General features: G+C 39.9%; 1 protein-coding gene across 2 annotated transcripts; it reads left to right on the top strand.

Moving 5' to 3' along the window:
* The first annotated feature begins 58,323 nt into the window (after positions 1-58,323).
* LOC105283719 (protein artichoke) lies at positions 58,324-140,870 on the top strand. Of its 2 annotated transcripts, XM_026967968.1 has the most exons (6): positions 58,555-58,686; positions 90,145-90,193; positions 133,413-133,722; positions 134,204-137,296; positions 138,149-138,492; positions 138,850-140,870. In XM_026967968.1, the coding sequence occupies exons 3-6, from the start codon at positions 133,467-133,469 to the stop codon at positions 139,390-139,392; spliced, it is 4,236 nt and encodes a 1,411-aa protein (XP_026823769.1). In that variant the 5' UTR covers positions 58,555-58,686; positions 90,145-90,193; positions 133,413-133,466; the 3' UTR covers positions 139,393-140,870. The 2 variants fall into 2 exon arrangements, with proteins under 2 accessions (XP_026823770.1, XP_026823769.1); XM_026967969.1 differs by lacking the exon at positions 90,145-90,193 and having other exon boundaries at positions 58,324-58,686.
* Positions 140,871-144,179: the final 3,309 nt, after the last annotated feature.

The raw sequence follows: 144,179 nt of genomic DNA, 5'->3' as shown, positions 1-144,179 counted from the left end.
GCTTCTGTGTTCAAACGTGGCCGTACCCGCAAGCAGAACGTTCGTTTTAAGCTTGTCCCGATTCCCGTGGCTGCCATCGGTACACACGGCGGTCCTTTCAGCAGAAATTTGATTTTGTCCGAGGCTGTGGCGCCGCAATCTCATATAATCTCATTTAATGCTACGGCAAGGTGTTAGGTTCATTACTGACGTCCCGTGAAATTTACGGTGACTGCGATGAACCGAAAGGGAAAACGTCGGAAATTCGAAATAACTATAAAATTGCGGACCGCAAGCACGATCGCGGATCTGTCAGCTTAAGCATCTCATTGATCGAATTTGATCCTATCGTTAAATACTTAATTCGAGTAAATGTAATTACATCGCGCGCGCCGATATTACGCTATTAAGATCTTCCAATCCGATCCGAATTCGAAATTTCATGCGCGCTCTACGAGGGAAACTATGCGGGTAACTATGTGACGGAATATCATTTACGTTTTCACATTCGCCATTCCGGAATACCGCGCACTGCTCAACGGTCACAGCGAATATTAAAACGCATAAATTAACATCTATGCTGGCACGTGGTGCGCTTATGCAACCGGCGGCGGCAGCGGCGGCGATGGTTCGTTAATGAACCTCCCCTTTTAACGATCATTCAAACTCTCACAAATCTTTGCCGCTCGCGTTTACTTCCTTTCCTCGAACGGATTCACGTCCAAGGAATACGGCGCCGCGGTCGAGGTATTAATTCTGAATTAACAAAGTCCTGGGCACCCACCCCACCCCACCCCACCTCACCCGCCGGAGCATCTAATATGCTCCGGCGGAGGGTTGCAGACGGTGGTGCAGCGAGGACTGCGTTGCGGCCGACAGCACCACTACGCGCGTATACCGAAAACTCACGCACTCGCGGTTTCCGTACAACGACGAAGTTTCTGCAGAGTGTCTTCCACGGCTGCAACGGGAACCGGGAAATTCAGCCAGCCGGAGCTTGCGAGTAGCGATAATTGGATATTAACACGGGAGGAAGGAGCCAATGCAGTTACCACATATTATAGCCAAAGCTTTCTTTACTTTGACATGTTTTGAGGTGCAAGACACTCTATCTTATATTATTACTTTGTGACGATGTATGATGAGGAAAACCATTTTTATATTCTATAAATATTTTCCTTTACTTCTTTAAATATTAATTATTATAATCTTATCAAACTTGATTTCTTGATTGGCGTGTAAAATTGACATAAAGAAATGTTTATGTATGCCATAATTGATTTTTCAATTGCAAATATACATTGACTATAAGACATTGAAAGCCGTCAATATAAAATGCCAATGCAGTGTTTATTTGGGGAAACACCAATTTATTTGTTATTTATTCAAACTTAGAGTTACACAACTTAGGACGCTAGCATGAAAATTGAATAATGCTTAAAACTGCTGTATTTTTAATTGTCACATAAAGAAATACGGTCGTTTAGATTCGTCTTACAATTAGATTAGATAATAATAATATTTTTGAGTAATTGTTAACATTATAATAATATTATACGAGAAGTGTGATGCAAACTGCATTCAACTCTGTATCAATTAGAATAATAGCATTTAATAATTGATAATTATTATTCCTGTAACGTAATAATTGTTTGTACTGCTGTTATTTATAAGCCCGATGGAATTATTCCAAACGTGCAATTGTATATCATGCTGTATCTACGAGATTGCTAATACTTCTCCTCGGAATAAGCTGGGTGCATGCCTCTTTCAGTTTTCAACGTCTCTTCCTGATCGTTTTGCTAAATTGGAGCGAATGTATGAACAAAAGTTCCTTGCAAGAGGGGAGAGGAATGCGAGGCGGTAGACAGTTGTTCCAGAATAAATGAGAGAACAGGGTGTGATAGAGAAAGCACCGTAGTATATACAGAATGTTTGCAAGTTGTTGAACTAATTCGAGGGGATATTAATTGGCGTAAAGTAATTATAAGTGCTGGGAGCAGTTGCTCGGCAGTTTAAATATACCTTCGACAACGACGATGGTCCACGAGAAGTAGCGGGGAAGAAGCAATTTCCGAAGCGAAAGTACGTAAACTCCGTAATAGTACATAATAGTGTAACATTGTTTCGCGAGGAAATAAATCATCTAATCGAACGAATGAAAGTACGATTTCTTTAAGCTTAATATGCTGCAAGGGTTTTTTAATTTAATAAATTACTAAATTGGACGTATAAAATGTTATTCATAGAAAACAAATTTTAGATATATGGGATATAAAAATTAAATGGAATATAAAAAGCATTTTTGTGAAAATCATTTGTGTCACAAAGACATTTTTAATTAAATCAAGCACAAAGGTGTAACATTTATCACCAAGTATAATATATTCAAGTTTTGAAATTTCAATAAAGCTTCCTTTTACACGCTCTTTGATGTAACGTGCTACAAAGTATTTTCCTAAAAGGAACTAAGTGACAAGGTAATATGACGGGAGATCGGTGATTTAATTAAATTAACGCGATACTATATTTCATTAAGGATACACGCGAAAGAGCAGTTGACCACGTAATGCTAATAACACGCGCAATTACAGTCGGGAAATCGATCTTTGTACGTTCTGTATATTGAATCAGCTGGACTCGAAATATACACATGTACACCGTAAAATATCGCATTAATAAACATTAGATATTTGATGATGGAACTCCTAAATACGCATAATGCAATTTGCCTAGAATGCGTGGTCCAACCTTCCCCGCTATAATTGAAACATGGTATACCACGGTATCCGTCAAAGGCCAGGAAGTTATCAGAAGTTAATAACAAACCATCAATGATTCACAAGCGGTAAACGGGTGGACGCGACGGGTAGATCTCGAAAAAAATTCCAGCGAAATGTAACACGTTAATATCCCTTTCCGCGGGAGTGAAGATGCACCCTCGCGCGTGCAGATCTCTGTGTGTGACGAGCATTAATGCAATAAATTCTCCAAAAGCTGGGACTCGCAACGTACAAAGTTTTAAACGGGAAATCAAATATCATCCGTGAAAGAAACGAAGAGGTAACGTGATTTTGTTCTTCGCAATATGCAACTCGGTAAAATTCCTCTCTCTCTTTCTCTGTGTGTATTCCACTAACTTTTTTTCCTTCGTTCTCTTTTAATATCATTCTCTAACATGTCACGCAATACACTTGTATGTTGTTCTGTAATAAAACCGAATTTTATTCTTTTGATCATATCTGTAAATGATCGTGACCGTAAAAGACCGTGGCGTGAGCCACGCTGAAGCTGAACTAAGCCGGCAATATATTCGAAATCGATCGCGTTTCTTTTATCTCGCGCAAGCGAACTATCAGAACAGATCTTTCATTCTAGAAATAATCGAAAAAATGATCTGCGTATAATTGTACAGGACCGACGCGCTCCCAAATCCGCTGAAAGATCCACTGAGAAGGACAACTGTCCTGGGACGTCCTGTGCATCATATTTCTTCGTGCGGCGCTTTAGTGCGCGACAAGGCTCATCGCGCGTACGTCGGAATTTATTATCCGGCACTTTGAATTATTTGCGTGCTGTGTAATCCTGCGTCGTGTAATCCCTTAAGTCGTTGAGCCCGTTGGTTCCGAGGTGTGCGAGACTAGCGCGATCGGACAACGGAGACCGGATAGACTTTTCGCGCTTAGCGCGCGCGCACATATACACGACGCGCGGGCGAGCGATCGCGCGGAATTTATATTCCAGCAGCTGCCGTGGCTTGCTCGGGAGAGGAGCAGCGGACTTTTCGTCGCTTGAAATTTCATCACGGACGCACCTGTCGCACTCCCTGCGCCGATTTGACTCCGGGCGAATTAAATGAAACGGTTTAGTTGGTCTTTTTCGACATTCGACGCGGACGCGCATTAACGTCTACCGAAAATACACCAGACGCTGCATCCGCGTCTTGAATTTGCTTTTCTAATGCGCGGTAACACGATTATATCACGCTGGATATAAATGGCTTTTCCAAAACAATATGCACTGTTTCATCAAATGCAGTCTCTCTTCGTTCTAAAGTATCTCATTTGAGATTTAGATTCTAATTTAATCTAAATAGGATGTAACAATAGCACGCGATATCATTTTTCGCTCGTAAATTGCCCCAATGCATGTCCACAAACTTGCTTAACACTTTATATGCGGGCAACGTAAAATTTTTACTTCATCTGTGAGTTTTCTGGGAGTCAGGGCAATTTCATATGCATAAAGCTCATGTGCGACGCACTTGTTTAAACTGTTATTTACTTCGTTACTGAAATTGAAGATTTTATTTAATTGATTCTTTTTTTTAAATGAATACTTTTTATGGTATCTAATATACTTCACGAAATCGCCAAAAATAGGTGTTAATGCACTTTCGCTTTTGATATTTTGTTCTGCATCTAACGTACATATTCCTCTGATCCGAGGCCGGCAAATTGAATTAAACGTACGAATTCATTTTCCAATATTCAGTGCGAAAGCAATCCGCTACAGGTAGGAAACACGGAAAGCGCATATTCCTCATCAATCTGTTTTCCTATTTTGATCTTGTTTTCTATTTGGTCCCGAATTCAAGTTTCATCCTTTACTCTCTCCTGTTACGGCGTGTTGTAACAGGAAATTCCAAACATGTGGGTAGCATGAACCGGTGCATGCTCGTGTATCTTATACATATAATATAATTTTATTGTTTCACATTTCACGCAGCATATTGCATAATTCAACACAAAATAAAATTCAATATTTCTTTTTTCCATGTCCGGATTCGCGTGCGAATTCGAATACGAGTGCCAGAAGGTGCGAGATCGCAAGATACGAGCGCAAGTTCGACGACGCGGCTACGCGGCCGCGAGACATTGCGGGGTCTGGGGTCATCAGGATCAAGTACCAGGACGATAACGTTCGCGGTACACACCACCATACATACGATTGCTCCCAATGGAAGTGGAAGTTGGCTGGCTCGCAGGGCAAACTTTATACTGGACGCGGCGGGCAGCTCGTAGCGGCGCGCCGGATTCACCGCATCCTTTTGTGGCCGCCCGGCAGCGTTCTTTTATTATGTAAATCTATGCCGTCGGTGAAGCGCGCAGCGCGTTCACCAAGAGGACATATAAGGGGTTTTAATATTAAGCGCCATGGCGCGGACCCGGCGCTTTCTCGCAGAGCGAGCGAGCGAGCGGATTCCCGTCGCCATTCTTTCTGAGGAGGACACGGAGGAGACGGACGACGATGGGATGGGAGCACCGGTGTGGTCCAAGATACGAGTTTGCCGCTTGGAAGCTTGTTGGTATGCCACCCTTCCCCCTGTGTCTTCCACCCTCCGTGCCGAACATGACGAGACTTCGTAGTAGGCCCGCTAGGCGATACAGGATTCATACCGTGCGATCGCTCTCTCGCTCTCGTATCCTTCGTGAGGACACGACACGAGCCTCTCCCTTCAGCACTATCTTCGCGGCTACCTTCTCGCGACTCGTTTTTCCCTCCGGTTCCTTCGTCTTCTCTCTGTCTGCGGCCATGCACGCGCATGTTCGCCGAGGAGGGTGCCATGCGAGCTGCAGCTTTCCTGAGAAAGAGTTATGTACACGTAAGTCATGTTCGTCACGCGAAGGAATATCTGCTACCGATTTCACCGCGTTTCGACACGTGTCGATAAGACGTTACCCGGAGAATCACATTTGAGGCGTCATCGTCGCGGTCATTGAACTGCGATCGAAATCCGGAGGTTTGTGTGAAGCTCGGGGATATGCATATGCAATTACATTCTGCACTCACGCGAGATTACTCATTTTTGTTGTTGCATCATAAAAATCTCTTTTTCTTCATTTGGAGGAAGTGTATTTATTTCCACTCTGAGTTTATGATATTTAAAAGCGGGCTGTGGAAATCTCTTTCATATCTTGCAATTTTTGCGACACGTTTCCTGCCATAAATTTCGGAAATGTCAAAAATTCCCGGCGATATGTAACGTCGTTACAATTTTCGCGGAACCGGATGTGTAACTCGTACCACATATTACTCGTATCGCGTGCAATTTTGCTTTTATTCGGCGATTTTTGTTCGCGATAAAGTTATTACAACTCTCATGGTATTTAAATGCTACATTACATAAATGCCTTGTGATAACGGTCAGCGGATGTCTGAAAAAGCGTTTTGCAGAAAACGTTCTGCTCTTCCATTATGATAACGATCCCTTTTATGGACTCACGAGGAGATACAAAGCTCGCGTATCAGAAGCGGTCTCACCCGGGACAATGTACACACCCTGCCGGCTTCCGTTCTCCCAGGAGAACGCGTTTGAAGGTGGTAGTGATTTTTTCGGCCGCGGAGATAGCTCGAAGCGGTAAATATTCCGATAAGGTCAGGCCTCGCGAATGTTATATAATATATGTCAATATAATATATGTCAATGACCTTAACATATATTATAGAGGTCACTTCCCTGAGTTTCAAAAGATTTTAGCCGTTGTTTATTAAAAAGTTAATAACAAATAAAATTTAATAGTTTTGAGTGCGTTTTCGACGTTGTCCACGCAAAAGGAAGAGTTACAGGTTAAGTTTGATTAGGTTAGGTTAGGTTTTTGCGGGAGAAAATGCAAAGGAAAGGACGGAGCCTCTCCTCCATCCACACTTCCACTGTTCAAATCTTTAGATCTTTTATAGATTACAGATTCCAGTATTTTATGCTGTGTATATTATCTAAGTCATCTTTCCAAGTAATCTGCAGGTTTTAGCTTTTGCTCGTTATTTTACTAAAAAGTTATTAAAAAAAGGTTATAATGATTTTGCACGAGTTTTCAGCTGTCCACGCGAAGCAAGGAGTTGAGTTTGATATATATTACAAAAGTCACCTTCCCGAATAACCCGCATTAGGTTTCACCCGTCGCTCGTTGTTTGTTAAAAAGTTATTAAAAAAAAGTTTAATGAATGGAGCATAATTTTACGATATCATATACGTTTACGAAAGAGTATATTTGATGAAATTTTACCTTTAAATCAGAAATAGGTTTGGGTTAAGTTATATTTTCCGAAACTGGAGCCTCGGACACATACGCTCGTTTTCAGCCCGCTTCGCGGGAGGGCGGGGGGGGGGGGGACAAAGCCTCTCCCCCCGCCGGAGCCGGTGTTACAGATTTCACCGTACAGATTTTGGTCACCTAGTACACGGCACGGATCCCGGCAGGGGGGGGGGAGGGGCGAAGTCCACCAGGTTAGGTTAGGTTAGGTTAAATCACTTTTCTTCCTTCGTTCATATTCGTCGTTTATGTCTTTCAATAGTCAAAATAACTACTATATTTTCGAAACTTCTTTTGTTAATAACTTTTTAATAAACAATGAGCGACGGCTAAACCCTTTTGAAGGTCACTCAGGAGGGTGACAACATATGTCACAGGTCATTCGAGGTTGCTCCGTTAATCTAAATAATTATCACAAAAAATATGACTACACACAAACGTATTTTTAGTCAGTATTTTCTAATATATTGACATAGAAAGATATATTTGCGACATGATAGTAAAAATGCATCTATGGTTTATGGAACAGGAAACGACCTTTAAATAAAAATCTATAAATCTATAAAAGATTTATAGATTTGAACAGTCGAAGTGTGGAAGGGGGAGAGGACCCCCCGAGAGGCCTCTCTCTCTGCATCTCTCGCCGCAAAAACCTAACCTAACTTAATCTAACTCAACCTGTAACCTGTAACTCCTCCTTTCGCATGGATGCCCGAAAATTCGTGCAAAATCTTATTAAATGTTTTTGTTACTAACTTTTTTTAATAAACAACGAGCACAGGGTAAACTCTTCTGCAGATTACTTGGGAGGATGACCTAAATAATATATGTCAATGTCAAGTCCTCAATTCGTGTGGACAGTCAAAAACACATGCAAAACTCTCTCTCTCTCTCTCTCTCTCTATTAAACTTTATTTATTATTAACTTTTTAATAAGTAACGAGCGACGGCTAAAACCTTCTGAAAGTTACTCAGAGGGTGAGCTCTATGATATATGTCAAGGTCATTGACATTCGCGAGGCCTGACCTTATCGGTGTATTTGCTCTCGGAGCCCTCTCTCCCTCCCCCCCCTCTCTCTCTCTCTCGACATTTCGGCAAGTCGATATATGTTTCACGCGAAAGAGAGCTCATAAATTCCCGTGGGTTAATCCCCATGGTATACGCTCTTGATGTGTTTGTCGGGTCTGCAGCCGACATCGGCATCATCAGCGCTGCTCCATCCCGCACTCCCGTCCCACCCCCTGCGTGCCAGTATAACTTCGTTATTGTTGTTCGTAGGAAACGCGAGCGGTGGTAGCGCGGCGTCGCGCGTTTTTCTTGCACACGACGAGAGATATGTGTCCGCGATCGGGAACACCGCGATCACAAATCACGCTCCATTTCCATACTAATGCGCGATGGAATTGGCAACTGGCCATTTCGGACACACACCGATCGCCCTTCCTCTCCTTCGCAGTCTTCTTATCCATGTATACACGCTGACGCTTCATTCTTTCGATCTTCTCCTCTCGAACACGAGTGTCGCCGTCTTATCCGCCAATCGCCGATAACAGGAGCGCGAAAGTCGAAGCTGTAAATGCTTCCCTCGATTGCTAGGAGAACAAACTTCTCAAGGTTTGCTCTTTGGACAAGCTTCTCGTGCTGTATTGTGCCTATCTCGTGCGGCTTTCAACGCCAGTTTATTTCTTCCCTGCTTCGCGAGCCTGGAAAAACAGAAATACGGCGCTTCGGCAGTGAATCTTGGGGGTGTCCAAACGACGTTCTCCTCGCGCGACTACCCGCGTGTAAAATTTCGCGGGGTGTGTTTTAAACAATGAAGAGATGAAGAATACGCGATCCATGACGCGTATCTCACGAAGACGATCTACCGGCCGCGGAGATGCTGTCGAGTTGAATTTATTGCGTCTGTTTCGACTATCCGCGATAGGTCTCGCGAAAAAAGATGCTGAGTCGATAAGCAATCTAGCGAAAGCTATAGGAAAGTTCGGTTCCGCTTAGCCGCGCGCGCGGAGATCCGCTTCAGCCTCCTACAGACCAAATTGATTAGGAGCTTCGACATTTACGGCCGTCCGACCGCGAGACGTATAAGAAGTTTGAACGACTCGATTTTCGACGAAGGTGGAGCATCGAGGAACGCGAACGAGGCGAACGTTGGGAACAGGGGGTGGGGCCGGGGAGACAAGCCCTCTATTTCGCTTCAGCGTCCTCGCCCGATCACTGTTTCCCCACTATAAGCATATTTCCCTCGAGTTTCGAGATATCGCTGAACTTCTTACCTCCGTGGATTCAAGGGGATTGAGCGGTAATGCAAACGGCCCACGATGCTCCCCCTGGACGCTCTCCCTGAATTGTTTGCCGGCTATGTAGGTTGCGGCTTGTGTTCGCCTCCGGCCCCAAACTTTTTCGCGAGCATTTTCCTCTTTCCTTTTGTTGTGCCGTGGAAGGGGCTGGCAAACAGCGAGCCGAACGTGCACCTTCTCCGGGTTAATCTCTCCTCTCACTGATGGAAAATCCGAAGGGGTTGTGTTGTGTAAAAGCTATTTAATATTTTCAGTAAGTAGGTTCCAGGTTGAGCGCAATGAAACAAGCGTCAGTCGCCTCTTTCATCATGAAGATATTATTGTTTGACCTGTATCGTCTGCAAAGTGCTGCGGCATGTACGTTATAAATGCGCGCGCTATCGGTGTTTCGCGCCGTGCAAATATTTGGTCACCAAACGATATGCTTTTCCATCAAAAATATGAACTGTCGTCGGGCTGCACGTTATTGCATGATTCTTAATCGGTGACGTCGCCGTCGCTCGCAATACGTATTCGATCATCCCGCTGCACGCACGCTCTGTGTGCACACGCTGAAACTTGATAAGCGATTGCTTTCGATTTGCATTTTTGTTTTTCTGTACAAACGTGTATTTTACAACGGGACGTTCTGCAAAGTTGCGCGCGAATCGTGATTTTCGTATTTTACTCGCAGCATTTCGCGCTGTAACAGTTTCGTTCGCGAATAATAGTGGCATACTGCCAGTCACGGCCTTTTTATAATCGATCATCTCGCAAATCCCACATCACGTCGCTTCCGCGATGCTTATCTTCGATACTTCCGATACAATTTTCGGGACGCAATTTTGCATCGTTGAACTTCCCGAGACATATCGCCGGTTTATTGCTGCTCTACTTCTTATAAATGCATCGTTACTACTTTGATACAGTTCGTGCAGAAAAAAGTGCAATTTTCAGGATATTTATGTTTTAATCGTCAGTTGATAGACCGGTATATCATTTATTCAGGTAGGAATGCACACGTGGGATGTGTACATCACGATATGCCGTTTATGGTCATGTCCCCGTAGTCGTGGACTATTCGAAGGTACCGTAACGACTGTCCGGGATTAATTTATGGTGGCGTTACACGAGACCGTCGGACTATTAGCGCGCAACCGGACGAAATGAGTTCTGCTGGGATTAATTTCGTACTGTCAAGTACGCCTTGTGACAAATTTTGAGTCTATCAGCCGAGTTAATTAACTACGGCTGAAGAAGGCGAGAAGGAAGAAATAACAAATGACGATCGATAGATACCACCCGGGTAATTGAATGAGCCACGTCGGCTTAACTAAATATTTATAGTAATCAGAATGAGAGAAAGAGAGAAAGAAAGGGAAGATTTCGAGGAAACCAAGAAAATTCCGATCACGTTGATCGCGAGCGCTGTAGGAATATCTAATTGCAACATCGTCGAATTTTAGTATTATTCTATTTAACATCAAAATAATATTGGAGAATTGCATCAATTACAATGGTTCAGCATGGTTCAGCATTCATTTCATTTCATTATTCTGCGTATGACAAAGCAACATGCTATGCTATAAAATTCGCCCTGTTTAGTTTATAGTATCACATGTAGTTGCATATAAATTACATCTGTTAATCATAACATGACAGGCATTTATATATAAATAAATGCATATACAATATACAATATTTCCAATAGAATTTCCAATAGATTCCAATAGAACAGTCTGTATTGCGACAATATATGAGCGTTTACGATCAAATATAACCTTACATTTGATTTAATTAATGATATACTTTATGCGTAATTTCAAATACAACAAGATATAGGGTAAGAGATACAGTTATTGATAGGGATACAGTTATTGACACATTAACTCTTTTAACTTAAATTTCTCGTTACATGCACGACGCTCGTCCACAAAGTTTATATGCTCGTACAAAGTACCTTTTCGCCAACAGATTTACTGAGTCATCTTAGATTTCTGTCATTGCGTTTCGAAGCGGACAGCAAAAACATGCACTGATCTATTCGGAGCATCGCCAAGAGTGGGTCAGTGATTGTTTTTGCTACCGCTTCGAAACGCAATGACAGAAATCTAAGACAACTCAGTAAATTTATTGGTGAAGGAGTACTTTGTACGAGCATATGAACGTTTCACACAAGAGCCATGCATGTGTCGAGAAATTTCAATTAAAAAAATTAATGTGTCAATAACTATATCCGTGTCAATGATTGTATCTCTTACCCTACATTACCAATTAAATCCGACTAAATGTATATGGATGTTGCTCTGGATTCGACAAGATATTTTATCAAGATAGGGAATCTGTTCTTAAAATGCTTCACTATCCCTCGGAGAATACGTAAGCTGGGGATCGATTTGCATATTTTTCCTGTGACCCGGATTTCAAAACAATTTTCTATGTTCTTTTGTGAATCTGCAACAACGGGATCCGTAAAACGTTCCCGTCGTTTAAACTTTTACTACCGTGATATTCTTTTTTTTGAGATAACGCGCAGTATATCGATAACATTTTTCTCAGAGAAAAACGTGTGCTTTATAATTCTTTCTTAAAATCTTATTATTATTATTATTTATTAGCGGAGTTTACTTGGCAGTATTTTTCATTCTTTTACATTTATCTGGTTCCTTTCTTTACGTAATGCAGTAATTTTTATTGTAGAAATACCTTTTTATAATTCGAAGGATCAGAGCACTTTCAAATATCTGTTTTATAGGAGTCCATCTTAACGTTCTTGGCATAAACATTATGAAATGTGAAAAATAAAAGAAAAAAACGCGAATGTCTTATTTCTTATGCTGCTACTGGATGCGCAAGGCTGACTCGTTACTTGCACCCGGTAGCATTATTGCCTTGATAAAGTTACTGGTTACTTAGAAAAGGCCACTCTTAATCAAGCTGGTAAAGAAGAATAACTCGCCTAGAGAAAGAAAGGTATATAAATTAAAAAGGACATGTAAATTAAAAAGGATATCTTTGTGAAACAAAAAGATATTTTATATATTCATAGAAAATTTGTCCTAAATATATCCAAGAAATTGATGAGCATGTGTAGCTTAATGTTATAAAATAAAGATATGTAAAAGAAAGAGACGCCAATACCGACAATCCATTTTGTTTTTGGAGGTTATCTCTTAACTTAAAGCTCGAAATAAAACTTTGCGTATACATATAATATATGGAATATACAGGGTGCTCCCGGATTAAATGGCCAAACTGAAAATATAGATTCAGAATCTCAAAACAGAACAAAATTTTCCTCTGGAAGTATGCTCGCAAACGCTTCGCGCCGCACACTATCTATGTGTAATGTCGGTTCGTGGAGAAACCATCCCCACTCCATCCCCTACTCAAAGCTACCGCATCCCATTTCCGGCATCACTGCTAACGATTATTTGGTATAAATGGACGGAGCTTTGTTGTCTCCTTTTTTTATTTCGAAGATCAAAGATCATTTATAGGTTTTTGTTCGCACCATAAACAAATGCTAACACTGCTCGTCGTGAATACGCCATCATATTGTAGCATTTCGATCAAAACTCATCAACAAGTATCCGAACTTCAGAAGTCAATATCTCTTGAATGAAGCGTTTGCGAGCATACTTCCAGAGGAAAATTTTGTTTTGTTTTGAGATTCTGAATCTATATTTTCAGTTTGGCTATTTAATCCGGGAGCACCCTGTATACAGGGTGTCTCATTTTAAATGCCGCAGGCAAAAATATCGAAAAATATGGGACATACGGAAAAATGTTTCGAACAAAAGTTGCATGGTTTGAAGGGGGCCACATGATGAAAATATGTACTTGACCTTGAGTGACCTTTTCAAGGCCAGGTCAATGTGATGGATGTTTTCTTAAATGGGATTCCCCCTTTTTTATTGTATATTCTTGTAGCTTAGTTCGAGAGCTTTCCAAAACACTACCTACTTTTGTTTTTTACCCAAGCAGTTCCCAAGATATGAAGCGTCAAAGTTGACATACCGCCGGCATTCGCATTACCCGATGTACACCGCGGGGAGGTTGCTCGGTCGGATTTGTACATCATAGTGGCCCTAAAAAGGGCCGATTTTGTGTATGGGGGTGTGGTAAGCAGTACTAGTACTAGTAACTCCAAATGGAATGCACAGTATTTACTAATAAGCAGAGCTCGGACTTCAGTGCCACTATCCCCACTCCAGGTGCTCGAGCGCCGCGAGAGACAGTGCCGACTATGCCGGTGGAGCGACCTAAGCAGATGAGAGGTACCGTTGCGTAAATTGAAACATTTTTTGATTGTTTGAGGCACCGTCTCTCGCGGCGCTCGAGAGCCTGAAGTGGGGATAACGGTACTGAAGTCCGAGCTCTGCTTATTAGTAAATACTGTGCATTCCATTTGGAGTTACTAGTACTAGTACTGCTTACCACACCCCCATACACAAAATCGGCCCTTTTTAGGGCCACTATGATGTACAAATCCGACCGAGCAACCTCCCCGCGGTGTACATCGGGTAATGCGAATGCCGGCGGTATGTTAACTTTGACGCTTCATATCTTGGGAACTGCTTGGGCAAGAAACAAAAGTAGGTAGTGTTTTGGAAAGCTCTCGAACTAAGCTACAAGAATATACAATAAAAAAGGGGGGGTCCCATTTAAGAAAACATCACATTGACCTGGCCTTGAAAAGGTCACTCAAGGTCAAGTACATATTTTCATCATGTGGCCCCCTTCAAACCATGCAACTTTTGTTCGAAACATTTTTCCGTATGTCCCATATTTTTCGAGATTTTTGCCTGCGGCATTTAAAATGGGACACCCTGTATATACTAGTATACAGGGTGTACTTTAATTCGCGCTCACTATTTATACAGTGATGTTTCTCATGAAAAACTGAGTCGAAAAGTCCTGCACCATTTTGGTTTTTTAATATTTAATAAAGTAGTAATTATTGAGTAACGTCAATCCAATCAGCGTCTTTAGCCGGGTATACGTCAGTGAGCCGAGCACCTGGTAGTGTGAGTGAGTACTCCGCCGCTGTTCATGCTGTTAAGACAGTCTGTGTGACTCACAAACGTGTATACTTCTAAAGGACGGCGTTGTTAGGATTGGCTTTACTCAATAATTACTACTTTATTAAACATTATAGAAAAAAATCATTCAGGACCTTTCGAAAATATATATTAGAGACTGCCTCCTATTAGATGGTATTATATTTTTTATAATATCGTTTCTAGTTTTTATGAAAATAACGTTTTTCTAAGACACACGAAAACTGAACTCTGAGAAATTGGGCACCAAAACCGACATACTTATTAAAAATTATGAAATATGTTAAAAATATGATAATATAATTAAATAAATGGTCTAAGTAACACATTATAAATTCTATAATATAAATTCAAAAAATGTAATATTAAAAATTAAATATTTCAATGTATTTATAACAGTATTTATGTAATAATATAATAGTATATCTAAAAGTATTATGTAATATACAAAACACATATGTAATAACAAAAATAAAAATTCATATCAAACATCATGTATTCTGTCAGGGCTCGAAATTAAGTTATGTTGATCGCAGAGTGGAACACGCATCGCATAGAGTACACATATGTCGGATTACGGCAAACTCTACAATTTAAATTCTAAATCTTTGAAATCGTATCGTAAAAAAATTAATAATGATAAAAATAAAAATAAAATATTTTTAGAAAGCTACAAGCATATAGAAGAACTTGATATTATAAAAAAAGAGAACTACTATTGTTTAAACTACGTAATTTGCCAAAAAACTTATAGGAAAAAACCTTTCGAACTTCAAGAACTCGATATAAGCTCATTTAGCATATAAACAAAAAAGAAATATAGTATAAACTATGAGTTCTTAATACGTTAACTAACTAAATAGATCGCGTTGATATTAGTTTTGATAAAATGTAACATTTACTTTCTGAGAAATAGGGGTATGTCTCTTTAGGAGGTTTATGTCAGTTTCGGCTTCTTTTCTCTATTGATGTATCATAATCTAAACATTGAAAAAGACATAGTATTTTATTTCAACCTGGAAAGTTATAAAATAATAACCATAAAATATAAAGCTATAACTATAAATATATGACTATAAAATATAAAAAAATAAACGCGCACGCGCGTCTACATCAAAAGTTCTTCTGGATATGAAAATTCTTGCTGGAATTTTCTTGTTCGTTATTGTTTGCAGCAACAAATTGTGAATTGTCTTACAATGCATTATCTTATATTTCTTGGAATGTAGGTGGTTATGTGAGAATTCTCGGAGAAATTTATGATGTTCTGCTTTATTATCCCGTATCATGAAATGGATAATATGTTCCAGTGAATTTTAATACCAGATAAGTCGTGAAATGTGATAAGCCTGCGAGTTGACGTCTCGCAAATTTATAGATCATTACGCAGAAATATAGCGGTGCACCGGAGTCCGCCTCTCTCTCTCTCTCTCTCTCTCTCTCTTTCTCTCTCTTTCTCTCTCTTTCTCTCTCTCGTTCTACTTTACTATCTTCCTAGTTCTCTTTAATCAACATTCCCGATCTGCTTGTCCGAGAAGCTTCATCTTGCATGATCGTGCATAATAAAATACAGATTACGTACAATAAATATTTCGTTGTTGATTGTAATCAACATAATCAATCAAATTTCAAGACACCGCATATCTTTTTATTGCCAATAATATAATATCTACAAGAGAGAGAGAGAGAGAGAGAGAGAGAGAGAGAGAGAGAGAGAGAGACGAATACATAAATGCATAAGATATAATATATAAGCAGCTTCATAAATTCCTCAGACCATCACATGAGCAATCGTTTTCCGCAGTGGTTTATCGGATTAATTTCTCGTTATTCCACAAATCGATTATCCAATTATTCACTATTTTGCGTATTCTCTTTTCGGAAATGAAATTACCGAGGCGGAACATTGCCATTGGCACACGTCTGGACGTAATCAAGTTCAAACAATCAGATGCAATGAATAAAACAGTTGAACTCAAAGGGAGCGTCTTGCATAGCTTCAAAAACTGTATGTGCCTTATACCGGCGTGTTATCAATTGATCACACGAAACGATCGCTTAATTGCTCGTCGATTGTTTCGTAATTGACGGTCCGACAAATTGACTTCACCGGGGGGGAAGGGATAAACGATTGCTCGATAAATTGGTCAACGCGACCTTATACGAAGTTTCAAAACAGTTCTCAGATGTTTCAGACGTTCGGCAGATGTTTGTTTAATTCACATGTACTCACTTTTCAGAGAGTTGAGAATACGTTTTCTTACACTTGACGTGTTTTTTTCATTTGTTCCATTTTTTTCTCGCCATTGTTCTACAAAGGTATCTTCAAAGGAAATGGAATTTTTTCTGGAAAATTGAACGTGCTTTCGATATATGTACTCAAAGAGTGGCAATACAGTAGAGTTTATTGACTGGCAATGTCGCTAACGTACCTTTCTCCATCACGCTTGTTATTTCATTAAAAAAGTATGTTTGAACATATTAATATACTACACCGGTGATGTTCTACCGGTACTGCATTCACGATCTTTTATTTTCCGTTACTTTCATTATTTTTCCTCTCAGATTACGCCATTACAAACAAAATGCAGGAGCGGCTGCGCAAACATTATATAGGGCGCTTGTTACAATGTTTTATAGCTACAATTATAGTTACAATGTGTTATAGTCACAAGAACTGATATAGCTATAGTCAAGAACTGATTTTTGCTTTATTATAAAGCAAAATTAAATTCATTACCTTAAGACTTTAATTTTTCTGATTATTCTCCCTGCGTAATATTTTTGTAAATACTTATTAAAAGCAAAGAGAAATGATGAAGCATATATATTACAATAATAACGAATTATATACAAAAATGTATAATAATAATGACATACATAAGACATAATTATTAAGGAATTTATTATCGAATCTTGTGTGAATTATGAATCGGCTAATTATCCTTACTCATCAATTCTCTTCTTGCGCATTTTGTCTTTCTTCGTCGAGCGCCTTCGTTACAGTTCCATAGCTTCATGCTTCGTTTAACCACATTAAATCAATTATATTCGTCAAAACGGCGAAGCGTATCACGACAGCGAATTCCGATAACTCGCGATAATTTGTGAGATGACGGATGACACGCCGAGGAGGGATCTCGCGGATTAAAAAGGAAAAAGAGATTATCCAAATGCCGTTTCACTAGCGGACATGAACAAATGCTAGAGAACTGCAGATCCGAAGTTCTGCCCGCGCGCCGCGGTAAGAATTTTTTCGAGAGTGACGCGGGTCGGAAGAAGGGTGGAGAGCCGAAAAAGCGAGCCTCGTGAGAGGAAGAGCGGCCGTGAGATCGAACCCCCGGGAGACGAGAAGACGAATGGAAGCAGGACGGTAAGAAATTGCGTAAGAAACGCGACCTTCCTTACCCGCCTTTCCTTCATTCTCTCGCTCGGAAGAACCCCCGACAACCCCCGTTTGATCGTTGTCTGTGCGGGGTACGTTGTCGCAACGTTTACATCGCGAAGACAACCGGGATGTAGTAAATGAGAACATCCTTTCCTTACACGTGCGTTAGATATTGGCCGTTTCGAGTATATTGGGTATATTATAATATAATATAATAATTATATAATATAATGTAATATAATATAATAATATAATAATATAATAATATAATATATAATATAATATAATATTATCCTTTGCGTCACAATATCCACCCCAATTTTCTTCGGCACCCTTATCAGAAGAATTTTGATGAAGAACTCATGTCCTTCGTGTTTGTATTTCTTAACGTATCACTTGTCGCGAGAGAACGTCTTTATATCGATCGCGACCTACATCCCTCGACTCGTGTCGGTTGAGGTTGCTACCCGAAGTGGAAAATTAAAAGTCACGCGCAACACTGCTCCGTTTGGCCCCCGCGCGGCTAGTTATATTTCACTTCGATCTGCTCGCCAAGCGACTCACCCAGCTTCTTTTTTTGCGGTTCCTCCAACTGAACGCTCGACTCTGTTTCGCCGACCGATTCACAGAGCCGAGTATGGAATGAATTGTTCCTCGGAACACGATGTGTTCTCCCTTTCCCGCGCGCCGCGCGCTCGACCGGCAAATTAAAACCTGTATACCGTCCGCATTTTTAGTTCTGTACATTTCAATGCGAATCATTTATCATTTATCACCGTGCCGCCTTGCGTCAAGACTGTCCGGAATCGCTGCAGGAACCAACCAACCAGAACATTCGGTCGCATTCGTCGGGGTGTATCGCGCCGCGATAATCCAACTGTTTTTACGGTGGTGTAAAGAATTAAAAGCGCTTTGCGACATGTCGCGGACCATTAAGCTCATCCCGTTTAATTTAGTATTCGCGCTCGAAGCGAATAAAAACGGCACCCACGAAGAATCCCGCGACGAGTTTTATCGCGAGAATATTTTAGTGGCGGTGCGCTAACGGCGGGAACAAACGGCGCGACCACAGCAACAAGTGCACAATAAGGTAATCGACTGTAGTAAGGAGAAATTACGGTCCATTACGCGCCCGCGTCTCAAACGTTGCGGGAATTTTTAAGTTTACTTCATACCGCCTCCGTGTTGTTCGCCACGAAGCAATGCAAAGCATTCGATCTGCAGGTTGCAGGCAATTTTCCCCGGAGCTATTGGAGCGTGCAAGAGATATTTATTTATCTCCGCTTTCTCAAGACTCGGTTGTAAGAAAAAATAACGCGCCGTTGCTTTGCGTTTCTCGTGCCCGCGAGATACCGCCCCGGCATTTGCGGATTTACTGCAAAAACTTCACTTGAATTATTACGTTAAGGAATGAACCGTCGTTCCCATAAAATTCTGCAAACTATCCCCCCGAGATCGGTACGAGGCAGAGAGTTCGAACTGCGACATTAAGTCTTTGAATTTTCGCTCTTTCTATCTGAAAAACCATCTGATCTATCACTATCTTCTCGATCCGTGGAACCAAGAATACTGGCGTATTCAAACTTTTATCTTTCATGAAACTTTTAATGCATGAATCGCGGACTTTTTGGGGACTGAAATTTTTTTGTATTTCATAATCATCCACCTGAATGCTACCCTCTAGAAGCCGATGGCATTTTTATTTTAACGTCTTAATATATTCGCGGGAACACATTCACTGCCGCGTCTACGTAATCACCATAAAAAGCAATCGCCACCTTTTGATTTCGAAGGACCGTATCAGGTCCTTCGACAGCATCGTTAACGGTCCCGTTCTTGAAAGGGCCGGTTACAATGGTCCGCGTAATGAAGTACTTTCTTTTCTAAACAACTCTCCTACGACGAATCAGGTGCCGCGAGTCCTACGCAGGCTGCTTTATCGTCGTAGTAACCCCGCGAGATAAAGGTGCCATCCTCGAAGAGGCGTAAAAAGAAACGGACGTTCCGTCAGCTTAATGAGATGGCTCGAGGCTCGCCTTTCATCGCGGTTGAAAATAAAATCGTAGGAATGGCGTTGACTCTGGCGAGTGCCCTTTCTCTGCTTCGGTCCACAGAGGCTAGACAGATGGTCTCTGTCAGGATCTCTCTATATCCAGTTAAAGCGGATCCTTATCGGATAATTAGATTTTGTGTATATTCGCAAGCACCTTTATCAAACTAAAGAAAGAGAAGGATAAAGCAAATTAAAAATTAAATTGAGAATAAATGTCGGTAGAACGAGAGAAATAATTTTAATAAATTCTGTACGAGTCAGTAATATGTATCTAAATACAATATAATATTTATATGTACGCGTGGCTTTATCTCTTTATAGAGGCACGGAGAACGAGGTGCTACACTAATGTGGCTATCCGCAACACGCTCCAATTGTTGTGGAAACCAGACATGTCCGGAATTTGATTGATTCTTGCGGTCAAACTTTGCACCCGTAGATCAATTTTGCTTTTTCCGCTACGTGTGCTACCTAGACATGTTTGTTGCATCAATCAAACAATCACCATTCACTGAACATCGCAATGAATAACACATTTATTGAAAAAAGTGAACGCCACTAGTGTTTGCGCATCAACTTAGAATCGGCCACGCAATATAGAAGAATGCACATTGTTGTTTACGGATTCTGGGATAAAGCTACTTATCACATACTCTCCACTACAGATGCTACAAGTTAAAACGATCAGCTTGAAACGTCGAGATAAAATCAATTTTAAGATTACACGGTGATTCATGTATGCTTGAAAGATCTCTTCATTATTATCAAAAGTTCAGGAGTTTGCAATCTTCCAAAATGTGATACAGTAGAACCTCGCTAACTCGAATCTCAACGGAATAGCAAAATTCTTCGAATTAAAGAGTTAAATAAAATATATTGTGAGTTATAGAGGCTTTGTACAAAATGAGTAAATTAATTAAGGTTTTTCGAGTTGTAAAAACTCAAAAAATAAAAATTTGACTTATAAATAAGCATGCAGACTTTTCTTGAGACTTAACTTACATAATTTTTATGTACATATTTTAACAGTTAGTCACATTATTATATGTATAGGCTATTTACTCAGTTATTTAAAAAATCTGTTAGTTTGCTTTGCTTGAACGTGTTACATTTCTGAAAGTCAATTGCATTTTCAATGGTGACCAATGCAGAGAATACATTGTCTTCAATATTTTTGGATCTTTCTATAAAACTCCATATAACGAGTTGATAGTATCTTTGGCCTGCTTAGTTGACATTGCGATTCTGCTGCAGAAGGCTCCTTATTTTCGTCATTCTCGTCTTCCTCTACGTGATCACCATTTTAACTTTACTGCTTCAATAACTTTCAGCTTTTCACCGACATTGAGAGATTTCACCTTTTGTTTGGAACATTATATTATCGTATCCTTAATGATTATACTAGAAACATTAGTGATATATGCAAGTGGTGCGGACTATGTAATCCACTCGACTGGCAACCAAAACAATAATGCGAAGGGAAGGCGAGAGCGATATTCATGTATCGCTTCGAGTTACAGAAATTAACGTATTAAAATTTCGAATTACAATCTTCGACTTGTAGAGGTCGGACTTTTTAAAATTCGAGAACATTTATACATTGAGAAAAATATCCGATTAAGGGGTTAGGCCACCCCTGAGGCCTGAAAATTATGCCTAACTTTAACTATTTATAACGAGGAAAGAATTTGCTGTTTGAAAAATCTGTTTAGAGGACTTTATTATACATACAGGGTGTCTCAAAACCTCCGTCCAATATTTTAATAGCGTATTTTAGAGGTAAATAGAGTGAAAAATTCTAATACGAAAATTTCGAGGCTACAATAGTTTTTGAGTTAGAAGCGATCAAAGTTTCCCAATAATATTGCGTAAAACTCGCGCGCTCAGCCCCGTGACTACACGCGTACCGATCTGTCATCTGTTATTGATTTTCAAGTCAGGTGATATGGATTTTTACTGCACAGCTGATTTTGTCATTTATTATGTATAGCGAAAACATTTAATTTTTTAAAATAAAAATTTAAATAATTAATTATATTTGATAAAACATATAATGTTCTCACACATGTGAAAAACGAAATACATTTTCGTTTTAATCAGAAAGGTAAAAATTAATTTTTTATTATTATTTTTTCTCTTGTGACAGGTTCTGAGAGGAAAATAAGATTAAATTATCCATTTCATCGAAATCTTGTTTTTTATTAATATCACATACCTTTAATTTTTTGTAAACGTAAACATTTAGAAACAATTTTTTCTAAATGTTTACGTTTACAAAAAATTAAAGGTATGTGATATTAATAAAAAAACAAGATTTCGATAAAATGGATAACTTAATCTTATTTTCAATGACGACGTTAGAAGTCTTCTTTTCTTCACCAGTGGATATCAATATGTATAAGTAAATAACACTTCTTAATGTTTAACCGTACTGGCCATGTATTTAATATCAAAACAATCACAACGCTACACTTGTTTTTATCCACGATTTCAAAAGCGATGCACTGTAGTAACCAAATCGTTGCTGAATAGAGTTGAAAAAACCATTCGTGTTGAAATCATCCATGTTAGAAGTGTTATTTACTTATACATATTGATATCCACTGGTGAAGAAAAGAAGACTTCTAACGTCGTCATTGATTATTACATCTCAGACCGTATGATGGATGCTTTCAACACGAATGGTTTTTTCAACTCTATTCAGCAACGATTTGGTTACTACAGTGCATCGCTTTTGAAATCGTGGATAAAAACAAGTGTAGCGTTGTGATTGTTTTGATATTAAATACATGGCCAGTACGGTTGAACATTAAGAAGTGTTATTTACTTATACATATTAATCTTATTTTCCTCTCAGAACCTGTCACAAGAGAAAAATAATAATAAAAAATTAATTTTTACCTTTCTGATTAAAACGAAAATGTATTTCGTTTTTCACATGTGTGAAAACATATGTTTTATCAAATATGATAATTAATTATTTAAATTTTTATTTAAAAAAAGTAAATGTTTTCGCTATACATAATAAATGACAAAATCAGCTGTGCAGTAAAAATCCATATCACCTGACTTGAAAATCAATAACAAATGACAGATCGGTACGCGTGTAGTCACGGGGCTGAGCGCGCGAGTTTTACGCAATATTATTGGGAAACTTTGATCGCTTCTAACTCAAAAACTATTGTAGCCTCGAAATTTTCGTATTAGAATTTTTCACTCTATTTACCTCTAGAATACGCTATTAAAATATTGGACGGAGGTTTTGAGACACCCTGTATATTGAAGAGTATAAAAATATTTTTTATTTTTTTTATGCACAAAATAACGGTGTCCCATCCAAATTGTCGAACCATCTTTTTTTGACAGATGGAAAACGGTGTACAGCTTTTTAGCCAGACGGTTTCTTAAAGTGATTTAAGTCTCTTCAAAAAATATTTTTATACTCTTCAATATATGTATAATAAAGTCCTCTAAACAGATTTTTCAAACAGCAAATTCTTTCCTCGTTATAAATAGTCAAAGTTAGGCATAATTTTCGGTTCCTCAAGGGTGGCCTAACCCCTTAAATATAATTGGATAATCCAATTTCATAGTAATAAACGGATATATTGATATGATTAAATTGTATAAAAGACAAAGAAAATGATCGGACATATCCGATGAAGATAATCGGACATGTCCATCATTTAATCGGAAAACAAAATTAACAATCGGAAAACTATTTAATCGGTTTATCCGATGAAAATTTTTCTCAATGTAGAAGTCAAATGAGGCGACTGAACCTTGCGAATTTTCGAGTTAAGTTCTGTTTTTTTTTTTCGAATTATGTAAGTTTTTGCCTCGCAACAAAAGGGAACAGACTAATCGTAAATCTCTAACTTATAGAGGTTTTCGAGTTAGAGGCGCTACTATATAAACAATTCAAACAACAACTGAGACGGCGTCATTCAGGGATATTGAAATTCACGGAAAAGGGACGTAACAATTCTCGCTCCGACTGTTCCAGTGTATCCTCTGTATATCGTCTGTTGGCACGAAAACCCTACTGAATCTCGTGATAAGATCACGAGCGGCGATCCGAGGGGCACTTTAGCTAGAATAATTACGCTGGGCCCAAGGGCGCTCCTATTTGGTGCTGCTAGAAATCTCAATTATTATCCGCCTCGCGATTATTAATTTCGCGTACAATGCCGAAACGATCTCACGAGCGCTCGTGACCCAAAGTACGAGCTCTCGAACCATAGAAACCGGAACTTGGGGTTGTTGTCTTGGTCTTAATAGTGCCGCGGGGTAGTTTGCAACGGCAATAGAACGTCGGTAACATCGGCCTTCCCTACTATAGGATGCGCGTGTCGCCTGAACACGGCGAAACCCCACGACGACATGCTGTTCGCCTTCGTATCATGAAGCTTCAGATTAGATAAGCCTTGGCGGTCCTTGGCGGTCGACGGAACTTATGCAAAAGTGCTGGCTTTCCGTCCGCCAAAATAACGCTCAGTTTGCGTATCATTCACTTTCAATCACTATCCGTTCGTCTTGTCAACATTGGAGAAGCTACTCGGCAGATCAATTAGACTTGTGATGAAGTTGACCGAAAGAAAGAAAGTATAAAGTTTGATCTCATTGGTCTCGTTAGAGAGTGTTTGTATTTCCGAAGGTTCAAGGGACCTTATTGCGTCTACGAACCTACCTCGCCTGCGTGCGTGTAATTTAATCGAGATGCACAGGATGAAATCTGTGCGATCGGTTGGTGTCGGCTTTAATCCTATGGGGACGAAACTTTCTACACGTTTTCTCATTTCCGACGACGACGACGTACTTCTGGCCGATCTTCTCAGTAAGATATTTATTCGTAACTCACGCTGAGGGCCATATCTCTCGGAGAAAATTACTTGTCTCCCGCAGACTAAACGCCGCCGTTCAAGCAAACTTTAACCGCATTATGAAATTCACTTAAAACTTTCAATAAGTTCCCCAATTGATACCTGAATGTCCGCGGAATCGATATTACGTTCATCTTTTTTTCCCGCGTATCCCCGGAGGATAAATACTGTCGATGGCCCGTTATTGATCGGCAACATAAAGTCCACTGTAGATTATTATCTATCCGGCGCATCCATTTCTCCATCGTGGATTATAGATTCCCGGGTCCGTGTTCAATTTTCTCGAACGGCCGTCATAAATCCCATCTTGAAGATTGAAGGCAGCCTCCTTTTCCAGACCAAAAGGGGTACTTGCGAACTCTCAGTCGGTTTTCCACCGCTCGTCAGCGGTTCTTGGTCGGTTTTTTGTTCGGTCCACCGCTGCGCAGAGTTCTCGCCGAATAATTACTCCGTATGCCGAATCTCCATCTCGCGGCTGTCCTCTCTCTTTCGCGTGACGGATAGAGCGCCGCGTAAATTAGAGCATCAACCTCATGCCGCGCATTTTCGTGCAACGTGATGCCCGAAGCGAGCCGCCAATCGCGAATACCTTTATGCGGTTCACGGAGGTGTGCATTTTTCGGTTTTCTTCGGTTTCCGTGGAAAAAGCCCGCGCAGAAGTTGTTTCGCGAAATCTACACACTGCCACCGACAGAATTCAAGCACCCTTCTTTTCCGTGGCTCGTGAAGAACCCCGAGTCGCTCGAATAGCTTCGAAACTGTCGATTCAGGACGGCTTATCGAGGCAATTAAACTTTCTCTGCTGCAATACGACGAGAAAAGCTTCCCGTGAACACACGTACACATGTGGCTGCATGTACGCATACGGAACGGTCCGGGGAAAGATATGTACGAGCCATTTACTCATGCCGGAGTCACGTGCTTTGTGACTTTCCGCTGACAAGTATACCCAATCTACGTTTACAATACGAGAGTCCGAATGAAGTTAAGTAAAACTGAGAAAGAATGTTCACGCCAGGGAACTCTCTCATAAATATTCATTCTCCATTCCATTGATCACACGCAATCTGCTCTTTGCGTAAACTCAAGTGACGCTCTTTGTAATTAATCGGCGTTGAATTCACCAGGTTGCGAGAATAGAAAATGCAATGGAATCACCATCGTTCACCACGTTTAATCTCTCGCATTTAGAGTTCTGGTCGATGCATCCGGATGTTTCAAGATCTTTATACGGGTGCAGTGTTTCCAGCGAAGCGCTGGAACCGCAAGCTTCTTATCGCGCGTGATAGTATTAATAATAACGAGTAATTCGAGCAGTAGCTACCTCTAGAGCAATAGATACCTCCAGAGAGAGAGAGAGAGAGAGAAAGAGGTCAGATGAAACCAGTGCGAAGCAGCTGAAACTTGGACATTGATTGCGACGATCGGACGCGCGTGTTGAATCAATTATAAGACAGCGAACGTGTCGATTATCGGCCCAGCGCGCGTTTATACGCGGGCGACGTGAAACGCAAACCGGAAGCTGCGTGTGTCACACGCGCATCCACACACACACACACACACACACACACACACACACACACACACACACACACACACACACACACAAAACAAACACACACACAAACACACACACACACACCGTGGCTCCGAGTTCGGCCGGTTACATCCTCTCGACAGTCACCCGCCACTCGACGTAGGTCAAGTCGTGTTTGACAGCGACACGTTTCGAGGGTCATTACACGGCGGACGTGCGCGTTAAACGTGCACGCGATTCGCTATCAAAATTCTGACGTTACGACCCGGATATCTGAATTTGTTAACCGTACATATACACACCCGCGCACGCGCACACACACACACACACGGTACAACGCGCAGCTACGATCAAGGTTCGCCTCAAGTCGTTACGTGCAGGTCTGAGATTTTGCATCGCATACCAAGCGAAAATAACGTTAATACCGTCGGGTATAACAAAAATATCTTTTATGCGTTTTTGTACGTATAAAATGTAAATGTGCTGGCCTCCGGAGGGTGAACCATTAATATTTTAATGCGAGAGATAATTTGCGATAGATGTTTTTGTTATTAAGCCCGTTTTAGATTATGCAATATAGTGCGCTAGATTTAACGGAATTTCTTAAGCAATGTTTTGCTACAAGAATTGCTTGTCGTTCAATTGTATTGTGTTTTATACTGTACATTTTATTTGACGCAAGATTTGCGCAATATGCATTTGTACACGCAATATGTACAAACTGAAAACATGCAAGAACATATCAGTTATATAGGAATAGCGTGCTTATTAATAGGAATATATATATATATATAACAAAACGAATAATACAGAGGAAAGTAGCGAGGCGAATATCATAACGTTGCACTAATCATAAACAAACAAGTAACAATAGTTTGTTCTTTTTCAAGGTTCACACATGCAATTTGTTTGCAATTTGTGTATGATATTCTGCAATATTTCTTGCTTTAAAAAGTGCGTCAAATCTTGCGCACTTTATATTGCATAGTCTAAAACGGGCTTTATATATTAATATTATAGTCTTCTATATGTGATAAAGTTTGGATACATTTTTCATGCGTGGCTGCGTGGAAATAGAATATTTTTCGAAAGAGCAGTCAGTATTATGAACGCTTCTCCTAGATTATGCGTGAGGTGGATAAGTCAAATATTTCACGCTTCTCTTGATCTTTTATCGCGCGCAACCAATTTGCCCCACGTAATTGTATCCCGATCGTGAGATGCAAGTGATGCGTGCGAAACTCAATTTAATCCACAGCAGACACAAAGGCGCGACAGTGTGAGAATTTATAGCCACGACAACGTTCTGTCTGTGGATTCGCGGCCTGTACGAATTAACATTATAATAAGCTAACATAAATTTGTTTCGACAAATGCGGGAGGATAATCGGCATCTCGTAGTGTAGTGATAGTAGGTCATAGCACACCAACGTACGTTTGTTTATTCAACGAACGAGCTGTCGCAGCTTTGTGATACGGTTCTCTATACGCTTCTCGTTTGGAAAATTGCCTATGCAGTCAATAAATTTGATATGCAGCAATTAGGACAATACTACGGAGGATTTATGGAAAAATTATGTTCAATTAAACGCGCGAGTAATTAAAATGCAATAAAACGTGCCTTGTACAGTGCGCGTACCAGTTTTTCCAAGATCAGGATTTTATATACAAATATTTTCACGTGAGAGCGCACGTGCGCCAGTACAGATGTGTGTTTTCATATAATGGAACATTTTTCTCACGTTTATTTGCAACGTTATTTCACTTGATGCACGCAGGGCCAAAATTGGAAGCGGCATGTATCAAGTACAAATATTATACAGATGAAAATGGAACGGCTGCTATAATTGACCATAACAATACACTTAAAAATATGTACGCAATACATAATCCTAATGCTGTATATTTTGCGGCCATAGACTGCATCTGTCACGCGGGAGGAGATTTATCTTAGCAAGTGTACCGATAATAGAATTTCGTTTAAATCACGTTTAAAAATATCCTGTTTAATTTTTATTACATTTGCAATTTCCTTAGCAAAACTAATTTTACATTTCTGATTATAAATTATTAATTTTAGAAAATTACAGCATGTAAATGTAAAATAAATAATAATTAAATAAGTAAATAATAATTAAATAAATAAATATTACAGACTTTACTTATTAATCATATCATAAATATTATATAAATATAAAATACGAATTAATTTAGACCATGTTACGTAGCAATCCTATCGAAAGACCCGAATATTTCCCTCTCTTGCTATCCGAAAAAAATCGACTTCTCTAATTCAGTCATGTTGACAAAATTAGGATGTCGTCGCAAGGAATACGACATATCGATCAAGCAATTACCTAGCTGAACTCCATTTACGAATAGAATTGAAGAATGCGGCGCGGTGTGATGACAATAGATTCGACTCAACGGGATATCTTCCGTGCGATCGCCTTCGAAAAATGTGGTAAGTCAGGAGAGAATTATGCGAATCCGAAGGAGCAAATCACCGGGTGCGCTACCAAGGGAAAAAAGAGACGCGGAGGAAAAGATGAAAACAGGCGGAACGTTACTCAAATGGAACGCCAATCCGTCGTGGAAACTGCACTGTCCGCGAACCAACAAAAGGCATTCCTTCGACCACGTCTGAATATATGACTCTTACTTCTTTTTACCTTATCGCTAGGTACAAGCATTGCCGCTGGCACCATTGCCTCCTATTTGCCTATCTTCTCTTCATCTTTCGCCTTTCTTTTATCCTTTTAGCTTTTCGCCGGTGCCTTTTCCCTCGATCCTATCCCTGAATGATATCGACTTTAAAAGTCAAAGCAAAAATTCCGCACAGTCAGCGCACAAATAAAACCAAATTTTGACAAATTCTCTCTACCAATGATTCAACAATAAAGAGCATGCATATTTTATTTAATGTTTTTAATCTTGAAAATACTATTAACCGAATTTTTCCATTTTTTCCGAGCTAATTTCTTTCGAAAATACATTTAAAATTGCATTCACGATTGCGTGATTAGCATTCCGAAAATATCGTTTAAAATTCATTTTTCCTCCAGCAATTATTCAATTAAAAAGGTAGGTATTTTCTCCTTAATTAGTATAAAAAAAATATCGTTGAACTTTGGAGAAGTTTAATAATTACACGTTGCTTTAAATATTTGCGATATTTACCTGTGTATTGCTGCAGCTATTTTTTTCGCGAGTTTGTGCAGTTTATTCGTATGCAATATTTAAATATTTTTCCTTGATTCTCGTTAATGTAGAGAGATTTCGTAGGTTCCTACCGTATCCTTCCTCTTCACGCGTTTGTTTCTCGACATAAATTCGTTCGATTTGTCCGAGCTAGATTCAAATGCCCAAAGTTCATGAATATTGAAGTTACTCATTACTTCACACATTCAGCGTAAATCCAGGGGGATCTTTAAATATGCATCAGAAGGACTCTTCCTCATCAGCAAGCGCCGCATAATATTTATATTGAATGAAAATCACGAAAACGGTATTTTATCGAGATATCGAGTGAAATCTTGTAAATCACTTCCAATTTTTATTTTCAATTACTTCACGATTCATAATTGAAATTTTATAAATTGTCCGAAATGCTGATATATATGTATATATATATGTGTATATATATATATATATATATATATATAACGATAGTATCTATATAGACTCTCGACATATCGATAAATCATTTTACAATATATAGAACCTTGAGAAACTCTCGAGTCGGGAACATTACATTTCCCTTCGCGTACTGCATTCGTGCCACGGAAGGCGCATAAACCAACCGCCTATTCCTCCTTTTCGCGAATGTTCTCCAACCCCGGCGAATTATCGCTTTATCACCCATCCTGCCTATTTCACACAATCGATCGCGAATCCGGAAACGCTCGGGCACACGTGCGTCGACCAGCCGGCAAGTCGGGCTTTTTCAATCACTCTCCGTGTTTCCGTAAGACAGTAAAAAGAATGTAGTCTGCCTCGACGGGATGCCATAGGAAATTAGAAGCACTTGTGGTGGTTGAGGAATTTTAGGATGTCGTAAAACACGGAAATTTCGTACTGCCCTATAAAGTCGTTTACGTTCGCGACCAACCTAGGAGATGAATAATAATAATTCGTGATTCGTAACGTCCTCGAATCCGAGAAACTGCAAGCGGCACAGCGACGAGTTAAAATCCTACTATGTACTGACACGGATAAGAATTTTTAATATAAGCTGGAATTGAAGAGTAACACAGCTCTTAAATAATGCGACTTGAAATCTCGCCTTTGATATCAAATATATAGGTATACGTATCAAAGAAGTAATATCGGATTACGTGTACAATTTACTAAGAATTCTAACGTCGCGTCGCATAGAATGCTTAAAAGCGTATCCACTAGGAAACTTCACCTAATTTCTTAAAAGGAAAGTTACGCGTTGGTTCAGACAACTAGTCGTTGAACATCGCACTCCCACAATACAAATCACAAATAGTAAATATTTCAAAATGAATCCTTCGAGACAAGATATTATAGTCAACATTAAAATTCAATCTTACGTATCAGGTTTTCGTATTAAGTGGAGGTCTATTAAACACCGATTTGCGGACTAACGCATTAATCGATAAAAACAGCCGCCATTATCGGAGCAAATGACCGTCCCATTTTTCCGAAACTATCTTAAATGCGCGACGGACGACATCCCCTTAATCGCGATACACCCGTCGTCTCCCTCCCGAAACGAAATCCCGGACGCGTTGAAGCATACTTCGTTTATCGCCCGAGGAAACGAGATCTTCGCTTCCTCGTTCCCGGTTTTCTCGCTCGTAACGGTGAACGTAGCGAACGTTAATCTCCCCGCTAATGTCCGCAGGCTCGTAAGGCGGTGCCCACGGAAGGATCTTAATCGCGATTGTTAACTGGAGCAGTGCCGAATTTTCGCGTAGCCGCCCGACCACGAAAATGACAATGACGACGACGACGACGACAACGGCTACGACCACGACCACCACAACGACGACAACAACGAAGATGCCGACGAAGGAGAACGGTGGATTTTCCGAGGGTATGGCCCCCGCTTTTCTTCCCGTCTCACAAAAACCACCAACTGACTACTCCTGGTCAAAAGTTTCCGGGTAGGAGGCGTCGTGTCCGGTCCTTGCTCGCATTATCCCTCTTTCTCCCTGCGCGCCACATCCCTTTCTCTTCATTGCTCCGGTCCCAACTACGGTGCACATCAGTGAGATGGACGACGAGGCCAAGTTCGCGAGATGGTGGACGGCGAGAGCGACGTATGTAAGAGGTACGAGCGTCGGTTTTGCGCTCTGAATATCGCGCGGAGCTAAAACCTCTAGAGTCATGAAAGTAATAGTAACGACTCCGCCAGTCCTTCCAGACTCCGCGAGCCCATCCCCCTCTGCCCCCGTCCTTCCGGTGGAGCCGTCTCGTTTAACCTTTATATCCGTGACTTATACCGGTCCTATTTTCTATCCGGAATCCCGCGTAAATTCCGTCTCGGGGCTATCTTTATCTCTGTTCCTTCCTCCACCGGAGCTTTTATTGTCTCGCGGAGCACGGACGCGCGCATAACTCGGTCACAGGACGGTGTCTTGGACGCGCGCGCCGTTTCTCCGGGGATATTTGTGACCAAACGCAACGGACATTTGCATGAAAGTTGAATAACCGACAGACTCTGCCGGCGCTCGCCTCGCTGGGTTGACATTAATTATTCTAAAAGGATCAACGAGTAACGATGATAATCGTTGCTTAGTTTAACGCATACTGCACACGCAAGAACGCTTTATGTGAATGTACTTTGTGGATAAAGCTCAAATGCCAAGTCTAATAAGTCTAGTCCAAGGCAAAAGAATAAAATTATTTATGATTCATTGAAGATTTTATGAGAAAAATATCTTGACACTTTTATAAATTTATTTGTTAACTTTAGTATCGCATACACTTTCCGCGTAATTTTGTACGTTCTCTCGAATCTTTTCATCCCGCGTAATTTATACCGTTAGCCAGAGATCTCCCGGGCTCAAGATACGTGCATTTAGATGTCTTCGAACATGTCCGCGAACCAATCTACGAAGTGAGACAATCCAGTTGGGATCGGCGACAATTCGTCGTCGTCATATTGTTGGATTGGCATCGAATCCCCGGCGATCCGTCACAGTCAGACACGTCGACCTATCGTTCTCTTGGTTCTCATCGTACACGTATTGATTCATCTCCCATACACGGATGGCTGTAAAAAACGAGGAAGCAAGTGGCACCAGAGCATTGACACGGCAATACGAGACCATTGTGTCACTGGATCGAGAGTTCCTCGGGCGCGCATCGTCGACATTGTTTCTTTATCCCATGCACACGGTACAAAGCCCGGGGATATCGCAGCCCCGAAACAAAGATGGGGAGAAGGGACATTCCTCTGACGCGCTTTTCGCTGTTTGAAGTGAATTCAGCTGATAACTATCGCGGAAAAGGCGCGGCTTTTTACCTGGGTCGCTCTAACGCCGTCCCACCCCCAAGCCCCGAGGCGAGAGACGAGGGTGGTCCTATCACATCCCGGGAAAATAGATTTTTCGCGGAGCGGGGAACACAGGAGAAATGAAAGGGAGTCATTTCGAGAAGTCGGCGACGAGCGTCCGGTAGAGAAAACTCTCGTCGGTAAAGTGCACTTTACAAAATTCAAGCGTGCCATCCAGCGAAGTGACGTCGCCACGGTTGGCTAACGCGCGGCCACGCAGTTGATAAATATTTTTACAACGGCTGACCCTTACGAGGAACGGTGAATCGTGATCGTCAGCGTCGGTGAAGCCCGCCGTTGGCTGACAAGAAGATGACACGGCGAGAGGCGAACAACGCGAAAAGAGATGGAGGTTTTCTCGCGCGCGCAACACACACGTTTTCCAATGGAGATCCCAGCTGTGTGATAAAGTTCATTTCGCTCGCCCGACCGGCTGGTGACGACAGTATCTTCGTTCTTTCTACCTCGCAGGAGATAGCGCAGACATCCAATCTCGTAACAGCGCGGTGCGAAGACGAGAACGATTATCGCGGGTAGCCGTGTGAAAATTGAACCGCCGCTCCAGTGATCCAGTGGACGGTTCTCGCAGCGGGGTTGTTTCGACGCTTTGTGCGATACAAGTGTGCGCGTAACCCGCGATTTACTTTGTGAAATCGGTAAGGAGCACGGAAAAAGAAGTTTTGCTATCGTAGCTAATCATGATTTGCTAAAACTGTGTTTGCTGCCGTAGCTATAAATTTCTTAACTACAGCAAAATGTTTGCTCTTGCAGCTAATGAATAAGGAACTTTACTTGATAAAATAGGTGTCACAGCTAAGATTTAGCTGTCCATATATTACGACTGAAATTTAGTTATCACACGCAGTTTTTAGCTATGGCAGCTGCTTTTTTCCCGTGAGGATTAGCTGTAAGGAAGCTCTATGTTAACTTGGTAATCAAAGATTTTTCAAATTTAATTTTTATTACTTATTGTGTTAAAAGTATAAAATATATTAAATCAAGAAATAGATATGTTATTTATTGTACAAAAAGGCTTTATCTTCTTTCTAATTCGAATCAGGAAAAAGCAGGTTTCCTTTAAACTCTCCGCAAACGCCATTTGTCATTTTCGATTTTACGGTACGAGCAACCGGCGCGTAATTGGCGAAACAAACGCGGCGAATTATGTTCGAGTCAATTTCCACGAAGCACGCCTGGTTAAGCGATATTTCCCGATATTATTCCGGCAGATCGCCGTGTACCGTGCCACCTGCACGCGCGCACCAAAATACGATGGCGCATCCGTAAAAATGGCGGTGTACCTTCAAGTTACCACGGCGCAGCGGTCTCTCGGTTCGCAGGAGGTGAGCGCACCAATATCTTCCGACGCGAGCGATCGCGCGGCATTGCCGTTCCGCCGCTTTTCGTCAGACGCGAGATAAGGACACGGAAATTCGACGAGGCGTGAAAATACTACATAAACACACACACACACGCGCGCGCGCGCGCGCGGCAAATCATAAATTCGCAAAGGTATTCCGGGGGGAGGACGGAGGGATGTATGTACACCTGATCCGTCTATACGCTTTTCGTAACGCTCGACACCTTTCCGGCGCGCGCGCGCCCTCGGCGAAACTTAAACTACCGGCGTTCCCGGCTCGCCTTCCTTCCACGACTTGCTCGTAAAGTAACGTGAGGTTCTCGCCGCAGCTCGCGGCGACCCTCTTCTTCCTTCCTGCAAGCGTGTCGAGACGTCCTGCCAAATCGAATCTCGTAAATACGAGCGCGATCGCGAGGGCGCGTCTGTGCGCGCGCGATAGCTCTGCTCGCGATTTCTCTTCACCCCCGAGAGCGTAATGAGCCACGTATCGATTGATAAATACTCGCGATCCACTGCAGTTTTCTTTCCCCGAGGGCAAGATGGAAGATACAGAACCGCACACACACACAGAGGATCTTTTCGGAACACTGATTCCGTAGCTGCCGTTTCCACGATCGGGGACTTTTTCCGTTTGCATGGAAAATATTCGCGGGTATCTCGGTGAGTATGGGGACAAGTTTGGCGGAAGACGTACTGAAAATTGTAGATTTTCGAAATCACGTCGAGAGATTGCGATACGCGGCGAAACGAGAATTGGCATGCAGTGAGTTAAATCAACTTTTCCAAATTGCGCGTTTCCGAAAAATAGACTTTAAAACCTAGAAATATTCGGAAAGATATTTTATCAGAGCAGTGTAGATTCTTATATACTTTACCTCCTTGCGTAATATACGTACATTTAATTACAACATTTTGTAAAAAATTCTAATTAATAAAAGCTGAGCATCTGTCTTTAGAGAATGCTATAAAATTCGAATAATATTCTCTTTAAGATCGTTTTGGTGCTTCATTAAGATCCACTTCTTACTATAAAGCACTTTACCCTGATTCATTGCTTAATTTTAATTACGTTTTCTTACTTTATTACTTTGACTCGTTATTACTTTTTTTATAACGTAATAGAATATATACTTTATGAAATCATTATTTAAGTGAAACGCGAGAAAGTATCCTTGAAAATATTTCCTCGAAAGATCGTAAAAGAAAATATCGCGCGTAGAAAATATCTCGTTTCATGCAACCTAAATAAAAAGACTGTTTCATACACTCAATTAAAAGAAACGATTTAATACTGAAATATGCAGACTTCCTCTTGTCGGTTAGCATTAAGCATTTATTTGTTAACCGAAGACTTCAAAAAGCTGCGCGTTTTAAAGTTAAACACGGTGATTTTTAAATATTCAGGCGCCTCTAAAATTTTCTTTGAAACTGCGTCAAACGCGGCGCCAAAATCATGCTCGTCAACTGCGACACTAGCAAGATCACGGCAATCCCGAGCAAGCCGTGAGACGTGCCTCGCAACTGTGACTGCTTCGTTTACGAACTGTCGTACATCCTTTAAAAAATTGAAATATAGCATCCGAGAGATTTACGGGTGCAGCCAAGCCATGCCAGTTCACTGCTCTTAGCCACACAATCATCCATACCGGAAGGTGAAACGTGAGATGTTCGGAACCACGATGATTGTTCCTAGGGTTCTATCCGCAGCCTCATTATTTTTCCTTGCCGCGGCGAGCGACAAGCCCCCTTGGATAAAGATCCAGCGAGGAGCCGAGAAAACCGGAAGGAAACTCATATCTCGTAATCGCGGACACGATAAATACGTGAGCGATCAGGTATTTTCGATATAACATTCGAAAAGACAGAAAGACTTGCAATTATATTAATGAAAGAGTCAACGAGAATTCTTAATAATGCACAGTAAGAAATTGTGCGTCCATATGTTAAAATTTTCTTGTGTTACCACGTTTAGATTATTGCTTCAATGTAAAATTAACATACAACTGTATATGATATGGTGTTATTTTTATAACGTTTTTATGTTACATTTCTGTCAACTTCATAGCTTAAAACTTTGTGTATATCTCTTAGAAATGGAATATTATTTTGAGTGCTTTTAACACAATCATTTTAAACAATCAACATGTCTCAAAGTCAGTTTAACATTCTAAAAACAGTTAAAGTAACTCTTCAAATAATCATGAACTTGAAAATGTTCTATCAACATTTCTGACGAGTTATTGTAACTTCCATGTAGTTTTTAATTAATTTGTATATTATTTTGCATCATACTTAAAGTCACAATAACAAAAATAAATGTAAAGTATTAATTACTTAATTAGTGTTAATTACTTAACATTTTTGTTTGTCAATAAGTAACACACGAATGAGTTACTTTAACTTAAAATTTAGAGTGGACTTTTTGTGACATGCAAAAAATGTTAAAACAAACATTTTATTTTTTACTGTATGTTAAGAAATTTTCTTGACTTTTAAGCGTGTCACATCTGTAAAAATAGAATAAAAAATATGAAAATGTAGATATATAGGAAAAACGTGCTTTTTATCACACACAGATATTTTTAAAAATTTGTCAAACGCCAGTCAGTAATATAAACTAAATGACTTTGTATTATTCGGCAGTCGGTTATCGCGGTTTCATGGCATTCCATTTTTTTCCGAGTCAAAAGCCGTTGTATTTATCTCGGCGTTGAAGCAACTACCATTCGTCTTACTTCGTATCGCGGTATCTGCAGCTGAGAGGAGTGGCAATATTTTTGCGACAACTTGTAGTTCGATGATATAATGCGGCATAAGTAGAACGAATCAAGAATGCCTGTCGCTACGTATTACGAACGTTTTAGAAGGATCGCCGCGGACACGCGATTTTTGTAAGTGTATGACATAAATCAGAGTTAAAACGAAAGAAAATGAGATTAAGATAAGAAACGAGAGGATATTACAAAAAAGTAGGGAGGATGGGAAAGGTAACTGCCGGCGGAAAAGCCGGGTGAAGGGTGCAAAACTGACTCCCTCCTACCCCTTCTCTCTTATTTACGGTAGTAAAACCGGTGGCCCTCATAATTTCCACGGTAATTATTATTAAGTGCCTTTACCCCCTTGCTCCTCTAAGTGATTGTAATTCATACGCGACCTCGCATTTAGCGCGAAATAAAGCCAAATTAGAACGAAATGCATATTAATCGCTTCATGTACGGCGCGAAGGAGAGTCGGAATCTCATTTACGAATTTCCAGCAATTTTTCCAGCGGACCTCTTGATCTATCACGTCGCTGTCTCCAAGCCTTTGCGATTCCGCATCACGGAACGCACAACATTTACCTGAGAATGACAAAAAAAGAAAGAAAAAGAGAAAAGAAAAAAAGAAAAGTAGATTTTGTGTGCGCGCAGCGATTGCATTTTTATCGAGTCACTCGCCTTTCGGAATTCCCAATCGGATTCGGCGGCGCGTCGCGAATCGGTCGTCGTAAATCCGCTTGCGTCATGTCGGGACGGGACGTGCCGCGCGCACGGGGGTTGCTACGCGCGCCGAGGGCGGCGGCGCAGCTGCGCGTCTACCTACCACCTTCGCGGGCAATACCATAAAATCTTGACACGTACTCTCATAATTATTTCCTCGTTACTTCACTTGCCGGCGGCACTTCGCCCCGCGGGTAGCGTAAGTCAGTTAACGTCTACGTTGGCGTCGGCTAACCGGCGAACGTACCCTCGTACGTAGCCCGCACGTACCTGCTCTGCAACGGCGCCAACGCCCCTCGGTGGACCAACCACTTGCCCGCCCCGTTTACCCCTTCCTCACCCTTCCGGTCGTCTTACTTTTGCTCGTTTAACCCTCTCGGCCCGGCCTGAGAGAACGGGGAGTGGAGCACGCCTCGGGCTCGAGCGCCGTTCCCTCGCGAGTGCAACGCTTTATGAAGCATTTGCAGACGTGCCCGGCGTGCAAGCAACCGGGACTAACCACTAATTGTAGACGCCAAAAGAGTTATTACGAAGAAACCGGCGAGAGTCAACTCCTCGACTCTTCGACTATTCAGAGCGAGTACCTGCGCACCATCCTTTACTCCCTTCGTTGCGATTTTCCTGTCTGATAGGTTTCCATGAGCTATCTGCGGAAGGTGGTTGATCGTGTCTGTATTTTCTGGGTAGAACATTAAATGAGAAGAGCTCCTTCCCTTTAATCAATTTTATGTATGTTTCTCATATCGCACGTGCACTTTATATATTTAGTATTTATTTTTTGTATTTATTTTGTTGCAATCCGTGCTTATCTCGTTTTCCTTTTACAAACAAATAGTGGACCGCTAATTCGCTCTTCTAGAAATGAAGCGAAACATTCCGTGCGGGATACGCGTGTATACCCACCACGAAACTTTGATCATAAATCTCTTCAGCAGAGAGAGAAAGAAATTACAAATAATCGTCGGCACGCCATCATTTCTTGTTTCCATTTTAGTCGCAAACAGACGTATGATTGTAAATCTATTGGCCATCCAACAAGGAGATAATCCAATTCCTTCTGAGAGAAAGATTTCCAAAAATAATCTGAATTAATTTATACTCGTAAACATATGATATAGAAGAGCCCGGAGTAAGCGCGCCTTTGCCTAATTTACTATTAAAACTTTCACAGAGATGGAAAACCTTGTTACATCCGTGTAACATCGCGGGATGTCGGTACATGAATATGGCATGTATAAAAGACCCGTAGTAAAACGGAAGACGTACATCGTGAACGCTTCAATTAACTTATCAAAGGTAGTGGCAGTAATAGCGCGCTCGTAAAAGCTGACGGTCGCGGCCACGGATTGCTCCTTTCCTCATTTTACAGTCTTCCAGCATCAACTCAGTCTGGACCCGGACGTCTACGCGTGTATCCCCTGCCATATCCTCTGTCAGGATAACGACGCGCCGCGCGTTGATGCTCGCAGCGAGGCTCGTTCGGAACGGAAGCGCGTAATCGTGACAGAAGCCACCGGAACCGCGTCAACCGTCGGCCGTGCGGAGCGAAATTCGCGTTTACAAAGCGGCCCGTTTGTCCTGGCTTCGCATACGAGCACGCATGAGTGACTGAGGTCCGAGCGGATAGGCGAATGTAACGCAGCTTTCGGTTTCCCCGGCTCGCACGGCTATCCGGCTATGCGGCTATCGAACCGAGGCCGATCCGAAACGACGCGCATCCGCAACTTTGTAATACGCAAACGGAATTGCAAAACGCCAGAGAAACCCAATTGACAATGGACCGCGCGGCGCGTAGAATAGGGAATTCAATGAGCCCATACATGCGTAGCTGTACCATTGTGTGTGTTGTTTTTATCAATATTATTAATGATTTTCGATTTTATTGTGCAACATTTGCGGAAGTATGCAGTATTTTTGCAAACGCTATTACACAGTAAAGCATAAAATGTTAATTTTAACATTGTTGCCCAGAAAGTCCGTTCTAAATTTTAAATTACAGTACTAACACATACGTCGTGTGTTACTTATTGACAAACTAGAAATGTTAAGTAATTAACACAATAATACATTACATTTATTTTTGTTATTGTGACTTTAAGTGTAATGCACAATAATATACAAATTAATTAATAACTACGTGGAGCAGTAGTTACAATAACTCGTCAAAAATGTTGATAGATATTAATTTACTTTTTACATTAACACATGATAGTAATTAATTTAATTTAAATTACTTTTAATGGAAATATTTGATCTTATGTTAGTAAATTTGATTAGTTTGTATGTCAAAGCTCATGATTATTTGAAGATTTACTTTAACTTTTTTTAGAATGTTAAACTGACTTTGAGACATCTTGATTGTTCAAAATAATTGTGTTAAAAGCATTCAAAATAATATTCCATTTCTAAAAGACATACAAAGTATTAAGTTATGAAATTGACAAATGTAACATATAAAAACGTTATAAAAATAACAACATATCAGTTGTATGTTAATTTTACATTGAAGTAATAATCGAAACGTGGTAACACAAGAAAATTTTAACATATAGACGCACACTTTTTTACTGTGTATGCATATATTCGTTGTAGCATATATTCGTTTTTTAGTATGTCTTTAATAACATGGTTTGTGTTTAGGCCGATGGCCCATAGAATTTTTTGTTACATTTATGGAATATTTAACACGTCGATTGTATGTTGATGTCGCGTTACATATAGTTTTTAGTTGCCGATAGAGGCGCTGACGCACTCAGTTAGTTTTTGAGTTACCAAGTTATGGCGCGGACGTACAACCACATCGCAGAAAAGAGTTGAATCGTAATAAGCGAAATAAAGCAAGATAAAAGCGTGGAACTGTCTCCTCTGGTGATTCATTGATATAAGCAAGACCCAAAAGAGAAAATACGTGCCAAGCACCCGGCTAAACAAGAGCTGCATTAACAGTTTGTAAGATAAATTCGTTATTAAAAATCACTAAACAAACGGAACGAATATATGTTACAATCCAATAATGAAGCTGAGAAGGAATCCATCGATTTCTCTTTAAAAATTTCAATAACTGTAAAAATTTGTGTTAATTCACTTACGATGGAACATTATGCGAGCCGGCTTAATTTCTAACGATCGTGACCGAGCGCATTATTCATTGAGCGTATTACTCGCGCATGCATCGCGGCGTGGTCATGGACAAGGGAGAGATGGAAAAGGAGATCCGATCGTGCAATCCCTCAATTGAAGTGAAAAGGGAAAGCTTCGTACATCATGCATCGATGCTTCCAGGCATTGTGCTTAATCCATAGTGGATAATCATGCGATTTCATCTTCCGATGAGTTTGCTTATGCGAGTGGATATGCATGTGCTTAACGATAAATCATACGGTATGCATTTGTCCGTCACATGAAATCAGTATGAAACCATCCTTCTCCAGCCCAGCCCCGCGCGTGCATATATATTATTTATAGAATGCGAGCATTAAAAATATTTTGCATACATGTCACAGTATATTTATATCGTTTCGATTTATTGCTTGCAAAAAAATACATATATTCCCAGCAAACACAGTCATATAACAATGATATTGCCATAATATAACAAAATGTAACACGCAATATAACATGTTCGTTACATGTAACTATATGTTAGTTGTAATTTCCCACTCAAACGAAATTGCAGTAATATAACAATAATATAACGTGTTACTAAAATGTTATTTAAATGTTATATAAATGGAATATATATTATTTATTCTTTCTTCCTCTCTCTACAACTACAGGTGTATGTTTAATTTATTTTCCTAAACGTTATGTACAAGTTCGTACTTTCCTCTTATTTATATTCGTTCAAAAATATACCACTTCATCGTAGAAATGGACTTACGATACAAGTTGTGCCCTGCCGTGATCACCGTTCCTATATATATATTTTGTATTATATTTTACATGCGAGAAACGAAGCCATCTACCGGACAACTCGACATCTGAATGTTAAAAATGATATATAATATAGACAGAATATGCAAATATTACAGTTATATAATATCGCATATTTCAGTTATATTACTGTTATATTATTATAACCAATGTATAACAGAGCGATATAACAGTTTTATAACGCAGTTATATTGCAGTTACAAAGTAAATTATGCAACCTCAACATTAATAACATATAACAGTTGTTATATTACGTGTTACTTCTGTGTTATATAATAGTTATATTTTATGTTTGCTGGGTTATTGTACCTGCGGAAACTTCGATAATAACAACTTTGAGCGCGTAATAAAATCAGTGTTTTTTTCTGAGGCAACCTCGGTCGCGCGCCACTAATTTTCATCATTCGGAAACGTTTCCGAGCATAACCGTGACATTTTATTTTTCCGAAGTATCCATATCTTGGGTGCGCAAATGCCTCGCTCAGTCGATTCAGCCCTCGCCCTCGCGGGAAACTCGGATGTGTGCTTGCACGGCCGGAAACTTGGCTTCGCGAACGACGAGAGTACGTAGGCGCTCCGGGAAATTTCGAACAGTGGTTGCAGTCCGCCACGATAAGCCGCCCTTCGAGCGAGACGACCCGTTTAAGCAAAGGAACTTAGCAGACGAGGAGCCGGCGCGCTATCTACCACGCGATCCGACGTAATATTACGCCGGTGCTTTCGGCTGCTTATTATTCGACATTACGCTATATACGTGGAGTGAAGAAGTAAGATATAGCGAGGCGCGGCAGGATAAGCGCAGCGGCATCGCATGGTTTCACCCTTGCTCCATGAGATGAAGCTTGGAACTACATATCTGCGGGAGTGAAGCGGAAGGATTAAAATGGGTTTCCAAAGATATGGGCTATAAAGAAGCGTAGTCTTAAAAGAGAGAGTAATTTAAAAAATGTATATAATATATATATATATATATATATATACTTTTTTATTACTTCTTCATCACGCCTATGGTTATTCGTTCGCGAATAACGAAACTGGTACGCTGTAAGGGCTTATGTGCATGGAAATCGGAGATGCGCGCGAAAGAGCGAGAGAAAAAAAGAAAAATCTCCAGCAGTCCTTGAAATTTTACTCTCGATTCCGTTATCAGACTTCATAGCTACAAAGCGGCTTTCTTCTCAGGAAGGTAAGGCTGAAACTGCCATACAGGGCTCTCAAGATCCACTTGGTAATCTAGTCGAGCGGCGGAAAGTATCTCGCGCGTTGCACAAGCGAGACAAGCGGCAACGTGATAAAGGATACGTGAGACGACAGGAAGAACGCGACATGTCGTTAAACTCGAGGGCGAAGTTGTATCATCGTTCTCTCTGGAGCACGTAAGGACAGCGATAATATCAAGAAGCTTGTTCAATTTTTTTCCACCGCGAAGGAAATTAATGTTTTAATATCTCGTGTCGTCACGTTAACTGCTCTTTCACGCCGCGCCGTGAACATTTTCTATGTGTAAAACGCGCGGTAGCGTGACCTACTTGAAATGACAGTTTTGCACATCATTCTCACATGTTACGACGTGTTTGATAGATGGCCGGTACATTAGCAATGAATTTTTCACGAAGCTCCTGACCCGGTACATATCCATCGTAATATTACAAAACGATCGGATCGGCCAGAAAAGTCCCTATGCTTGCACGCAACTGCTCATTACAAGGACAATAACCCGCCGTTTACTACCTCATCTGGTAAGTTTCCTCCATTTGGCCTCGCAGCGTATCGCGTCTGACCTGGCTGATACCTCTCGCCGAATAAAAAAGCCTTTACACGAACACGCGGCATTAAAACGTAACGATGCCATTACTTCCGGAGTAGCATCTCGTTATCCCTTGCTTCTACTTTATATCTAACTGTGCGTTTCATCGTTGATGAGGGAAAAACAAACCTCCGCGGTAGTAGTGGACTCAATGTAACTGATTCGTGCAAAATTATGTAATTTTTTTAAAAGACCTATAGTACCAATCTCATTAAAAATTCTATTAAAATTACCGAAAAAAGTAGATTATCTTTCTCGACTACGTCATAGGTGCTTTATATGAGCCACTTATACACGAAAACGCTCAAATGATAAAACTACTTTTGATTGGATTATCATAATCATAATTGATGCTGGTAAAAGCAATCCCTCATGATCGACAAGTTGGTTACGCGAATCCACACATTCTTCCGGCGTGACAGGCAGGCTTTCGCCATGACGTTCCATTCGGCACACAATGTTGCATCAATATTCAACGGGGTGGCTTGTCTACCGCGCGACGAGACTCGATCGGGCTGGGAGGGAGAGGAGTGAAATCGGTGAAATTTTATCGGTCTGATTTCGGCGAACATAGAGTCATGAAGTGCCTTGCGAAAATATTGTGCAGGTTGATATTCGCTTCGCGGCGCGGTGCGCACGGCGAGTTTGAATACGACCACAAACGGAGCTAAACAATCGCTGCTCTTTCCTCGCACGTTCGCAACGTTTACAATGGCTTGCAATTATCCAACAACAAGTCCGCGTATACAACAAGTCTGGGAGCGCGATAGTTATGTAGGATGGTCGATGCAATAGAATTTTGCGACCGTGCACCACGCAACTGGGATCATTCCGAGAAAAGTTCGAATAAACGAATGTCCCGTTACGGACCTTTCTCACACTGAATACCGGTAAACGATCTACAAATTACGATTCGAGGAAAAAAAGCTCTTATATTACGAATCAAATCACTTGTACATATCTAGATACAATTTTGATCCTTAAAAGCTATCAAAGAAAATCACGTTATTGCTGTCATGCGTGAGATCTCACCCCATATATATTTATTTTAAGCCCGTTTTAGATTATGCAATATATTGCGCTAGATGTTACGCAATTTCTTGCTGCAAGAATTGCTTACCGTTAAATTATATTGTGTTTTATACTGTACATTTTATTTGACGCAATATGCACTTGTATACGCAATATGTACAAACTGAAAACATGGAGGAACGTATCAGTTATATAGGAATAGCGTGCTTATTAATAGGAACATATATGACAAAATAAATAATACAGAGGCGAGTAACGAGGCGATTATCATAAACAAACTTGCACTAGTCATAAACAAATAAGTAGGTAACAAAAGTTTGTTCTTTTTCGAGATTCGTTCTGCACTAGTGCAAGCAGCTAAAACGAACAGATGTATTGGGTCGTCCGGAAAGTTCGTGCCGATTTTGAAGGAAAATTCAAAGGCAACATTTTTTTATGTCGATAAATATTTATTGTCTTATGTATGCACCGTTTTGTTTCACAACCTTTGTCCATCTTTCACGCAACTGGAAGATTTCATTCTCCCAGAACTTCTTAGGTTTCTCGGCGAAAAACTCCTCAAGGTGGTTTTTTATGTCGATCAAAGAGTTGAAGTTCTTGCCGCTAAGAGAATTTTGCAAAGACCTAAATAAGTGAAAGTCTGAAGGTGCAATGTCTGGTGAATACGGTGGGTGAGGTAGCACATCCCAGCCAAACTCCAACAATTTTTGTCGGGTAGTCAAAGAAACATGAGGTCTGGCATTGTCCTGATGGAACACGACGCCCTTCCTATTAGCTAATTCTGGACTTTTTTCCTGAATCGCTGTCTTTAATTCGTCCAGTTGCGAGCAGTACTTATCTGCATTTATCGTTTGGTTGTGTGGTAGGAGCTCATAATATAGGATTCCTTTCCAATCCCACCAGACACAGAGCATGACTTTTTTTGGATGAAGGCCGGCTTTCGGAGTGGTTAATGCTGGTTCATTTCGCTTACCCCAGGATCTTTTTCGTTCTACATTGTTGTAAATGATCCATTTTTCGTCACCCGTCACTAATTGCTTCAAAAATGGTACGTTTTCGTTACGCTTGTACAGCGAGTCGCAGATGGAAATGCGATCCATTAAATTTTTTTCGGCCAAATTATGCGGAACCCATACATCATAGCGACTTACGTAACCAAGCTTCACTACATGATCGTGGACAGTGGTTTCGATATTTTCAGTATCTCTGCTAATTCACGTGTCGTGTAGCGCGAGTTATTCTCGATCAGTGTCTTGATTTGGTCATCATCAGTAGTAGAGGGTCTGCCCGAGCGTTCTTGGTCTTTAAGGTTAAAATCACCAGCTCTAAACTTAGCGAACCACTTACGTACGGTTCTTTCAGCTAAAGCGCCTTCTCCGTAAACAGAACATATCGAATTTGTTGCTTGTGAGGCAATTTTGCCTTTCCGGTAATAGAAAAGCATCAAGTGTCTAAAATGTTCTTTGTTTTCTTCCATCTTCAAAAGAGTACAAAACTGACACGAATCAATTTATCTCAAAAAACTTTGTTCCTAAAGATGCGTTGAAATGTCACCTTTAAGCATATGTATATAAATCGTATGTTTTCAATAACATTTATATATTCAGACATGTTCCAACGTCATCTATTAAAAATCGGCACGAACTTTCCGGACGACCCAATATATACTTTTTGTATTAATGCAGACAGTTTCAGCTAAAAAGAACAGATCTTGAAACGTACCATGGCGCATGCCAGCAGAAAAAAACTTGCTCAGGAATAGAGCACGTTTTCAATATCTTGCGCAATTTACGAAACACATGCAATTTGCTTGCAATTTGTGTATGATATTCTGCAATATTTCTTGCTTGAAAAATTGCGTCAAATCTTGCGCAATATATTGCATAGTCTAAAACGGGCTTTAGAAATAAAAAAGTTAAACAAATGCAATTAAACGTTTTATTATTATTGAGTATTAGATGAAAAGTAGAGAAATTATTGTTTGCAGCGGTTACAAATAACTAATAATTGTGATGGTTACTACAAACTTTGCATGGGGTGAAATTTTACCCATGATAGTCTTTAGGGTTAAGATATTTCTTCAACTCAATAGCAACATACTTCGACTTTTTTGGCGGAAAAGCGCGCGACCCTTATCTTTTCCGCGTGTCTTCATCACTCTCGTCTCAGGAAACATTATGCAGAAGCGAGGAAAAATTGAAGAAAGAAGCAAAGAAAGGCGTATAGTGGCACCCGCCACGGGCGATGCAACACATTGGCCATCCGTGTGAAAATGCCCGTGAACGCGCTTGGAAAGGATGCGAAGAACGAGCGAGCGAACGAACGAACGGTGGAAAACGATCGGTCGGATAGCCGAAGCGCTATCGCGTCCGTTTCTCCGTCGTTTCGTCGACGGTCGTTTTTAATGCACTCTCTCGTCGTACTGCGCCATCACCGCCACCACCATGGGCTACCGCATCGCCGACACGTTCGTCGTTCCCTATCGTTCCCCATCGTTCCTAGCGCGAGAATTGTCACACGGTTTTCGGATTTACAGATACCTTTAATATATGTTCTCGTTCATTGTTATTCATCGGCTGACGTAAATAACAACTGCGCGAGAGCGGCGTGATATCCGGTTAAACAAAGCGAGAGGGAGGAAAATATGCAAGGGCCACTACGCGCGCATAGAGTCAACAGAGTTGGAACCCTCCTTCTCTTATCCCTATCATTGTCCCCGTCCCTCGTTTCCCTTCACTCGTTTCTCTCTTTCTCGCTCGCCTCTTTTGACCTTACAACCTTAACCACCCCGATATTCCGCGATTCCGCGTCCCCATTCTTCCCATCCGCCGTACGTTCGCCGGTGTGCAATCGTATTTCACCCGATGTCCGGTACTTCCGGCCGAATGAGCCCGGCAGACCGGCGGCGTAAGTTTTTGCGTGTACGTGACACGTGCGCGACTACGGCATGGAGACAGGAAAAAGGTCAGGATTGCTTAATACCGTGAGATAAGCGTGAAATGCTCGCCCGCGCAGCTCGAGGCAACGGCTGTTTGCTTTTGTAACTTTCGAACGTTTCTGTGTGCTCGCCGCCTCTGCAACGCTGGTAATTTCCTTGATTGAGTCAAGCGATGTAATATTTTTATACGGTTCATGCGGCTTCTCGGCATCCCTCTGGAACGTTGGCTGTACTGCAAAAAAGTCTATTTTGCGAAATAAAAAATGACAATCCTTAGCGTAGAAATTTTAAGCGAATAAATAAAGAGATAAATAACAACGGAAAAAATGTTTGCTGCAGGAAAAATTATTAGAAAAGCGCTTACAGCAAGTTTGGATTTTGACAAATGTGAAAGCAGTCTCAAATATGAGAGTCAACAGTAATGACCTTGTAAGACAACTGCATTTTGCGTTACCGTTGCGATAAATAAATCTTTTCTTGTTTTTTCATGTTACCGTTGTTTCTTCTTCCCTTGAATGTCTCGAACGTATATACTCTGTACCAGCTGTTATATTTTAAAATAAACGCCACGTCAAAGTTGCATACTATATTTGATATTATTTTATCAAAAATGCATGAAATGCTTCTTTTGAGTAAACTTCACAGGCGCGTTATCCAGAATCGATAAGTCCCAATATTTAATGGAGGTTTAGTTTTATTTTCTAAATGCACTGAATACATACAGAGAGAAAGAGAGAGAGAGAGCGCAATATATTGATCAGCACTGAGTGCACAGCGCAGTTAAAAATGTCTGTAAAATCTGAGAAGCCTACAGTATGATTTTCTGTGTGGTGCTAAAGATGTTGTGAGCCGGAAGAGAGTGCGGAAATTGGCCACCGACCTAATCTCAGGCAAGCTTTTCAGTCAAGCCGCGTTTCACGGAAAATTCGTGTCGGGAACTCGCCGTCGTTCTTGTCTTTGATAGTTCACAGCGCATTTCCACGTCGACAGGCTGCGATGGAGAGGCCCTATACATGTTCCGTACGCCAGAAAGTGTCTGCCTTGCAGTGCTTCCTAAAAGCTTCCACCTCATTCGTCGCAATGTGAGCAAACGCCTGTGTGTATCGAGAAGAGGGTGAGCTCGTAGCCAAAAATCTCGAGGAGAGCTTCGTCGGATTTTTCTATCGGCTGCGGCTGAGGCGAAGGGAACACAGGCTTCGAAACGCCCGGAACATTTTTGGAATAATAACGCTACGACGTATGCGGAATACAGAGCGTCTCAAACAAGCGCGTCCGCGTAATAAAGAATAAGATATGTGAGAGTCCGACTGGAAAGATATTACGCGGTTCAAGAAAAATCAATACTCGCTACGTAAAAAAAAAGAACGGTACTGCAAGGTAGCAAGAGGGATGCAATTCATCCACTGTTTTGTTTCTGAAATATTAATCGAGACAGTTGATCGCGCTAACAGCAATTAGGTTAATTAGTGACTATCCGGTTTTAACTTTGCTTCTATTCTTTCAAGTAAATAGTTCGTTTGATTATCTGACTAAAGCATTTTTCTTCAGAATATTCTTTTTTTCTAATTAACGCTTTTAACTTCGTTTATCTTTCTATTAGTGGATCGGCCCTTTTCCCTTCGCAAATACTGACAATGAACTAAAGAAATTAAAAGTCTCGAAAAATTGCGAGTCGAGTGAGTGCAACCTGCAACGTTATCGAACAACGTGGAAAGTTTCGATTAGATCCTTTAGGATTAGATCTGACCTAATTGTAAGCCAGGTATCGGCAATCTGGTCCCACTACTATCTTCGCAATCCCGACAAAAGTTTACAAAGCTGTATGCATGTAATAGGAATATTTAAAACTACATTTCTTGTAGAATTTCACCGAAAATGCAGCCGATCAACCGATAAATAATGATTGCATTTACATTAACCTAGCGTAAATGATCGCGCTCTAGGAAAGTTAAAATTAACATTAGTAATGACAATCAATAAAGCTGGATTTAATCAGAACGCTTCGTTCATGCAATTAAACTTAATTAAGCTATACAATGATGATGATTATTACATCTTCTATAATAATATTGCCCTCTGGAAACGTAAATGCGCGAAAGCATTGTATTATAATTAATGAGCTTAAAATTCTAATATGGTATAAATGTAAATGGATCTTTCCTTCAGGAGAAACATTTTTGGACCAATTTTTGTCGAGATAGCTTATTTCGAGCTTTTATTTCTAAATAGAAACTTGAAACGAGTTTGAAAAAGCACGGAGCAAGGAAGAGAGGGACAGAAAGTATGTAGTACATTGTTGCTTTCCTTGAAACTGAACTCGTGAGTCTTCTGAAAGCTTCCTTGTGATATCGCTATCCCTGTTGGCTCATTTTGAACTACCCCCATGAGCTAAGCCAACTTGCCGTGTTGAGTGGGAAACTCAATCTGCGATATCGAATTTTATGAGATATTACACATAAGTCGTTTTATGATTGCTTATTGATCGCTTCTATGAAAACTGTGAACATGAATCGTAATCCATGTAATCCAGGAAAATATACAAGTTTCTCCGTTTTTCCTTAGTCCAAACTCTCGTTTACTATTTATTTACATAAAGATATTTATTAAAATCTTTTATATCTTGTGGTTTTCAAATACATCTTCATGTTTTTAATATCTCTAATGCGCGGTAATTTTACACAACATTTTATGATGGATATTATGATACTTTACAAGAGTTTTAATTGATGTTTTAGGTATTGTCAATCGTCGATGTAATGACAAGATATAATAAATAGCATAATGCAAGTTATGGTATAATAAATAATAAAATATACGATGATAATAATATTGATTCCTTGTTAGTTTCAATCAAAAGTTCTAGGAGCATTCGTAAACCTTAAAATCCTCGAGGCTATTGGGCTCGTTATGTTATGACTATATTGTTTATGATGAGATAAGTTAAATGCAGCTTATCCGATGCGCTACTTACAATTAGCAGCAATATTATAACTAGATTATATAATACTAAATTTTACAAAAATGCTTTTTATAACAAATATATTTACCTACATTAAAAGTCAAAATATTTAAATTCTCTTCAAGAAAATGTAATACTGAAATAAATAAATAATTCTAGTTTTCATATTCACGATTATTTGTATCGGTCATTTATTTGTGCGCTTATTCTACATGCAGGAATAATACCCTTAATACTAGAGTATCCAGAAGTAGACAATTTGTCCACTCACGATTTGAAACGCCCGCAGCAGTTATGCATTACTGTTGCAGGAATGTAGTTCAGGATATTCGCATCGTTTCCACGAAAGTGTTATTACGAAATACAGAAATTTAATAATAAATACAATGTTCAATTGCGAATTACACCAAAATGTTTATTTAGAAGTCGTCAACAACGTACAACTTAAAACGTTAGGCAAGATTTATGAAAAATTAATTAATTTAATTACTAAAGTAAAGTATCAAGTAGAGTTATAAGAAATATTAAATAATATTATTTAATAAACACGCAATTCTTTAAAATTTAAAATTCGTTTGCGATCAATTATTATTAAAAATTGTTACAATAAATCACGTTTATAAATAATCATGTAAATAATCACGTTTGCGCACAAGATTCAAAACAATATTATATGAATATTATAGAAAACGGAGAAAATCTTCTGTGAAACCGTTCTCGAGATTAAATGTTCGCACATTTGAGCAGAGGTATCGCAGTTCCGTATGAAATTTCTCGCAGCGCGCGCTCTTGATGAAATTCGTCACCAGGTTTTATGCGACATGGGCATAATCAAAGGATGCGCCGTCTTCACGGTTGAGGAAGATGTCTTCCGGCGGTAATCGCGACATTCCGCGGTGCGAACAATCCTTTTGCGCTTACGCGGTAGTCTACGCACGTTCGCGCGTGTTGCGTTGTTGAAGACGCGCGTAAAGTAAAAAGAATGAGTCGAGACTTGCGAGAATACCCGAAAGAGAGTGCAAGAAAAAAGGAATGAAAGAGGGAGAGAAGAGATCGCGACAATCGTGTCTAAAGAGCGAGCTGGTGAAAAAAAAATGGCGCGTATAAGGTGCGGAGGAAGCGGAGGGTGCGAACTGTCTGATACAAGCGAGAAAAATGAAACGCGAGAAAGAGCGGATGAGGATCGAGGGACAAAGGGCAGGGAGCGAGAAGGGTCGGATGGAGAAAATGAGGAAGAGGTTGCGAGAATTCCGAGGAGAGAGAGAGAGGGATGTCGTGTTGGCGAGTTCCGTCACTCCTGCGCCACCCTTCCGCCACAACGCGCTGTCCTTGTTCGCCTTTCGTCCCTTCTCGTCCCTCCCTTTACTCCTGTCTTCATCCCCCTTTTTTTCTCCTCGTCGCTTCCAGGTGCTTCAAGTATTCGTGCTTCTTTCTCGCCATCCGCGTCCCTTTGCCGTCAATCGTTCTTTCTTCGTTCGTTGTTTCCCGAACTTTCTCCTTCTCTCTCTTTTTCGCTTTCTCTCCCTCTTTCGCTTTCTTTCTCTCGCATTGCCCCTCGTTGCAATGCTTTCGCTCTTTCTCTGTCTGGTTTTTCTCTCCGACTGTTTTCCATCCCTGTTGCCTCGCATCGTCGCGCTTCGTCTCTTTCTCTCTCTTCCTCTTTCTCTCCCTCACTTTGCAGCTCTCGCTCTCTCCAACCCCTCGTACGCGCGCTCCTCTCTCTCTCTTCCACTCATTGAACGCGGGGTACCATACTCCCCTCGACTCACCATCTCCCACGCTTCCACCACTCCCATATCTCGACACAGTGCGAGCTCGCAGTCCGCCGGCGACTCTTGAATGGGAGTGACGGGTTCACAGCTCCCGACCGTGCAGCTGGTGTCACGTTTCCGTCGACGGAAATAAACGTACGTCGCGCGTGGCGGTGTCACGGCACCGCGATCTGCATGCGTGCGTGCGTGCGTGCGTGCGTGTACGAGCGATATTCGACAGCCCCGGCCGGCTGCATCCGCGACCGCTGCATTTGCTTCGATCTCGCCACGATGATGCAGCGCGCCTCGTCGAAGCGCGCCGTTCCGGCGGGGTAGAAATTCCTGTGTGAGTTCCTGAATGAAATACGTAACGAGCGCAGTGTGCGAGGGAGGTGATCGACAACCGATAGTTTTCTCCACCCGAGGAGGAGGAAGCGCGAAAAACGCGCGAGTCCTCGCGGCTGAACGATGACTGGAACGCGCGAAATCAAAGCCGATGAATGGGAGAGAGAAAAAGAATGAAAAAAAGGAGACTCTCGATTTTCTCCTGCTTAATTATTCGATCAGACGTGTCTCTCTTTTCTGTCGGAGAGATTTTTGCATTCTTCGCTGTAACAATCTTCATGTCTGCTCCGGAAACTTATGAAAGAGTCTAACCGTAGTACAATTGTGAATTTTTAAATATGAGTTTAAACGAAGCGTATCCGCCTTATTTTGTGCGGCATTAAAGTTTACGCGCAGGAGTTAAATTTCCTCTGTCGTGTAAGCTTAATGGAATTAAATGTTGCTCGGAGCATAGTCGCGTTTCGCGTAGGTAAAGTTTACCATGAGCGGAGATAGGATATAAGATGCAACTGGATTCCGACTCGGCATCATTGTGAGCAAAAATTACGTAAACAGGTAGACCCCCTCGGCAAACTTAATATTGCAATCGTGACTTGTAATAACGTGAACTTGTGAAACTACGACTCGATTCGAAAACTCGACATGAAAAAGAAGATAACAATTTGTTAAGTTTTTTCTTTTCACATCGATCGGGTTAATATCGCCGATGCAGCGAGTTGTTTGCTGATTTAATCTGGCGCGTAATCGTATACGCGTGTACGAAATGTGTGTTTGACAGCGCACGTTAATGCCTCTGACATTTCGAAATTTAATAGACGCGGTATAGAATGGCAGATTATTGGCAAATGCAGCTAGGAGGCACGCGAACGCACCGTAAGAGCGTTTTACTGTCAAAGTGGGCCAATAAAATTGCGCGTGTCGTGAAAAATTCAACATTTAATAAATGAACAGTGTCGTTTCGCGACTCGTGCGCACTTTTGTGCGTCACGCACGCCGCATTACAACCCATAATGTCGTCTCGATTGCAGTTAACTTTAACGCCCCGGGATTTTGTGGGTATTACGTGTTTCGATGCAATCGCGAGCTGAGTCTGTAAGCATGCCTACACACATACGCACGCGCACACGTACACATACGGTACGCTCTGTGTGTATGTACGACGCGCGTTAATCGTATCGATAACGTAAAAAATTAAAGTGCGGCCTAGCCGCCTCTCGTGATAATGACGTCTCGTATCAGCGGCTTCAATTGCGGGAACTCGCGCGTGTGAACGCGCGTAAAATCGACGATGAATCGACGACCGATTCTACGCCTGGCGCGTGAACGAGTTCTAGAATTAGAACGGCATAAAACTTTAATCAGTCGTGACGTTTATGTAAGATCCGCGCTCGGGACTCGCTAAAGACCTTAAATACTCTGCGCTGTTTCCGCTCTCGTCACAACGGCGATTTCATCGCTGCGAAATCCACGGTAGCGTATAAATATGTATACGCATTGTTTGCATAGTACAACGCAACGCACGGTTGACGATGTTCGTACATCGTTATTAAAAAAATATGCCGAAAGGGGGAAAAAAGAGGACTTATATGGCGGGGCGCAAAACTCGGCCAAGCTATATTTGAAACAAAGTATGGAAATGCATATCTGATCCGACTGGAAATATCGCTTTTGCAGCATTAAAAACTTTGGCATATTTCAATCGATATTTGTCAATGTTTTGCTTTTTCAATATGCGCCAAGTAAAAGCTTTTTTTGCCGAATATCGACATATCTTTGTGTGCGTAAAATGCAACACTTTGGCTGGCTTATTATTTCAAGTGACATATAGTTCATTTTCATGCTTACTTTTGCGCCTGGATTTGATCAATTGCGGAGCGGAGGGGGAAATTTTTGTGTTTTATAAACATGTTTGTAATAAAACAGTTACGAAAAAAAGTTTTATGTTTATGGAAAAACTCATTTTAAGAACCTGTTTGCTCTGTAATTATTTATCAAAGTTGTAGCACAAGAGATGTTTTTCAAATTGTTGCGTTCATTACGTACCAGTCGAAACAAATTCTGCTTTTACCAACTTTCTATCATATTGTATCTATTTTTTTGATAAAATCGTGTATTGTATGGCGTACATTGTATGGTGGTAATTGGAAAGCTTGTTATATCATTCCGCTTATGAAACATGTTACGTGAATTTCCAAAATTACGATCAAATATCCTGAAAGCGGATGCTGGAAGATGAAGTTGAATGGTTTCTGATCTCATTACTTCAGTTGTCACTGCACGAGCATCAATATTTTGATACGTTTCATCCTCATTACCGCAGAGTCCCTGTCGTTATTAAATTCTCGTATACCATAAACATTGATGCGCATTGTTTGCATTGTAAACGTGCTGACGTTTACCTTTCTCGGGGAAAGCATCACACCGCAACGATGTAGTTGAACTTGAACCTACGTTATGTGGCGATTAAGGACGTTGTTGTTACGGTAACCCTAAATCCTCTTAAACAAGGGATTGACGGGACCAAATTTATGCAAATTAAATCGCACCGTTTCTTTTAGCGAATATCACGAGATAACAGAATCAGTATAATTATCAACTTGGAAATTATGAAAATTCCACTTTAATTCACAATCTGTCTATTATTAATCTAGGTTTTCATATTGCCGAGTAATAGTTTAATGATAAGCACATATCTCTGCATTAATTATAAAAATACTGCATGCGTCGATAATATTAGAATAATAATATTAAATAATGTTGATAAAATATTAAAAAACTTTTTACAAAAAGCTTTCATATAACTTCAACTTGAAAAATAAATTCCAGCGTCGTACAGAACGACGTCGCGTCCTGACGTTATTGATAATCCCGTCTGACAAATTAAAATCTTGGCTGGTGGTATCTAGAAACTATTATTCCTCGCTGCCTCTTAAACCACTTCCCTTCTTGCAACTCGTCGGTTTTACGATTTTAAACGGTGACGGCGTTGGTGCGAAGCGAAAAATTATTAGAAATGGCCGTTAAACCACGCGCGATGTTCATAAATCGACGCGGTTTATCGTAAGGGCGCTGTATAAGCACACACTTTGTTCACTCGGCAGTATCTAGCTCGTAACGGAGCCTTAATGAAGTCGTAAAAGAGCGGCGAAGTATGCAGGCGGCCCCTCTCTCGAGCACAGTTTTATAGTTTCGATCGCATCGTCGATCGCCGGAAGTGCATTATTGTCTCGCGCGCTAATGCCGAGAATAAACGAGTATCTATAGATTTTATTGTACATCAACCGCGTTACGAATCTACGAAGTAATCGTGCTGAATACAATTGTAAGCGTGTACTCATACATATCCATATACGGTGGTTCTCTCGTAATAAGTTTTTAACTTTCATGAAATGAAAATATCAGAGTGCACGTCACAAGAACAAGGTCTGGCAAGATTGAAGCGCAAAATGATAGTACCAAGTATTACAAATATGAACTTTTCACCGAAATATTTCAAAATTTACGATTTATACCATTGAAGGAATTTAAATGCAAATTGCGCTGGCAACGGATCTATATAATCTTCTGTCTCTTTTCACGCTTATTAGTGCACAGTTTTATAAATTATTTGTGTTTCTCTGTTTTTAATGTCACACAAGGATAAAATACGAGCATTTTTATTGTGCCAATCAATGCAACAGTCTCTCGCCCGTTAACACAAATATCTACATTGACAAAGACTTGGAATTAAAGTGGATGGAACTTACAGCGCGGCAACTCGACGTTTCTATAGACTCGTGAATAGACTCAGTATATTCGTGCTGAGCAACCACGTACCATAGTTCAGTTTGTACAGCAGTGCCATTCAAGCATGTGGCATGTAAAGAGATGCGCTCTCTGACGAGTTTCCTTCTCTCTATCAGTGTATACCTGTGAATTTGATATAACTCGTCACAATGTGTGCTATGATCGCGAATATCCAAGTCTCAGGAGAAGCCTCAGTTACCGCTTTGATCCGATAATCACCGGACTGGATTTGGGCAAGTCCTTTTAATCAGCGATCTATTGTACACAGGGACACGCATTTAATGCGTAACCGAAATCAATAGAATGTTCTCTGTTGCTATAATTTGTGCAAAAGAATGATTTCAATTTTCAAATATCACGTTCTCCATCTTTTAATGCTAAACGGATCCGATCTGTCTAAAAACAAAATGAAGAATGATAGACGCGTATTCCTCGATTTTAACAGTGATTTTCAATGTGAAACACTCATACGAGAAACCATTATAATTTCACGCGTATAATACGTCGATATTTAATAACAAGCCAGCACTAGCACAGAAATCGAGATCCGCGAGGAATTAAACGCTTTCTCTCGCTGCATGCCGCTTCAGGTTCATGTTGCCTGGCGCATATGAGCGAATCGAGTCGAGAGCACCCGGACGTCCATAATGGGGGTAACTTTTCGAAGCTCTCTTCAACGAGAACCGCACCACTCGCGCAATCGTGGGTGAGGTGCTCGTCGACGGGGGTTGTCCGCGCTTTGTCGGTCGCGTCCATATGCAACGCATGTTGTAATTCCCGCCGATGTAAATACGCGTAGTTTGCCGCAGACAATCGTGTAACGAAGTAGATAGATACGGCCGTCCGTACGTACGCAACCGAGGTTAGCGCGGCGGGCAAACCGCGCTGACAGTTTCCGGCGTGGTAGCTTCCGTACACGCGAGAATTCGCGACCGAAAAGTCCGACCCGGACGTATACGCGCAGCGCACTGCCGGCCAAGCATCGCACGAACTTCAATTAGCGACCAGTGGGCAATTAACAGAGTACACGAGGCTCTTGCTTACCACCCTGCGAAAGTTCTGTACGTGCGCGTACGCGGGAGATGCGGTTATTAAGGCATCCTATGCAAATTAATGCTTCGGTCTCATCCGCTTTTCTCATCTTTTCTCTGTCATTCTCATGTTTCTCCCCTTTCTCCCTTTCTTTCTCTTTGTCTCTTTCGTTTTCCTAGCCTGTCGTTCTCTTCGCATTTGATCGTCGTGCTCTCTCGCCGTCGTTCCGATGAGCACGTCTGCGAAGCATAAAAAGTAAAAGAGCAGCGAAAGCGATTCCCTTGTACGACTAATATTGTATGTCAAGGCGAAAGCAAACGTGTGTCGTCGCTACAGAGAGCTTAACTTTTTGATAACGCGAGCTCCCGAGGAAGTTTAACCGGTATGAAATGCAAGGATAGATAGACGCTAGGTAGTATGCAAAAGTCTGGTAAGCGCTAACGTCATAGTGTTGCTATACAATACTAGTCGACGAAACTCTTCTTTTTTTTCTCTGGAATAATTATCACAAAATTCTAAAAAAAACTTCGTAAATTCGGTGTAGGTCACTATAAAATTTCTTAAATTTTTTAATGGTAAAAACAAACAGCATCTCACTCGATGAGCTCAACGATTAATTACGCCATCGTGGAAATGTTCGTCCCCGAAATAAATTTCAATTAGCATCACCGATGGTAATTAATGGCACGTACACAGTACTTGCGCACCAATCACTCGCGAAAAGCATTTCAAATTAATACGTCTTCACTCATTCCTCTACTGCCCCCCCCCCCCCCCGGCGTTATATGCGCTCATTCCGGCGTCCCTTTGCTGTTGGTGATAAATAACAATGAATAAACACGCCACAGAGAGGACCATGTCAATATCCAACGTTGGCTTCGTTCAGAGCGCGGTTAAATGCGCGGAAATCGGGATCTCGACTTGATGCACCGGCTTGATGCACCGAGTTTATGAATAAGACCGCCGGACACTCCGAAAGTTACTCGAAAGCGCTCGAACAACGGATGGATCCGCAGTAAGTACCTGTCACAGCGAACAGCGTCACAACGACTGACGCGTACAATGACAATCCCGCACGACGACGTACTGACGTCCCTTAATCCACGCTGACGGAAATGCATACACTCGGGACGGCGCCGTAAACCGGAAGCGTAAACCGAGGCGGCGATCCCCGTCGGAGAATGTTCCTGCCCTCGACGACTATCGAGACGGACTTGTCGTGGACTCGTTGAAAGCTGCTCGCGTTTCGAGGGCGAGAGATCGACGGACGACGACGAGGGTGCGACGCAGCGCACCGCACCGGGTGGCGCGGTAATCCGACGTGATCGCCCGAATGGGGTAATCGTCCACGGGAAAAACAGTGATGGCACGTCGAGATACAATTCATCTCGGCGTGCGTGTGCGCGAGTGACTTGCTTCATCAGTGCAGACGTGGTGCGAAGGAAGGAAGACCGGGCTTCGTGTCAGTACGCGCGGATCATCGTGACCTGTGTCTTCGTGACTCGTACATGCACACATGTGAGTTGATGTCGATAATTCGAACATTTTGTCGACCGAATGAAATGGAGGACTTCCCATTTCGCAGTTTTTTTCATTATCAAATTATTTTATTACTTGAAGTTACTTGTATGTCTTATGGGTGTTTAAATTTAAGTATGTAAGTACACATCACTTGCAAACAATGCGTGGTCAGCGTATAGTCAGGCACTATTCGCATTTCGCGCGGTCGGCAATGTATAAAAATATAAAAATTATAAAATATTATATAGGATATACATGCGTTTACATAAGTGATTCTTTTTTTTTACTGTCTTTTGTTCATTTCTTATTCGCGTAAAACAATGGAACGTCTATCGTGCACGCAAGAGAACGGGCAGACAACCGAGTTTTCGCACCGGATGTAACCTGATAAAAACCGGAAATTTAATATCGCTCGAATTTGTATATTCGAGTGAAGTTTGCATTACAGGACTGTGCGTAACTCATGCTCGCGCGATAGTAATCCACTTACAAAGAAACTGCGCAGGTGCGTAAGTTGGAACTTTTGCCAACCTCGCTACGCGCGCGAAATTGATGACATATCTTTTACGGGGCTTGTAAAAGTTTGTAATGCACCGAGCGCGTAAAATTTAGTTAAAGCTACCAAAAAGTAACAACAGAATAACAATAATAATATAGAGAGAAGATTAATAGAATTTTTCTATATATTAAAAGTACATAAAAAATCTATACAGGGTGTCCCACTTTAACTTTTACGCTTGAAACTAATTAATATCTCGAAACCACGGCAATTTCAGGAAAAATGTTTCAGACAAAAGTTGCAGAGTTGGAAGGGGGCCATTCAGTGGCGGTAACAGATTGGTCATTCGGGGTCATTTTCAAGGTCATTTAAAGGTCAAGTCCAATTGTTTAAACAGAAACCCATACTTTTTATTGCAGAGTCTGATTCTCTGTCGAAAAGTAAGTAACTTTTGTCCAAAACATTTTTTAAAAACGCCCTCCTTATCCCGAAAACTTAGGTTCAACCTTTAGCGGACCAATGATAATAACTCGCTTTATAACAGACACTGAAGTTTTTTTTTAGTATTTTACTGTTTACCGTCAGCATTAACGTTACCCAGTGTGCACCACGTGGAGGTTGCTGATCGGATTTGCACACCTTGTGGCCCTGAAAAGGGCCGATTACTCCGCTTTACATGAGATACGCTAGTGCTGACAGTAAATAATAAAATACTAAAAAAAATTTCAGTGTCTGTTATAAAGCGAGTTATTATCATTGGTCCGCCAAAGGTTGAACCTGAGTTTTCGGGATAAGAAGGGCGTTTTTTAAAAAAATGTTTCGAACAAAAGTTACTTACTTTTCGATGGAGAATCAGAATCTGCAATAAAAAGTATAGGCTTCTGTTTAAAAAATTGGACTTGACCTTTAACTGACCTTGAAAATGACCCCGAATGACCAATCTGTTACCGCCACTGAATGGCCCCCTTCCAACCCTGCAACTTTTGTATGAAACATTTTTCCTGAAATTGCCGTGGTTTCCAGATATTCAAGCGTAAAAGTTAAAGTGGGACACCCTGTATATGGAATTAATAGTTAACTAGCCAAATACCTAGAAGCAATTCAGTTCGAGCATTTGTATTTTGAAATAGTATTTGTCTCTCATAAAATCAATCTTGCATTTATATTTGGCGTGTACTTGGCGTTTCCAGGTCGCACTGTATTCTTGTAAATTTGTACGTGATGATTTTCTTGATGATTTTCAATAATGACTCGTAAATCTTTTTATTTGAAAATATTACAACAAACACGTTTTTAGTTTTGTTTTAGACTAGCAAAGTGATTATAAATATCTCTTTTAATTACTTAGTCGATAAAAATAATTTACACATAAAATACAGATTATAGATAGGACAGTATGTTTTAATGCGGTCACGGCACGCCAAGTGCACGCCAAGTATAAATGCAAGATTAATTTTATGACAAATACTATTTCAAATTACAAATATTCAAACTGAATGGCTTCTAGGCACTTGGTTTAATTATTGATTTCATATACATATAGAATTTTTATGTACTTGGCGTACTTTTGTTACCTTTATAAGATTTTTTTAGTAATAATATAGAAAGAAGATTAAGAAAAGTTTTCTATATATTATACATGCATTAATGCATATATATTAGTAGTTGCGTTATATTGATTACTTTATACTCCATAATTTTATCAATGATCTCGTGTTTTCCATTGCGGATGAATACGAAAGTATACAAGAAATGTTTAATTAAAATGTTTGTATCTTAAGAGAAACTTTTGCGTATACTTTCCATCTAACTTTTTATAAACCTCCATGTGGTCTTATAAGCACGTCCTTCGCACCACGTCTGCACTGATGAAGCAAGTCACTCGCGCACACGCACGCCGAGATGAATTGTATCTCGACGTGCATCACTGTTTTCCCGTGGACGATTACCCCATCGGGCGATCACGTCGGATTACCGCGGCCACCCGGTGCGGTGCGCTGCGTCGCACCCTCGTCGTCGTCCGTCGATCTCTCGCCCTCGAAAACGCGAGCAGCTTTCAACGAGTCCACGACAAGTCCGTCTCGATAGTCGTCGAGGCAGGAACATCTCCGACGGGGATCGCCGCCTCGGTTTACGCTTCCGGTTTACGGCGCCGTCCCGAGTGTATGCATTTCCGTCAGCGTGGATTAAGGGACGTCAGTACGTCGTCGTGCGGGATTGTCATTGTACGCGTCAGTCGTTGTGACGCTGTTCGCTGTGACAGGTACTTACTGCGATCATCCGTTGTTCGAGCGCTTTCGAGTAACTTTCGGAGTGTCCGGCGGTCTTATTCATAAACTCGGTGCATCAAGGCCGGTGCATCAAGTCGAGATCCCGATTTCCGCGCATTTAACCGCGCTCTGAACGAAGCCAACGTTGGATATTGACATGGTCCTCTCTGTGGTGTGTTTATTCATTGTTATTTATCACCAACAGCAAAGGGACGCCGGAATGAGCGCATATAACGCCGGGGGGGGGGGGGGCAGTAGAGGAATGAGTGAAGACGTATTAATTTGAAATGCTTTTCGCGAGTGATTGGTGCGCAAGTACTGTGTACGTGCCATTAATTACCATCGGTGATGCTAATTGAAATTTATTTCGGGACGAACATTTCCACGATGGCGTAATTAATCGTTGAGCTCATCGAGTGAGATGCTGTTTGTTTTTACCATTAAAAAATTAAGAATTTTATAGTGACCTACACCGAATTACGAAGTTTTTTTAGAATTTTGTGATAATTATTCCAGAGAAAAAAAAGAAGAGTTTCGTCGACTAGTATTGTATAGCAAACACTATGACGTTAGCGCTTACCAGACTTTTGGCATACTACCTAGCGTCTATCTATCCTTGCATTTCATACCGGTTAAACTTCCTCGGGAGCTCGCGTTATCAAAAAGTTAAGCCTCTGTAGCGACGACACACGTTTGCTTTCGCCTGACATACAATATTAGTCGTACAAGGGAATCGCTTTCGCTGCTCTTTTACTTTTATGCTTCGCAGACGTGCTCATCGGAACGACGGCGAGAGAGGCACGACGATCAAATGCGAAGAGAACGACAGGCTAGGAAAACGAAGAGACAAAGAGAAAGAAAGGGAGAAAGGGGAGAAACATAGAAATACAGAGAAAGATGAGAAAAAGCGGATGAGACGAAGCATTAATTTGCATAGGATGCCTTAATAACCGCATCTCCCGCGTACGCGCACGTACAGAACTTTCGCAGGGTGGTAAGCAAGAGCCTCGTGTACTCTGTTAATTGCCCACTGGTCGCTAATTGAAGTTCGTGCGATGCTTGGCCGCAGTGCGCTGCGCGTATACGTCCGGGTCGGACTTTTCGGTCGCGAATTCTCGCGTGTACGGAAGCTACCACGCCGGAAACTGTCAGCGCGGTTTGCCCGCCGCGCTAACCTCGGTTGCGTACGTACGGACGGCCGTATCTATCTACTTCGTTACACGATTGTCTGCGGCAAACTACGCGTATTTACATCGGCGGGAATTACAACATGCGTTGCATATGGACGCGACCGACAAAGCGCGGACAACCCCGTCGACGAGCACCTCACCCACGATTGCGCGAGTGGTGCGGTTCTCGTTGAAGAGAGCTTCGAAAAGTTACCCCCATTATGGACGTCCGGGTGCTCTCGACTCGATTCGCTCATATGCGCCAGGCAACATGAACCTGAAGCGGCATGCAGCGAGAGAAAGCGTTTAATTCCTCGCGGATCTCGATTTCTGTGCTAGTGCTGGCTTGTTATTAAATATCGACGTATTATACGCGTGAAATTATAATGGTTTCTCGTATGAGTGTTTCACATTGAAAATCACTGTTAAAATCGAGGAATACGCGTCTATCATTCTTCATTTTGTTTTTAGACAGATCGGATCCGTTTAGCATTAAAAAGATGGAGAACGTGATATTTGAAAATTGAAATCATTTTTTTGCACAAAATTATAGCAACAGAGAACATTCTATTGATTTCGGTTACGCATTAAATGCGTGTCCCTGTGTACAATAGATCGCTGATTAAAAGGACTTGCCCAAATCCAGTCCGGTGATTATCGGATCAAAGCGGTAACTGAGGCTTCTCCTGAGACTTGGATATTCGCGATCATAGCACACATTGTGACGAGTTATATCAAATTCACAGGTATACACTGATAGAGAGAAGGGAAACTCGTCAGAGAGCGCATCTCTTTACATGCCACATGCTTGAATGGCACTGCTGTACAAACTGAACTATGGTACGTGGTTGCTCAGCACGAATATACTGAGTCTATTCACGAGTCTATAGAAACGTCGAGTTGCCGCGCTGTAAGTTCCATCCACTTTAATTCCAAGTCTTTGTCAATGTAGATATTTGTGTTAACGGCGAGAGACTGTTGCATTGATTGGCACAATAAAAATGCTCGTATTTTATCCTTGTGTGACATTAAAAACAGAGAAACTGACGCTACACTAGAATACCCCCTTAAGAACTCATAGTCTATATACTTCTTGTTTGTTTATATGCTAATTGAGCTTATATCGAGTTCTTGAAGTTCGAAAGTTTTTTCTTCTATAAGTTTTCTTTGACAAATTACGTAGTTTAAACAACAGTAGTTCTCTTTTTTTATAATATCAAGTTCTTCTATATGCTTGTCGCTTTCTAAAAATATTTTATTTTTATTTTTATCTTTATTTATATTATCATATTTTGAACATGTTTCATAATGTTTAATAGATATGTCAGTTTTGGCGCCCAATTTCTCAGAGCTCAGTTTTCATGTGTCTTAGAAAAATGTTATTTTCTTAAAAACTAGAAATAAAAAATATAATACCATCTAATAGGAGGCAGTCTTTAGTACATATATATGTATACGCAAATTTTTATTTCGAGCTTTAAGTTAAGAGATAACCTCCAAAAACAAAATGTCGATATTGGTGTCTTTCCTCTACTTATATTCTTCTCAAAAGCAACAAAGAGAGAGTGTGTGTGTGTGTGTGAGAGAGAGAGAGCCGTTTTGCTAATCCTGTAATTTCTTTTGTATTTTGAAGAGCAACTTCACAGAACAAATGCAATATTACAATTTTGGAATGCGCAGAATGTCTGCTTTGCGGTATTCGTGCGGTCCAGCTGACACGAGAGCTGCGATCTGACGAGCAAATCCCGGCCACAAATTCGACTTGCACTTTCACAAGGGCATATTTCTGCCAGTTGGACTGTAATATTTGTGGTTACCATAGAATGGCTCAACAACCCTTTAAAGCACCGCATTCACCGGATGGTCGATGGGCGGCCGTTCGTTCCTTTTCAAGATCGCTCATCCGATCTGTGTTTTCCTTGAGCAATTCTCGCGTGCACTTCTCCACACCAAAGAATGTCATTAAAGCAATACCGGTATCCCGCTGCTGATTACTGCAACGCGGATTGTTACGAAATTGCGTGGAAGTGATTTTCTCGAAGTTGCACGCTGCAAGATAATGAGAAGGACTCTGTTCATTGGTTAAACGAAATAACCGACCAGATTATAAGGACTCTGTGCAATGTACAGTAAAGTACACATCTCTGCAAAAATGCTCCTTTTTATGTCACGGAATAAAACATTTGCGACAAAAGCATGATGACACAAAAAAACTCACGGAAGGAAGCAGATTTGCAAGGAGTCAGAGAGATGATGGTTCAGGCTATTTTGAAGAGGTGGAGTTAAAGTGACAATTGCCGATCTGCTCTTGACACCCGCGAAGCAAATTAATTCGCGACAGCTGACTCGGTTGTCAGTTCGATTAAGTGCTGGGTGGAGCTGTGAATGGACGTGCAACAAATTAGGTCGAACTGTACCGACTGGTTTATAGACTGCGTACGTACTTGAGATTATGCAATTTGCACAGGAAACCCAAGCCATAAACCGTTATCGTTGTATCAATATTCAACTTTGCAAAACTCATTACAAGTTTCTCTCGATTCCTTATTTGAATATCTCCATTGTTTCGAGATAAACTAGCGTATTCTTGATTTCGAACTTTAATCGAATACGTATGTCATGTTAATGTCCGCAATTAACGTTTCTAATTAATGTCATGTACGAGCATGTGTATATAATGAAAATAAAAACAATCTCGTCTTCAATATGCTTCGCGAGAGCGAGAGAGGGAGAGAGGGAGAGAGGGGGAGAGAGAGAAGGAATCTTTTTTCCATATTTCGTAGTCAATTTAAGATTGAAGGACCTAACGCTTTAACGATTTCGCGTCCATCATCGTCAGCCGAGGTATTTACTTCATTCTAGCGAATAGCAAGGAATAAAGGAAGGAAGGAAATGCCGCAGGAAGAAACCTGTGGAAAACGTCACGAGAAAAGGGCGATCCATCAAAATCAAAAGAGCGCCGCCACAAGCGCCAAGGGTCGTTTACTTTCTCTGCTTCTCGCAGGTTACTTGGTTATTTTCCGAGGCGCCTCTTATCTTTTTTCCTTTGTCCTCTTCGCGTTTATGTCATTATCCCCACACCTATATGTGACATTGGCGAAGTGGCTAGATAAATGATATAACAAATAACTATAGACCGAGGATAGCCTTGATCCTGTTCCCGAATAGAGTAAATGAGACATCTTGAGAGAAAATCGATGCTTGAACATATGCTCTTAAAACTGAAGAATTCTACAGATTTTAGAGAAAGAGAAGAAGATGAATTGTTGATCGATACATTAGCAGATATTACGTAAGCGAAAATCAACGTGACAAATGATACATCATTTAATTAACATCCATTAATTCTCACTCATATTCCATATTGTATACAAAGATTATCGATCGCGGTTTGTTCCACGTCACACGGTTCTTCCAGTGCGAGCAATTTCACACAAAAATACCGCGAGTGTAAAGGAGTGTCCCTCAAAAACTGGGCGCTGTTAATTAAGCGATGAAAAATGTTGGCATGGGGAAATTTTAATACAAGCTGTCATACCAGGACGCTCGCATCACTTCCGTTCGACACACGTCTCGACATCTTCGAACATCCCGAATAATTGGAAACACAATAAGCCGGCACTCGATATAACTCGAAGCTGCAAGGAACATGCTAAGTAACACTATCGCCACTCCGTCAACTTGATGATAATTTAGTAGCGCGGAAGGAAATACGTACGAGAGAGCGTCGGCAGCGCGGCTCGATGAGAGCGAGGCGGAGCCGCGCGCGAGCGCGTGAATCTATTTAAGCGCGACACTGAGAGAATCGCGAAGTGAAGGGTGAAGAGAGGAGAGAATAATGGATGATATACCCGTAATGTCACGTGCAGCATGCCGAAACCACGCCGTCCGCACTCTCGGCCGTGTTAATCATACGACGTACGAGGTGACCTGCGGAAAAGGCAACCACCGCGGTGGCCAGGAAACGGCAGGCATAGGTAAGGGATGGGCAAGGGTGAGCCGTCAACACGACTATCCGTATAGAAACACGCGAGAAATCATGGAGCGCACAATGCGATTGTCGCATACCGATTGCCCGGATCGGATTCGGTGCCGTATAATTTAGCGGTCGGCCTGCCGCTAATCCACGACTGATATTCAACGAGCGGAGATCGATTTCCAGCGTAAATTATCGCCGGCACGAGCCACGCCCGAACGGGAAATACCGTGTTGATATGAATCCGCGCGTTAAAGTTTAGCTTCAATTATATTCGCGATAATTATGAGAGCGTGATGGAAAGGCGAGCACGTGGGAAATAATTACACTTTATGTGCGCATGCAGCGCTCTGTAATACTATGATATGATATACCGCATAATAACGGATTGTCTCAGGTTTGTTTCCTTCATTCCTTTATTTCCTTGTCTCGCGATGTAGAACACCAAACGAACTCAATTTTCAGTGAAGACAGAATGTGTGTATGCTTCTTCGCATGTATAGACTCGGACACTTATTATAAGGCTGCAAAATGCATCGAAAAATATATTGTTACAATTCGCATGCATATACATGACGTTACTCTATAATGTACCGTACGCTGTTTTTTAAAAATTTTTCAAAAGTCCTGGATGCATATTTATGAAATCGAGGATCTGATATTGCGCTGCGAAATTCACGCGAATTCATCAAAAAGAATTTAAATCAGTGTAAATACTAAATATACCTTTAAGTACATTTGAATTTAATTGTAGGAACGAATGAAAGAATAGGATCCAAGAGAGTTCTCCGTTACGTCACGTTAGATTGGCAATCTGGTACGATAACTGCACCTCTTGCCTTTGGCTCCGATTAATCGCGCAGGGTGCAATGTTCGCAATGCCCTTTCAAGTGCCCATGGCTCCGGTGAATATATCGAGAGGTTGCCGTATGTTTTGGAGGCTATCAGGCGGGTCGATTGGCCGAAGAAGCTTTGGAAAACTGCCAACGCGTTACCGAAGACGTAAGCTTTGGATGACCTCGGTTCGTCTATCCTGGAAAGATGGATTTTTTTCTCCCTTTGGACCTTTGTGTCCTCGGGAAGTAGCTTCACGTGGTTCTGTCTGTGTGCATTGTCCACCGATGTGACAGATGCTCGTTCCGCGTACGTACACACGCGATCCCGTGCACACACGAGATTGCATTTTACGAGCCAACATCCCTCCGATGCGTGCGGTAGCATCGTCAGCGCTTCTATCGTGACCAATAACACCGCCGCTAAAACGAATACGTGCTCACCGTGATTCTCTGAAAAATTGAATCAGAAACTATCCGCTAGAACTTGATAATAATCTCATATTTTTATGTCTCCAACTCGACAAAACGTACAGTTCACACGATTATTCACACGTTCTGCTTTTTTCTAGCATATATCTTTGTTTTATTTAATATCTTTGTGTATAAATGATATCGAAATTATCATTTCATAAGATTATAATGAGAATATATGATTGTAAAAGTAAAATAATACAATAATAGAAAATTTATAAGACAGTTGCAGAATATAGGTAATGCAATGATACTTACACATGCGTACACGCGCGAAATTAATTTGATTTATTTCCCTAACAAACTTCAGAAGCAAGTTGTTCGTTAAGCTCTCAACGATTGAATCGATCAAAGCAACTTGACAATTACGAAATCGTTAAAGAGGTGGCCGAATGGAAATGTAACAGTCGCGCTTGAAATCGCGAGCCTTCCTCTGCTTTTCAGGAAATTACATTCCATTCATAACAGCTTCCACAACGCTTATCGTGAACGGCATTTAAATAAATTTACACTGTCTGTGTTTCCATGAACTGAGAAACGGCAGTCCGCCTCAGCGGTTCTGAAGGGTATCTACGAGGATGCTTCAGATAACTTTTAATTGGGATGAACATAAATTTCACTGCACCAGAAACGCTCGCGAGCTTTATTGTTAAGTCTGAAATGATTACGATGTGATATTCATCGTCTAAAATAATACCAAGCGTTTCTGAATAGACAAGAATTTATTATCAAAGCATGGACGATCCTTATTGTCCGCGGAATGCATTTTATTTTATAGTTAACAAGAACGCTAATTCTCATGATTGGCGATAAAAATGGTAAATTTATCCCTGATCCCCTGATATTTCTTCATATCACTTCGGTCACATGGTGTGCAAAATGCACATCGTCACGGGTCAACGGGTTCAATCCTGGATTTCTATCCTCGCCTTGTTCTCGTCCGAGTGTAGCTTGAGGGATTATTTGTATAACGCAATGAACATTTCAGTATTGACGTCGCGTAGTTTCTATTAGCGCAGGCAATATTTGAAATTGCGAAACGCCTGAATTTTGTGCAGATCGGATGCGACTGATCCGATTTGGGTATTCCACGTATACGAACAATTTAATTTTTAGAAATGCCAATATTTCCCGACGTCATAGTGGCTTCGAGTTTTTTGGCCACGGGCTTTTGCGACTACGTAAAATGTTGCAAAAATGTGTCGGATAAGAAAAAGATCAACGAGTTAACAAGTCGCGAGTGAGCTGAATGGAACGCCGTTATTTTTATGCAGAATGACAAATTAATTACGAGTTCGTAACGAAGCGGTCGATAGCTACAAATTAATATTCAACATGCAACACAAAACAACAGAAATACAATACAAATAGCAACGGTACGCCAGAGATTATAATCACACACCATGCCGCCATTTCTTTGTCAAGATTGATTGAAATTTTACAAATTGCTGCATTATTATGCATTCACGGTTTTTCTTGTTGCTCAAATTATAAATTTTCTATTTCTAATTTAATTTTGGCATTTTTAATTTAAGTAAAATAATAGTAATAACCTTTTTTAATAATCTGTGGCACCATTATAGACCGATCATCACCGGTCGATATCAGTATCACGTTCTATTTTTGCAATAACTGATTCAGCCTTCCATGCAGGATACGCACCATATCCTTCAATTACAGATACAATTTTTTCCTTCCGGTTGACCCCTTCGTTCTGATTGCTCACATGTGATGGACATTTCAACTGCTCTATATTGATAGGCAAAATTGCGGTAGTTTTTAAAATCAATTTCCGAATGAATGTTGCAACAGTTCTCCCATCCTTTCATTCGTGCAAGAAAGTATTGAGCAATTTAGCAAGTACCGTTAAACATTTATCCCTGATGAAGACTCATTATAAACTATCCTGAATATGCTTTATTGATGGAAATTGGTACAATTACGAACAATCGCTACGCTGCATAATATACTACGTAACATTCTGAAAACTAATAGCTAAACTAATTCCAAAATGTAATAAAGTGCACATCACTTATGCATGTAAATATATCCCATAACCCATTAACGATAATTATTTTATTACTATAATATCGCATTCATGTTAATAATATAAGCGCACAGATCAATAGGAAGTGTGAACAACAACATAAATATTACCACCAATTTTCATTGCGTCGTGATACAATGAAGAACTGTCTTAATTCCATCGTAATGCGTTGCAAAGTTAATGAATTAATAAATGCGAAATTAATGACTATGTAATGTACAATGTCACAACTGAGATTGGAGAATACGCGATGCCAATGCGTTAACTAGAGCAACAGTCTCCCTTTGATGTCATGGTACAATAGTCTAAATTAATTTCCCTTCTCTCTCTCTCTTTCGTATTTAGACACGAGCATTTAGACACAGTACACATGTACACATTTATTTAGTATTACGAGAGAAAGCAATAAACAAGAGCGAAATTATTATTAAAATTAATTGTGATTTAATATTGATCATTATTTTGCAAAATAAAAAAAGACCTCATTCTACGCCTTATAACATATATGTATATGTATAGAATGGGTTTTTCAAATATGAGAAAAATTGAAAAAAGAGAAAAAATTCAATTTTTGTTTGATAAAGTTTAATTTGTAATTGTACGAAATTGCAACGCGAATTAATTCGATACCTGCCTGTTTTGTCGCTTTAAGCAACGCCATAAAAAGGGACAAATATAAAAAGGGATCATTGCAAGCAACAACCCAATGTAATATACAGAGGCTCGAAAATTTAAAATTGCATGAAACCGCAAACACCGCATCACATTGTGCGGGTTTTACACAGGAAAGATGCAAGGCAATCCACGTCGCGGCAAAGGTCTCGCGCGCGTTCTTTGTGCCGACAATATTATACATGCAGATACGGCTCGTATTTGAAGACACGGGGAAAACAGGGAAAAGTAAAGAGGACACGGAGAAATCTAATCGCCGTCGCGCTGCTGCCTGTATTAAAACGAGAATCAAATAGCCCCGAGTCGGGGAATGAAAGACTAATAGAATGGCACGGAAACGCCATGATATCTCTGCCGGGGAATGTCGCTCAAATGTGAGCTCGTTTCGCAGCAATTATGTTATCGCTGTAATTGAGACGCGATTGTGGCGTGCGTATTTATTCAAACGCATGCGGCAAACTGCATTACTTGCCTTCGCAGCGTAGACGATAAATTTGGAACCCGGTGCAACGAGTATCGCTTTTCAAAGGGGACGAAATACAACGTTCACGTAACGCAATCTGCATTGAACGTTCGTTTTTTCAAAATTTTCTCAATGTTTGCAGTGTACGTTCGTACCACGTATGCAAACTTATTGGAATAAATAATGCATGTACCTTCTCGTAATTGTTAACGTCATCAGCATGCCAGATTGAAACAGCCGCAAATGCACACCAGCCTGTACTGCCATCATGTTTACATGGAATTTACATTAATGTACGCGTATACAGCGTTATATTGGACGGTACGAATGTGTAGCTCTCTATTACGTTATACTTTATTATGTTACGTGTTACGTCTATAAACCTCATTCCTGTATGAAAACCTGTATGAAATATTATTAGACTGATCATTGTACAACGAAGTAGTAAGAAGATAAGTTAAGCGAGATTTATTTATTTGAAAAATGAGATAAAGTAAAGTTCAATTAATTATTTGATATTAAATATTAAATTTACTCGCTTGCTGTCATTATTAAACTATTCCTCTCTAAATGAATTCACTATGTGGCACGAAAAAGTATTATACGTGTAATGACAGAGATAATACTCTAGTCATCAGCCAACGTATCTCCACAACTACGCGAGAAAATGCGTCGCGCGCAATTTTAATAGCGCGTTCCGGATTGGATAAAAAAATCATTTAGTCATAATTAATTAAATATAGCGTGCAAGTGGCGCGGGACAAAAATGTGAATTTCCGTACGTGCACACGTACACAGTAATATTTGTACTTCCTAGAGACAAAAATGAATTTAATTAACGCGGCCTCGCGCGATATGATCGTCGATCGGGTTTCCATTACGCCGAGTGCAAATTCCGTTCGAGAGCACTGGACATGCTCGATCAATTTTAAACTTTCATTACACGAATGGATACCTCTAGGCCATCTGGGTATCTCTCAAAGGCCGGACGGCTTCGAGTATCCGAGTAGACGCTTGCTGGGAACTTCTCGACCCTACAGAACGCATCTTAAGATGGGTCCAGACATGTGTCGTATCACCGTATCGTATCATGATCGCGTATCACGATTAGCTTAGTGTGGACGGTGCGCCGTATCACATCTGCGTATCGTATCTGTGTATCAAAATAATAGGCAGATACGATACGACCATGATCCATTTGAAGTCGGTATTTCGCCGAAACATCAAAGAAATGATACGAGATACGGATACAGTCAGTGTGGACGCTTACCGATCCTGAGATCCTGACTCGATTCAGTCGTGTTGCTTCGTCTAGCGATCGCAAAGTTATGGCTAATCTTTTTTGAACAGGTATTACTTTCCTATATGTGGTGTCTATTTTGGAAATCTGTTTCCCCACCAAATTTATCAGGTACTCAAACTCAATGGGTGACATTCTTGTGAAGTTTTTGTACTGTCCACTAACAGATTGAAACTTTAAGTCGCGCAATAATTTTGGGCCACTGTATACTTCGCGATTCGCAAAAATTCTTTTTATCCACTACCGTCGTGATTTCCTCGGTTTCTTCAATAAATAATGAAGAAAAATGTAATTAACAGCAGCTAACTGTACAGACATTGTCTCCACAGCAGGTTAACGTGGAACGATACGTTAGATGGAAAACTAATAAAGAGATACAGATAAATGATACGGATACGGATTGAAAGCAAGGCCTCGGCGTATCATTATAACTAACGTATCCATGTCATGCATGATACGCGATTATGATACGATACGATGATACGACACATGTCTGGACCCACCTTTACATACATACATGATCTTGTCATTGAAGCACTCGTGATGTAACTGGAATGGTACATACTCGATTTATCGTGCTCGCGAAGTAGGCTAAAGGAAGCAATGGCCCGAGACGAAATCTAGCCGCTCCTAGGCGCGCCTCTCGTATAGATACCGCCACCCCGTAATGAACATGCTCACGAATAATTACCATGATTGCCCCGGCAGCGTCGCGCTGATTCTACCCTTCCTCCAGCCGCCCCGCCCCGTCACATCGCCCTCACGCGCACCCCTCGCGTCATACAATTATCGCTCTAATTACGGCATTTTGTCCGCTACCGTTACTTTCGCCAACTGACGCAGTTAACTGCATTTAACTGAAATGCAACGGACGCACGCGATCTCGTCCCGGCATGTCGCTTGCGCTACGAACCGCCGCGCTGGCCGAGCTTTTAATTTGCGCGTGGCAAACGATGGCAATAAACACTCGGAAGTGACTCGCATCCGCGCTCATTCGATCCTCCGTCGGCATGTTTGTCAGTGTACGATGGCATACGTGTTTCTGGTTGTGCAGTCTGCGCTAATTATTTCAAAGTTCTCTTCAACAACGAGAACATCCCGTTTGACTTTTGTGAGAGAATCGAGTGATAAACAGGAAGATGTTCCAAATCATTCTGAAGCCATGTCAGCTATTAGATGTTACGTAATTCTATAACGTAGCTTAGATTCCACGCTGAAATTGCTCATAGAGCCAATATGCTTTGAGATGTTACGTTTCAGCTTAGAAAATGAAGAGAGCCTGGTGAACATCTCGACATTCAAGCGACGTGCATTCCGTATATAAAGCGCGTTTCATATTGACATAGGTGCGTACGTATGCGCGTATGTGTATGCATTTAACCCGACGTGCGTAGCGACATACAATGTTAGTTTTTAATTATGCGTTTTCTATCTCGTGCTTATCTCAATCGCCAAGCATACATTAAAAAAAGATCATTTCGAGAGGAAGAGAGTGCATCAGTTATTTCTCCTCATATTTATATCACTCTCTGCCGCGTGGTTCATTCGTGTTCTTTTCTTTTTCGGAATCCTGATACCTGCGGAATTTAATTCCAAAGAAATAGAATGGCAGCGTCATTCTATTGGCGCGACTATAAATTCTACTGACTTTGTGTTCAGGTGGACTCCTGCGCTCCAAAAACCTTACCACTCGCATAACAGAATATTTGCTGCGCCCATTCGAAAACACAAAAAACCACTCCGAACTTTGACTGCAGAAAGATGTTTGTCCATCGTTACCTCTTCTTTATTTTTATTTTTATACTACGTTTTTACTATTGCAATAGTAAAAACTTTTGTTTCATATTTCGTGTCTATGTAATAGCGCATATCTCGATGCTTGCGTGTGCGCGTGTACACACACACACGTTCACTTTTATGTGCGATACATAACTGTGATGGAATGTGCAAACGGACAAAGTACCATAGTCAGAGGGAAACGCAAAGAAGCTGTAACTTTTATTAGAAAAGTTCGCGGTATCGTATTAAATTATGCAACCAATAATCCTGGTTCAACGCAGAGATACATTTATCCCAGCATACCTAAGTTGCAAGACAACAGTATATCAAGACGTCCCGGTAGTCCTACTCTCTTATTCTTCCTTTCTTTTTTTTCTCCTGTGATTGCAAAATTTTTTAAGGCTGCTAACATAAAATTCTTTTATTAAACAAGTACAAGCAATAATATATAATTAATCATATATATTATAATATTAAATAATAAAAGAGTGTAGAAATAATTTAAACAAATTTGAGCGCATCTCAGATAATTTACTGATCAAGAAACAAAATTTTGGCGGTTTATAGAATTGCATGGAAACATAAATCATCCTGTACAAAGTTTTATATTACACTATTCGTATTCAATAAAAAATAATAGTATTAAAATTATAGTGCATCGAAAAGAGTTATTTAGGCTTAGTACTTCGGGGGTGGTTTAAACGTTAAGCTTCCTCTGAATTTAAAGAGCAGGTCGTGGCTGCTTGTGGATAAAACCTGTGCTTAAACTGATTAAGGCTTGACGGAAACGTCGAGCCTCTTAAGCGGATACTATCGCGAAAAAGAGTAGTGAACCAACTTCGTTAAAAATGTACTGGCGAATGAGATGGCAACGAGAACGGCTTAGCAAGGGCGATTTAAGACTAACTAGATTTAAAATGTAATGTAACGCATCAGAGTTTATGGAAACTTGCACCGTTCTGAAATCATTATACAAAAATGTAAAAAAAAAAACGATACGATATTAACGTTCAATCTCTTGCTTTGATCTTTTTAATGTCTTTCCAAAGCGAATTATCCCGTAACATTAATAACTGATTAATGCCACTTTCTTACATGCAAGAAATTGACTAACTGCAATACAATGCAAGAAATAACCGAAGCTATGATCGAAAAATTACAAGTTGGAAAAACAAGGAGAAAAAAAAGGAAAAGTGCAATCGGAAATCTATTAAATTCGCCCCTCTATCTTTGATCAAATCTGATACGCAATGATACTGATATGTCTGCGACACACAAATCGGAAATGCACCGTCAGCAGTTTCTACATAAATATTCAGATAAAATGCCAACTCCGTTTTGTAATCGCGCGCGCGACAGCAGTACAGCACTCACATTTCGGACTAAACTGTTTTCATGGATGTCACTCGGCCGTTGGAATCGCGATATTTATCACGGGAGAGCGTTGCTCGCTTGAGGATTAAATTTCGAACACAATTTCGTCCAACGCCGCTACATGATGATCGAGCAACAAGTTTTCGCCGTGTCTGTTCGAGATCGCTCAAGCGTTTCTATCGATTTTGGCCAGAATCCCATTGCGAAGAGGACATAAGTTTCGAGCTCGAAGCTTCAACCAAGAGATTTCGTGATCGGTGTTTAAAATCATGTGAACTATTTTAAAGTAAATATAGTGTAGGAAAACAATAAATAAAACTCTTCTTTATTATTTAGGAAAGAGTCAATAAAGAAATCCAGAAGTTTATTAGAGATAAATATATAAAATTCGGATAACACAGTGGTACAGTGATAAGAGCGAACGTAAACGTCTTCACACGGTGAACGTTCAAGATTTCCTGTCTAGACCTTTGTCTTTACGGTCTCTATTTTTTTGGTACATTCCTAGATATTTTGACAAATAGTGCCGGTGAACAAAGGAGTACTATTCTGGTACAAACAACATGACCTCTTCAGGTTGCCTAACGGATGTTCAGAAAAATCAATCTGGTCTATCCAGAAACCGCTTTAACTCGCGCTCCTACAATAGCATATCTACATATATTAACTTGTATACATTATTTATATTAACTTATATATACATATATTATCTTTTATACAGGGTGTTTCCTAAGTAAGTAGACAAACTTAAGAAGGATATTCCTTGGCTTATTTTAAGAAGAAAAGGTCATATAAACATATGTCCTAAACGCTTTGTTTTCCAAAAAAAAGTACATCACTGTTTTCGTTCACTTTTCGTTTATTATAGAACAGTTTGTGTTATTGCAAATGAAACAAATGAAAAACAATAGTAACCAAAAAGAAAAATTATAACGAAAAAGAAAATAGTAACTAAAAAGAAAAATAATAATATCACAATAACTGCTGAAAATGTCCACCTGCAGCCATGATACACGCCTCAACTCTCCTTTCCATTGATTGACGTACACGCTCAAAAATACCTTGAGTGTTACGTATTCTTTCACATCCATCTATTATGCGATTTCTGAGATGTTCTTCATTTTGAATAGGTGTAGCGTAAACTAAAGATTTAAGCTGTCCCCATAGAAAAAAATCTACTGGATTTAAAGCACGCTATCCGAAAAGTGAACGAAAACAGTAATGTACTTTTTTGGAAAACAAAGCAGTTTAGGACATATGTTTATATGACCTTTTCTTCTTAAAATAAGCCAAGGAATATCCTCCTTAAGTTTGTCTACTTACTTAGGAAACACCCTGTATATATATTTTTTTAAGTTAATAATATATATAGTAACTTAAAAAATATACTTTTGGTAAATTAAATATCAACAATGAAATTAATATTTACCTTTCAAAATGTGTAGGTACTAGAGAATACGTTCTTTAGTTCAACAGTTAATAAACTTTCATACCTGAGAATATCATCTCAATCAAAAGTCATTATGTTGTAGCTATCACAAAATAAATGCAGCGAATAATTTCTTTGTGATAATAACCAGTCATCAAATTCTATGAGCGCTTGATCGACGTTTGGTATCGATGTACCGAGAGTAAGGGCGTCGCTGGATACGCCATGGCGCGATATCGGCTTAGGGCTCGGGTTGGGTTATAAATCCCGGCTTAAACGATGGTTACCATCATTTATAAAGCGGTAGCTCGGTCGCCTCCAAGTGCCTGCGCCGTCGATTAATGGAATTCCTCGGCGACGTGCCGGGCGTTCGTGCGAATAAATTCACGAAGGGTCGCAAGGGAGGAGGCAAACTCCGAGGAAAAGCACCCGCACGCAACACACAGTTGCCTCTCTCGCTGTTCCAATACACACGCATACACACACACACACACACACACACACACACACATACAACTGATCGTTAATGGGACTTCGTGCGGAAATTGATTCGGCGGGCAAGAACGGATCCGGGTGGCCGCTCATCGCGAGTCCCACGTGGCGGATCTTGGCGGATCGTAGTGGTTCATGGATCCGGGAAACGAGAAACCATCGGATTTAAAATTGCGCGAGACCGGCATGACGCCATAGCAAGCGGAAGTGGCGGGTGCGTCAGCCAATTTAATACTCTGGCGAACAGCCTTCGCGCGGACTTGGCGGAGCGTACCCGACGTCGTTACCCTCGCGCGCGCATTGGAATCCTGCAAATAAGATTGTCGAATCTGCCGAATTGATTGCCCCACGACGTGGCCCGCGCAAATTGATTTTTACGAGCCCGCCGGTCCTTAACGTCCCGGGGTGCGATTTGCCCGAGGAATCTGCAGACGCCGAGGTAATTTCGGAAAAGAATACGTCCGCGGCGAATTGCACGATTTACGGTTACTGCGAGGCCTCCTAATCAGAATCGAGAAAAATTTGTTAATTCGCGCATTCTCGTAAAAAAAACGCATTAATCACGTGAGAACGGAACGCAATTTATGAATTTTTAAAAAGATAACAAGCTTCACATTTATCAATTAATTTTCATTGTATTTAATGTGTAGGGACTTAATATTATAATATTGAGTCATCCAGTACATACCCAGACGGGTATATTCTTTGCATGTATTATTGTATACTATTATGATAAGATGAGAGATGAGATATGAGATGTTTTTATGTTATTGCCTAATCGTTTTGATATTACAATACAACTAGCAAACAAGAAGTCGATCTCGAGACAAGCGAGATACCGGTAGATCAGATAGAAGATCGACAGCAAACCAAAAAGTCGAGTTGCGACGAGCAGTAATTTGTTTTGCTTCCGCGATCTTGTTGGCTCTTGTAAGACTTATATATTATATAATGTGTTATATGATATTATATATTGTCTTATATCTTGTTTTATATATTATATTTAAGAATCATTGAACGCAAATACAATATCTATTGCATCAATGCGGGTGTAGCTATTACAACAAGTCTACTTCCCATATTATTTCCTTACAAATGGTTTACTTGCAATCATAGACATAGTAAGAATAGACCGAGCGTATTCTCTACTTGGCAATGAATATCAAAAAAGGATAGAAAGCAGATATATTATAGTATAGTTTTCTCTTTCTAATAAAAGAAGAGTGGGGTGTAAGAAAAAGTGAGGAATAAACCTTGTTCTAGATTGTTTATATAAAAAAAAGTGCGGAACGAGATAATCTTTTTATTATATGTATTTAACATATAATAAGAATTAATATTTTAAAATTGAAACATGATCACAGAGTACTGTATGTGTACTGTGAAGGAAAATCCTATTTATCCACGACGTTCATTTCATAAGTAATTAATTTAAATAATGTGGATATTGTGATTGATATTATGTACAATATTTATGAATGATAATATATTTATAATATTTTTAAGTGATAATAGTATTTATAAATGAGAATAAATATTTATAAGTGTAGCAAATGTGCGCAATACTTATAGGATACCAGCAAATGAGGAAATGCAGCAAAAATGGTTGGCCGTAATATATATATATATATATATATATATATAAAGGAGCCAGGATTTGTAGTGACCATTTTACAGACTATCATAAAATAAATGAATATAAAAAAAGAAAAATATTGATGAGGACTGCAGTTTTGTTTCTATATCTATGGCATGAAGCAAATAGACAAAAAAACAAAAGTAAAAAAATAACAAAAAAATATTTAAACTAATAACAAATAAAAAATAATACACATATACATATATTTTATTGTTTATTTTCCTCTAGTCTAGTTTACCTTCTTTTAATAAATTAATTAATAATGTAAGTGGTGTGTGTATTTCTTGATTTTTCTTTTTTTTACTTCTACGCTACCTTTGAAAATGATATCTGATTCTTATTGTATTATTTCTTTTTAATATTATTAGTCAAGACCGCCTAATAAATAACGTATTTTTTATCTTTAATCTTTAATCTTATTCCTATAGAACATTTCTATATAAAGTTCAGAAATATTTCTGATTTTGATTGCAAAACAACGTTATTAACTGAGTTTTATTGGCGTAATATGCATATTGAAATAAAATAATATTTATTTTATTTGAATTACTGCCAAAAAATCGAATAAAAGGCTAAGCTCGGATTAGCTGTAATGCAAAATATGGGCAAGAACACATCATGTCTACTTGCATCATGATCACGGTAGACAATTTCACACAAGTCTTCCTTCATCGGTCGTTATGTTTGATACAAGCCACGTGTGTGCACAAGTTTTCCATTTCTCTTATTTATCTATCGTCGATATTTTACGCCATTTCAGAGTACCGGCATACGCGTATACGCGTCATATCGCGTTGTTTCTTGCGTTATGTGTTTCATGAGTGCTCCTAAAGTGCGTAAGCCGTGTAGCAACCGCGAAAAGAGAGACGGAACATATAACGCGAAAGTTCTTGTTTATGTACTGAGAGGGACTGCCTCTGCCTTCTTCCTCTCTCTTTCCCTCGCGGGCAACGCAGCCGCCAAAGAAAACAGAATTTCTGCGGTTATTAAGGGCCGCTTGCTACACCGATAAGAACAATTAACCAAACGAGTTAATGAAATGCCCCTTAATAATTGCTCTCCTTTCTCTGGCGACCCAGCTAATGGACTCACGCGAAAAACACAGTACGTGCCTCGGGCTCGACTTTCATCATGTGCGTTAACCGCCGTGGTTCTCATGAATCCTGCTCTCTTTATTTACAAAAATACGGTGTTGCGAAATGCATTATGCAGCTTATCTGCAGTTGATGCATATTGCAATGATATGATATGACGCATGTCCAAGATATTTGTTAATTATTTGCATGGACATAGTATCACTTCTTCATGGCTTTGCGCTTCAGTTGATTGCTATTCGCAAGATTGCGGCTGGAAAGAGACACACTGATTTGATGGCGACACGCAAACTCCGTTTCGATTCTCATGCAAAGTTTATGCGTTAACTAAAATGTAAATGAAGCTTCCGAGGCTTCGTGGTACAGTCAAGGGGATATCTGGGAACTTCCGTGAGTTTCTATGCATGATAGACACGTACAGAGTATCTGCTCAAAGCGGCAATCAAATTAATTGAATGGGCGCGTGAGGTACTTGGAAAATGTATTGATAACGCAGCCTTAAGGGGGTATTCTAGTGTAGCATGTCGGAAAAATCGATTTTTTGGCATATTTTGCAAGTATATGGTATGAAAAATATGTCTGCGAGAAGATTTAGCCCGATTCGCAAAATTAACAAAGTAATAGCACCTAATAGAAAATGACCTCTGGCGCGCGCTCGGCGGTTGAACCGCGCGGCACACAACAGAGCATTGTGTTAGTATTTTAGGTAGGGTCGGAAGATCGTTATTCTTTGAAGGTCGTACATTTGAATTGGAGCCTTTATATAGTACAGGTTGTATAGTACAATGAATCTCTAAATTCATTGATTTGGACTTTTGCTCCAAAACATCTCCATGCTGGCGTGAAAGTTGTTGAAATAGCAACATTCTTGGCAGTTATAATTTTCAATAAAGGATTTATGCCAATTTTCAAACTTATGAACGTGATGGGAGTTAGTATTGGTCAGCAAGCGGTGATGTACGCAAACTCCCGGAACGAAGCTCGTATCACCCGCTCGGAGCGGCGCTCCACTAACTTCTCTCGAGATCAGAGAATGAATCGCAGGGAAGAGAGATCAGCTCTGCAGGACTTCTACGAACAAGAGGAATGTCCCCTGTATGGCCCTGGACTAGCCGATTGATCGTAAGTAACATTATCTCTATATAATCAGTATGAAAAACTTTAAACGTGTTTTTCTCGAAACCATGTTTTTCAAATTGGTTCCCATGATATCTCAAAAACCAGTTAATCAATTGACTCAGGCTTTTGCACACATCTTCAGTATATGTATGTGTGGCTATAGCCCCTACCACAATCAAGTCGAAATATTGTTTTTTGGAATTTCTACAGCCCTTCAATGGTGAAAAAAATGGCATAAATCGAAACTTAATTTTCTCAATGACGTCATGTTTTAAATTTTCAACATTTTTTTACATTCTGGTACCTGCTATAGCCACACTCATACTAATTAAGGATCTCTTTGGTTTTTTTGTTTCAGATGAGCAGAACAGCTGAAATCATGGGAACCATGGAACAACTTTTTTTTCATGTTCTTATTTAATATCATGTGCAGCGCTTATTTATAGTTATTGTCTAATAAAAAAATTTGGAAACATACACCAAATATGTATGAATAAGCAGGGAAAACCCTGCCTCAAAAATCCTTATACTTTTTTCAAAAAAATTCACCAAAATAGCATACAAATTCCGCTTTTACACTAGAATACCCCCTTAATCTCGAAAGCGTTCTGTAATAACCTCGAAAGGTAGCAATTAACTCGACGAATCAAGAGTGACCGATATACATATTTGCGTACAATAGAATTTTAATTCCATTTCAGCTCGATTTTAATGTCACGCCCGCCAATAGATTTAAAGATACGCAGCTTCCGTTTAAAGGAATTAACTCGTAAGATTTTCTTATGAATGGAATTTCGCATACGTCCTCTCAGACAATACCCGGTAATCGGAAACAGATGCCACTTACGCATTGTGCAAATAATACATTCAAATCGCCCTCACATACGTTGGTCGGCACATGAACGTCGCATGAATACCCATAAGACCGGCAAGCCGTTACGGCGAGAGGGATCTAACGTTACAGTCTCTCGTAACAGTCCGCACCTTGCGCACCGACACGTAAGAGCATTATCGTTTTGCCACGGCAGACAAAACAAAGAGACAAAACAACCGGTGTGTGCCGTACCGTGCGCCGGCTGCTAACCGTTTCTATAAATAAGTCAGCTTTTTGCAAGCTGCGGGTTAAAAATATGCGACGCTTCCTCCATCGGCCCTTACCGCTCCCCGCCGCTTCTCGTCGCCCGCGCATTTATGGGAAACCACGAATAGCCCGTAAGTTCCCTGAAGTTCCTCTTCTATGAATATCTCCTCGGGCGAGACGGCGCGAGATGGCTGGCGGTGGCGCGTCGACGAAGACGAAGACGAAGACGACGGTGCACCCAGAGGGCACTGCACTCCGTCATCGGTGACAGACCAGAGTGTGCCCCCATGCTTCCGTTCGTACTCCATAGTCCCGCCTGCGCGCTTCTCATTATACTGACAGATAATGTCTTACTCATTGCGCCAAAGTCAAACGCGAGCGAGCAACAATCCGGCTTTTGACGTTCTTACTGGTCCGAACTCTCGAACCCTTTTAAGAAACCCTCACATCCCAATATGCAACGTCCTTTGTACATACATCCAAGTGGTCACAACTAAAACTTTTTACACCATATGACAAGGACGCGGGCTGACATGTAGGTCAAAGATATACGTGAGCATCCGATATACGATGTCGTATGTGACTCGGCGGTTATTCATCTCGAACTTTTTTGGATTTGATGTATTTACCGTTGGTGCGCTATTCTTAAGAGCCGAGAAAGACTCTGGAAGTAATCGCATTCACACGAAACGTTTCAAGTGAGAAACTGAACGTGTAATGTCAAACTTTTATGTTAAATTCTTTAATAAGTTCATAGAGCTGGCATTTTGTTGTACGAAACTGAACAGCTTATCAACTTGTTCTGCTTTAATTTTCAACATTTAAATGTTTATAATTAACTTTTCATTTAAGATACAGGGCTAATGTAGAGCTTACTTAAAATTCAGCGAAGGATAGTTTTCTTACTTACTTATACTTTTGAAACATTCTGCGAAGTGTTTCATATTTCCAATTTTATTTTCTCGAATTTAACACGTTCCCTGCCAAGTCGATTTTGTTGTCATTTTCAAGCCATATGTATAAAAAATGGTACACATTGTATCGATATACAGACCTTGATAAATATGTAAACTTATCTATTTTTTCGCTTTTTGTGAGCTGGAAATTAATTTTTTTAGTAGAGTAAATAGTGAAACTTGATGAAACTTAACAAACATCATCACAGAACATGTAATAGTGATACCAACAATTATTTTCTTGTACTTTATCTATTAATAATATACATATCTATATCAATAATAAAAATATCACTTTGTCTGAAAATGAGTTTGAGTATGTATCGAAAATGGTATACGCGGCAGGGAACATATTAAAAGTTGTTAATATCTCAACAATGCTGTACAGAAAATATTAGTCCCGAGTTGATGAAAAATCTGTCATCGAGATGACATCTCGTAAATGTGGATTCATGCTCGGAATAGCGTACATGCTACGCGTGAGAGATAAAAAAGGGAAAGACATCATCTATTGTGCATAGTGCACATCTGAGAGAAATCATTGTTTTTTTAAACTTACGCTACGTTAAAATTTAAATTTAAACTTTACATTCCCAGACCGATCCATCATCCGGCGACGCGACGTTAGAAATATTCAATATCACGTTAGCACAGAAAAGTGTCCCGCGCTGTAATTACGCGTTTAACTGCTCCTTTTAAAACCGCGGCATTATTCTCGCACGATATCGACCGCGAGGTAAGGCGAGCATTATGGCACGATTACGTAGCACAATATCACAACGTAAGTATACAAAATAGTTCACGAATACAATGACGTACATATATTTCGGCCTTGTACACTTGCTTTCCAATAGCGCGCGCAGAGTCAAAAGCGGACGTTTGTATGCATAGCGGGGCAACTTTACAACGAAGAAGGGTGCACAACCCCCCCATATCTCTCTCTACTCGCGTATATCTATTCTTAAGTTCGCCATAGAGGCGGCTAAGAGCGTCCCGGTACTTCTTTTAGTACCCATATTAATCAGCCCACCCTCCGCCAATGGACTCGTTACAAAGGAAAATACGCGTACCTATTTTGCTTGCCTTCACGGGGATTTAATGTCCAGCTAATTCCATCGTATATTTTATTCAGTCCGGTTAATGCCATTCGCGGTTGCGCGCACAAGGCGCATCGTTCATCATTAATGATCATTGGCTGCATTGTTCTCGCAAACAAAGTGCACGTTGCACGCGCTCTGTGCTCTATCGTTGTGTTGCCGCCGATTCTTTCTCGTCGGTAACACGCTTTTTATATATTCTATCCTATGCCGCGAGCATTGCGGCATTATTCCAAGTATATTCTAGTTTTTAATCAAATAACAAGGTGATTTTAAGAGGAAACCGGGGTTGGTTGTCACAATGTTGATTTTTTGGTTGCTAGATTGCTAGGAGTTCGCCGGTATTGTCAGGGCAACAACTTCCATTTATCAAACAGTGAGTGTAATTTCATGAACATAGTTTCATGAATAAAGTCCATTTTTATAAACGATTTCTCATTTTGCTAGCTGGTAAATAAAGTTTTATGACGTTACTAAATTATTTTTATTACATGTAGTTAATAGGCCATGATTTGAAGTATTTTATTGTTACACAATCCTTACTTTAAGTTAGATTAACAGCAAACTTTATTTTACAAAATGGCCCGGCGGGGCTAGTTGTCTCAGAGATTATGGAATGGTTGTCACATTGAAACAACCGATCCCTGCGTATACAATAATTCTATTTTTTATATGAAAATATAATTTTCAAATATTTAATGGGCCTAAATGTTTTTGCTCTTACAAACAAAATTATAATGGTTCGAAAGTATAAAAGGAAATCGAATAAAGGTCTTGTACCAGCAGATGTGTAATTATTATGTTTCGAGCAGTTCTGGGATGGAATTCCGAAAAGGGTACGGCTCCGATTTCGATCAAACTTTGTAAAAAGCTTTCTCTTAGGTTAAAATGGAAGTATTTAAAAGGAATTTTGGCGACTCCCATAAAGGTCATTTTTTAAGGGAAAATAATAAAAGGTATAATTACTAGAAATTTGAGTATAGTATTCCAGTTTTGATAAAACTTTGTGAAAAGCTTTCTCTCAGGTTAAAATGGAAGTTCTTAAAAAGAATTTTGGCAATTCTCATAAAAAAGTTATTTTTTATGGGAAAATGATAAAAGGTATAATTATTAGAAACTTGAGTATATTATTGAGTATATTATTCAAATATTGTATTGTGGAGATTTGTAAAGTTTAGTATCCCAAACAGCACCAAGTCGACTGTTAGTTGACTGTCAGTCGGCAGAAGAAGTCTAAAGTCAACTTTAAAAAGTCGAAGTCAGGCTGAATGTCAACTTATAGTCAGCTAATAGTCGACAAATGACTCGACTATAGTCGTCTATCAGTTAGCCAAAAGTGGACTTATAAGTTGACTTTATGGCAATTAGAAGTCGACTTTCGAAAATAGTCGACCTTAGGTCGACTTTCAGTCTATAATTAAAGTCGACAATAAACCATCCAACAAATAGTTGACTAAATGTCGACTTAAAAAGTTGACTTCAAGTTGACTGAAAAATGTCGACTATCAGCCGGCAAACAGTCATTTGTGCTGTGTGGGATGCTATTGTTTACATTCTGTTCACACATTGAAGGACGAATTTGTTTCTATTTTGCTGGTGATTATTGTTAATTCAGTACCGCTTTGACCGCTGAAGTGCTTCAAACAGACGACCTCCTTTAAGTAACAAGCAGGGTTGGGTTGGGTTAGGTTAGATTTTCCGTAAGTGAAGCCCCCCCCCGTAGGAGGGGCGGAAAACACTGTATTTACGCGTGTACTTTGCAAAATAAAAAACAGGGGATAGCTTGGGTTAGGATATTTACCAAAACTGCGAAACCGACTTTTTAAAATAGATTCTTAATATTAATAATTTTTTTTCATTTGTATTTACTTAGTAGTGTTATAGAATTTTTTATTGTTTTACCTATTTCTCGTCAATAATATGTTAATTAGATTCATACAATAGATTTATTAATCGCTTAATAATATTCTGTTTGTGTCATATTCTTCAGTTCTTGTTTAAAATACACTGTTACAATCAACCTTTGTGATTGAGACAATCAATCCCAGCGGGGAAGATTGTCACACTTTGCAAATTTTTTAAAGTTCTTGTAAGTGTGTTTAAAATTATTAGAAAATTACGACTAAGTTTTTTAGGATGCTTTAAGGATAGAATCTAAGAACGGCATTAACAGAATCATTTTTGTGCATAAAAATAAAGTGTAAAAAATTCATAAAGGAAAAGTGTGACAACCAACCCTTCTACGGTCTCTCCTACAAATCAATGTCATTCGAATGTACATCTCGCTGTATTTTACTAGCATTTCTTTCTACAAAATGGATGTAGAGTTACGATAAACGTGCAGCACGAAATATCCGAAAGACGTGGGTGTAAAGACTTTTACACCCAACACCCCCGTTTTTGCGATGCACTCAACGAAGTAAACGTCCAAAGTAATGCACCAGCGCAGTGTCAGGATTATACGATGTTGACAACGCAAACACGCGCGCCATCACTGAATTTCTCATGGGTTGCGACGGCAACCCTAAGTGTTGTGTACCTTCCGGAGGGTGAAATCATTTAATACGAGAGGAGGGCCTAATGTTTCGCACGGGAAGATTAAATTCCGTCGTTAAATTAGCGCACTGGACAGGATTGTCACTGATGCGTATTCCGAGCGGAGCGGGACTCCAACTATATCCGAGTTTCTAACTCTCCGAGTATCGAGCCACTCCGGCGTGACGGCCGTCAAAGAATTATATAATCGGATATGATACGTCTCTCGTCGTCGGGGCGAAGTCTCTTTTTAAACCCGATGCTCTCAAGCGAAAGTGTCCGCGCAGCGAGCACGGAGTTAGAAAACGACATTGAAAAGTTTGCCGGAACTCGGGACGCATAACGAGTGGCGGCGAGGCTTGCGCGAGGCCGGAGTAAAATCCGGTAAAAAGGACATACCTCGCGAGAGGTATAAGCGGATTTAAAATCCGCATACATTTACTCTGGTAGGTCTCTGCGGGAGTTTTTAAACAAAGCTTTCTTTCACTCACTCTCTCTTACTCTCTTTTTTTTCGGGACGGTGGTGGCGGCGGCATCTCGTTTATTTCGCGGAGCATTTTGACATGTACGTCGCGCTGGCGAAAGCCTCGGAAGAGGTGTGCCAGCCACAAAGCTTTTCGCGAGTTACACGCGAATTTTTGACGAGGTAGCGAAGCACGCGAGTCAACGAGCTGAGAAAGGTAAGAGGGTAGAGAAGGCAAGCAGAGAAAATAATAATGGCGAAACGCGCGCGAAGAGGTGGTTCGAGAGGACCGCTGGCGAGAGTTCTTTGACGGACGAGTTATCGTTGACGCGCTATGCTTTATGTCCGGATCACGGTGTCCTACCGTGAAAAAATAATTCAAAGAGAGAGCGCCACGTATGAAACCATAAATTGAAGCCGACCGCGTCGTTACGGCAAATACGTGGAAACGTGTCCCCGACGATGAGTTTTAATTTGCGACGGAGGAAGAAGTCCCCGGAAAGCGGATTATCTCCCTGTGAGTCCTTCCCGACAAGGATTCCGTTTTTCTGCTCGACGCGTCAGTCGAGTCACGAAAATGTGTTCGGCAAGATTAGCAATTCTCGATTAAACTAAGTGAGGGGCGACCTGTCATGATATAAAATACTAGTATTGTCGTTTCTCCGTTATACTCTACCCGTTGTATTTCCTTTATTTATTACGAGACTCAAGACCGGATCTTTAAAAGGGTTTAGTGGCGCGTCTGCTCGTAAGTCACGAGAAATTTCTCGGCAACAATGCGACATCGCGTCATACGCGAAAATTGCAAAAATATCTCGCGCAAGTACATTTTCCGTCATCGATCCGCGCGAGAAGAGCGCTCATGCAGTCGTTGCCGCGGGGAACCAGTCTGATGAGCCGAAAATTAAGCAATGTATCGATATACGTGACCTAACAATGGGTTCATTATCGGTTTTAACGCACCTTCTGAACGCGCTTCTGTTATGGACGCTGCGATTGCGAGAGTTAACGCGAGATTGACGTGGCGGGTCATAATGCGCTCGGTGACGGAGTGTGACGGATAAAACAAAAAGGAAAACTGAACGCACGAAAGGGGATTTAATGCACTTGGTTTTATAAATGTCGCACAGTGATGACGTTCTTGCAGGATGACGGTTACTCGCACCACCGATTCCTCTTGCTTTTTCTTTTTATCGCAATGGTCGTTCGTCCCGATTGACTCTGCGCTTCCCCATAATAATCCGTAATACCGTACATATGTCCTGACATGGATGTACAATACTACATCAGTACTCTATTTGTTTCAACAGTTCAGACGGATCAGCTTTTTATCCGCAGGTGCGCGATCTCGCTGCTTTGATATTAATTAAATTATTTGATATTGATTAAAAGTGAAAGTGAAGGTAAAAGAAATTATATTATTTGATAGTAATTGAAAATTTCAACGTTGATTTAATCTTTAAAACATTATTGAAGGATGTTAGAACATAATACTATAATTGTTTTTTTTAGAATATAAATTAATTGAAAATTTCAATGTGACTTTAATCTTTAAAACATGATTGAAGGATGTTAGAACATAATACTATATTTGTTTTTTTTTAAATATAAATTGCACTATGGCGTGTTACAATAATCGTAAGACAAATTGGCATGTAAAAAATTTTGAAGTTTACTTTTAATTCGCTTTAATTTGACGTTAACTAGAAAAGGGAGAAACAAAGGGTTCCTTTCATATAAAAGTAGTTACGTCTCGTTGCGAGTTTCGAGCGAGGCAAAGGCGATGCTGTTAAACCATTGGCAGTTTATTGGAATTAAATTACTGAACAGTCTTTGAGAAGACGATGCAGAGGAGAACAGGAAAGAATAGAAGACTGCATAATTAACATTTCCATGTTTATATTATACCACATTGAAGAACGCGATAAGTAACTATTACACTTTTATTATATTTTTTTAATACATCTCTTTAGGATTAATATACTTTTCTGCGTATGTGAATAGAAACAAATTTCGAAAACTCGCGAGATGTCAAGATTGCGCATACGTGTGGCGGTTATTGCGCCCAGATATCGCAACGTTTACCGATCTACCGATATGGTGGCTTAACGTGATCAAATACGGTAATGCAGTGGCGGCTTGTGTGTTCTCAGTTGTTTGTTTTGCATCTTCTGGCGCATAAGCAACGGACATAAACCCGGATGAGAAACAGATCAAACACGATGCTCCGCGCATGCATCATTCTCTTGTATTGCTGCTAGCCAATCCGCAATTGCAATCGTTTGTCAGCATCAACCCGTAATCATATGAACGCTCGATCCTTTAGTTAACTCTCATTCCATTCATGATCAAAGGAAAACAGTGCCTCTGCCGTCATGTATTACTGTGATATTTTATTCAAGTGCATATTGTGATAGAAACATTTTTGTAATAATAATATATCTTAGTTTCAGAAGAATATTTCTCAGATTTGTAATAAACCATCCATCAATTCGGTTTTTCGCATTATTTTATATATAGTTCTATGTCTATTTTATATCTAATGCAGTATTTATGTATATTTATTTATAGGTATATTGTAATAATGGTTTAATATTCACGTGTGTTTCTACATTTGTTTTATATCTGATGTGTTACATGCAGTAATGTTTCATTTTCATGTGATATTACATGACATATTAATTTCGTTTTCAGATATTTCTCCTCTCAAGATTAGAGGAAATCTCGACGCAGCTCGAGCGAGGTGAGTTGACATACGCTGAAGTAGGCAGAGGACGAAAACTATATAGAAGCCATATACATACATACGTACTATATATATATATATATACAGAGTGTCCGGTACTCACGACTCAACGCTCGTGAGTGGATAAAGCGGACTGAACTGAGTGGAAAAGTCCTATACCATTTTGCAATTTTCACAATAGTTAACAAGTTATTAATTATTAAAAATTGTGCTATTAATCCGGCCTACCGCCGAATGCAAGCGCGCGGCGAGATGCGACCGCCTAGCGATCGAGTGCCTAGCGATCGCAGTGGCAATGGCTAGGCATGCCATTTGTAATAAACAACTTCTCGCGCCTAGCAACTTTGATCGCTAGGCGGTCGCATCTCGCCGCGCGCTTACATTCGGCGGTAGGCCGGACTAATACAGCGATTTTTAATAATTAATAACTCGTTAACTATTGTGAAAATTGCAAAATGGTATAGGACTTTTCCACTCAGTTCAGTCCTCTTTATCCACTCACAAGCGTTGAGTCGTGAGTTACCGGACACCCTGTATATAGCATTATGCTTTAAAGGGTTAACATCGTTGACATTGTTGATTCTGGCCACGTTGTTACAAACGCTCGTGCTGCACCTGCTGTTCGTTTCAACATCTTACACCATATCGAACACGCGTGATCGTAAAATTTGTTCGCGACATTTGGCATTTCGTCATTGTTGCTTCGATGAGAAAAATAAATTCTTAAGCCCGTTTTAGACTATGTGCAATATACATTTGTATACGCAATATGTACAAACTGAAAACATGGAGGAACATATCAGTTATATAGAAATAGCGTGATTATTAATAGGAACATATATGTATAACAAAACGAATAATACAGAGGCGAATAGCGAGGCGGTCACCATAATCTTGCACTAATCATAAACAAACAAAAGTTTGTTCTTTTTCGAGGTTCTTTCTGCACTAATGCACTAGGCAGCTAAAACAAACAGATGTACATATATACTTTTTGTATTAGTGCAGACAGTTCAGCTAAAAAGAACAGATCTCGAAACGTACAAACCATAGCGCATACCAGCAGACCAAAAATTGCTCAGAAATAGAGCACGTTTACAATACTTCGCGCAATTTACGAAACACATGCAATTTGTTTGCAATTTGTGTATAATATTCTGCAATATTTTTTGCTTGAAAACTTGCGTCAAATATTGCACAATATATTGCACGGTCTAAAACGAGCTTTAGTCAAACAGTAACTATAAATTTCAAATAAAGAAGTCATGGAATATCGTCGCGCAATATTTTGATGTGAAATTACATTTTATGTCGCAATCTACCGCTGTTTACAGCCCCATTAGAAGGGATAGTCAATTAAACGCATAAACGCTAGGTCGGAGCAAGCGGCTTTGGTCCCTTACGCTTATTACTTTGTTAGGTGTTGTTAAAACTCATATCAAGCCTCTCCCCCTCTATCTTTCTCTCTCTCTCTCTCTCTCTCTCTAACAGCCCTTTCCTGCGCGAGCGAGCGCTTAGAGCCCCTCATTCAAGAAACGGGCAGGCACTAATTATTTCTCGTCTCGGCCGGTTTTATCGGGTATTTCCGCGGCGGCACGGCTACACAGGCGTAGTTAACGAACTCCCTCCCATCAGATATCGCGTCTTCTATTAACGGCATATCGTTATATGCCGGCGAGCGTACAACCCTTCATTGACGATAAGACACCGGGCGAGAGGAGGCAACGCGTGCGCTCGCGCGCGCTTACCAGCAGAAACAGAAGCGGGAACGAGACTTTCTTCGTATTTCGCCCCGACGACGATGCAAAAACTTAATGCCCGCAAACTTCCTGCTCGTCAGCCTCCTCCGTTGCACTTTTTTCCGACGACTCGACCAATCGTCGTCGTTCTCGTTATTCTGCCCGTTCCCTCGTGGCGTCTCTGCGTGCATGTGTGTGTATGTGTGTACATGTGCGTCCTCGTACGTCCTCGTGCGCGCGTCCACGACCTCATCAATTTCGCGTCACAATGAGCTTCAAGTAATTTGCGGACGATCACTTTGAAAGGTAGCTCATCGATTTTCCGAGGAATTCGCGCGCTATCCATTGTGCATTCTCTTCGTTCCTCCTTTCTGGACACCGGCGGCCGCATTCAATGCATAATATTTCCAATATTGATAGATGCGCGCGATCAAGAATGCGGGCTTATCCTAAGGAAGTGCTGTGTAAGCCGTTCTGTATAGATATATACAGCCCCGAGCGTGACAATAATAAAATAATCCGCGCAATTTATGGAAGGCAGAGGCGAGCGCGTCTCTCCGCATTCGTCGGCGAAAAATTAGAGACGACAGTCTGTCAATTCGGTATTACGTGCATTTCCACCAGTCCTTTTTTCACGCGTCGATGACCGGATGCAATCGTACTTCCCTTACATTTCGTATCGTATTTCCGATGTGACACAAAGACGTATATTCCGAAAAAAATGATGGAAAAGAGATTCTCCCGTAGGCCGTGCGGTATTACGGTGCCGCGCAACAGCGAACGTTATTCCAGCATACTAAAACCCCGCGCGATTAAAATCCTACGGGGGGAATATTGTGCGGGATAACATTAATTAAAACGAGTAGATAAACATCCGTGTATTACGACGCAGTAATTAGACTGCGTCGTCCTCTTGCGCGTATTATTTGCAGCTCCTGCCACCACGCTCTTGGTCGCCATGGTCGCGTATGCAATTTGCTATCACGTATCAGTATCCGGTTTCTGGAAAAATCGGATATATCTGCTTTTTACATCACTATAAATTTCGCCGCTAGATGTGCGCGCTATCAAAATTTACCGCAGTTGCTTTTAGCAACGGCGCCAACAAATATACGGTGCACTATGTCGCGCAGCGAACAGACAATGCGACTGCATGTATCCGGAATGTATATATGCCTGTGCCCTACGATCCTTTTTCGGGCGAATCGGCACCTGAGTCCATATTAAAAAATTCTCATGAGCGCGCCGCTCGGACATTTATTATTCGGGAGCACGTACGTGCCGCGCGCGTGTTCAGCTCGCGATTGTCGAATGCGCAAGAGCGTACCACTCGCGCGCTTATCAGAATATCTTGGAAATTGCATACGCAGATCTAATTAGCATCCCGGCGTGGCGCACGGTTTAAACAATTTATTTGGTAGAGAGCCCGAGCACGGTGGCTCGGAGTCGCGGATGGCGGATCCTTACCGGCGGTTGTATGTATATTAACGCACTTTGGGGCAAAGTTGAAAGCGGAGCGAGTCGTGTATTTGAGGCATACCGGGGTACGGCCGACACGTTGTTATAATGAATTCAGTTCCGGCTTCGAGTTTACAGAGTACCTACCTACGCCTCTGAGTATCGTTGTTCGGCTCTACGCGGAAACGTGTCGTTACCGCTTGCGTTCCCGCCCCCGCTAAATCCTGTAATCTTGTACAATCTTATAAAAAAAAAAGGATTTATAAAGAAAATTATAAAGAAAAGGATGGTATAAACGTGAAACATTGTGGATTACGTCGAATGAGACTGTCGTTAGCAGAAGTCAGCTTGAAATTGATCAAAAGAACCGCGAACGTGAAAGGAGGAGCTCGTATATGCCGCTTTAGCTCTTTGTGCCTTATAAACGTACGTTATATAACGGCAGGGATTTCAATTTCTGAATAACGCTTCCGCTCCGCCGGAAATGCGAGGGATGATCTTGCAGTCTGATCGTGGTGCAGCCGGGTTAAGAGCAGATCAGGGGAGCGTTCAAAATGTCCGCACGGAACGCCGCATTAGCGACGTCTGAATGCGATGTATGCACGGCTCAATCTGCGCGTGCTGGAGAGACGTCCACGTCCGTTCGTATAGATCGCTCTATGTAGATCCATTTGTAGCATTCGGCTGTTCTCCAGCGACCGATGTCCCGGCCGGTGCGCTCCGGACACGTCTATATGGATAAATGCGCTTAAGGCTAGCGCAGCGGGTAAATTGCAGCCGATTTCATCCGCTCGAATTATCCGCGCGATCCGACCGAGCGAATGCTGAAAGCGGAAAACCCATCGAATGCCATCGGCGTTGCTCCTTATGCATCACGGTGATCGAACCCCACCGTAAAAAACGACTTTTCTACTTTATTTGGAGAGCGATCGACACAATCACAATTTTTAAATTAGTACCTCTAGTGCTCCCCGCCTCGTGATGGTATTATTTTGAATTCTGCTATAAATCGCTCTTCACGAGATTAATATTCAGTTTTACGTGTATGTACGTGCGCGTGTGTTACGCTATTTTACGACGAATGCACGGCGTAACAATATTTGCTCTCATAGTTTGTAATTTGAGTTCTGTTTGAGCACTTCTAATTGCTGCAATAACACGAGCTTCACTCTTTATACACGCGCACATTTTAAACGGGATTGAAACGAAAAACATTGTAAACGCGTTAAAACGCTTCCTCTGATTCCGAAACTTTTTTACGAGACACTCAATAAATATCTACATCTCTGTTGTTTCATATTTCTCGTACGAGCAAGGCATGTGCAGTGTCCTAGGAAACTGTTCGCATCTTTGACGTTTGCGCTTATATTGCAAATGGGAAAACTATCGCGCATTAGATTAAACATGTTAAAATAATAATGACGTAATAGAGATATTTCAATAATCTATTGTATCGAATGATTCTCTATACCGCGTTCCCACATTATCGACATATTTTGCATACATATACGTTATATTAGCAGAGACATATAATTTCCCTCGAGGCTAGTCATGTGCGGATAATATTGCACAAACTGCCCAAGTTATTTTCCCAATTTTCCAATGCCACACGTAACCTAGATGATATCAAGTTTCACCAACATTTCATCACGATAATATCATACAGACTTTCTAAATAACCAAATTATCTCATTTTAGAATTATCTCGTTACATGTACATTGTAAGAATATTAGAATAATGGTTTAAAGTAATGCTTCTCTCGATAATTGAAATGTTACGTTACGCGGATATACGGACATGAATTTGCACAATCGACAAAAGCGACGCGTTAACAACCTCACAATTCGAAATTTTCGTTTACGAAAATTGAGAACGAGCTATTCCGCACACACATAAATGCTTTATGGCTTCACACTTCGCGTTCGCGCGTTGGTTTCCAAAATAAGTCCAGAGTTTTTGCGTGGTACTAAAAAAAAACAAAATTTTCAACTTTTGCATTAATGAAAAAGTTGGGGATACTATTGTTATTACAAATACCTTCCAATTGTTTGTATAATACAAATTTACAGCTGTTTGGACTTTGTAACACCATCGTCCAAAGTTACAACAAAGTGGTACATAGAAATCACAAAGAAAATATAAATATAGATAAATAGAGATTATATGATTACATCACGATGAAAAGTTACAATCTTAATTACGTATAATGATAAATCGTTAACGGACCTCGAAAAACTCGTGAAACAAAACTTTTGAGAGGGATCTGAGTCGCTTGGGATCAGTTGTTTCATACTTTAGACCTCGAGATTCCGAGTAAATTCTATTTCCAATACAAATTATTATCCGTGTGAACGGATTATCATCTCATGGATGATTTGACCAGAGCGCACATATGACACTCCGTGGAAATTATTTTAATACGTTAAACATATTAGTGTAGGGGACTAATACTCGCGAATACAATAAAATAGAGCATAATTTATTTTCGTGAAACAAAATAACATGAATTCATTATTATTATTGAATTAACATTACAATTTATTAAAGAAATTCACTTATAGCTTAATGCTATTATTAATATTATTATTAATATTATTATGCTCTCAATTCCATTTCTCGTCATCGTACTTTGTTTTTCGTTGCATTCTATTGTTATGTACAAGCGAATAGACTAAAACATCAGAAATACGTGTGTGATAAATTGAGAGAGCAAGAGGTGTGAGAAAGAGGAAGAAAGAGATAGAGCAAGGTATAACAATAATGGCAGAATTATGTTCAATATTTTAGCTCATGTACACAATAAAGCGTTATCGCGGATATTATTAATTGATCGAATGAACGGTCCATTTAATGCAAGAAAAGAGTTTCCATTTGGAATGATAACTCACTATTCTGCGATAATGCATATCATTTCGCATGGTTACTTTGCATGAAATAATTTACATGTACAGACAACAATACCATCTCTTTCGAAGTGATATGTATATGTTCATTACGATGCATTTTATCTTGATCTTATTTAGAAAGCTCGATACACGTTAAACCGTTGAAACCGAATGTAGCATGCAAATTAGTTTTTGCAGCAAACCCTTTCATCTCGCGATATAAATTATTAGTTCAAGTCGTGATAAAACAATGGAAGAGGCAGAGGATAAATATCGAGCGCGGCACACTTATTAATTATAAATTAATAAGCACGTGCAACAAGGAAAAGAGCCCTATAATCAAACTCTACCATCACTGTTTTGGCGGAAGAGCGGGAGAGAAAAACGACATCGCGTTTTCTGCACTAATTAACTGTACGGCTACATTGAGTTTCCCTCGCTCTCGTTCGCATGCTTGCGCGGAAATTTCAGCTTCAATTTTCCGTCTGCGTTCGCGCGCAAAAGTAGCTGCCGGAAAGGAGAGACGATTAAGACATGGTTGGGAATTTAAACGCTGCGTCCACGCTGACGTAAAGTTTTTACCAGGTAATTCAGGAGTTTCGCCGTGAGTCTTCCGTCCCTCCGTTCATACATTACAAAAATAATTTTATATTATCCGCCCAAGGAAAGTGGTTAATGCGTTCCCGCTGCTGCTCAACTTGCAGCAAGTTTCAATTAAAACTGCTACTGTGAAATTATAACATCTTAGGTAGGCGTTGATGTAGACTTCTTCTGCATATGCATGAAGTACGCGTACGCTCAAGCTATTTATTCGTGTAAACTGAATTACACTTTGACAATAATTATCATATGCTCTTACATGCTCGCGCATAGATTCACTCTTGATATTAATTCTATATAACATTTGCCAGGGTGCAAACGCGAGCGATTTATTGATATGTACAAATCGATGGCGGCACGGAATCGTCTCCTAATATTTGAAAGAATACCGATGTTGCCCTACTGAAACTCTGTTATCCGTCAAATATTGATTTTCGGACGCGCCATGCGCTCTGCCCCGAGCTTTTCAATTGAACGGAGTTCCGTTCCGCGGCGGAGCGATCGATATCACCGGCGATCGCACGCCACGGAGTATTTTGTTAATATTTTCGTTGCAGCTCATCCACGAAGATAGAAACCGGGACGGCGGCTTTGGGCCGTATTGAATCGTCTGTCATAACCGTTCACCACTTCAATACGTTCCGACGCGCGACGGCTATAGTGTATAACGGCGCGATGAAAAAGAGCTTTGAGAGATTCGCGTGCGGCTTATCACCACGGGGAAATCTCCGCGAGCGCAATGCGGCCGAGAAACGCGATGTGCCTGAAAAATTCGCACTAAATATACGTGACAAACGTCGCGTGTATCTACACGAGAGAAATCTTCGACGATGTCCGCCGGCAATGCGCGCCAGCAACACTTTTAGACGGAACAGGAGAGAGGAACGTGCGTGCCCTGCGTCTCCGGAGGCAGATTATTCTCGGTTTGCGCGACGAGACGGCGCGGGCGGAGCCTGTCCCATTAGGCCACGAATGGCGCTAAAGCGTGGTTTCATTAACGCGAAATGTTCACGAAAATCGTTATGGTGACTGCTCGCGAGACAAGATCGCTAGAAAATTTCCGAAAATGGTCGCATCGCTGCATGATAACTTTCACGAATCAGGTTTTAGGTTTTCAAAATGCAAACAAGCGTAATTCTTTGCTACTGCTTGATAAATTCTTTTCTTTATTTTATTTCACTTTATTATATTATAATATAATATAATATAATAAAGTGAAATAATGATTTTATTATAATTAAATTTAATAGAATTTTAATTGGACAGTTATTCATAGAACACATCTTTTAAATATTAATATATTTTAAATGTTAAATATTAAAGTAAGAGGTTGAATAAAGTTTCGAGGAAATATATTTATCAAGGAAAAATTAATTCTAAAACTCCTATAAATTTCGCAGAGCAGCGAATTTTATCATAAATTATTGGAAAGCGGTATAAATTTTTCGCTTATAAAAAAAAGTATCCCCGATGCGTCGTTTCTATTCATAAAGGAAGAATCAATCTTGCGAACGTGACACCTGTAATATCTGCAGGCCAAATTTTTACTTGTCGTTTCGCATTTCCGAATCGACAATTCTTCGAAGTTGTGGAATCGCTATTGGCACGTTACGGTACCAGCGTTATCCGATGCGGAACGTTGCGCAACAGTTTTCGTCGCGTGCAAAATATAAAATATAGAGATGTCCGATATGCACCGGTTATGCAATGCATCAATCTGTCGCGTATATTTTCGAAATGATCGGGCAAAAGCCAGTGTTACAAGAATCGCCGATTGCGCGCGGCTGTGCGCATTTAAATATTAAAACACAATCACGTTGCGCGAGTGAGCATAGTTTCAAGATTCAGGAAACGTACCATCGAGAATGCAACGAGGTTGTTCACGTTAAAAAGAACTTTCAAAGAATAAATAACGAAATCAATAGTAATCCATGAATAATTCTACAAAATCATTGCTCGGTGATTATGTATTTTCACCTCTTTTTGACGAAGGAATTCCTCGGTCGCCAGGTATTATAACACGCGATAAACGCCACAGGAAGAGTATCTATGATTTATAAAAGCTGCGTGGACCACCTATCCAATTTTGTGCGGCACAGGTGGTGCATTTTTCAGTCGCGTATAACTCCGAAATGTGACGAACATGTCATACGGTTCCGCCACTCGAATTAATCCCCTTCCGCCGCGTTCTATGGAATTATTGGGAATTCTAAAAAAGAAGTACCCGTTCGGTCTGGAGTTGGTAATCTGGAGTAATACGCGTGGAATTGGAAATTTTGCCCGAATGCAGGAAAGAGGAAACAGATCGCGCCACGTACGTGTCCAAGATTCTTTTAATTCTCTTTCTGGCCTTGTCATGACAAATCGAAAAAAAAAAAACGGAAAAGACAAAGCAGTAATTGATATTTTTGTGGATTAAAGGGGAGATCAAAGGCTGTGCCTCTCTTTCGTCTCAAATGTGATGCCGACATTCACGTAATTGTTGCGCGATTTACGTTTTAAATACACAAACTATCACTGTAAAGTACACAAATTTATATGTATGCTTGTTTCTCTCTCTGTGAAGTACATTCACGATTGCACACTTTCTCTCTTGTAGACATTGATTTTCGACGTTTCCCACGTTTCCCACATTGGCTAGAAAACAAGAATTTCAAACAATAAAACTATTCGATGAAATTTATAATTGTTTTTGCTATTTTTTAGATGTCAACATAAAGAATGTCTGTCTTTTCTTCTCGTTTCACAGTTTTGGAGTAATAACGGAATAATAACGGGGAAAATAGAAGAAATAAAAGAAAATAGAAGAAAAAAATATTCGATGAAATTTATAATTTTATTTTTGCTCTTTTTTAGATGTTAATATAAAAGATGTCTGTTTTCTCGTCTCATTTTACAGTTGAGGTAATAACAGGGAAAATGGAAGAATGTGAAAACATTGTTTCGCATATATTTGACCAATCTCATTCTGCGTGACGTAAATCAACGTGAAAAGAATCAGTTGCCTGCAAGAGAAATGCATCATCAAGTAAACTAAACCAAAAGATTTCTACAAATATTTAGCAAGCTTGTATTCCACCTCTAATCTACAACTCTTCTATTGATAGGACCTCATGCTCAGAATAATTCGGTAATTCACTGCGCGAATGAGCTACTCATCGCGAACAGTTTCTCAGGATCATTGGCAAGTTCAGCGTCAAAGGACATAATCCCGTCCCTCAACATCGGGATTTAGTCCATCTCTATCACTCTCGGCAGAGTCTGCGAGAGCACGTCATACCACGAGGAAACGGCGGTTGCTCGGTGATTCCCCGGGGTGCAATAATTTATTTCCTTTGCAATTCCGTCAGTACAATGCAAGAAATATTACTCAACCTTTATAACCGTGTATCCTCTCTCGCGAAACACAAATCGCGCGCGCACTTAATTCATCCCCGTTTGTAATCCACCGGCCAGCGGAATCAAGAGAGACAGAGAGAGACACAATGCATGGCATGTACCTACATACGCAGTAGTACATAGTTGTACAGTTTGCCGGACCGAAGTTTTGAGGATACCGCGACCATGGCTGTCTTTCTCTTTCACAAGTGTTCTCTGGAGAGTTATTCGACCCATCGCTCTCTTGTCGGTTGTCGCCGGTTTCCGTGCAGGTGAAGAAGGGAGACAGGGAGAGAAAGAGAGAGAGAGAGAGAGAGAGAGGAAGTGAGGAAGAAGAGACTAGATGAGAGGCATATTGCCGCGCCAACTTGGTCAAACTTTACATAAGTCACTTGCTAGTGGCCTATTAATGCCAACAGTGCTCCGCGACACCGGGACACTTTGTCCTTCCCAAAGCACCCGGGGGGCAGACCCGCTACGAAGCACCCCTCCGCGGGCGACCGCCCGCGGAAGACCAGTATAATAACTCAGTGCTCCCCCGATGGCTGGCCCGGTGGAACAAACGAGCGGAAGGCCAAAGTATCCTCGATCAACGTGCTCGGGATTCCCGCGGAAAAGTTGCGAGAAGGTATGAAATAAGATCGAAGGCAAGAAACGACCCTCTTAGCTTCTTCTACAGTAAACTCCGACTTCCATTCGTCGTCGTGGGGACGGTGGGAGGGTGGCAACCGAGGGTAAAAACACGGCGTTCGGGAAAAGGTATCGGAATGAGAAGCGTAGCCATTCGTGACGATCAGGACCCGCGATGCGTGGAATACTAATCGAACCGCTCTCACCTATGCCCGTGGAATTAAATTGCGTTTTTACAGGGAGGATGAGGACGAGCGAAGAAAATAAAAAGTACAGCCACAGCTTCCTCGAGCTCCGAGGTGGAAAACGTCAATGGCTTCATTTGCGAGAGGTGCGTTCGGGGGCGCCAGTCGATTTATCGACATGTTTTGCTTGAACCGACAGTTAAGCTTGATTCGTGACAGTTTATTTGCGCAACGGCTGTAATTAAAGTAAAGTGTCAGCTCCCCGTACCTTCCGCCGCACGAACGACGTTTGCCACGACGGAAATGGAAATCTGTTCTATCATTGTTTATCCACGTATATTGCTCGTGTAAATTTGTTGATTTTACTTGACAATTCTGGTTTACTAATTTATGACTTTAGATCATCATACCATTATGAGAAGTAATTAGTAATTTTATTTGCTTTCTTTTAGAAAGAAAAATCCGTCATATTTGTTCTCTGAGTAATATTGCTTTACTTCAACACATGAGAATTTATTTAAAGTAAATAGTGCTCTGGATAATCCACAAAGAATATTGAAATTGAATTAAATATTCGAGCGCATTTACAAGATAATTAAAATAATTTGTTGTCTGTTAATTTACGAACTTTAAATTAATAAAACATCAGACAATCATCTGTGCCGTTAATATATTGTCAAGCACAGAAACTTTAGTAACACTTTAGTAAATTCTCATTCAGCAAAGAACTAAATATTATTATAATTTACTTTAGTATTATTGCATTTAGTATTATTTATTTAGTGTTATTATGTGGTATTAAATTATTCTCTAATTACCGCGATATCAAAGAGAAAGACCGTTTATGTCTTCTGTACTTTTAACGTGAGAGAATTAATATATTTTCGTATTAAAGTAATTCTTTTTCCCTCTGTTTTTTCCATTCTAAATCATCAGAGAATATTAAAAATTTAAAATGTCTACCGTTGCGTTTTGTTGCTTTGACATTTTAATCGCCACATAACTTTTGTGATCGTGTTCATTTGTTTCATTTTGTTTGAATTAGTAGGAAACAGGAGGAAAGAGAAAAGCATTTCGGAAAAAATTGTACTGGTTACGATTCACATCTCACGTACATATATAATATTGTAGTCCATTGCTTAGTGTTTTTAAAATTATTTTTCCTTTCTTCTTGCGTATAAGAAGAACGATGAATTATTAATATAGCCAACATAATAATAATTACTTTTTTAATAATATTCAATAACTGGAATTCAATAAAGGAAATTGCTACTGTCACTGTTTAAACAAGTGAATGGAAATTATTTATACGATAATCGTCGTTTAATTAATTTCGTTCAATGCTTGTTCAGAAATTTTAAAACTGCAGCAATTTAATTTTATTTATAAGAGCATATTTATTTAAAAAATATAAAGGTGCTCTCTATTTCTAAAGTAAATATAACGAAAAAGAATTCTGCTTTTTATAATTTTGATAACGAGACATACCTGACAATTAATCACCAATGAGTTTCTCGATTAAATCACAAAATAATCTATATATATATAAGCCAAATACCACTCACTCACTCACTGACTCATCAACGTGCAGCCCGAACCACTGCACCTATCGATTTGAAATTTTAAGGGTATATTCCTACTATCACGTAGGTGCTCACTAAGGGAGGGTTTTCCGAAATTCCACCCCTAACGGGTGAGAAGGGATAAAATGTGTTTTTATTTAATTCTACACATAAATATCGCGGGCGAAGCCGTGACGGGGGATGCTAGTAAAATATATAAAGAAAAATCAAAATACATATAAATGTGCATATACATGTCTTTCATATTCTCTACTATTAGCTGCTATGAATACTATTAAAATATAGCAAACTGTTGTTTTAACACGTTGCTTCAACAATGGAGCAAAAGATTTTTACTTTGGTTTCCTATTATTCGTTCCTATTATTTTTTAGTGAGAATATATAAGAAAAAAATTATTAATATAAAAAAGGTTGTGTGGATACGTAACAAAACTTGTAATTGTTTGCTTAAGCAATTAATTTAAACAAAAATAAATTTACGGATATAAATATAAAAATTTCTTATATAATAGTTTTGTCTTCTTTAATACGAATTTCTCTTTCCATTTTAATAAGAGAATGTAATTTTATTCTCGAATTACAAACGCATATACTGCGCATCAGTACTGATATACATTTTAACAAAATATTAGTTATGGAGTTCCCCAAAATTCTCTATAATTCAGCTTTTACAACTAATTCGTAGGGCTTCACAAATGCAATTCATAAGAGAAATGAAATAGAATTTGCACCGAACATCACCATGTACATATAGTTGTAGTACGGGGCAAGGAATTAACAGCAAATATTACCTACTGAATATCACGGCAATTCATTAATTAATTATGTCTGAATCAATTATATATCGTGCGATGCCACTACGAGTCGCATGTAATCGATACAATTACAATGCGAGGGCAAAGTTTGGTCGGAAAATTATAAAATAATTCAACGCATAATGCAGACTATACTAATGGAATTATTTCAGCTCGAATAACTTTGTTTATTTTATTTGCGCGGCCGTACGGAAGCGTCAATGAGAAGCCTGGCGACTTGCGAGGAGCTCGAGTGATTGATGTGGCCACTCCAAATAACATATTACCCGACGAATGAGCTTTCTGATCAACCAGAGCCGAGCAATTCGTTCAATGACTCTGATTCGCGGAGGATGAATATAAAAGCACATTGTAGAACATAAGTTCTGAATGCCAACGATCTTCTGCATGGCAATGCAAATAAATTACTTTTATTCACCATCATATATTCCTTCGTTTTTACTCAAGTAAGCAACATATTGTTAATTTTTTTCTCGTAAATTTTCGAGTAAATGAGAAAGGAGCTCTCGTGCAACACGTTCTGTTATATTTCCGCTTTGATGTGAATTGTATTACGCAACTGAAAAACGTGAGAATAATATACCACGTGTCGCATATGTCACGCCGTTTTTCGCCGTTCTCTCCGATTTTTCGTGCCGACCGTTCTGCACAGCATAGAACAATTTGCGAGCTGGGAGGCATCATTACGCATCGCAGGAACAATACAGTCCCTAGAGGGTATTTTCATTGCTCGCTGTCCGTATGTCATTCGTGCGTATGAAAACGAAAGGTCGGCAGCAAATTATGTACTCATTTTCAGCTGCGTGGAGAAGAAGTCATAGAGCAGAACGAAATCGTGAAGGACCTCTCGGTTAATATGGAGACCGTTTATGTACAAGATAAAATATAAACAAAAAGAATATTTCAAAATAGATGGATCGGTTAATGGAATGTTTCATAAAAGGACATTTTATTAAAAATAAATATAATCTGTAGATTCACGCATTCTTTGATATATTACATTTAGTATACTATATTTGATGTACACGCATTTGGACTATTAAAAACTTGATTAAAATTAAAATCCTACTAATTAAAACTAATTAAAAACCTACTTTCTCGAATAAAGATTTTCTCTCTAAATTAATGCTCACTTGTTTGTCATATAATAGCCAGGTATTATTTCTATAATGAGATATAATAATGATAATGAAATATAAAAAAATATAAAAAGTTCGCATTGACTAAAATCACCATAATACCAGTTTATTACCATGCAAGATGTTACTCTTAAAAATTTACTTCTGTATATTACATGTTCATACTTATATAATACAACATTCATGTAATACGTGTTTTATTTTTTTACGCTTGAACGACTTTTACATGTATTATATGTAGTACGGGTTTTGTAAAATCCAATTTGAGCATTCAGTTACCGGAAATTTGTCCTGAAAGTAAGGCTATTTTCGTACAGATATCTGTAACGTCTGTAGAATTCGGGACACAATTCGACTGGCTGTACCGAGCAGAGATTGTACACATTGTAAAAGGCGGTAAGCAATTTCGTGAAATTCCGTTCTGCCGTGATACATCAGTATCCCGGTACACAGTGAGAATCAATGTTAGCCGTTTCGGAAAGCCCTCTGAAACTGTAAATTCCGTTAAAATAATGCTCTGAATAGTATGCAATTTATTTATGATGCTACGCGAGAAAATATTTGCAACACATTTCCAAATATGCGAGATTACATAGGATAGATTGTCTCTTTGTCTATCTCAGCAAAAACATTCCACGTGTTTTGAAACATAAAATTCATGTAAAATTTACGTGTATTTTGTTTCTCGCCAAATACAAGAATCATACAGTATAAACATTTGTTGGAATCATCATATTGCCATTGTGCGCATTTGTAGAAACACGAATTTCTAATAAAAAACTTTGTAAAAAACATTTCTTTTTTGTTAAAAAAATGGTACTTTATATACCTACAATTCGACAAAAATATTATAATTTATGCTGTTATATGTTGCATCACTTAAGTATTGGTTATTTTTCAGTACTCGCAAAGGAAGCCGACGTCGCTTCGAATGGGTAATCAATCGCAGCTTCCTTACAATTTCCGCGCAGCTTTTCTCAGTTAAGTTATTGGAAAGGAAGACGTAGCTTTCACTGTGAATTATTCGTGGAATTTCTGACGGCGCTCTTTCAGAAAATTGAATTTCCAGAATTCTTTGCCCAAAGAAGAGTGTAAATTATAACGCGCGTTAAATGCAAAAAAAACAAAAACAGTTTTTTATACTCAGTTTGTAGAACGTAAATTTAACGTGTAAATGTGATACGTGTAAGACGCATCAATCATTTTTTAAGGAAATAAAAAAACTGTTTTTAAATGCGATATTCTCCTCTTTCGGTTTTACCGTAGATAAATTAGAAAATCTCCTTGAGTTATGTGTGTATTATTTTAAGGCTCGGATGTCCGCGCGTTAAAATGATGGTTTCGTGTAAAAAATCGGCACTAACGACTCGTTTAGCAGTTCGTCGGTAGGGAGAGGCAGCGAGGTGAGAGACGAGGCAGAGCCGAAAGAGCGAGCAGCCTCATTTGTCTTCGGCGCAGCCGGTGGTGAGCCGGTTTAGAGTACGAATATCCGAGCCCTATTTGTCATATTAATGAATAGAAAGTAAAAATGGCGACACGTACAAATACTCCTTGATTGTCACGAATTTCTCGAACGTCTGCCCCGCAAAGGCGCAACCACCATAACCGGAAAAAAGACTCCTCTTTGCGCGGAATTTCATAAAACGTTACCAGCGTGAAACCTCGATTTCTTGAGCGCAATGTGCTGGATTATTGCTGCATTGAATTTCTTTTTCGTTTTTGAACGTCGTTGTCGCTTATTTATTAATATCATAAAAAAATAAATAAAAAGCTGATTGCCTATACATATCAGTTTCCTTTCTTTTAAAAATCGCAGATGTGATTTTTCTTTTTAATATAATTATTATTTTTTTCAATAGATTATTTGCACACAAAGGAATATGCTATCAAATACTTGATACGAACGATAAGTATTATCCAACTATTCAGCTTCAACTACAGATCGTAAAACCAGTCATGGACGAGACACGGAAGTATTATGTCCGTTCATGGTCGTAAGCTGCGCCGGTTAGCGACGTGACGAGGCCGTTGCGAAAATTTGGAAATAGTGGCAGCGTTGCGGCCGTTGGCCAAACAGCAATAAAGTAACGCGATATATGCCTGGACGGCTACAACTTACTGCAATTGCTGACGCTAACGGAATCGTAATGAGAGACTCCGACGATTGGCGTGACCGGCGTAGCAAAGTCGTCTCCCTTTTCTCCCCCCCCCCTCCTCTCTCTCTTTCTCTCGCTTTCTCTTTCCTTTACGGACGCGTTGCTCCACTGCAGTTTTGGAGTTGGAAATCAGCAGCGATGGCGGCGGCAGCGGCGCAAACAGAACCTCGAGTAAATTGCTCAGCGAACCGAAAACATACCGGCAAATTTATGCCGTTGTTGGAGGACATTTCAGATAACGCGGTGACTGAAAACGCGGAAACTGCACGCGAGGAATACTTACGATTACGCGGACGCAAGCCCCGCGACTATTTAGTACGCGTGAACTTCCGCCCTCGGGTCGGGTAGAAGTCGTGCAGCGTTTTTAAGAAGGTATAGGATGACGCGGAACTGCACGACGCACGAGCTGCGGAACGTCCAAGGGAAATGTTTCACCTAACTCTTTGCTATTGTTTTTTTCTATTCAATGTTTCTTCCCGTTTATGAATCGTAAATGGTGATTGCGTCAAAATCAAAATGTCAAGATACGCGCTCGCAGCTAGTCCATAAGCTTTGTACGAGGCATAATCAGAGTTACTCCAAACTCAGCGAGATAACGTAATTAGCGATGATATACATGGCTCCATGTTCAGTTTTTATGAACAAGCACGACGAAGCTTTTTGCAGCTCTCATCACGATCATAACCGAATGACCAATGCACAAGGGAGCGTTACGCTGATTGCAGCTGCGCCAATTTAACGCGATGTGTCTTCTATAATTATGGGCATTACGAGTGGTGACTGTCGTTAGTATTATGAGGCCATGTATCACTACGAATTCATTAAAAGTTGGACAATTTTACAATATCTATTCTACCATCAAATCCAAAGATGGAAACCTGTCGCGATGCGAATAATAAAAAAATACATAATTGTAATATATAACAAAGTATTGTATTAGAAATTATAATATATTATAAATAGGTTAATCTACAATATTTTTTACATATATACATAATTATAATATATACATAAATTATAATTATAAGTTAATCTACATCCATATTATAATATTAATTCAAATGTAATTGTAAATGTATAACAAATCCATTATTAATTCTATTTAATTAAAAGTAGCAGAAAAGCTTTATTCATTCGTCTGTCAAGTTTCTTTTTATTTGCACAATATAATTGATGGGCAATTGAAAATCATGGCTTACTATTTGTATGCGTGTCTTGCATCAACGGTGATTAAATCAAATTGCGAACGTCTTATAGTCCACGGCACAATAGTGTCGTCATCTTTTTTCCTCTTTTCGAGCCTCCCTCGCGACCCTGATGCTGCGGCAGTAAGAAAAGTTCGTTTCGTCTTTTCTACATCGTTATTGTGAAGGATAAGCGTCGCGACAGCCTCCAGGTTGTCATTACAGGATAGCAATACGCGATTTCATTACCCGTCCATCCACTTCGGTATTACATATTGTGTTCCTTACGTTATGCAGATGCACCTCTGTATGACAAGATCAACAAAAAGCTGGAAATCTGTTGCACTAACCGCGGAAATTCCGGAAACATAATTACCTCGCGCTATCAACGAAATTCCTAAAATACTGTGGAAACGTGCAATCGGTAGAAAAGTCACGAAAGTAAGGGGACGTGTTTGATATTTGCCACACGCTTCCCGAAGAAAGCGTCGTAGTTTTTCGCAGAATCCCATGAAAATTTTGCAGTTTGCCCCTTCTCAGAAAAAAATTTTCAACCAAAATAAGCCTTCGATAAATGGGAAACCGCATAATCTTAAGTAAATATCTGAAATATTTTTTATAATTAAATCAATTCTATGATTAGAAATAATATAGGTATTTTATTAAAATAGTAATATATATATATATATATATATATATATATAATATTTAAAATTTTATGATAAAATGTAAAAATTATCGTTAATTAATTAATGATGGGAATTGCTAGGCAATTTGATGTTACGATATAATTATATTAATTTACATTTGACAGAATAGTATTCCATGTTTTACTTTATTATTGTCACGATATATTTGATGTCCATAAAATAACACGATGGAGTATAAAAAACAAATTTTATAAATATCCGAGAGCCACTTATGTGCTTCTTCAAAAGAAATATAACACATAAATAAATTTAACTGGCATTTTAATTAATCGTACAAATGTGGACACTCGTGACTGCGAACAGAGAATGAGAGAGAAAGAGTGAACGCAGCATAATACATCGGAGTAATCCGTTTAAGGCGCTTTCAGCAATCGTCTCGGAAAATATCCATCATTTCACGTCTACACGAACAACTCGGGATTATTCTCACACGCTCCGACGGCTTGCTCGTGCCGAGAACGAAGTGCATTCTACGCGTATTGTGCGAGCCAGCGACTTGTGTCGTGCGCATTCCACGCAAGAATTCCGGCGGGAACGACGACGACGGCAACCGCCGCCGAGTCATGAATTTAACATAAGAAAGTAGATAAAGGATCCCGAAGAGGGAACATGCCTGTGCTGCGCGCCGACGGTCGCCAGGCAAAACGGGTGCGAATTCGAAATACGAGATGGGCGAGACAAGGTGTAGGCGAACGCTGGATATTTCTGTATGGGGAATACCCGCGTACGCTCCAGAGGTATACCAGAGAAGATTATTTATCGCGGCGAATGTCTTTGGCAGTAACGATCGAACACTATCAGCGATCGATGTGTCTTGAACCTGCAGCAAACTCGCACTCGTTCATCAGGCTTTGCGTAGCTCGTCGCGCTCTTGAGTCTGCGATCATTTTCATCCATAAAAAGCACAAAATCTTACAATGTCTTTAGTCTTTAGTGAATTATTCGATTTGATTCTGTTCATAGTTGTTCAAATGTGTGTGGTTGTTTAAAAAGCAGGGTGAGTCACTTTTTACCAGATGATAAGAATCAAGATATCTAGATAGGAAAAGTTTTAATAATGCCGCGAGTAGATGGATCCACGTTTTGATGTATTTACAAAAATGCAGAGAGAGATGTAGAGACGGAGAACCTACGATATATTATCAATAATATATATGCTTTTTATAATAAACAAAAGGAGAATATCTATACTATATCTGTATACTATATATTATATCATGATATAGATTCTCAACAATTATTTTTATTAGATGACAATGTAGAATGCCAATATAATGTCTGTATACTTGTAAGTTAATTTATACCGTAACAGTACATGCACACATTATTACAAAAAATTATTAAAAAAAGAAAAATATGGGAAGAGATTCAATGATATATTTACGTAATAATCGTTACATATAAAACTATATTAACTATATTAAAGGAAAATTAAAAAAAATGGTGTCGATTAGATTAATAAGGATTCTTTTTTTTAAAGTTCTCATTTCTGTATACGCGTTATTACAGTTATCGGTTTTGCAAATTATGTAAAGCCCGTTTTAAACTATGCAATATATTGCGCTAGATTTAATGCAATTTCTTGAGCAATTTTTTCCTACAAGAATTGCTTGCCGTTGAATTGTATTGTGTTTTATGCTGTACATTTTATTTGACTCAAGATTTGCGCAATATGTACAAACTGAAAACATGGAGAAACGTATTAGTTATATAGGAATAACGTGCTTATTAATAGGAACATATATAACAAAACGAATTATACCGATGCGAGTAGCGAGACGATAATCATGATCTCGCACTAATCATGAACAAACAAGTAACAAAAGTTTGTTCTTTTTCGAAGTTTTTTCTGCACTAGTGTAGGCAGCTAAAATGAACAGATGTATATACTTCTTGTATTAATGCAGACAGTTCAAAAGAATAGATCTCGAAACGAACAAACCATGGCGCATATGCCAGCAGACAAAAAATTATTCAGGAATAGAGCACGTTTTCAATATCTTGCGCAACATATGCAATTTGTTTGCAATTTATTCTGCGATATCATACACACTTCTTGCTTTAAAAATGGCGTCAAATCTTGCGCAAAATATTGCATAGTCTAAAACGGACTTAACATGACACTTGGAGCCATTCGAAAACCGCCAAGTACGACGATTCCAATTTGACATTGCGCTCGAGATGTCGAACATAACGACAGCATAAAAGTCCGTCGAGTGCGAGCTTAGCTCATGAAGGTTCCATCGACGACGTACGGCGATGACAAGTACGACGTCTATTCTTCGTGCATCGACGGGCTATAGGTTCGCGGAATCATACCCACCCCCGGTGACAGCCGAATAGGCGGATTATTAAGATATCGAAAAGCCTGTCTCCGATCAAGTCAAGAGAGCGTCGGAGAGAGTGAGAAAAAGCGACGAGAGAAGGAAAGAACGAGTTGGATGGATGAGGGGGAGTTCAATAAATTTTCAATGCCTGGCAACTGGTGGACAGGGAAGGGGGTACGCTGGGTCGGATCTTCTTCTGGCGGTGGATGGAACTGGTAACCCTGAAGAACCGAAGCGCGGACTCACCCCTGATTACCATCGTATTAGGTTTTCGATGAGACCTTTTCTCCCCTCTCTCCGTTCCCGTCTCGTCTCGCAGAAAATTCTCTCCTCTTCGTCGGAGTCGTAATGAAACCCCCTTTGCTCACTGACGTACAAGGGCTTATGTTCTACGACAGGTCTCGTTCGCCAACAAAATATTCCATCTTCGATCTCGCTATTTCTCACCTCGACAGCCTCGACCGACGTTTCCGCGTCTGAGGATGCGTCAGACGAGGGATATGTGTTTCTCGTGTATGTGTCAAAGAAAAGGTGGAAGGATCATTGATGTTGAATTACGTTGAAAGGGACATTACGCATTTCAGATGCGATCATAATAATCGTAAATAAGTAATAAGGCGATACGACGATGAATGAAAGAATGAATGAATGAAAAAATGAACGCGCGCTGTATCACGAGTATTCTCTCATCTCCTTCACGTACGTACGTCATTCGTTCTATGCACTTTGAATATATTCCTCGCGAGGTAATAGGAACAGGGTGAATGACAGCAGCTCTAAAAGTATCAGAAGTGGAGACGCGCGACATAAAGTGAGTACGAATATAAAGAAAGCTTATCGTATAGCGGCGCAGTATTTTTCGGATTAGATCTCCCGCTTCACTGTCGGATTGGATCTCGCACGGCACTAAAATTTAGAGTGAGGAACGTGAGTAGACGCTGCGAAACGTGACACCATACGTTTACTTGCATCTAAGGAACCCGATAGAAAGCATTTCAGACGTCTCACGTGAGCAAAAGCCTTCGAAAGCCTTGCAAAAATTGCTCCTCGATGAAAAATCATTATGTTAGATCGACTGTTATATATATATGTATATGAATTATATGTTTTATAATTATACTTATGCATTTTACAAAAGCTTTGTAAATTGTACAACTTGAGTTTTAGGGAAAATAAAGGAAAAATATTCCATTATTTTAATTAATATGGGCGATATGATAAATATGTGATATATTTCAGCTATTATATTAAAGCTATTATATTATTATATTACTTTGCCATATCATAAAAGTTGTGAACGTTATTAAAAAGACACTTCATAAAATTAAATTAAATTAAAAGATGTCTAAGTGTAACGTGAAAAATTTAACGAGATAGCTCAAAAGCGCCTGAACACGATATACTTTTGTGAAATATTCACTTTCCAAGTGTAGAATTTAATATTTTTGTTTAATGCACGACGCTGGAAGTTTTCTGTGCTCTCTGGATTCGGTACGCCAGATGCTTTTTAAGTTATGACGTCCAAACATCGCTGAGGATTTATAACACTCACAATGTCGTTGCCAAGCAGGAATATAAACGGCGAGCAAAGCGCCTCGGGGACTGGTTAGAACATCACGTGCGAATTTGTGAAGATATCTTGTCCAACGCACGTTTCGACATTGACACTACGCTCTCGCGCAAAACGCACATTTCTTCTGCAAAGAGACGTTTTACACCGTGCCATGAAAATCTCAACTCCATTTTTATCAATCTCGACAGTCAATTCTGCCTCTGTACGAGAGATCATACATGCTTTCCTTATTAAGGGAATCGCACTGACTGACAGAAACAATCGGAGGTTCGCAATGACTCATAACGATAACTCATTGTGATTAATTGCACTTGATGCGTCTTTTCGGTACATCTTTAAGTATTGTATTATATTGTATTGTACTTTATTTATCCCCTCGGGGTTTAAAGGCGCTTTTCTAGGGAGCGTTCCCCAACCCTGTACATTTCTTTCCTAATAACTAACCGTTCTCTTATCGAGGACGTGTGTCTTGCGACACTCGCCCTCCCTTTATCCACACACACACCGCTCGCTTGGACTTCCGTTTCTTTGGCTTGTTTCTTCATTCTTTTCATTTCTCCCCTATTACTTTCCCCTGCAGAATCTTACCCCCTCTCTCTCCCTCTCTCCCTCTCCCTCTCCCTCTTCCTCTCTCTCTCCCTCTCCCTCTCTCCCTCTCTCCCTCTCCTTCTCATACATGCTCCCATGTTTCCTCTTCTCTCCCACACAATCTACATCTCTTTTCCTCCTCTTCTCTCCAATACTGCCCCCTTCTCACCTCATTCCTCAACCTCCATTTCGCCACCCTTTTCCATCTGTTTTCCCCCACCCTTTCTTCATATATCTTGGTATCCCTTCCCCTTTTATATACTTATACCATACATTATACTTCGATTCTTTTATCTTCTGCCATCTCTCCCTTCTTCCTATTTCCTCTCCCTCTTTCATCAGTTCCTTCACCAATGTCTCCCCCTCCTCCCTCTTTTTCCTTATTTCCAATGCATCCCATCCCCTTTTTTTGAAAAATTCTTCTCTTCCTCTTTCCCAATTCGATATTTCCTCCCCTCTCTCTGCTCTCTTTCTTATCTCCTCCCAGCATCTTCTCGCTATCTCACTTCCTTTTCCTTCCTCCATTCTTCTTTCCCATCCCCATGCTCTTAATCCTGCTCTCTCCCTTAATTTTTCTCTCTTCATTTCCTCCCTCGGTACATCTTTAAGTATCAAGCTGGACAGAGAAAACTGAATTCTTCCTAATCCTCCAAATCCGAAATGAAGCAAGCTGTCATACTGAAAGTGACAACAGAATGAATAAACATACAAGTGCCGTTTTATTTATGACAGCATACGATACTGTCGTTACAATACTACTTCATCGTATCCTGAGTTTGTCAGGAACATATCGCGAATGGCAGCTCGTGACGACGGTCTCATGGATCCTCCGTACATGCTGTCGTAAGAAGCTATGAGAACCTAACGATCGACATAGCAGAAGTATGTGAGTAACATCGGAGGGTTAATGACGCTCGTCCGCATTCGTAGCTCGGCTCGAAGTTTGCGCAACCGATGGGAGTAACGATTTCGCGAATGCAAGCCCGTTACGGAGTGCAACGTAGATTGGAACCGACATAAATGATACCGCACCGTCGTAAGCCGCGCGCGGTGAATTTAGCGGGTACCTTGGCTCGGCCCTGGGGAACGCTATTACGTTAGCGTAACTGTGACGTAACGAAGTCGCGTAGCGTTACTTCGTTTTGATGTTCATTGAATTTCAATGACTCCCTCGCTCGAGACGACTGAAAATTCCCTATCAACTTTCCTACCACTCGTCTTGCCGAACGTTTACTTAATGTAAGGTTTCGCTTTACGAGATATTTACGAGTTCTTCTTTCGACAGTGCGTTACCGTACGCGCGGAGGAGAGATTGGCTCATGAGAGCGCGTTGTAGCAAGCCATATCCTTGACAAAGACCGAGAAATGCGCAGTTTCTCGAGAACGCTATGGGGACATGACACACTGGCAATTGCGTAGCACTTGCCAGTCGCGATTGTAAAAGGGCGATTAATCTTAACAAACGAAGCGAGGCGTGACAATTACACGCGCGAATCAGCCGAGGCACGCGAAGCGTAGCCACACGCAATCTCCTTATCTACTACCGGATCGAAGCTAGTAAGGGCACGATCGCGGGGTGACCTCGCCACACGCACAGACCCTTATTAATGCACCCATGATTGATTTACCGATCGCTCGTGATGTCAATTCGATGACGTGGGACATTGGGGCTTCATCACTGGCGACGGCCGTGCAGGCTTCCGGACGGCGCGAGTCGTGCCTGATGTATCCATTGTTACACGCTGACATGACCTACACGCGTGCTGCAAATTGCAATACATCAGCGTGGATGTGCGCGACATATACGTCGAACGAGAGGGTGATGCTAGGAACGCAAGACCCGTCACTTACGAGACGATGTAATTTCGGTATGAGCCACTGTTTCGCCGACCTTCTCTAACGAGAGCGTCTTCTGACAAATGGTCCGATAACGTGTTCATTGAACAAGTTCAGATACGTCTTTATTTAGAATTTAGAGCAACAGAGCTTGCGTGCTGCGTCACAGTTCTTCCATTTTTCATGCAACGATAATTTCAATTCTATTTATCACGAGTTATTGTTATTGCAGTCCATTAAATATTATTTATTAGAACCATTAATAATTCGATTAACGTAAATTCGATTAATAAATTCGAGAATATGTTTCATGATGGAATAAAAGGAATAAATGATGAGCACACGGCCGTGCAATTAGTCTCTAGTTAATAAAATTGACATAAGATATTTGTGTGATTTCCGCGCACGAGAATTCAATTTAACCGCTCATTTTCAATCTTACTTATTAATATCGCCATTATGTTAAAATGCATTTGTTATCAATAAACCGTTAGAGAGTAATGGATTGGCGGTTTAATATTTAGTAAGACTTAAAAAAAAATGAGATGAGCGATTGAAGTTCGTACAATTACTCTTTGTTCCCTTTGAGCGACGAAGGATTCAGTGTGATAGAATATTAACGGCGAAACAAGAATACTTTCATGAATAAATTCGCGGCCGATGTAACAACGTTTGTCTTGATTCTTTATTTTTTTACTCGCTCACACTAATGAATATATACATCAAACAATGTTATGTGCGAGTGGATGAAGCGGAAATATGGCTATATTCCATGCGAGTTCAATTATGAAACGCAGTAATATCGCTTTTATCGGAATTTAAATTGCCAAAAGCTAAGATGAATAATACATGGCGCACGCAATAACCTGTAAAATAATCGCAAGCAATGTTTGTGATAATTTCATCGCTTATTCATGAAATATTCTGCTCTTGGTCATCATTACAAAGGCAGCTCAGTTTTTGATAATTCCTTCGTTAATGAGAAATCTAACGAGAATAATGCAAATAAACTGTGTTAGTCTATGTCCAGCTTTTGTCCAGCTTAGGTACATGGACAATTGTTTTTGTAGACACCATGCATAGCGATGCTGAACATTGAACGGAGATATATGAAGAAACTTTTATTCAGAATACTCTTATATTAGATAATCGGTCTACTCTTCATGATTTTTATTCCTTTACAGCACGGCATTTTCTAACGGTATAGATACGATATACCTGACGCATACAGTTAAATATTACCACGAAAGCATTTAACTTTTTAAATAGCATATAAAATAAACGGTGAACGGACTGGCAACATAATACATTTCTGATCCTTGAAAAAATATATATATATATATTACTTTAATAATATTTCATATCTCTCTGACTTTTTCTCATTACGCGATAAGAGTTATGATGTATGAGAGTTTTGCTCAACTTTTACTACAAATTACGATTTATCTCAACTCCATTTCGCAATTGGTTTTATTTGTACGCGCGTGGGTTGTCAGAAAAAAGAATGAATTACAGAAATCCGTGCAGCGTGCGCGATAGCAAATTTGCGCTTTCACTGCGGATGTAAATGAACGCCCATACTGCCCAAAGGGCCAACTTTATTCACATCATGAAAATTATTTCACTCTCGGCGGTACTGCCCACACAATCCATCGTCTGCACCTGTGCTGCTTCAATGAAATCACTCGGTCGCAGTAAATCGAAAGATTGCGGTGGATTTTAGTTCCGCTTTTTGACGTGCCGATTTTCTTTTTCTCGCTTCTTCTATTCGCATCATATAATCGTGCTTATTTCCTTTTTTTTCTCTTTGTCAAAAAAGTTCCAAAACTAAATTGCTTTCCATTGCACGAAGGGATTGATCCATGCGCGTGCTTTCCATGGCCAACGACTCGCCTTCTTATAGGCCTCTCGCCTTTCATCGCAATCATTGAGAACCTTCACGGTCGGTATCCAAGTGAAGTGTTAATTCGTACAGATAGAACTGTGGAGAAGGGTGAAAACGAGCACTCGCGAACTTGAGGGTGAAAGAAATTAAAGAGCCCTAGAGTTCGCCGAGACTCATAAAGTCGAACGTCGGATAAAAATGTCGGATAATAAAAAAGGAGGAATAAAGGGATGGAATATGGCAAAGTAGAGAGAAAGCAGGAAGAAAAGAACGAATGAAGTAGGAGTAGATTGGAAAGAAAGGCGTTAAAAAATAAAAAGAGAGCCGTCGGATTGACGATGATTTGATGAATAGATCAAATGCAAAGTTCATTTCTTTGTGTTTCAATTATAACGATAATATTATAGAGAAAAACGTGCTAATGGATAACGCTTTAAAACTAACATCGACACAACGAGGGATATAATGTCAAAGCGAAGCGGACATAAATCGATATTTGCGCTTCTAATAATCCGTTCGTATTATTTCGTACATTCTCTCTCGTGAGATTTTTCCAACGCGAATTTTTTCGAACCCTCTCCTCTTCTCTTTGGTTCTAGCAGCGACGGTTCGTCGGTATAAGTCCTCTTGTACCTTCCGATATTTCCTCGAAAGCGCTGAGCGGCTTCAACGTCTTTGTACTATGACTCTGACCCATCCACGGGGATTCTTTGTTCTCTCGCGAGAATAAAGAAGGAGACAACAAAAAAAAGCTATTCTGGAATGAACCCGATTTATCAAGAGGCCGCGAGTGAACAGGCCTCTTGGCTTTCAGCTGTAATAATTGCGATTGTAACTGCACTGTTTTAATGAGACGATTGATTGATGCTTCCTACAATCGCGAATTACGTCTCGCGTAATGAGCGAATGCAATTAATGAGTAACGTCATTTTTGCTCGGAGCTTAATTGCCGAGCGTCAGCAGTCGAACGGGTCACGTTCGAAATCTGCGTACAAGAATCTAATGAAATCTACGAGAGCAGTGCAATACGTAACGAACTTTAAACGTGTCATCGTTTAATTTGATCAAGGTGTGAGACGTTTCTTTGCACATTACGTGACGTGACCTCACCCACCAATTCCATCGCTATAATAACGAAAAGGACTGTGATACGTTCCATTTAACACCATCGTTATGCAGTTCTTTCTCGCGGTCTCCGAGAAAGGTCCCTTGAAAAATCCGTGGTGAACGGATTTTGAAAAGTTCGAGCGGGCACATTGAACGCGGTAATCGAACGGTGTGCTTGAACGAATTTTGCTGTCCGGCGTGTCGCAAAAATTCCCCGATCACCTCGCGCGCTCCGAAATATCCGGAACTGAGGATCACCCCGCGGTACCGCTATGACGGCTCGCTCCACCGATCCTCACCTCCCTCAACGCTCTCTTCACCATCAGAAAACCGGCGGGCAACTACCATCCAGGAAGATATATAACCCGAATCCATTACGGCATCCTTTAAGCTTGCGAGAATTTATCACAAGCCGATAGTCATTCGACCGTAGTCTTGCTCGAGCAGCTTCACTTTGCCGGAGCCAGACACCGTCCGATCGTCTTTTACAGGCGCGCCCGCTACTTCCTTTTATCGATCTGGGAATCACTCTCACCTCGGTGGTGATTTTTCGAGCAGAAAAGTATGTACGAGCACGCGCGTATCGCGATGGCCGCCGATAGATTCGTTTTATAACTGTCGGCAGGTGCGAGTTATCGATGTAGCGCCAGATGATGGGAAACTCCTGGAAGCTCGCACGGTAAATCTTCACGTTAACTTGTTTTTACATTAATAAGAACCATGGAACGTATTAGATAAATATTTCATTCAATTGCGTGGTGCTTTCACGTAACAAGAAATCGATGAAATCGATCATTGGTGGCTAATATCATGATCTATTTTTTAAATCAATAATTAATCATAAGCATAAATAATAATAATAATAATAATTACCTTTATTGTTTCTTTGTGGAACAAAATAAAACAACAATAAAGCTTTTTTACATCACAATGTATAGTATCCATTATATAAAGTTTATAAAATACCATCAATCCCCTTTTTCAGGGGCGGTATTCGCCAACAAGTTTCGCAAAACGCAAGCCGGCATGATTACGTCATCTCGTGCAGCAACGTAAACCACCAAGCATGCATTTATACCTGCGGATAGACGCGATAAAGAGAAACGACATTGCCGGGAATCCCAACAAGAGTCATCACCCCGGAATCGAGGGGGCCTCTTCAACTTTAAATCGGCACGGCAGCAGAGCGGGGCGGGGGAATGTCTTTTCCGCTTCCACCGTTCTCGGGTGTGTCTTTCCAGACCTTACCCTAAGTTACTGCACGTACGACGAGGGCAGTAAATTTTCGGAAGCTATCTCGCCGAAGCGCCGCGAAACTATTCCACGTAAGGATTCGCAGTCGCCGGGTTAGGCGACCGGGACGTACGAGGGAATACCCGTTCCGAAGATCAGCGATTTCCGGAAACGAGGCCGAAAGGAGATTACGTATGTGCCAATACTCGCGGAATTCAGGGACGACCAGTCTTGCCCAGCATCGTATTCCGTCCGCTTCCCCCGTTCCCCGCACCCCTTCTCATCGACTTGCGGCGACTATCCCGAAACGTGGCAGTTTCGTTGATCGAGATGCCCGCTTCTCGCCAGAATACCTCGCATTTGTTTCCGCGGAGGACCGTCTCGCGTCTCTCTGTCCGGAAGTTGCGACGCACACGGCCCGAATCTGCGTGACGTAACGAACGTATTTGGTATTCGTCACGGTGGCGGCATTGATTCGCCGCCAAGCGGCTCTGCCCTTACGTCAAACTGTAGACCGGATATCGAGTGGCATCCTGTACATTTCCGGTCAATATTCTCCAGTTATTCTGTGTTGCTAGACAGTGATCGTAAATATGAAGAAAAATAGAACAATGTTGTAAAGAGATTTTATTATAAAAAGTTTTAAAACGGACAGTTTTTGTAAAATTAAATAATATATAAACATAACGTATTTTTATTGAAATTATGCCTTTTTGCTATCTTTGTGGTCTCATACAAATATAAAAGTACGTATGCGATATAAAGTAATCTGATAAATATTTTATACATAAAATTATTGTCGAATACACTCTGCGATGCTGAAAATAATTCATAGTAGTATATCAGACACACGGAATATTTCGTGGTCTCTACTATTCGCGCTTAAAATATTCAAATCACGTTTACATTCGTCTGGGGTCCCATAAATTGAAGTATTCCAGACGAATGCTATGCTCTCGGGCAGAAGAAATATGCGAAACGTATTCTCGTCTCGGTTAATTCGACCGGCAGGAATCCTTTTGAGCCAATCTCGTATAATTTAATTTTTGTTTTCATCTTGCATCAAGAAAATAACTCAATTATAGCATTTTCCCTCGGCCACAACAATTTTATTGACGCATATGTTTGAAAACGTCTGTAATGCATTCTTAAAGCAGCATTTAGAAAATATCTTTTTGAAAACTTGATCATCGCTAATGGATTATTAGAAATTTAATTACTCATCATAAATGATCCACTAAGTTATAAATGATACTCTAAATAGAATATCTCTAACACCTCATCGCATAATTTCAGAGTGAAACAGATCAGAACTTGTTTAAAGCTATGAACATGAAACGCAAGACATCACATCGATTTATGTCAGCTTGAAAGTCATGTCTAAAGTTTGTGTTTCAACTCTCTGTATATATTATGTGACATTAATCCTTAATGTAAGGAACTTCTAATGAGTAACATAATTTGTACTTATAATTGATTAAATTGATTCACATTATAACTAAATACTCTCTATTATTGGTCTCTCCTTATGTCAATGAATAATTATTCATAAAGGAAAAGTGGACTTGAGATAAGACAAATCGAGGGCAGAAAAGGAAATCTTTTCGGGGAATCTTCCGTGAATACATTCGATCTCCTTTTGAAGATCAAACCGCGTATATAAGCGGCTGATAATGCAAAGTTAGATAAACTCTGCTTTTCGAATCACGCAAATCTCAGGAGGATCGCGGTCCTAGATCTAAAGCGAATTCTTACCCCCGTTAGCCACTGAAGACGGCAAAATTGGAAGGTGGTAATCCGAACCAGGACACCTCGAATTCACTTAACCCGCCAGTTTCAGAGATTCTTCGCAGCCACTTCTAGCAGGGATCTTCGGAGTGAAAACGTTCGAAAGAGGATAGGCGCTGCGGAAATTGGTAGCTTCTTCGATGCTAGCAAGCCCAGCTTTGCTTTCCTCTCATGGAGGAACAAGGTAAACCGGTTAAAAGGCGATGCACAGAGAAGCAATATCCGCAAGCAGTCGTATTCTGTGAGCGAAAGAGATCCTGCAGGAAGATCAAAGAAATTTAAAGAAAGTCCATCCATCTGACGAAACGAACGTGATGTGCGCTTTAACTAAATCGTATTCGATTTAAAGATTGTATTTCTTTGACAAATGGTACCGCCAAATATACTTTTATATTTATCCTAATGCATGCGTTTCTTCAGGTACTAATTGTACGAAATTGTTTGTCATAATAGAAATATAAATCAGACGCAACTTGTATTAAAACTTATAATATAAAATATAATGCTATATAAATGTTTTAAACTAATAGGGTTGTACGAGATACCAAGACTAGTCTTGGCATTGTCTTGGTCTTGTCTCGCATTGCGAGATAAGATCAAGGCCAGGTTTTTAATTAATTCAAGACAATACCAAGACAGAAAATTATCAAGACTATTGAAATTGATCAAGATTTTTAATTTTTAAAAATAGTTAAAATTATATAGGAGGAAAATTATATTATATAAAAGCGTCCGAGTTTTATAGTTTGTTAAATTGAGCTGTCGCGACGGTGCCATCAGCATACGAGTTGATATCTTCAAGCGAGCGACGGTAGCTTATCTGGCGCTCCTGTGATCGAATGACAAAACGGTCACACGCGTCTATCGTGGCGCCGATCCTTTGTTTGAAGCGTATTAAAAAGCGACTTGTCCGAACGCGAGCACTCACTCGTCTCGACGCATTCGTTACGACTCACTCGTCGCGAGTCAGTCATCCTGAGAACTTTGTAAAGATCATTCTCCAATAAAGTTCAGCGTTTCTCTCTCTCTCTACAACGTCGAAGAGGCATCTGTTCCCTCTATAATTAAATTAAAATTAAGTTATATATATTTGTAAATTAGCTGAGAAAATCTCTATATTATACTATATTATATTATACAAATTTAAACAATTTCGTTATTTATTTAGCTAAACAACTTAATACATTTATACTTAATATATATACTTTTAAATAAAATAATGTCTAATATAAAATACTTAGAAATGAAAATCGCATTTTTGACATTAAAGAAAATTTTACTCACGAATTGATGCATATTAGTGCTTTTAAAGATTTACTTTGCAATCTGTTTCTATTTTTTGATATAGTCAGACCTATTGAAAAGTCTTTCTACTAATACAGACGAAGTTGAACTTAAAATATCTCGAGTTATTATTGATAATGTCGGATAAATATGAGTCTGACTTTGTTATCACTCCAAAATATTAATATCTGCACATTCCATCGGAGCCTGTAGATAATTATTGATTTCTGTTGTCTATGAAGTAGTAGATATTTTCTTACATAAATAGACAGCACTAATATCTGTTACATCTTGATCTTCAGAATTATTATATATTCGAATATACACTACTCACAAAAATTAGAGGAACACCAAACTTTTCTTAAAAAATAGACAAACTTCAAGCAGCTGTAACTTTATTAAAAATGAACGAAATTTAAATTTAAAAAAAGGATTTTAAAGCTTGAAACTTCTACTTTCGAACGGTTGCCATGAGGTTAAATTTCTGTGACGTTTGGTAATTTTTACATACAAAAAACTGCGAACTGGACAAAATAAGAAATTTTCTTTTCACTTTGAAGGTCTGTCACGTATCAAAAAAAAATCTGCGAAAATTCTTGACTTTTTATTGTAAAAGATTGAACTTTTCCCTACAAAACGCTTTCTTTTTATTTTTCTACGAGTTTTTGTTACTGAGTTATCGCCGATTAAATAAAAATTGGCATTGTTTACTTTGATTGCTCATAACTCCGGTAAAAATAATCACACAGCAATTTAAAAAACGAATTCTTAAAGCTGAAACTTTGCTCTATTGAACGGTATACTTGCCCAAATTTTTTCGAAAACATGTAACCATGCTGAAAATGGATGAATATAACGTAAAAATGAATGATTTTTCACTTTGTCATTTTGACCTTAAAAACAATCGTACAGAATGACAAAACAATTTGTTCTTCACATTTTTTTATACTTTTCAATACCATGAATTTGACAAAAATTTGTCGAATAGCTATAAGATTTTTTTCATGGTGACCACTGTGGTGTTATGGGACAAAACTAAGAAATTGCTAAATTTCAGTAAGATAAAATGGAAAATAATGTTAATTAATGTTAAAAATTGATTTCTAGCGCACTATATTAATCTTTATTAAGTCAGCAATAACAAAGTACACACTTTTCTACCAAAAGTTGAAAAAATTTATGAACCGCCGGCGTTAGTTTTATCCAAAGTGTACCACGCGGAGGTCGCACGGTCGGATTTACGCTTCGTTTTGTGTGTGTGTGTGCGCGCGCGCGCGCGTGTGTGTATGTGCGTGCGTGTGTGTGCGTATGTATTATGTGGAGTGTATCAGTGATTAATGCAAGATGGAGTGATTAACGCTAAAAAGAATTTAATAACGTGTATTTCCGCCTCTATTCAAAATGACTGCTCGTAATCGATTTCGCATATTGATGCAACGACGTATTGCTCTTTGAGGGATTCGCTGCCAAGTTCGGCAAAGAACTGTGACAAGCGAAGCCAAATTGACGATATTGGGATAGTTTTCGCGTACTTGGCGCTCTAACATATCCCAAACATGCTCGATTGGATTCAAATCGGGACTTATTGGCGGATGCAATAATGTATCGATTTGATGGTTTCTTAGAAACTGTTGGGTGTAACGAGCAGTGTGCGGTCGTGCGTTGTCATGCACTAGGCGAAACCGTTGACCAATTCGATTTCTAATTGGTAGAACATATGGCTCTAGTATTTCATGAACATATCGTCTAGAAGTTAATCCTGGTGGAGGGATAATTACAAGAGGTGTTCGTGAAAATCGAGATATTCCTGCTCATACCATTACAGAACCACCATGAAAAGCTCGAACCGGTCTGTTGCAGTTTTCGGAATAGCGTTCTCCTTGACATCGTCAAACTCAGGCGCGTCTGTCATTGCCAAAAAGGCAAAATCTAGACTCATTCGTAAACAGTACAGAATTCCATTGCCTAGGTCGCCTACTGACTAAAGAATGAGCATAATGTAATCGTAGGCGACGATGACGATGGGTAAGGTATAGAACTTGCACTGGTCGACGAGCGTGCAATCCCGCTTCTCTCAAACGATTTCTTATCGTTGAAGCCGAGATCGGATGCTGTCGACCATAATTAATATCGCCGGCAATTCTACGTGCGCATACAAAGCGATTCTGTGTAATTTGCCGGACGATCATTCGATCTTCCCGAGCGCTTGTTTCACGAGAACGGCCCTAATCCGGCCGTCTGTGGTATGAGCCAGTCTCTCGAAACCGGGAATAAATTCGATTAATGACGAACAGACTTACTCCAAACTGGTTGGCAACGTACCGTTGACTGTGATTCTCCTGTAGGAGAGATATATGACGCATAGGCATCGTAAAAGAACAACGAGCAGAAAACGGAAGGAGGAGAAAACAGAATAGATAAAAGAAAAGAAGAAATGTAAAAATAAGTAAAGGAATAAGTAAAAACCTTAACTAGTGATATATCAGATAGTATCAAAAATCGCCAATAGAATAACTCCGAACAGCTCAGTATACGTATGCGTATGTAAGCATAAGCACATGTGAGTACGCATGCGCGATCTTAAGTAATGTAGCTGAACTCTTTCACTTACGAGAAACGTCTTACGACTTGTCGCCGCCTAGCGGCAAGACGTTCCACTAGTTGCGTGCAATCCGTGAGCGCTCACATACACGGGCGCACACACACGCACACACGCGCGCGCGCGCGCGCGCGCGCACACACACACACACGCACGCACACACACACACAAAAGCGTAAATTCGACTGTGCGGCCTCCGCGTGGTACGCTTTGGATAAAACTAACGCCGGCGGTTCATAAATTTTTTCAACGTTTGGTAGAAAAGTGTGTACTTTGTTATTGCTGACTTAATAAAGATTAATATAGTGCGCTAGAAATCAATTTTTAACATTAATTAACATTATTTTCCATTTTATCTTACTGAAATTTAGCAATTTCTTAGTTTTGTCCCATAAAACCACAGTGGCCACCATGAAAAAAATCTTATAGCTATTCGACAAATTTTTGTCAAATTCATGGTATTGAAAAGTATAAAAAAATGTGAAGAACAAATTGTTTTGTCATTCTGTACGATTGTTTTTAAGGTCAAAATGACAAAGTGAAAAATCATTCATTTTTACGTTATATTCATCCATTTTCAGCATGGTTACATGTTTTCGAAAAAATTTGGGCAAGTATACCGTTCAATAGAGCAAAGTTTCAGCTTTAAGAATTCGTTTTTTAAATTGCTGTGTGATTATTTTTACCGGAGTTATGAGCAATCAAAGTAAACAATGCCAATTTTTATTTAATCGGCGATAACTCAGTAACAAAAACTCGTAGAAAAATAAAAAGAAAGCGTTTTGTAGGGAAAAGTTCAATCTTTTACAATAAAAAGTCAAGAATTTTCGCAGATTTTTTTTTGATACGTGACAGACCTTCAAAGTGAAAAGAAAATTTCTTATTTTGTCCAGTTCGCAGTTTTTTGTATGTAAAAATTACCAAACGTCACAGAAATTTAACCTCATGGCAACCGTTCGAAAGTAGAAGTTTCAAGCTTTAAAATCCTTTTTTTAAATTTAAATTTCGTTCATTTTTAATAAAGTTACAGCTGCTTGAAGTTTGCCTATTTTTTAAGAAAAGTTTGGTGTTCCTATAATTTTTGTGAGTAGTGTATTTTGATGAATTTTATTAGCTGTTTTATTTGAATTTTCGAAATAATAATTACTTCTATAAATATCCTCAAATTTTGAAATAGAAGAATCTTTAAGATCTTTGCCCCAAGTTGTTATATCGAATCCTGCAATTTTATACCTTGAATCTAAAATTAAAGAAATGCAATAAATCAATTATCGATAATGTTTTATTAATTTATCTCGTTCAACTTGAAATGTAAGAAATAGATCTTAGAAATAGAACTTATTATTTAAATTGAATGTTATTAATTCAATTTTATCAACAAGCATATTAAATGCTATTATTATTTAAATTGAATCCAATCTGTTTCAGCAACTTAATTTAATTTGTTAGGTCAGAACAATGTTGTTTCACAGCATAATTATTGCTGGTTTTAATATTATAGCTATAGCATATCATAAGAGCAATCGTGTTTTTACACGAACACAGGCTTTACAAATTTAATATTGGCAGCTTCAAAAATAATTTTAATAGTTAATTGTTCAGATTGTTGTATTTTTTTACAAATATTTCTAATATTAGAGGAGAATCCCCTATTATGAGATATGCTCCTAATATGAGATAATGGGGTTTCTGCTAAACTAGTGAGCATCATCTGTTAGTTCCACCATGAACTTATTACTCTTGGTGTAAAAAGTATTTAGTGAAAAATTCATTGTTCGTTATTGCGTTTAGCCTTTGCAAGAAAAGGTTTGTGAAATTGTGAACATGTCAAAAGAACTTGAAGTAAGTCTTTAAACCTTGTTTATTATATAATAAAGAAATGGTTGGCAATAAATTCAGTATGCAATGATAGAGTAGAATCGTAGTAACAGGAAAATACGCAATTTGTTGAATTGCTTAATTATAGAGGTTAGATTTCATGATCGCGGAACCGCTAGGCGTGTGGCTCGTATAATGAGATATTCAGGGTACTCTTAATACGAGATAATTATTGCTCGAATATGAAGATTATGTAGTGTAATAAAAAGAAAGAAAATACTACTTAAGGTTAGAGAAAAGTTAATACGAATTTATATTACGAATGTTTGTGTATTTAATTTTTATAGAATCTGACTATGGAGGTTAGAGATACGAGGAAGCGTCGACAGTGGAATCGTGAAGATTTGGCGAAGGCTATGGAAGCAGTATTTTTATAAAACTATCTAATATAGTTTTTTAATTGCAATACTGATGTATTTTGCACTTTTAACACCGATTTCTCAAGGTATCTTATATTAGGAGCACATTTTCTTGATCCTGCGTAAAGCTCTTTTTTCAAATTGTTTTAATTTTCAAAAACAAATATTTAAATTAGATTTTTCATTTCACCAACCTAAAGCTTATTAAATTCTCTTCAAGATAACGTATTACACTTTTAAATTCTGCCCATAGATTTCCTTACATTCGGCAAAATCGATATGGTATCTCATAATCGGGGACTTTCCTCTATTTATTATTTGGGAAAAGATTTTATTTTCATTTTCATTCATTTCATCATCAGTTAATTTATTTTCATATTTATTTTCACTGTTATATTTGTTATATTCGTTTGTATCTGAATATATATCATTATGGCGTTGTTTGATATCGACAGTTATTAGTTTTAAAACATCTGTACTACTAAATTGATAATGTGTGCAAAACATCGAAAATTCTATATCAAAAACTATACCTCTGTTATTCATTAACATACAAAGTTCTTAAATAAATATAGTGTTTGCAGCAACATTCTCTAATGTTATGTCAAACTTTCTTTTGTATACCATAATCTTTAATTATATTATTTAAAAAATGTTAGCAATATTTTTCCCAGTATGCTTCCCATTTGATGGAAAATCAAATAAATAAAATATAATGCTAATGATTAAAACACTTCCAACAATTGTTGAGTATTACATAAAAATTGTTAATAAAATCAAGACAAGACAAAACAAGATTTTTGTTACAAAAATTCACTCAAGATCAATACAATATTTTCATGAATATTATCTTGTCTCGTACAACTATAAAAACTAAATATTTTTTACTGAAACTATTTTTCGAGATAAGGACGAATTATTTATTTGGAATCTATTTGAATTTAAAAGGGAAATTTTTATATTGTATAATATCTTTTAAGATAGATAGATAGATCATACATACGCACATACAAAGGGAACGACATCACATTAAATTCGATCATTACTTTTTTCATAGTCGAGACTATTTTAAGATAATATTTCCAGAAGATGAACGCGTGATGTAAAACAAAGTAGGTACGTAAAATATATATATGGCAGGATACGAGCGAGTTTCTTGCTACAACGACCGAAAAGATACCTTATATAAGAACCCCGAGGCAACGCCGTTATCATTCACTATGTACAAAGAAAACATGCTTGAATGAGAGCTCACAAGCTCACATACCACTATCGACACAAACCGCAAGTATCATTACGAACAAGAGAACAAATAATCGTTATAAGAATCCCTCTAAGAAAATCGATTACTGGTGAATTCTATACGTTCCGATGCGCTCCATTTAGCAGCAGTTACCGCATTTACCTTTTCAATTTTGTTTGAATATCTGGTTCTACTTACGCTACTCTTTTCGTTTTAATTCCAATGTTATATTATTCGAACACGAACTGGTTATATTATACGTTTTGTCTATTTAACCGTTTATTAAATTTTATATACATTTTTCGCGAACAATAGAGCATTTTTTATGCAAGCTCCAGAATGCTATGGAATTGTTAATAACAATAATAAATTCTTCCGTCGCCACAATTAACCATATAAACGGATATTAAAAGTTAATACCGCAGATAATTAAATTACTACAATGAGCAGGCACGTAATGCAATTAATTGATACTCAATTGTAGTTAATTGAAAATATCTTTAATAAATCTAACCATCAGAATGACTGTGTGTTAGTGCCAATCAAACTTAACGAGGGTTGTTATCGCATCGTCCCAGCAAATGTGCCAGTCTGACCTTAATACGCCGTGCAAAGCACTAGTGCCTACGACAGCTCACGCACTACTACATGGGTTTCTATCAATGACCACGACCAGGCAATAGTGGTCGCGATACTATGGCCATGATACATCCCAATGCGTTTATCCATTAGGTAATTTATCTGCAATACCGCTCATTAACTTTGCCATTCTCGCGCTGTTTCGCGTATTTTCACGCGCGTTATACCCCGTTACGTCCGGCATGCCGCATTTAATCAGCAATTCTCGTCTGGATATTAAGAAAATGCGAGACGCATGCGAGCGTATTCACGCGATGACGGTTTCTCCACAACTCTGCACGCGCAATTCGCAATCAAACCGCTTGAACGCTCCGATAAACGAACTGGATTCACGGTACGTTTAACTATCAAACGTAATATGTATGTGGCAAACAAGTTTTGCGAGTGCAGAAAATACCGCGTGGCAGATTCCGGATAAGTCATGCCGCGCACGGGGGGAAACTGGTACAGGAAAAGGGTAGGCAATCTTTCAGAGCGCAGTCAGGACTCGTAAGGGAAGAAACGCACATCGCGGGTACTGGTTTTATGATACTGCCTATCTACATATCGTGCCGTGTCATGGTTTTATACTGGTCGTACTGGCATATTCTTGAAATTATGCGCAGTTTACGACAGAGAAGCGCGATACAATACCCACCGTACGCCGTAAAAACGGCGCTGAGCTCGGTTCCAACTGACACTGTCGGAGGGTGCAGAAAATTAATCACCCTCGGTCTTAAATGACGTAGAAACGGAGAATCGTAAAGGCTCAGATTAATTTCGCGGCCCGGTGTTATTTTATCGCGGCGCATATTAATTATGCAAAATATATCACATCATTGCAACATATTTGAAATAAACGTTATAGGGTCAAGATAATAATTGTCTCGTAACACCTACTTTTAATTGAATAGCGGGTATCAATGCGTTGGGCCTATCTTTGCGCTTCAAGTATCTGTATAGTTTTTAGAGAGATGCAGCGAAGAGAGTAGCGAGCAAAAACCGCTTTTCCTTTTTTCAATTTAACAAAAAATTGAAAAAAGGAAGAGCGGTTTTTGGTGTGGCAAACCTTTTAATTCCATTGCTGAAATTTCTTTTGGGTAGGACGAGAACTTCTAACGAGAAAATAGACGTGCTGAAAGAGACACGTTCGTTTTTTCTCTCGCAGAAGTGCGCTGACTGTTTTCATCATGTTAAAACAGCGCAGTGGAGCAACGGAGAAACGTTTTCGCGCTTTATTACCGCTGGTGTTGCATGAAACGTTGAGTACGCTCTCAAGGAGAGCCGTATATAGCCGTATACTTGGATTGAAACGATGTATGTCCCGTAAAGCGCGTTTTCCACTGAATTCTCAACTACCTTCTTCTCTTCACGTGTTATAATCCTCTGTCGCGCCGGCTGCAAAAGAACGTGCTTTAAACCTCTAGTCCGATTAGAACTCTTTCATTGCGGTGGCATCTTTTCGCGATTTCCCTCAGAACTGCCGATGCACGAAGAACCGGGTCCGAAATCTAACGCTTTGACATTTCACGAATAAATATTCCACGGATTTATATAAAATAATAATACATAAAATATAAATAATATACGAGTATAATAAAATTTATATAAAATAATAATAGATAAAATATGTACAAACATTGATAGATAATTAAACTTGTACGTGATTATATACATGCGTTTACCTGCATTATACCTGCGTGTTTAGTAACGATCGTAAAATACAAGTGTTGCGCAGTGCGCACGTCTCGAGTCTCATTCCCGTAAACGTTGTTAAGTACCAGGCACGTTCGCGTCGTTATTTCACGACAGCAGCAAAACTGATCATCCGCTAATACGTTTATCGTCGAGACTTAATTCTATCAGTACCAAGTGACCGCCAATAATCCGAATCGCGGATCTTCACGTAACCGCGATATCTTAGTTTACTAATGGTGCATCATACACCGGATTCCTAAAGCTCGGAGCACTTATGGCGATCGTGCCAAGAATGGCATCATGTGTCCTACGAACAACGTATTTCTCAGGATCAGGATAGGATGAGCAAAAGTAGAAAAGCACGGTACATCGTGGCGGCAAGTTTCTTCGGTCGCACGATCGAAATACTTCGGAAACGATGCTTTGGCATTTCGACATAATGCCGAGCAGGTGTTACTCTACGAAGATTAATGTTTAAATTGAAAACGTTTCTTGAATTCCAAGCGGATCCATCCTTAGCTGATCTCCGCTTCGAAATAATCAGAATACATTGACTCCCTTGCTTAATGGTAAACAGTGAGAGAAGATTCGATACGATTACCTCCGAAGACTCATTTAACTTGCTGTCACGATGCCTTTAAGCGTGCACAGACGTGTGCATGAGTGCGCGTGTATTAATAGAATAGCTATTTATTTATACGTCGCTCTAAAAGCAGATTATTTATTCAAGATCAAGTTGTTAAAAAATTCTAGATGTTCGAAAATACCTATTGTATAATAAATTATTTCTTTCTCGTCTAAATCTTCTATGAGAATCTTCTAAGCAATCTTTTCAATACATGTTCTGTGTAACTCGTACACTCGATCTATTTTACACATCCAGCTCTTTCGCGAGTTCGCTAATCGTATTCCACGAGAGATCTTTTCAGAGATACGTTCCGGAGTACTCTCTGTGGCGAGATACGCACGGCTTGTTGGATTCGAGTTTAAAGCTTTTGGCACGCACGTCTCGTGAAACGTCGCTGTGTGTTTTACCGCCCGATCGTAAAAGTAGTGTTCACCGGCGTTCCACGGAAGCGCAAATGTGAATGTAGACGAGAATGGTGTGCCACCATTGAAGCTTTTCGTGCTGCGATCCTCTCGCAGCGAGGTCAGGAGAAAGAGGCATTTGTGGAATCAGTTGGGCGTGAATGGCGCGATATCGCAGCCTGGCGGCTGGTGCTTGCGAAAAATCGATCGACGGTCTAGACGACGTTCTCGCGATATAGATTTCTGTATCGTCGGTGTCACTCGATTACGTATAAAGAGCTTCGACAGGGTCCGTCCTTTCTGCACGACATGTCGCGTTTGAAATGCGCTACATTAAGGACAGCGCGTTTATTATATTATATATGTATAATATAATATGTTTTGATATATTATAATTTTTATATTTATATAAAATATATATTTATATTTATATATTTTTTATATATTTATATATTATATTTTTTATGTGTTATATGTTAATAATGCATATACAATTTTGACACATTGCGAACTGTGATGAGAAAAATATTCTTTTTAATGTATTTATTGAAATCATATTTTTATACATAAATTTGTGGCATCAAAATATTTTTCTTAAATTTTGCGAACATCAAATTTTGATTAAAATGTTCACCGAATGAAAGAAATCATGTATGAGCAAAACGTGGATTTTACAGACGAAAATTCGCGAACAATTTTTACTATGTATTTTCAACAAACTGAACGTCATCTAGACGGAAACTCGTTAGCGTTGTTGACAACTACCTCCCGCGGTGACTGTTTGCATAGTCTTGTCTTGATAGATAGTTTGAAATTAAGAATATCGTACATTTAAATGCAACTCTGTAACATGCTATATTCACTAAAAACAATTCTGTGCATTTAGATTTCTTCTAGATTATCATAAATATTATCGACTAATTTTAATTATTTATTATAAAAGTGTTAATTATTTATATCTCTCACCTTATATCTTTCACTTTATTTATATTTTTTGATTGTACAGAAGTCTTTCTGCAACTATTTTAAACAAAAGAAACTTTATCTACTGTTTATAAAAAAATTTGCTATCATAAAAGGAAGTACAATCGGTTTAATACAAACCGAATAATTTTCGTGTCCTCGTGTATTCGTATGCACCTCCGTCTTAGCGAGACGTGCACTCTTTGTTATTCAAGGAAGCTATTCGCACTATTCCGAGAGCTTGGCCGTACTTTTTCGTAAACATGCTCCAACATGCGCTGCATAGTGCCTGGCAGGCAAAGTTTAACTTGACCCCGTGGATTTATTCAGACAAGAATCTCTCACGACAAGATAGCCGTAAATATTTGTTAGTGACTTTAGAGAAGAAATTTTAACAAAGACGAGAGCGTTTTAATTTATTTCACATGAGAGAAAAAGTGAGATAATTGACTGATTAAAAATTAAAATTCCGGACAAAATGTATAAACACAATCTGCAACATATTTCTATAAAACAAATACATCTTTGTAAAAACACACGTTAATAAAATATTTCAGTTGCGTTAGTAACCATAAAAATATAAAAAGAACCTACTTTATACACGGACTAACTCCCTGTTGAAATTATTGTGATTCTGTTGATTTTTCTGCTTTGAAATCAAGCAACACGTATTATACCTTACCACTCAATATGTAATACCACAGATTTGCTGGTTTTAATTTCTTTTGTAATTTCGATGTTTCAGAAAGCTCCTTGCGATCTGTCAGGCGGAAAACGAGATTACGGATGTGACGATACGATGACGCGAGATCGGCAACGACGGAGAGATCATCCTTGCGCTGTAAATCAGCGGATTCTGAGGATGGTCCTTCAGATGCTATTAATTCAGAATTTCATTACATTTAAAGTCGTTGCCCAGATAGCCGAATGCCCGTCGTCGGAAATAATTCCGGGCTGTCCTTGCTATAACTTTGAAGATGGTCTCTTTCTGGAATGTGCTGGCGCTACGGAAGAGACTCTAAGAACCACGCTACAAGGCGTGCTAAGTACAAGCGGTAAGCGATACTCGACAAAGAAACCTCTTATCGTTATAGAGATTAATCTCGTAGTTGAGTTACAAAATTAAACTTTTTAATTTGATTATACAGCTAACAGTTAAAATTGAATAACGTTTAATTCCAATCGAGCTTTAAATTCCAATTCTCTGATTCTCTTGAATAAAAGATTGTATTATAGTCGTCAGACAAACTTAATTAATACGCCTAATTTAATTTATCAATATTTTTAAATTGTCTCTCAGAAAAAATTTATTACATATTCTTTGGACGTGTTCTCTTTCTCTTTATCTCCCTTGTTTTCTTAAAACATTTCTATATAGTTTCAATGTAATAAATGCGGTCAAGGAAGATTATCTTTCTCAATTCTCACTCTCGTAAAATTAATGAAACGTGCAATCAGCCAATGCTGTCAAATTCCAAGTTTATATTATCGCGATTCTGTGAAATTAATGACCGTGCATTTTACGACTACTTCCAGGCACGGGCACGATGGTACAGTCATTGAGCGTTTACGAGCTGGACAAAAGCATTGAGGATCTGAAGGAGGGTGCTTTTCCGCCCGGTTCACAAATCAGACATCTTCAAATATCTCATTCGTCTTTGCGTGAAGTGAGCGAGGGTGCTTTCACGAATCTGAAAGACAGCCTGGAATCCTTGGCGCTGGTGTCCGGTCGTTTGCCGCACGTGCCTCAAAAATCACTGGCTGAACTGCGGAAGCTGGCTGCGTTGGACCTCGAGACAAATCTGATACAGGATCTCTCGTCTTATTGTTTTTACGGCTTGAAACTGATGAAACTGACTCTAAAGGGAAATCAGATATCGAAAATTTCTGAATACGCGTTTGCGGGCCTCGAAGACAGTCTCAGCGATTTAGATCTAGCTGAAAACAAGCTCAAGCTGTTTCCTATGGCTCCCCTGAGAAGGCTAGAAAGCCTGGCCTCGCTCAGATTAGCGTGGAACGAGATATCCGAGCTACCTAACGACGGTTACAGCCTTCTTGGTTCCCTGCTGATCCTTGACTTGAGCAGTAATAATTTCGAGAAACTGGCTGAGGACTGCTTTAGGCCTTGTCCCATCCTTCACACTCTATCTCTCTATTACAATTCCATCGAAAGCATTCATAAGGACGCTTTCGTATCGCTGAAGGAGCTCGAGTCGATCGACTTGAGCCACAACAAAATCGTCTTCCTCGACGTGGCAACGTTCAAGGGGAACGAACGGCTACGTACGATTGAACTCAGTCATAACCACATCCACTATATCGGCGGCGTGTTCGCGAGACTGCCCGAGCTCAGGGAACTTTATCTGGCGGAAAACAATATCCTGGAGATCCCGGGGGACGCGTTCGCCGGCAGCGTCAGCCTCGCGGTGGTGTATCTTCAACAAAACGCCATTCGTAGAATCGACGCAAAGGGTCTCACGAGTCTCACGCAGCTCGCCCAATTGCATCTGAGTAACAACTACATTGAGAAAGTGCCGCGAGAATTCCTGGAGCACTGCGAGAACCTCTCGTCACTGTCTCTCGATGGTAACAAGATCCGCGAGTTACAGCCTGGCACCTTTCTCAAACTACATCAGCTGCGTGAGCTGCGACTGCAGGATAATCATATAACGGAAGTGAAGCGCGGCGTTTTCACGCCGCTTCCGGCACTTCTCGAACTCCACCTGCAGAACAACGCCATCACCTCGATGGAGACGGGCGCGCTGAGAACGTTGAATAGTCTCCAGCACGTTAATCTGCAGGGCAATCAGTTGACCATGCTCGGCGACGTCTTTCAGCTGTCCGCATCAGAATCATCTTCCGGCGGAAGCTCTTTGGTGTCCATTCAGTTGGACAGCAATGGCCTGGCCGTGCTACATAATGATTCCCTGCGTGGTCAAGCGTCCGTCAGAATTATGTGGTTGGGTCACAACAAGCTGACACATTTGCAAGCGCCTCTCTTCAGGGATCTCCTTTTAGTAGAGCGTCTTTATCTGACGAACAATTCGATATCCAGGATCGAGGACGCTGCTTTTCAACCGATGCAGGCTTTGAAGTTCCTTGAGCTCAGCATGAACAAGCTCAGTCATGTAACAGCGAAGACGTTCTCAGAATTGCACGAGCTGGAGGAGCTGTATTTGCAGAATAACGGCTTGAGGCGGCTCGATCCTTACGCGTTGATGGCTCTGAAGAAGCTAAAGGTGTTGGATCTGGCGAATAATTATCTTACCGTTCTGCAAGATGCAATTTTTCAAGAAGACTTGCCAATTAAAATACTAAACTTGAAGAATTGCTCGATAACTACAATAGAGAACGGTGCCTTTCGTGGGCTTAATAATTTGTTGAACCTCAACTTGGAAGATAATCTCCTGACAGCGTCGGCGTTATTACATTTACATATTTCCGGTCTTCGAACACTTGCGGCATCCAGCAATAATTTCAGCCAGATCACAGAGCACGGTTTCAACGGATTGCCATCCTTGCAAGAGCTGTTGCTGGACGATTCGCATATAAGTCAATTGCCAGAAACTATATTCGTGTTAAATCGGAATCTAGCGCGTTTACATTTGAATCGGAATCATCTGCGCTCCCTTCCGCCGGGCATCTTCGACAGATTATTGTCACTACGGGAAATACGTCTGGATCATAATCGATTCCAAGACATCCCATACTCGGCGCTAGCGAGCGCACTCAATCTCGAGATTCTCACGTTGTCCACCAACGAGATCCTCAACGTAGACGTGGCCAGTTTCGCCAACTTGAAACATCTGAGAGAGTTGGACCTGAGCCACAATAAGATCGAGACAATGTCTGGCTTCGCGATGGCCAATCTGTCGCGCCTGATCTCCGTGGATCTCAGTCACAACAACCTGAACGCGCTGCCGGCGAATTTCTTCGCGCATTCGTCCCTGTTGCGAAGAGTGGACCTATCGGAGAATAAATTTCGACAGATACCCGCTGTGGCCCTTTCGGGTCAGAATCTTCCTGGTCTAGCCTGGCTGAATCTCACCCGGAACCCTTTAAACAGAATCCATGAGATGCCATCGGAGGCGATGTATCCCATTCTTCAGGAAGTACATATATCTGGTACGAATCTCAGCATAGTGACCTCGCAAGATTTCGAAGCCTTCCCGGCGTTGTTGCATCTCTATTTAGGCCAGAATTGCATCCTCCGAGTATCGCCGGGTGCGTTTCGCAGTTTACCGAATTTACTTACTCTTCACCTCGGTATGAACAGCTTGGAGATCCTGCCGAAAGAGCGACTCCAGGGTATGGAGCACTTACGCATACTCAATTTGACGCATAATCGTCTGAAGGAACTGGAAGAGTTTCCAGAAGATCTCAAGTCTCTTCAGATACTGGACTTATCCTATAATCAAATCGGAATTGTTGGAAAGGTGACGTTCAAGAATTTAATTAGCCTGGTCGAGCTGCATCTTTATGGCAACTGGATAAACGCCATCTCTAGCGAGGCATTTAGACCCTTGAAGAAACTACGTCTACTTGACTTGAGTAGGAATTATTTGGAGAACCTTCCACTGAATGCTTTCCGACCTCTCGAGACGCAAATAAGAAGTCTGCGGGCTGAAGGTGAGCTGTTGAGACGCATTCAATATTTATCGTTAATCTCGCGCTAGCGCACGTTCTTGTTTATTCTTTTTCGAGAATAGCGGCGAGATTTTGAATTTGGATGCAAGTGACAGGACAGGAGGGAGTTTTCCCGTATACATGACTGCTATCGATTCGAATGAAGTTACTACTACTTGAAAATCAATCATATCGCTGGTCACGTACTACCCTCCCGAATCAATATTCAACACTGGGACAATCAAACAAGTTTACATAACTCCATCTCACTTTATCCAACCGAATCCGCCAACTAATGTTACAAAATTTTTAATATTATGTTTTTCAGAATGTTTAAAATATACATCGCAGAGTACGTCCTTCTTTAAATTTACGGCAAGAGCTTAAGATAAATCATGCTTGAAATAATATCACAGCTAAAAGTAGCATAAATTTATTTTGTAATAAATCCTTTACACAAATTTTATGCTAATTGAAAGATATCAAAGTCAAATTATAAATTTTAATTATCCCTAATGCATGGAATTTGCTATTAATTTTAATTCACAACACACAAGAATAAATGGGAGTCATATTTGCAACATATAAACTTTAAATTATGGATTAAATTTTTAGTAGGTTCTTTGTAGTTAAAAACAGCAGTTTTTAATGTTATATAAAATATTTATTTATTACGTTCTTCTGAACTTCGATAATAAAAAAAACTAAACACATACCATATTTATAAATATGCTTTTATTGTCGAAACTAGCTATTTTATATCGAATTGTTCCCTATGTTTGTTTTTTTTTTAAATCTTGTTGATGAATACAACATTGCGAACAATAGCGAATGTCGTTTTGGTCTCATTGACAGAAAATCCTTTACACTGTGGCTGCGAGTCGCAAGAGTTGTGGGAATGGTTGAGAGATCATCAGAAATTGGTGAGTGGGGTCGGTGGCGGTCGTAGCCGCGGAAGAAATGGTGTCGGAGTCGGTGACGTCGAGGGCGGTTTGTTAAGATGCGAACAGCCACCCGAGCTCCGAGGTCTCGTCTTCCTCGATCTTGACCCTCACGCCTTCTGTTCCGCTCCGCTGGTCTTGAAACTCGCAATTCAGGACATTCAGCCCTTCTCCGTTCTGGTATCATGGCAGAGCAGAAATCATTCCGGTCTTCACGGGTACCAAGTGGCATATCATGCCTTAGATAGCGTCGACGAGGTAAGAGTTTTTGCAATTACGCGAGAAAAGCAAAATTTACGTCACTCGTATTATAAATAAAGTAAATGACTGGAAAGAACAGATAAAATTAAGAGAGTTGTTACATTTGAACAACCAGTAAAAATAAAGTTCTTTAAAGTTCTAAATTTCTAAAATTCTAAAGTTCTAAAGTATATATGTATACCCCTTTAACATTCGTAGAAAATCATGCTTGTTTGCCATTCAAATTGCATTATACAAGTTTCTATTGCAAGTAAAAACTTGTTATTCTGTTAGTTAACGAATTCTAACAGAGGAGAATTCATATATATATATATATATATATATATATATATATATAATAGAAATAATTGTCAGGTACGCGGTAAGATGCTGGATCCGAAGGCACGTTCGGTGAGACTTACGAAGCTAGCGTCTGACACGCGGTACCTGATCTGCGTACTCGGCCTGGGCAGCTGGGGCACGCCAATCCCGGAGGACATCGGGTCTTGGCAGTGGAACGCGTCGCACGACGACGTGATCGAAGGACCCTCATTGCCCGTAATGGTCAATTCACCTACCAGCCGCTGTACCGAGGTCCGAACTTTGGATGCGCCCGACTCGATAGTGGGCGACGGCACGGTGAGCGACAGGGGTGGTCTGGCGAGTATTCTCACGAGACGGCTGGGCCTTATCGTCGGCAGCTGTATGGGTTTTGTCGTGTTCGTCGTGCTGATCTCCGTTTTGGGTTACATGAAAATGAAGAAACAGCGGGCGACGATCAAGCGGGATCAGCCGTTGTCCTCGAATCCGCCCGAGTACATGTCCTACAGGCACTTCTCGTTGCAGAGCGGCGACAGAGCGGAGAATGCCTGTCCAAGTTTCATCAGTAACATCGGACCAACCACCCTCAGCTCGTAGCAAAAGGCGATGGAGTCTCGTAAAGAGACCGCTGAACACGACATCGAGATGAAAACCGTGTCGACCTGCACCAGTATCTACAGCTAATAATCGCGCGGCGCCCTGTCCGAAGAGACGACGAGAGATCCCTTTTCCTCTTCGGCACCGTCGAACACGTCATGGTGGTATGTGATAACGGATCTACGAAATTTTAACGTGCGTCTCGTGTAATCGAAGGAAACATCAATCGATTGTACCAACTGCATCGTGGTACGACGTGTCATGATCGTGATAACTTTATTCCGGCCATCACGTCGAATCGACGTCGAATCTCTTTTAATATTTCGCGGGACGTAGAGTTCACAGTCATTGCTCGATTTAACAAAACTATGCCGACCGGAGAAACTTTAATCAATAGCAATATTGCAACGTTGGAAGATCTTTTCTACTGCATCGTTGGATGCAACCACGACGTCATCACTCTCGCGATTACGCTCATCTCGCACGCGAAAGGAATGCAACGCAACAAAGTGCCAAAACACGTATCCATGAATATATACAGATCATAACTGATATCTTCTCATCAACTGCAGTAGTGTAAACACGCGACCTCCACTGAAAGCGTCTTCGAGCGACTTAATCTCATTATCATATATCGGCGAGAAGCGTCAGTGCGCGATTCTGGCGCGTTATGGCGTTTAAAGTTTGTGCCAAAAGACTGGGAAATCCGAACATTTACATGCGAAAGAATCAAATGGTAAATTAGCATTTTGACAGGAGATTTTATCGAAGGATTCTTTACGAATCTTTTCTTTTTTACAATGTAGCATAAAAACCGACTCCTAACGGACATTTACACTGTTTTACGAAAACCGAGCAACGACGTATCAACCCTCTCTCTATCGAAATTTGGAATCTCTCGTACACGAAGACTGATTTTTTAAGCTGTTTGAAAAATTTCCTTCATAATTCCGAGAATCGTCTATGTACCATACATGGCGCGACACTTTTTTGTAAATAAGATAAAACACATTGCGATTTAACGATATCCATGCATGAAATTCATCTTTATAGTGCTGTGGAAGCAATATTACATTTATTCGTAACGATAGTACTAACAATCAGCACTAACGTAATTGAGAAGAAATGATCTACGTGAGGGACTCACGTTCTCGTCCTCAAAGTATCGTGATAGAAAAGATTTTGCAAATGATCGTGATCTTACCTCTTCGATTTTTATATCATGTTACGAGAGGTAAATTTGCGGATTTAGGAGACGTTGGAACGAGCACATTCGAATTGTTGGATTGTGAAAGACTAAGTGTGATTCCTGCCAAAAAAAAGAAGTAATCGATTCCAAGTTGCCAAATGTTAACTGTGTATTGAATATCGTGAAAAATCGGTTTATTGTATATAGATAGAAGATATGTATACACATAGCATTCTTTATTATAGTCTAGGCTTTCGGTTAATAAAAGTATCCCAAAGCTGTAAATCGACCATTTTAATAATTATTATTGCATTTCCTCTCCTTAAGTTACTTAATATCGCAATATTTATTCGTTTTGTGCCAAGACCAATCACGAAGCGTCTTATTTGTGACTTAGTCTAAATAGAATTTCCTAGCCTATCTTTGGCGATCCGTTAAGTCATCTTACATGGCTAATTAATTAATTACAACGGCAGCTTAGATCGGGCAGCTTGGAACGTGCCCGTGGTTCGCGTAGGTTTCGTAATTAATTCGAGTCTATCCCCGAGCGTCAGTAATCAGTTATGATCCGATACATCAGAGGAGAAGCTATATTGCAAGGACACGTGTCCTCTAATAATACATGCTTTGACGCGACTCCGTTTTGCAGTTCGTTGTGTAATAAATTTTTAGGATATCATGCATTATCTCATGCAACAGGTAAGTGGATAACATATTAAGGCTACACACGCGCACGCGATAATCTAAGAATATTCTATGTATACTTTGTTACGTTATTCAAAAATTGTCAAACTTATCCGCAATTCTGTACTAAAGAGATACTAATATTGTATGCAAGGATCTTGAAAAACTAGTATATTTGCACCATAATTGCAGCAACGTGTGGGATAGCATCGATGTTCGTTGAGAGAACGACATCAATAGCATAAGTCACGAGAAGTTTCAAATATCATTGCTAAGTAAATTTAATGAGTTACAAGAAGAAGAAGAAAAAAAATATAATGAGGAAGGTTAATCTGATACGTCTGGAGTCGTAGAGACATGCCAAGCAGTGCAATTATGAACACTAATTAATTCCAGGAGTTTTGTTTAGCTGTCGCATGTCGGTAATTTACTTCGATATATAACGGCTGTAAATATGCGCCGTGAACACGATTGCTCGGAGCTGCCACTTACTTCATAATCATATTCCGTGATCTTGGCACAACAAGGGTCAGCGTATTTTTACGCCAGCATAAAATTTACTCGCTTTATCCTATGGAGGTAATCTTCGCGGATGACGAAGTAGTCCATCTCTTTTTTTCCTTTAGCAGACAGTATACAAGACGGTACCAGTATAATTAACGAGGACATGCACCATGAAAATTTCTTTGTTAGAAAAATATGGAGAACAGTATTGTACATAACTAACGGAGACATAGTAAAAATACGTACATTGATATTAAGGGATAGAGATAAATCACTCTGATAATTATTTATTACGGCGTTCATTTAACGAAAGATACATTAATCTCCCTTTCGCATCATTATTCACCCGTTTTGCATGTTTCTCGCTGATTACATTCACAGTGTTTATCAATTTTACACATCCTGGAAAATTATGTAAAAATATGTGTAACACGTATCCGAAGAGCGAATGGGTAGCTGATGCCGAAATGGAGCGAACACGCCATTAAGCATAGCGTGAAAATATGCGGCGTTAATGAACCAAAACGTCAGTTCACAACGGAACGGCAATGTGTTTTGCTTCCGCGGCATCTCCTCAATGACAAACAGCTGCGGTCGAGGGTTCTTCTGCCCAAGCAGCAACTACCGCGCACATATTGTTAATCTTTCGCCCTGCACATAGGACCAACGGCGTTGCAGTTTCCAAGTGCAACTATTAATAAGGCGCGCAGCGCGCCGTTAGACCGTAACTATACTGCCACCAGTAGCAGAAGATGGCTCGGATCCGGTACGAACATCATGACTCAGGGTTAGTAGTTAACGTGGCCTATACCCTACCACGGGAAAACTTGCTGCAGAAGCAATTGTATTAGAGTCGGTTCTCCACCATCTCGTTGTACCACGACCTGCACAACCCCCGTGCAACCCCCGTGCGTTCCACCGTCATAACACGTACGCGTGTGGGATAACACGCTCGAACAGGACGGCTCATTGTAACGGGAAGATGCAATTGCGGACCGAGAAATTATGCATGCGATGAAGGCTCCTGTTTTTGTTCCTTTTCCTCTCCGTTTATCACCCTCTTCCTGCGTTTTTGCGCGTTAACTTTTCACCTGATACAATACTACCCAAAGATATATAAACATGTTCGTGATGCCTCTCGTCGCAACAGCCAAATGAGAGCAAACGTACGTACATATGATGACGCATTACGCGAAGGGTACATGAAGGGTCGCGTTTCACGTTGTGAAACGTCAGGTGTGTTTTTCTGATAATCTCGCGAGGGCCAAATTAATAAGGTTTCAGAAAGACCGCAGCCCAATGAATAAAAATTACATATATCACGTTGCGCATAATTTATAATAATATTCTTCGTTATTTTTGTTCACGGAGGAAAAATGACAAATCGTGCGAGATGGCCGTTCGTAACGCAACGTGCGACAGCCGATACGGTAGCCCGGTATAAAACTACCATTTTCGGACTGTGACGTAAAACATTTATCAAGTAACCAATTCGCTACGACATGTAAGTGCACGCCATTTCACGGTACGATATCTAGAGAAGAGAAATAACTATCTATGGGCGCAGTCTGTTCGCGACAGCCTACAGCGAGAGACCATATTTATTGAGATAAACGCGACGGATTGTACGGGGGGTTCATAGCGGCGCATTATTGTTGGATTGGTGTACGTCTGGCGCTGTTAAAAAGCGATATCGATCGACCACCAATACTAACAACTAACCAGTAACCAACCAGTACTGACATTTTCAGTTTACACTTGCATTTCATGAACGGAATTACGTGTGCGATTTTGACATTAATTGCATCAAGAGTTGCGTGTTCTTGATGTTATGTATTGTTAACTATAATAGTGTTGGTATTTTTACTAAAATTTACTAAAATTTTATGTTTGATTTTTATTTTTACTTTAACTGTTTCTACTTTGTAATCGGAATATCAGATTTTCAAAAACTATAGTTACGAAATAATAATTATAAAAGAGATGTACGTAAGCTAATAAGTTTTACATCAACAATTTTTAAAAAGCGTGCTTCAATTTGAATATAATATGTACCTATTATATAATATAATATTGAAAAAATGTATTCTTGCATCATGTATTTTTACATTTATCGGCTAGCTGCAATGTGGATTTTAAAAGAAAGCGGCACAACCACAGAATTCCTATTTGTAAAAAAGTAATTAATAAAACATGCTGTTTTTTATGCAATGTGTGTTCGCAACATTGTGTGGAAAAAAATATTCTAGATACAATTTAATTACTACAACGTACTTGTATATATTTTATTCGTTGTATAATTTTTTTCATGTTTACCAAACTCTCCGCGATTCAACCGCAAATTTCATTCTTGGGATATTTTCTACTAAGCACAAATTGGAATACACAAGATACTTACGAGAAGAATTTT

This window comes from Ooceraea biroi, chromosome 2, assembly GCF_003672135.1.
Source record: "Ooceraea biroi isolate clonal line C1 chromosome 2, Obir_v5.4, whole genome shotgun sequence".
Lineage (NCBI taxonomy): Eukaryota > Metazoa > Arthropoda > Insecta > Hymenoptera > Formicidae > Ooceraea > Ooceraea biroi.
This window is presented reverse-complemented; position numbering and strand designations above follow the sequence as displayed.

Excerpts from the sequence above, each read along its gene's own strand:
- LOC105283719 (XM_026967969.1), top strand. The coding sequence starts at position 133,467 with ATGACGCGAGATCGGCAACGACGGAGAGATCATCCTTGCGCTGTAAAT. Across the intron at positions 133,723-134,203 it reads AGGCGTGCTAAGTACAAGCG|GCACGGGCACGATGGTACAG; the intron begins GTAAGCGATACT and ends GACTACTTCCAG. Across the intron at positions 138,493-138,849 it reads CCTTAGATAGCGTCGACGAG|GTACGCGGTAAGATGCTGGA; the intron begins GTAAGAGTTTTT and ends AATAATTGTCAG.